Raw genomic sequence first — 144,179 nt, 5'->3', positions numbered from 1 at the left:
GCTCCGTCATCATAACCCGGCGAGTCGCGGCACCCCTCATGTTTGGCCCACGCACACGCCCGTCACACACTCAAACACCGCAGCGAATGGGGGGTCGATATCGCGCACCATCGCACCAACACGCACCACTCTGGGTACTCATATCGAACCCAGCCAGTGGTCCGTGTTGGCCCATCGTATTGTAGCCGCATCATCGGGGTCGTCTGCCGTTGTGGGGCACATCGACGGGGTTGAGGTGCGCATCCTGGTCAATACGGGAGCATCGGCGACCATTATTTCGGAATTGATTTACAATATTCTCCCTGTCCAGAGCCGTCCTTTGATGCCCGTTAACGTGCCATTCTATGCTGCTAATGGGGGCTCACTTGGCATCATTGGACAAATTCGAGCCAAAATTTGTATCGGGGATATTAAATTGTCTGGGCCGATTTTTGTTTCCTCCTCGCTGGCGGTTCCGTGCCTGCTGGGGACGGACTTCCTGGCCAAAATGCCGATTAGGATATTAATCGACCAGGGATGCATTGAGCTCCCATCGGGCCGACGCATGGCGTTTCTGCCATCCCCCGTTACGAGTCGGACAGCGTTCACGACGGTGCCGGCGTTCGTAGATAGAACGGTGCGCGTTCCTCCGGGGGCACAAATGTTGATTCCTTTGAAACTTCGGCGGCCCTTCGCTAAGGGCATTGGGGCCCAGGGGGTTCTGCTGGGGCCGTCTAGGGCTGGGGTTAGTGGACCTCATTTACTTCCGGCCCAGACCATAGTAAGAGGGGACGGAGACCCCTTCATCGCGGTCCTCAATGTGGGCTCGCAGACGGTGGTGGTCCCACAGGGGACCGTGCTTGCTCACGCAACGCCGGTGCCCTGTGAGGAACCTGTCGCGAATCACGTGAGCGCTGTCCCTGTGCCGCGACCACATTCGGACAGTGATGAATGGTGGCTCGAGGCGCTTTGTGCGGGATCGACGGACCTGTCAAATTCAGAGCGTCAACAGCTTAAAACACTACTGCGGGAATTTTCCGACGTTTTCAGTCGGGACAAATACGATTTGGGCTGCACTCATCTGCTGCGTCACCATATTGATACGGGTGACAGCGCGCCAATACGCCAGAATCCTTTTCGGTTAAGTCCCGCCGAAAAGGACCATGTCAAATCGGCTGTTGATGACATGTTAACCGCCGACATCATTTCTCCTTCCACCAGCCCTTGGGGAGCGCCGATCGTCCTAGTTAAGAAACAGGATGGCTCGTTGCGGTTTTGCGTTGATTTTCAGCGCCTTAACAAAATTTCGGTGGCCGACGCATACCCGCTCCCACGGATGGACGAATCGCTTGACGCCTTGGCGGGAGCGCGATTCTTCTCCACATTGGATTTACTTTCGGGATTCTGGCAGCTTCCTCTGGACGATGATTCAATGCCTAAAACTGCTTTCCGTACACCGCACGGCCTGTTCCAATTCAACCGGTTGCCGATGGGACTCCACTCAGCGCCGGCAACTTTCCAGCGTTTGATGGAATTAGTTTTGGCTGGATTGCAATGGGACTCGTGCTTGATTTATTTGGATGACGTTATCGTCTTTAGTAAAACATTTGACGAACATCTCCAGAGGTTGCGGGCGGTTTTCCAAAAGATGCGGGCTGCTAATTTGAAATTCAAACCCCAAAAATGTCATCTGTTACGCGAATCGGTGCGTTATTTGGGACACATCGTGGGACGCTCAGGTATTGCTACCGATCCCGCCAAAACGCAGTGCGTCAGCTCCTGGCCGACTCCCACCTCGGTGGGAGAGGTCAGGAGTTTCATTGGCTTCGCGTCCTATTACCGACGGTTTGTCGCGGATTTTGCGACGATTGCGAAACCCCTACATGCTTTAACGTCAAAAGGGGTTCGGTTCCACTGGGGACAGGAGGAGGAGGCTGCTTTCCGCTCCCTTCGGGACGCTCTGGTGAAAGCTCTTCCCTTGGTTTACCCCGATTTTTCTAAGCCCTTTTTGCTTGACACCGATGCGAGCAACACGGGTATTGGGGGCGTGCTTTCCCAGGTGGTTGACGGCGTGGAACGGGTGGTCACGTACGGTAGTCGGGTGTTGTCTCCTGCGGAGCAAAGATATTGTGTCACCCGTCGGGAACTGTTGGCAATTGTCTATTTCATCCAACAGTATCGCCCATATCTGTACGGTCGGCATTTCACCGTCCGCACAGATCATGCGGCACTACAGTACGCCCTGCGAGTTCAACAACCATCGGGACAATTGTCTCGATGGTTGGAGATTCTCCAGGACTTTGATTTTGAAACCACCTACCGTAAGGGCGTTCGCCACACCAATGCGGACGCTCTGTCGCGCATGCCAACCACCTCCGAATGTGCATGCCTCCTGGGGTCTGGACGTTGCAGGCCTCCGGGGGACATATCGGTTCCGGTCTTGGCGGCCGCCGACGACGACGAAACATTGATTACTAATTCGATCGCACAACAGGGAAAAGATTCCCTGTTGGGGTTGCCCGTCACTGAATGGGGGCGCCTCCAGATGGAGGATACCTCCCTCCTCGGGTGGCGTCGTCGCGTCGGGGGTGCTGCGCGGGGGAGGGGTGATGCCGACGCATGGGAGATGGTGCAAGGTCTGCTGATGCATTGGGACGGGAAATCCCATCGACACCGGCTGGTGGTCCCTTCTGGGTTGCGGGGCAAGGTGGTGTGGGCCGCTCACGAGCGCCTCCTACACCTGGGGACCCAAAAGACCCTCGCCTTGCTCCAACTTGATTTTTTTTGGCCAGGCATGACGAGGGATGTCGGGGATTTATTGGGGTCATGCCCTCGGTGCGCGCAGCGAAAACCGCCAGCACGGGAGTCTAACCCACCCTTGCAATCAATCAAAGTGTCCAGAATAAATTAGCTTGTCGCGCTGGATATTTTGGGCCCATTCCCCGCCACCCCCAGGGGCAATAGATATTTGTTGACTGGTGTGGAGTATTTTACGCGCTGGCCTATGGCCTGGCCCCTTGCCAATCAGTCGGCAGCAGCCATCGTGGAGGCCTTTGTTCAGGGATATGTCCTGGACAAAGGTGCTCCGGAGCGGCTGCTGACCGACCAGGGCAGAAATTTTTCCGGCAAACTACTCCAACAAGTCTGTGAGCTCCTGGGCACGAAGAAAATTCGTACCTCCCCGTATCACCCGCAAACTGACGGGATGGTCGAGCGTCTGCATCACACCATCACGTCAATGTTGTCACAGCAGGTTTCGGACTCACAGACCGATTGGGACCTGCAAATTCAAGGGGTCTTGGCGGCATACCGAATGGCCCCCCATGCAGCTACGGGATTTTCCCCCTTCTACCTCATGTACGGCCGCGAACCTGACCCGCCTGTTCGTGCCCAGCTGCAGATCCCCGCGCCGCAGAGTAAAACTAAATTGGCTGACCATGTAAAATTTAATCTGGCCAAATTAACTGAGGCACGGTATGCTGCCATGCGAAACTCTGACCGCCGTCAGAAAGCGAATGAGCGGCTCAGACTGGGTCGGGCGCACATGCTGCAGTGGAAGCCGGGGGACAAGGCATGGCTGCACTGTCCCCAGGTGCCACTTGCTACCTCCTCTAAGCTGGTGCGGCCGTGGCGGGGCCCTGTGGAGGTGGTCGAGGTTTTGCGACCGCAGTGCGTGCGCATCAAATGGGGGAAGCGGCGGTGGTTTGTGCACCCCTTTAGATTAAAACCCTTCGTTGCGGTACACATCCCCACTTCACACACGCGTGGCCAAACATGTGGGGGGTCGACCGACTCACTGGGTCCGTCTCCGTCGCTCTCACCTAACGCCTTGCCGGCTGTGCCACCTCCAGGTGCATCAGGAGTGACGGGCTCACGCCCGATCACCCCTCCTGGGGATGCCAAGGGTCACGCGGCGTCGGATGAGGACTCACTCCGAGACGGACAGTTGCCACCTGACGGTCCGCCACCCGGGGTTACCCCGTGTGAGGGGCCCGCTGCAAGGACGCGCGCTAAAATGCGCAGACTGTTGTGAGGCCGGAAGATGTGTACATAGGTTGTGTTCATTGTGTGTTGTGTGGGTGGTGTGTTCCCGGCTCATTGGATGTACATATGTTGGGTTCGCCATGTGTTGTGTGTGTGGTGGGTTCCCTGCAAATTGTATATAGGCTGTTTTTACGGAATTCGTATTTATTCGGGGGGGGGGGGGGGGGGGTGTGCGTCGGGTTGTTTTCTCTTCTCGCTGTTGCGTTCTTGTTGTGTTCTTGTTGTGTTCTTGTTGTTGTTCTTGTTATTGTTGAAAAATAGTGAGGCACACGCGCGGTCAGGGGGTAAATGCGCTTTTATTGTAATTTTTTTTGTATGTTGGCAGCCGGGACGGCAGCAAGCTATGCGGGGGGGGGGGGGGTGATGTAGGGGTGTTAGAGAGAGAGCCCGTTATGCATGGCAGCTTATGGCAAACAAACACAGTGGGCGGGGCTACGTGAGTGCACGGGGAGGTGCTCTCTACGACGTCCGCGCCAGGCACCCCGGGCCCCTCAGCGGGGGGTTGGGTATAAAAGGGGATGTATCGGAGGGCTCGGGGTTCTTGTGAAGCTAACCAGTGAAGACTGAAGACGTCTTAGCTAGAGCCCTGGACTCCCCTGGTTCGCCGTCCTTATCAGGGCCGAACAGGACCGAGCCAGCGGCGTGGTCCCGAGATCCAGAGCCGGTGCTCTTGTCAGCGCTGGTCTGGGACTCAGGGTACCAGGCCCGACTTACCAGTGTCGGGCCAGATAGCCTCCCCTAGCCCGTTAGAGGAGGACTAGGAGGCAGGCTAGGAAGTAGCTAGCGCGTGTATCCCCAGCTAGCCGGGTGAGGGGGCCGACACCCCCTCTAGTGTTGTATGCCAGAACCGTGCTGTGTGAATAAAACCCGTGTGCCTCCAACTCCGGCGTCCAAGAGTCGTGAACTCTATTACAGTAGTGTATAGTGTGTATAGTGTAGTGTATAGTAGTGCAATGTATAGAAGTGTAATGTATTGTAGTGTAGTGTATAGTAGTGTAGTGTATAGTAGTGTAATGTATAGTAGTGTAGCCACAATTCCCCGCCCCCCTATTTCGAGCAAGAAGAGCACACAAGCGATGTCATCATATCTACCCCTCTATTTAAGGAACGAAACACGAGGATTGTTTTACAAATCTGTCTCTCGCCTGATGAAGCTGTTTGTAATTACTGGGGAAACGTCGTAGTCAGATTGTAAATGTTGTGGCTTTGCTCTCCAACACACCGTTGTGATCTACTACACTGTACACTACACTATACACTACGATATACTTACTACACTATACTATACACTACACCATACACGACACTATACACTACACTATACATTATACAATACACTATACAGGTAGTCCTCTACTTACGATGGAGATGCGTTACGACGACCCCATCGTAAGTCAAAAATATCGTAAGTCAAAGATGGCCTATCCTACCCAGGAGTCTTAAAGAATGGTGATAATTTAGAAAAACAGAGCAATTTACAGTACCGTACTGTATAAACTATATACTGTATGTATTTATCAATTACAATACTGTATTGCACAGTAAAATGTAAAGTAAAAAAACGAGGTAAATTCTTAGCCTACCTATATGAACTGCAATTTAATAGAAAGTTTATTCATGAAACAATCCTATCTGCTATAAACACTTTTAACATGCAATGAACGTATTGTATCGTGGTAACCCTACAATGAAATCGCTAAAGCTACGTATCATACATGCATTGAACATATCGTGACGTATCATATTGTACTGTACTCACCAAGATTCTGTCCGTCGTCTGCATTTCACAATTTTGTCGTTTCGCTATCGCCATCGTAAGTCGGACCATCGTAACTCAGGGACTATCTGTACACTGATATATACTGCACTATACACTACACTATACCCTACTATATACTACACTATACACTACACTAATATACACTACACTAATATACACTACACTATATACTATGCTATACGCGAGTGCTGTACTAGTAACGAATCGGCCACGTTCTGTTTACGCGACATAACTTTACTAATTGGCTGTGTCGGGTGGTGGTGGGTTTAACGACACATATATAGTTACGCGATCTAACCCCAAAGAAACCTGTATTAAGGAAAAACATAGTTTAAACTTTGCAGCGACGCTTCATGTCGCCCAAAAAATAAACGTAAAAAAAAAGTGATGATTGATGTCCATTCTAGAGATGTTCCTATACACATGGATCTTGTTTAACTTGCATTATCAGCACTAATTCATCTACATCTGCCTAAAAATAGTTTTGTTTACAATGTACTGCAATGCATCCAATGATTAATCGACTAATAATTCGTGTTAAGTTGCATTCACTTATCATTTTACCGATATGAGACGACACTTAGTTATAATGCGTTGACTTGTAATGTAGATATATCTGATTTAACTTGCATAATCAAGTCTAATTAGTCATCATTACCATCTATCTTAGAATATTTCTGTTAGCAAACTACTTTAATATATTCCATCTTTGATCGACTTATAATCCATTTAAGTGACGCTTCCCTAATCATTCAGCCGATATGATAATACACTTTGTGATCATGCTCTGATTTGTAATCCACAAACATCTAACTTCACTTGCGTAATTAACATATCATCTGTCTAAGAATGTTTCTGTTAACAATCTACTTTCATACATATGTTTACTCGACTTATAATTATCCATGCAAGAATGCATTAACTTATAATTTACCCAATATGATAATACACTTAGTAATAATGATCTGACTTGTAATGCACCACACCACTGATTATAATCAATGAGATAAATGTCTTATAACAGCAGAGTACAAAAATAGTGATCTTATAATCTATGTAAGAAATAAATTCATTATCATTCACGTGATATCATTATGGTCGGTCAATATAATCCAGTTACATTTAACTTCACATGCATAATCCACACTACTTAATCAACATCATAATCATCTAAGAATACGACTGTTTACAACAGACATGGGCAAAGTACGGCCCGCGGGCCGTATACGGCCCGTTGGTCTTTTTAATCCCGCCCGCCGAACTTGTCCAAATATTATTATTAAATAAAATGTTACCTTCCTCCTGTAATGCCCCCATTTTCCCATTAGATGGCGCACTTTGACCGGGAGTGTGGTGTACAGTAGAATCTCTGGTCACGACCATAATTCGTTCCATAACTTTGGTCGCAACCCGATTTGGTCGTGACTCGAACCTAATTTCCCCATTGGATTGTATGTAAATACGATTAATCCGTTCCAGACTCCTACGAACTGTATATAAATATTGTTTTTTTAAAGATTATTAAGCAAAAAAATAGTTCATTACGCCATGGAATTCAGTGTAATAGTAAACTAAATGTAAAAACATTGAATAACACTGAGAAAACCTTGAACAACAGAGAAAACTAACATTGCCGCATCAAGGTTTAGAATCGCTCAACAAGATGATTGTTTCGTCTGCTACATCAGTAGGTCGATTCTGAGAGGGAGAGAATATTCGTATGAGCAATTCATGTTTCTATTGAAAGTAAGTTAACAGTAATATTTGGGTACAGTATTGTTTTTGGAAGCATTCACCGTAATATCGTATAACGTTTACTTCACCGCATCATCGTATGAATGATGCGAGAAGAGATTAACGGGTTCTTATGCTAGCGATTTACGTACTCAGCGCTTTCGATCTCTAAATTACGGCTTGAATGAGGGGGAGGGGTATGTCTACACTCACAAAACTAATATCTTACTAGGAATTTTATGTAACAAAAGTTATATACATAACTGTTACGCTTTGTGTAATTCAACAAAACTTAACTCCGAGTTCTCTCCGAATTTCACAAATCCGTTCTAGACCCCACAGTTTTTTTAAAGAGTTTTAAGCACAGAAAACATAATTAAAGTTTGAAAAATCATTAATTATACAAACTTTTCAATAATTTCCTTCTTCACTTCGATTTAAATTTTCTTTAAAACCTTCTTCTCACCAACATTACCACTCATTACCACTTTCTCCGAAGGCAAGTTTGTAAAAGAATGCATGGTACAGACAGCAGACATCTTGTGTCCGGAGATCAAAAGCACATTTGAAAAAGTCAGCTTATCACGCAGGACTGTGACTCGCCGTGTGGAACTGATTGATACAAAATATAGCCAGTCAATTAAACAAAAGTCTGATTCGTTTGAATTATATTCACTAGCACTGGATGAAAGTACGGACGTAAAAGACACTGCTCAACTCCTCATTTTTATCCGAGGTATTGACGACAGTTTTGCGATAACAGAGGAGTTTTTGACCATGGAGTCCCTGAAAGGAACAACGCGGGGAGAGGACTTGTATAACCAGGTATCTGCTGTCATCGAAAGAATGACGCTACCTTGGAGTAAAATTGTCAATGTCACAACGGATGGATCGCCAAATTTAACTGGAAAAAATGTTGGGCTGCTGAAAAGAATCCAGGATAAAGTGAAAGAGCAAAACCCTGTCCAGGATCTTATTTTCCTTCACTGCATCATCCATCAGGAATCCCTGTGTAAGTCTGTATTGCAGCTTAATCATGTCGTGAATCCAGTCGTAAAACTTGTGAGCTTTATACGAGCATGGGGACTTCAGCACCGTCAGTTTATTACCTTCCTTGAGGAAACTGATGCGGATCATCAGGACTTGCTGTACCACTCTTGTGTCCGCTGGTTAAGTTTGGGGAAAGTCTTCTTGGTTCTTTCGGTAAAGTCACGTAGAATGGAAATAATAAAATAATAAAATAAAACATAATAAAATAATATTCATTTTTTTTCCATTCTACGTGACTTTACCGAAAGAACCAAATGGAAATAATAAAATAAAACATTTTCAAATTATATGTCTTTTTATGATTTTATTATTTCCATTCTACGTGACTTTACCGAAAGAACCAAGAAGATGAATCCCTGCAGTCACGAAAGCTTTAAATCGAAATTTGGGGAAAGTGTTACAACGAGTGTGGGAGCTGAAAGAGGACATCATCGCATTTTTGGAGTTGATGGGTAAATCTGACGAATTCCCTGAGCTAAGCGACAAGAACTGGCTGAGTGACTTTGCGTTTGCTGTGGACATATTTTCACACATGAATGAGCTGAATGTGAAACTGCAGGGAAAAGATCAATTTTGCCTTACATTTTTTTAATCTCTTTTCTTTCCACCTGATGAAGACCACTTGTGTTGCGATCGAAACGTCGTGGGTTTTTTGCTTTTATTATTTTCAATTTATCCTTCATTTTTTTATTTGAATAATTTTAATTATTTTTATTTTCTATATACGTGACTTTACCGAAAGAACCAAGAATATGGATAAGACATTGACAATGTCGACAATCTTTAAACTCGGGTTCCATACTTCATTGTTATTATTACTACAGTAAAACAACACCAAACGTTCCTATGACGATCACTGTTGACCACTTTTGTACGTTCCACTCACACAAAGACAAAGATCCCGCCCCTTGTAGCCTCAACAGACCATTGGGGCAAGTGCTGTTAGCCAGTAGCAGCGCCTGTAAAGGCCGGCGCTGTAGCACGCGAGTTGGTGGGTGGCCAGCACCATTCCCGGCCGCCTTTGTCTCCCCGGTGGCGATGTTTACTACACTATCACAGCAACAGTTACTCATTTGAGGCTGAGTCGAGCTAGGGGATGAGGCCCAGGACCGGTTCAGGTATTCGTCACCGGTGTTGCTGGACGTGATCAGGGATTGAACTCGGCTCACCGGGTTCGTAGCATAGAGTACGAGACCACCACTTCCCACAGTTAGTGTGGATGTGTCTATTTTGTTGTTATTGTCATCCTCTTATGGATAACCTCGCTTAGCGAAAGCCTCTCACGTGTTGAATGTACAAACACAGTGAGGCTAACCGATCATCCGCGTTTGCAGATTAACCGCACGACCGAGATTTTGGCATAAATTCACAAACCCACGGGGATGTCGTCGCCTTCATCTTCTTGTTATACCCCTAAAAGACCAAATGTAATAAATAGCCTAAAAAACTAAACGATGCATTGTTATTGCTGGACGCGGTTTGTCCGGTTGATCCGAAATCTATGCGAAGCCCCTCCCTACAGAACAGCAATTGCAATATCTTTACACACAGGGTGGGGCGGAGTCTGATTGATGTCTGATTGGCTGTGGCTTTGCTATCATCCACTTAGTGGGCAGTGTTTGATTGATGTTTGATTAGCTCTGGCTCTGATAGACACTTAGTGGGTCAGAGTTTGGTTGATGTTGATTGGCTGTTGAGTCTTCTTCTGTAGGAGCGGAGAGCAGGAAAGGAGGAGGTGGCCGAAGGAGGAGGCAGATTATGATGAAGAAGATGAAGACGAAGATACACCCACTCGCTCCCATCACCCGCTCGCTCACATCACCCGCTCGCTCCCATCACCCGCTCGCTCCCATCACCCGCTCGTTCACTCCCATCACCCGCTCGCTCACTCCCATCACCCGCTCGCTCACTCCCATCACCCGCTCGCTCACTCCCATCACCCGCTCGCTCACTCCCATCACCCGCTCACTCCCACACAAAACCCATACTATTAGAGACGCACAGAGATCCATACTAATAGAGACCCACATAAATCCATACTAATAGAGTCCCACAGAAATACATACAAATAGAGACCCACAGAAACCCATACTAATAGAGAACCACAGAAATCCATACTAATAGAGACCGACAGAAAAACACAATAATAGAGACCAACAGAAACCCATGCTAATAGAGAACCACAGAAATCCATACTAATAGAGAACCACAGAAACCCACAATAATACAGACCAACAAAGACCCATACTCATAGAGATCCACGGAGACCCAGACTCATAGAGACCCATACAGATCCAGAAATACCAATTCTCATACAGAGCCATAGACACTCAAATAGACCAATGCTCATAGAGACCCACAGAGACCCATACTCATAGACTCTAACTGAGACCCACGGAGACCCATGCTCATACAGACCCACAGAAACCCATAATCATAGAGACCCACAGAGCACACAGATACCCATACTGACAGAGACCCACAGGTACCCACAGAGACCCAAAGATACCCAAAGAGACCACTACTCATAGAGACCCACATACTTCCATAGAGAGCCACAGAGACCCATAGAGACCAATACATACCCATACCCATGATGACCCATAGAGACCCACTGAAATCCATAATCATAGAGACCCACAGAGACCCATACTCAGAGAGACCCACGGAAACCCAAAATCATAGACACCCACAGAGATAGATACAGTCCCATACTCAGAGAGACCCACAGATACACTTAGACTCATATAGAACCCACAGAGACCCATAGACATCGAAAATAGACCCACAATCATAGTCAGCAACAGACCCATAATGGGAGAAATTTATATTGAACCACTAGAGATCCATAGAGACCGAGAGATTTTCACGGAGACCCAGAGACCCATAGATACCCATTGAGACCCATAATCATAGAGAAGAACCAGTGGGTCTACATCTGTAGAACGTGAAGAACCAGTGACATCTACATCTGCAGAACATGCAGAACCAGTGACATCTACATCTGGAGAACATGAAGTACCAGTGGCATATACAGCTGCAGAACATGAAGAACCAGTGGCATCCTCATCTGCAGAACATGTAGAACCAGTGGCATCTACATCTGCAGAACATGAAGAACCAATGGCATCTACATCTGCAGAACATGAAGAACCAATGGCATCTACATCTGCAGAACATGAAGAACTGGTGGCATGTACATATGAAAAACGTGAAAAACCAGTGGCATCTACATCTGCAGAACGTGAAGAACCAGTGGTATCTACATCTGCAGAACGTGAAGAGGTGTTGGCATCTACATCTGCAGAACATGAAGAACCAATGGCATCTCCAGCTGCAGAACATGAAGAACCAGTGGCATATACATCTGCAGAACATGCAGAGCCAGTGGCATCTACAGCTGTAGAACATGAAGAACCAGTGACATCTACATCTGCAGAACATGAAGAACCGGTGGCATGTACATATGAAAAACGTGAAAAACCAGTGGCGTCTACATCTGCAGAACGTGAAGAACCAGTGGAATATACATCTGCAGAACGTGAAGAAGCAGTGGTATCTACATCTGCAGAACGTGAAGAACCAGTGATATCTACATCTATAGAACGTAAAGAACGAGTCACATCTACGTCTACAGAACGTAAAGAACCACTGGCATCTACAGCTAAAGTACGCGAATAACCAGTGGCATCTACATATGCAGAACATGAAGACACAGACCAGAATTACTCACACAGAGACCCGTAGACTCACAAAGAGAGCCAGAGACTTACATATATAACCATAGACTCACAATAGAGACCCATAACCTTGCACAAAAACCCATAAACTCAAACAGAGACAAAGAAACCACGTATAGCCTTTACAGAGCACAGACTCGCAAAGAGCCACACAAGACTCAAGTAGAGACCAAAAGACTCACACAAAAACCCACAGATTTTTTAAACAGCGACTAATAGACTCACACAAAGACTGATAAAATCACACGAAATCCATAGACCCAAACAAAGACCCATGGACTCACACAGATACACATTGATGCACACAGAGAACACAATAATCACACACAGATCTATCGATTTACCACTATTAGAACCTTAGAATCAATCAGAGACCCCTTAGTTTAATAAATAGACCATAGACTCACACAGAGTCACTTAGACTAACAATGAGACCATAGTCTCATGCAGAGACCAATAGAATCACGCAGAAACCCATCGACTCACAAACAAAATAAAAGACTCAAACAGAGACCCATAGAGTCACAAAAGACCCATTAACCTCAGACAGAGACAAATTGTCTCGTACAGAGTCTCATCGCCTCACGCAGGGATTCATAGACGCACACAGAGACACGCAAATGCACACAGAGATCCATCGACTCACTTAGAAACCCAGAGACTCACAGAGAGACCCATAGACTCAAAAGGAGACATATAGTTTCAAACAGAGCCCCGTAGACTAACACGGCGACCGATAGCCTCGCATAAAGACCCATACACTTACACAGAGACCCGTAAATAAATACAGAGACCCCTAGACTCACTTAGAGTAACATAAACTAACAGACAGAACCATAGTCTCACGCAGAGACCCATAAAATCACCTAGAAACCCATAGACTAACAGAGATAGCCATAGACTCACAAACAGACCTATACACACATATATAGACAAATAGACTTACACAGAGACCCATATCCTCACACATAGACCCATAGAATCACAAAAGACCCATAGACTCACACATAGACCCATTTACTCATGCAGGGATCTATAGACCCACAAAGAGAGGCACAGATGCACACAGAGATCCATAGTCTCACTTAGAGACCCATAGACTTACACAGAAACTGGTAAATAAATACAGAGACCGCTAGACTCAGAAAGAGTTATATAGACTCACGCAGAGGCCCATCGATGTACCACACATAGAACCATAGAATCACTCATATACCCCTTATGCGAAAACAATTTGAACCATAGACTCATGCAGAGATGCATAGCAGTTTAAATAAAACCATAGACTCACACATAGACCCAAAGACTCACGCAGATACCAATAGACTCACAGAGAGAGCCATAGACACACACATAGACCATTAGAATCACAAAATGAGCCATAGGCTCACACAGAGACCCTTAGACTCGCACAGAGACTCACAGAGCAACACAAAGACCATTATAAATCCATAGATTTACAAAGAGACACATAGACTCACATTGAAACCAATTTACTCACACAGAGACCCATAGACTCACATTCCGACTAATAGACTCACACAGAGACCTACTGGCTCACACAGAGACCCCTAGACTCACGTAGCGAACCGTAGACTCACATAGAGACACATATACGTATACATAGACCCATACAGTCACACAGAGACCCACAGACTCACACAGAGACCCATAGGCTGATTCATTGACACATAGTCTGACACAGTAACACATACCTCAATCAAACTCCACCCGCTGAGTGGACAGCAGAGCCACAATCAATCAGACATCAATCAAATTCCACCCACTAGGTGGATGATAGCAAAGCCACAGCCAATCAATCAAACTCAGAACATTAAGTGGATGATAGCAGGGCGAAAGCCAATCAACGCCAATCAAACACTGCCCCACCTTGTGTAAAGGTATTGCAACTACAGTACTGTAGATGATGCGAGCACATAGATTTCGGATTAACCAGAGCAAAGTATTGTACGGTTTAAGCACCCTGTGCGATTTGTACATGAATCATCTCCAAGAATAACAACGAACATAACTGGTTCATTTAATTATATGATTTTAATCGTAGTTCGTAATTTGATTGGATTAACGAGTCCAGTGAAGGTATATCCCCCACCTACAGGACTATACACTACACTTATCTATACACTTGTAATAAAGGACTTCGTCACACACTGCTGGTCTCCGTTGCTCTTTATTTAGCTTCTTGCTCGCACCCCGCTGGTCCTGACTGCGGACCAGCGTCTCCTCACGCGCGCCCCGCACGCGCTCCCTCGTCAGTTCTCTCGCTCCCCCACTCCGCACACCGCTGGCCGACGGTATGCCGAAGCTCCTCCAGCCACGTGGCTGATGGCGCGGATCCCCTCCGGCCACCCAACGTGGTCCAGCTTCTTCACTCCAACAACTGACCCTGAGCCCTTCCAGGCTCCCACCTATATCCCCTTTCCCACGTGATCCTGTCTCCTCCCCTTCCGGACCGTCAGATCCGGCCTTCCCATAGCGCCCTGCTGGCTCTACCCCCATTCACCTCGCTTCCGATTGGACCCGAGGTGAACGGCGGGCCCTCCCATATGCCCCCATATTGCGCTCCGCCCCCCAATACCCCGGGCCGTATAATTGGGCCAGAGCCCAGCAGCAAACCCCGTTTACGCTCTCATTATACACTATTGCTATACACTAAACTATACATTATACACTTCACTACTATAGACCACACGATTTCACACTACACTATAGACTAGACTACTATATACTACACTATACACTAAACTATACACTAAACTACTATACACTACACTGTATACTACACTGTACACTCCACTATACACTACACGACCTTACACTAAACTATTAATTACACTATACACTATATTATACACTACACTGATATACACTCAACTACTATACACTACACTGTACACGACACTACACACTAAAATGCTAAACACTACACTATACACTAAATTACTCACTACACCGCTATATACTGCACACTACTATACTATACACTACTTTACACTACACTTTACACTACATTACACACTACACTATTATACACTACACTATACACTACAATGTATTCTATAATACACTACTATACACTACATTACTCTACAATATACTTATATATATACTACACTACTATACACTAAACTATACACTGCACTACAATATACTGCACTATACACTACATTGTATACTCCATTGTATACTATAGTATACACTACACTATTTTACACTTCAGAATACACTACACTGTACATTACACTATACTATTCTCTACACTACTATACATTACATTATACACTACACACTACACTATACACTACACTATGCACTACAATGTATTCTACGATACACTACAATACTATACACTACTTTATACCATACTGATATATACTACACTACAATACCAAATACACTATACACTGCACACTTATATACTACACTATACACTACAATACTATACATTACACTATACACTACACTATTCACTGCAAACATAAAGCAACTTACATACATTTTACACCATCTAAACCCATACTCTTATAGACCCATATAAACCAATTAATCCACATAATCATAGAGACCCATAGAAATCCACAGATACCCATATAGACCCATAGAGACCCATACTAAAGTAATGACAGGGTGACACCTGCCGGCCTGTAGGGGTAATAACGGTTATAGCTGATTGAGAGGGGGTAAAATACTTATTTCCCTCATTAAAATGCAAATAAATTTATAACAGTTTTGACATGCGTTTTTCTGGATTTTGTTGTTGTTATTCTGTCTCTCACTGTTCAAATAAACCTACCATTAAAATTATAGACTGATCATTTCTTTGTCAATGGGCAAACGTAAAAAATCAGCAGGGGATCAAATACTTTTTTCCCTCACTGTTTGTGTCTATGTATGTATGCGTTTGTATATGTGTGTGAATATATGAGTGTGTGTGTGTATTTGTATATTTATATGCGTGTATGTGTGTGAGTATATTAGAGTGTGTGCCGGACGGGCAACACTGTCGTGGGCAGTGCTGTGGGGGGAGGGCCAATGCCCATTGGCCTCTCCCCTCATGGCGTCTGTGACCACCACAGTAGCTAAACGGGGGCTCTGGATGGGTGCGAGGGGCTGGTAACCCCTCCACCTTCAATTAATTACCACGAAACCACGAATTAAACATAAACCTGTAACTAATAAGCTTGTGCCGGAGGCCCCGGGGAGTCAGGCTTTAATGACGTCTCCTGGCCAAACCCCATTTGGCGGAGCCAGGAGATTGAATCTTCACCCTCGGGGCTCTTCCAGAAACAACGAAAAACCATTGGGGATGGCCACGTGGAATGTTCGAACGCTCACTGCGGAGGAGAGGCTGCCACTCCTTTGTCGGGAGCTGGACCGGTACCGCCTGGATCTCTGTGGCATTCAGGAGGTCCGGTGGACTGGTTCTGGCTCCTGCCACCATGAGGGGTGGACAGTCCTCTACTCGGGGCAGGAGACTGCCAAACAACAGGGTGTGGCTCTTCTTCTGAACAAAAGAATGAAGGGGGCGTGGGAGCGTGGCGGTGAGGTGTGGGAAGCTGTAAGCCCCAGGATACTTTGGGCTCGCCTTCCCATCAACCGGAGGCGAGGAGTGGTGGTCGTGGTTACTTATGCCCCCACCGAAGACGAACATCCGTGGAGGGATGCAGGCAGAGCCGATGAGTCAGACGCTTTCTATGACCTCCTGTCAGAGGTGCTGGCTAAAGTGGCCACTCGGGACAGAGTCATCTTGTTGGGTGACTTCAATGCCCGAGTTGGTCATGATGCTGGCACCTGGTCTGGAGTGATTGGAAGGCATGGGCCAGATCAGCTCAATAATAACGGTAGGAGGCTGCTAGATTTGTGTGCAGCCCATGGGCTTGTAATTACCAATACGCTCTTCCAGCATCGGCGCATCCACACAACATCATGGATGCATGCCGGGTCCAAGCAAGAACATCTGCTGGACTAAATAGTGACGGACCAGCGGATGCGAGCCCATGTCCTTGACACCAGGACCTACCGTGGAGCTGATCTGCCCTCTGACCATCGACTAGTCATCTGTAAGATGCGCCTGCCATTCTTCCACTCCGGTGGTGGGTGTACACCCAGGATCCCATTCCAACCAAAAGTGGCCTGGTCTCAGTTAGCTGATGAAAGTTGCAAGCGAGAATTTCATCATCGCTTGCAGCTGGGGTTGGCATCGTCCCCCACTCCACCTGATGTCGAGGGTAAATGGGCGAGGTTTAAGACTGTGACTCATGCAGCTGCAATGGCTGCTTTGGGTACGTGGTCCAGACCTCCCCAGAAACCCTGGCTGACAGAGGAGGTGTTCAGGTTAATTGAGAAAAAGCGACAGGCCCACTCTCATCGGCTACAGCATCCCACGTCAGAGAATGAGGAGGTTTACCGCAGCCTTCGCTCGGAGGTTCGGAGAGCCGTAAGGCGCTGCAAGGATGGGTGGTGGTTGCGGGTTGCTGAGGAGATGGAATCTGCCTCAGTGGCCCGCGATCACAAATCACTATTTAACTCCATCAAAAAAGTAACCTGCAGCGCCATACCTATTACCATCATTAGGGGATAAAACGGTGATCCAATCTCCGACCCCCAGAAACAGGTTTGCAGATTTGCTGAGCATTTCTGTGAGGTCCTGGGAAAGGGAAAATCTCTCAGCCAGGAAAACATCATGGCACAAAGTGGGGATAACCCTGCTGAGGCTGCGGTGCCTCAAATATTGGAGGAGGTCACCCCCTGTGAGTGGCTGGCTGAGGTGCCATCTGTTGAGGAAGTACTGAAGGCGATCCGGAGTCTGAGACCAGGAAAGGCACCGGGCAGAGATGATCTCCCAAGCGAAATGCTGAGGGAGGGTGGCGCTTGTGCACAGACTGCCCTATATGACATCATAACAACAGTCTGGACCGCTGGATGGGTACCACAGGATTGGAAGGATGCCCTGGTGGTCCCCCTCTTTAAGAAGGGGGACCGCACAGACTGCAACAACTACAGGGGCATCTCACTCCTCAGTGTGCCGGGAAAGGTCCTGGCAAGGATTATTCAACATCGCCTTGCTAGGCACGCTGAGGAGAGGCTTGCGGAACCCCAATGCTTATGACCGGCTCCAGTTTATGAGCAGAGGTCTCACTCCGAATCAGTCGAGCGGCAATATCTTTTCATCGGTTGCGTAATGCTGTGTGGAAGCTACCTGGTCTGTCGCTCCGCACGAAGCTTCAGGTCTTCTCGGCCACGGTCATTCCCTCCCTTCTCTACGCTTGCGAAACGTGGACCCCCCTAATGGAGCATTTTTGTCGGTTGGAAACATTTAGGCTGGCCTGCCTACGATCCATCCTGGGTTTAACCAGGCTGGATTGTGTGAGGAGCTCACAAATCCTTGAAAGATCTGGGCAAAGTCCCATCGGTGAGCTCCTCCGGCAGGCAACGCTGCGTTGGCTGGGTCATGTAGCCCGCATGCCCAGCTACCGCATGCCTAAACAGCTTTTGTTCGGCCGGATCGAGGGGGCTAAACGGGCGCGGCACGGGCTAGAGAAGAGATGGAGTGATGTGCTACAGGAGTATGTGCAGCTGAGTGGACTGGATGACTGGTACCAGTAGTCTCAAGATCGGCCTCTTTGGAGGAGCCTCGTGAAGGACGCTACTGGGCAGTTGGAGGCATTCGCCTTCCAAGAACAACGGAGTGTGGAGGAGCGACGCTCACAACAACGAGCGAAACGTCGGGTGGCTAAAGTACAGCAAGTTGCCACAGTAGGGGTCACAGGTGGTGCATCAGCCAGTCGTCTCTGTCAGTCGACCTGTGGCATCTGGGTCTTCCACATCACCTCCTGCCAGCGGGCGTTCGATACTTCCCGTGGCCTCAAGGTGCACATAGCCTGGCACAAACGTCGTGGTGACGTCACTGCCAATTAGTGGCGAATGGCGGTTGCTGTTGAGTCTATGTATGTGTGAGTCGATATGTGTGTGTGAGTCGATTTGCGTGTGTAACTACATGTGTCTAAAGTCGATGTCTTTGTGTGAGTCCATATGTGTGAGTGCGTGTAAGTCGATGTGTTTCTATGTGTATGGGTCGATGTCTCTGTGTAAGTCTGCCTTTTTCGCCCGGGCAACGCCGGGTACTTACCGCTAGTCCTGCTATAAACTACACTATACACGACTATGTACTACACTATATATTGCTCTATACACTACACTATACACTACTATACACTATACTAAACACTACTATACACTACATTATACACTACACTATACACTACTATACACTACACTATACACTACTATACACTACATTATACACTACACTATTCACTACACTATACACTACTATACACTACACTATACACTACCATATACAGTACGCTGTCGACGTCTCTTTAGTGTGTTTGTGAGTGACATCAGGACCACCGCTCTTCTTGTTACAGCTTCGCTGTTGTGGATGCGTTGAAACCTCTTCGTAACCGCGAGCCTTCGACACTTCACGTGGCCTCAAAGTGCACGTGGCCTGGCACGGGCGTCGCAGTGACGTCATTGTCACTTAGCTGCGAATGCCTGGGTGTTGGTATTGGATGGGGGTGATGATAGTGGGGGTAGTGTGGGTGATGGGGGTGGTGATGGTGAGGGTTGTGTGGGTGATGGGGGTGGTGATGGTGGGGGTAGTGTGGGTGATGGGGGTGGTGATGGTGGGGGTTGTGTGGGTGATGGGGTGGTGATGGTGGGGGTTGTGGGAGATGGGGGTGGTGATGGTGGGGGTTGTGTGGGTGATGGGGGTGGTGATAGTGGGGGTAGTGTGGGTGATGGGAGTGGTGATGGTGGGGATAGTGTGGGTGATGGCGGTGATGATGGTCGGGGTAGTTTAGCGGTTAGCGTGCACCGCTATGAACCTGGCGACCCGGGTTCGATTCCCGCTCACGACCAACACCAGTGACGATATCTGAACCGGTCCTGGGCCTCCCCTAGGTCGACTCAGCCTCAAATGAGTACTTGGTGCGGTGTGTAGTAAACATCGCCACTGGGGAGACAAAGGCGGCCGGGCGTGGTGTTGGCCACCCACCCCCTCGTGTGCCGTGCTGGCCTGCATAGATGATGCTCGCTAACAGCACTTGCCCCTACAGTCTGTTACAAGTTTCATTTATTTGGTAAAGCCCTGTGAGCCATGCGCCTCTTTAGTCGGGTGCAACCGCAACAAACAAAATATGAACAGAGAACATCTTAAAGCGACGACGCATAACAGAAACATCCTGGATAAACCAGCAAATCTTGCACAAAAAAACCGCTTTGAGCAAAAATCCCAGTGTGATGCAAGTCAAACAATAACAACCATAATACAATTTAGATTACCCATATGTTTTAGAAATCACCAAAATGACGCTATAAAAACAATGTAACAACAGTAATCATAGGATCTGTGATTTAAATGTAACAATAAACTATATATAAAACATGTACGCCCAAATTTTGCAGCCATAGCTGGCAGCATAACACTCTCAGTGTATGATGTGTGAGTGAGTCAGTGGTAGTGTGAGTGAGTGTATGATGTGTGAGTGAGTCAGTGGTAGTGTGAGTGAGTGTATGATGTGTGAGTCAGCGTATGATGAGTGAGTGAGTCAGTAGCAGTGTGAGTTGGTGTATGATGTGTGAATGAGTCAGCGTGTGATGAGTGTGTATGATGAGTGAATTAGTGTATGATGAGTGAATGGGTCAGTGGGGTTGTGTGAGTGAGTGTATAATGTGTGAGTGAGTCAGTGTATGATATGTGAGTGAGTCAGTGTATGATATGTGAGTGAGTCAGTGTAAGATGAGTGAGTGTTTCACAGCCTCCTCCACGCCATCACGGCCTCCTCCCCTCGGCTCCGTCGGCTCCCTCGGCTCCCTCGGCTCGTGCCTCTCGCCCACCGCACGCCATCACGGCCAAGAGGTTGCGTCGTTGCAGGAGCTTCTCCTCGGCAGAGAGATGCGGGAGCCGCTGTCTCTTGCGGGGCCGCCGAGGCCGCACGCATGCCCAGCGCCTCATCCTTCATCCTCCAAGCCCGAAGCGGCTCCGGCCTCGGAGCTCGAGCTCCGGCCGAACCAGCGCGAGCCGAACCCTGCCGCCGAGCCAAGCGAGACCGAGGCTCCCCGGGGCACCAGACCGCAGTGCTGAGACTCCACCACGACCATTGTCAACCCCTAACCCCTCACACACTCATTCCCTCACACACTCCCCCACACACTCACTCATTCCCTCACACACTCACCCCCTAACCCCTCACACACACTAATTTCCTCACACATTCGCCACTCGGGTCGCCTCCTTGCTTGCTATCCACAGCAAGCGAGGAGGCGGCCATCTTGTGATGTGTGGATATACGTGGGATCTTTGTCTTAGTTTTTTTGTATGTGCCCTAAAAAATGTTTCCACATTCGTCGTCTCGAGCCGATAACAACTGTGAACATTCCTCCGAAAATCGCCGAAGGCTGCATTTCGACTCGACCGTCAACCATCATGAACGCGTTTGTAAGGACTGCCGACAGCGCCGACAATCGGCTCTGGGGGGCGGGGCTGGGCGCTTCTTCCTTGCTGCTTTTGAAGATCGTTCACTCCGCCTCCCTGTCGAGCCCCCCCCCCCATCCTCTCTTGAAGCTTCACTCGTCCCCACCCCTCTTGGCCAACCCTTGGCCACCTCCACCCGAAGGTCGTCAATAATCGCCTCCACCCCCCCACTTTGCTCAAGAGCGCAGAAGCATGGCCACCACATCTGCACCTCTCTGTTTGTGAGGAACGAAACAGGTGGGCTTCTCCACAAATCTGTCTTTCGCCTGATGAAGCTGGTTGTAATTACTGGCGAAACGCCATGCTCAGATTGCAAATGTTGTGGCTTGGCTCTCCAATACACCGGTGTGCTGTACTAGTATATTACATTATACTCTACACTATACACTAGTACTGTAATAGTGACGAGCTGGCCACGTTCTGTTTATGCGACAACCCTTACCAGTTGGCTGTGTCGGGTTGTGGCGGGTTTTAACAACACATTTTTATATTTATGCGATCTAACCCAAAAAAAACCCCTCAATTATGGTTGCCTCCACCATCAAACCTTCGCTTCTCCGCCTTTTTGCGGTTTTGAACCTCTCCTCCGACCCCCTTTTGAACCTCGCCTCCCGACCAATCACTTTTCGAGCTTTGTGACCTTCACTCTGTAACATTCACCACCTTGCCCATCACCCGACCTTGACCTCCGTGACATTCCCCCCCCCCCCCACCCAGTCACCCTAAACTTGACCATTGTGACCATTGCGACCTCCGCGCCCTCTGCGGTCCGTCGCCCCGACGACCACCCGGGCGTACTCGACGCGGTTAGAGTCGCCGTCAGCGCCGCGACCCGCTCCTCCACGTCCCGCGTGAGGGGTTGGACCCGGGCCTCGGCGGTTCAGCGCCCACTGGTCGAGCGCCGCGTAGGCGACGATGTCGCCGTCATCGCCGCTGTATCCGCCGCCGTCGCCCTGCAGCGAGGCGTAGATCACGTGGGAGGGGTCGCGGGAGCCGGGGCCGAGGTGACCGCGGGAGGATTGAGCAGCGTGAGAGGGGTTAAGGGCATGGTCGTCGAGCGATGCGTAGGTCACCCCCTCCCCGTCCAAGTGGTCCCGCACCTGAAACAACAGATGGCGAGATGCAAACCTGAACACGCTTCGATGATTGTGACGATGATAATCAAGATGATGTTCGCAATCGGCCTTGAAACTGAGAGGCCTAGACCGACCAGTTTTAGCGCAGATAACAACGCCTTAAAATGCGAACAGTACAAGTGTAGGACTCGTACTCATACGACAGCTTCTTGTCTTTCTTGTCTCTTTTATTCACGCATATAGTTCACACCTCCTCCTTGTCATCACTCTATGCCTCTCCGTTCGCTCCAATGCATAACCCGCCATCATCATCACTCCATGTCTGTTCGCTCGCTCCGCTCCGCAGCTTCGCTCGCTCTCTCTCCCTCTCCCCCAAGGTCCGTTACTCCGCTGCTACCCTACTCTGTACTCGCTCCGTCCACTGCTACCCTATCTGTATTCTCTCTATCCACTGCTACCGTATGCTGTATTCTCTCTATCCACTGATAACCTATCCGTATTCTCTCTATCTACTGCTAACCTATCCGTATTCTCTCTATCCACTGCTACCCTACCTGTATTCTCTCTGTCCACTCTTATCGTATCTATTCCTGCTCCCTGCTGCTCCGTCTCTGTCCCGGGCACCAACCACTCCAACTCCAACACCAACCAAGACTCCCGTCTCTCCGCCAGGCTGTGCCTTTTATCCCCACACCAATCAGTCCCAATCAATTAGCTCATCCCCCGCTTCGCCACTCGCCCCCAGGCCCCCAGCCCCACGTGACCATGTTATCGCCGCCAGCTCGGTGTCAGTCATCAGCCACTCACCCTCCTGACCAATCACCGGCCTGCGTCCTCAGTTACCCCTAACACCTGTGGCGTCTCTCAACGATCCCCCCCTTAATGGCACGACAACAACAACTGTATCCTCAGTTGCCCCCACTGTACGCTAATCGCTTGCCTAGCAACAGAACGCGTGGCGCGTGATATTTCAAGTCCTACACAAGTACAATTCAAATCCAAATGTCCTTTGATTATAATATTAATAGTGTATGCATTGTACAGTGCTGCGTAGCGCACCACTCTCCTCCTCTTCCAACCTCCGAGGGGTGGTCCCGCGCCTGAAACGACGGACAGCGAGGGTGCAATCCTTAGAATAATTTGATTATAATCAGAGCGGGCACTGTCTTTGAAATTAATTGGCCCACAGCAGAGGCTACAGCAGCCTCCTGCATGGCCTCGTCTCCGCTGCCACCGGTGTTAGAGCAGAACACATCACCTAAACATGAACAGTACAAGGACAATGCAACCCTAAACATCCTTCCATTACAATAATTGTAATTATGATGATTAATAAAATAATAATATTGTAGGCATTGCCCTTGAAACTGATTGGCCCACGCCAGAGACTACAGCAATCTCCTCCGTTCCAACGGGATTCTTGAGCTGATCTCAGCCCCCGCACTCTTTACCTCTTGTGGTCTCTTGCAGGAGGCGAGCGGCTGGTGTGGTGGCGGCGGGCGTGGCGGTGACGACATCCTCCGAGCTACAGGACGAATACAAAAATGCAATTGACGACGACGACAACAACAACAACAGCAGCATCATCGTCGTTGTCATTGATGTTGTTGTTTATCACAATAAGGGAGATTTAGAAAACGCAGTCGTCCTTCGGTGAACAACGGCTAGGAGATGTTAACTACCTCGCCTGGTACGCATGAAATAAATGAGTTTAGTTTTAGTATGGGTCATGATGAGTATGGGTCTCTGTGGGTCTCTATGAGTCTGGGTCTCTGTGGGTATCTATGAGTATGGGTCTCTGTGGGTTTCTATGATTATGGGCCTATGTGGGTCTCTATGAGCCTCTATAAGTCAGGGTTTCTGTGGGTCTCTATGAGTCTCTATGAGTCTGGGTCTCTGTGGATCTCGTTAAGTCTGGGTCTCTATGAGTCTTCATGTGTCTGGGTCTCTGTGGGTCTCTATGAGTCTGGGTTTCTATTGCCGGGTTCAAGTCTGAACAAAAAGCCACACAGCTCAGTAGAGGGGGGGCCTTGCACCTGGATAATAAAAAATGAAAATAAGATCGCACGGCCGTGGGTTATCGTGGAAAAAACATCGTGGAAAGGTTGGTACGTCACGTCCCCTTCCTTGCTGCCCAGTGACCACGGGGGTTCGTGTGTAGTGTGTCTAGTGTGTGTAGTGTGTGTGTGTAATGAGTGGGTGTAGTGTAGTGTGTAGTGTACTGCGTGTATTGTTGTAGTGTGTGTGTGTGACCAGGAAAAGCACCGGGCAGAAATTATCTCCCAAGCGAAATTATTTCAGTGTGCCGGGAAAGGTCCTGGCATGGATTATTCAACATCGCCTTACTAGACACGCTGAGGAGAGGCTTGCAAAGCCTCCATGTGGTGTCAAGTCAGGGCGGCCTTGCACAAATGCCATATTTTATGTCCGTCTGCTACAGCAGAGTTGTAGGGACACCCAATAGGACCTACATCTCTGCTTTATTGACCTGGTTAAGGCCTATGATGCCATCAGTAGGCATTGGCTCTGGGTTGTTCTTCATGCTTTTGGAGTCCCTGACTCTGCTGACGATCATTAAGGACCTTCATGACGGTGGGCAGGCCCGGTTAAAACTATATGGCAGGGAGTCAGAGCCTTTCCCTGTTTACCTTGGTGTGCGACAAGTCCTCTGGCTCCAACATTATTTTACATATTTTTCGACCACGTAGTTTGAGAAGCCTTCCATGGTTGTACTGGAGGAATCTCCATCTGGTAGAGGTGCAATGGGAGGCTGATTTATGTCCGGGTGCGGTCAAGGGATGCCTCCGTTTGGGCAAACCATGTTACATATGCTGATGATGTGGTGATTGCCGCTCAGTCAGAGGAGCAATTGGAGGCGCTGCTGCTAGCCCCATCAAAAAGTGAGCACCTGCATGGATATTTTGTGCCATCAAAAACTCCACCCCATATACTCCCTATTGGTGAGGGTGCGGTTGTGATGAAAGTGGAGAGTTTTCCATACCTGGGCAGTTTGCTTATGACCAGCTCTGGTTTGAATTCAGTGGAGCAGCATTATCTTCTCATTAGCTGCATAATGCTGTGTGGAAGCTACCTTGTCTATTGCTCCGTACAAAGCTTCAGGTCTTCTCGGCCACAGTCATATCCTCCATTCTTTATGCTTGCAAATTTGGATCCCCCTAATGAAACATCTTCGCCAGTTAGAATATTCTAGCTGGTCTGCCTACCAACCATCCTGGGTTTAACCAGGCTGGATTGTGGTAGATGCTCATATATCCTATAAAAATCTGGACAAAGTCCCATCGGTGAGCTCCTCTGGCAGGCAAGACTGCTTTGGCTGGGTTATGTAGCCCGCATGCCCAGCCACCGCATGCATAAACAGCTTTTGTTCGGCCAGATAGAGGGGAATAAACGGGAGCGCATGGGCTAGAGAAGAGATTGAGTGATGTGGTAAAAGAGGTTGCGGAGCTGAGTGGTGCCAGCGGTGTCAGGATCGGCCTCTGTGGTGGAGGAGGCTCGTAAAGGACGTTACTAGGCAATTGGAGGCAGTCGCCCTCCAACAACAACAGAGGGCAGAGGAGCGACGCTCAGAACAATGAGCGGAGTGCCGGGTGGATAAAACACGTCAAGTTGGCACAGTAGGGGCCCAGGTAGTGCATCAGCCAGTCATCTCACTTAGTCAACACATGGCACCTGGGTTTGTCCCGTGACCTCCTTTCAGCGGGCGTTCGACACTTCACATGGCCTCAACGTGCACATCGCCTAGCACAATCGCCGTGGTGACGTCCCCGCCACTTAGAGGCGAATGGCGATTGTTGTTCTTGTTATAGCTATATGGTGTATAGGTGTGTGGTGTGTGTGGTCTATAGGTGTGTAGTGTGTTTGTTTTTGGTATCTGTGTAGTGTATATGTGGTTGTGTGGTGTGTGTAGGTGTAGTTGTGTATATTGTGTGTGTAGTTGGAGTGTTAGTGTAGCGGTTAGCGTTATGCTGCACTATGACCTGATGTCCCGAGTTCGATTCCTGCTAACGGCCAACACCAGTGACGATTATTTGAAACGGTTCTGGGCCTCCGCTAGGTCGACTCAGCCTCAAATGAGTACCTGGTGCGATGTAAACACATCACCAGTGGGGAGACAAAGGCGTCCGGGGGCGGTGCTGGCCACTCACTTCCTCGTGTGCCGTGTCAACCTTTATAGGTGCTCGCTAACAGCACTTGCCCCAACAGTATGTTACAGGCTACACGGAGGGGTTGTTGTCTTTTTTGCTGTTTGTGTAGGTCTAGGTCAACTCAGCCTCAAATTAGTACCTGGTGCGGTGTGTAAACATCGCCACTGGGGGAGATAAAGGCGGCCAGGTACGGTTCTGGCCACCCTCCCTCCTCTGTGTGTGCCACAGTGCCGGTAGCCTTCATAGGCGCTGCTGCTACTCGCTACAAACAGCACTTTCCCCTATCGCCTGTTACAGGTGACAAGGGGAGGGGGAAATCTTCGTCATTGTACCATCATAACTCCTCACCTTTGTGGCGGTGGTAAATGGTGAGGCACGTGATCGCGATGAGCATCAGGATGATGAGAACAGGGGACCAGTAGATGTAGTGCTGAGTACCTTCTATGAATACAAACAACATAATAATAATGATAGTATAATAAAGGTCACATCCTTTCTGGCAATAAAAGAGGAGTGGTGTGAATATGTTCAAACACCAATCAGAAACCTCGTGTCACTGCATTAACCACACGCGGTAGAGGTGGTGAACAAGCAAACAAACAACAAATAAGCTCTGCTAATATATGATGCACTAGCGGGAAGTACCCGGCGTTACCCGGGAGAAATTATATTTAAAAACTTATATTAAAAACACAACATAGTAACTAGTAATAAAACATACAATTTTCATACACAAACACTAAGCTATTGTGAAAGCACGGCGTGCTGTTTTTCTATCCATTTTTCCATAAACAAATTTTAAGAGGCTTGCAGAAGCCCAAAAAGTTAGAGAAAGTGGGGGGTAAGTAGTTGATCTAAAAGGTTTCCGAAAATTGTCGACCCCACCTCCTCAAAAAATATGTGTACCCCCACGTAGGCATATATACCTACACATGCTACATACAACAGAGTAGTATCTAGTGATGATAATAGGTTTTCCCCTTTTTTCTGGCAACAAAACAGGTGTTGAGATGTTGAACTGAAATATTTTACGAGGAATCATGTCTGCATTAACCACAATACTTGTGGTCAGAATGCAAACAAAAAAACATACTCTGATAATATATGCATTGTCTTTGAAATGTATTGGTCCACACCAGAGACAGCTTTCTTTTGAGCCTAGTCCCAAACAATGTTAGACCAGAGGATGCCAACAGGCGTTTAGGACTAGGCTAAAAAAAAGCTGTCTCTGGTGTGGAACCGACCGGGTCAGTGTTCGGACTTGGCCCATAGGGTAGTTGCCGCGTATGTAGGTTCGTCCGCTGTTATCGGTATGATACAGGGGATAGAAATTAGGATGCTCATCGATACCGGTGCATCCGCGACCTTCATTTCCGAATTAATTCGTAACATATTGCCCCGAAAGTCTCGTACCCTGTGTCCCTTCGGGGTTCCGTGCTTTGCAGCAAACGGTGGCTCATTGGGCATTATTGGACAGATAATGGCAGAAGTGTCCATTAGAGATATCAAATTGACAGAACCAGTTCTTGTTTCGACGTCCCTTGCTGTTCCTTGCTTGCTTGGGACTGTTTTCCTGGGGAAGATGCCCCTGAAAATTTTAATAGATCAGGGATGTGTCGAGTTGCCATCGGGCCACCAGTTGGCCTTTTTTCCTTCGCCCACTCGATTGCATATGGCCTATGCTACAGTACAAGCACTTGCGAGCAATAACCGTAACGACTCCTCCCGGGGCGCAAATGCTAGTGCCCTTGTGGTTACGGAAGCCACTTGACCATAATGCGACTGCGGGAGGAATCCTACTAGGACCCTCACACAAAGCCGTTTATGGACTGAAGTTAGTGGAAGCTCAGCCTCTGGTGTCCAATGACCAGGAACCGTTTATTCAGGTCCTCAATGCAGGGTTGGACACGTCAGTCATACAGCCGGGCATAGTGCTAGCCCACGTGTCGCCCGCGCTTTTCGAGGGGAACATATTTGGTGGAGTGGGGGCTGCATCGGTTACAGAGCTGCAGCGGCATTCTGATGGATGTGCTCTGCTCCGAAAACCCAGAATTATCCGAGACTCAGAGGAAGACGCTTTCGTGTGAATTCTCTGACGTGTTTAGCAAGGGCAAATTCGACATCGTCCACACTACCCTTTTGAGTCACCACATCGATAAGGGCAATGCCATCCCCATCCAGCAGATTCCCTAACGGCTGAGCCCCCCAAAAAAGGACCACATACGTCTTGCAGTTGATGAGATGTTGACCACCGATATTATCTCACCATCCAATAGTCCATGGGGGGCCCTGATTGTTCCTGTTAAGAAGCAGGATGGTAGTTTGTGCTTCTGCGTCGACTTCCGCAAACTTAATAAAATTAATGTGTCTGACACGTACCCTCTTCCACGAATGGATGATTCCCTGGATGCTCTGGCAGGGACACATTTTTTTTCAACTCTTGACCTCCTATCGGGATTTTGGCAATTGCATCTGGATGAGTCTTCCAAGCCCAAGACCGCCTTTCACACACCACAAGGCTTATTTTAATTTAATTGGCTCCCGATGGGTCTTCACTCCACTCCAGCTACGTTCCAGCAGCTGATAGAGCTCGTTCTAGCTGGCTTCCAGTGGGATTTGTGTCTAATATATCTTGATTATGTTATTGTTTTTAGCCGTACATTTAAGCAACATCTGGAATGGTTATGCGCTGTCTTTCCTAAAATGCATGCGGCAAACCTAAAATTTAAACCACAGACGTGTCATCTGTTTAAAAAATCAGTTCAGTACCTCGGCCACATATTCAGTTAGTAAGGGATAGCGAGGGACCCTGACAAAACCGCGTGCGTGTGTTCATGGCCGACCCCCAAGTTGGTGGGTGAGGTACTGAGTTTTATAGGATTTGCGTCCTACTACCACCGTTTTGTCGCCGGGGTTGCCACTACCACCAAGCCTCTCCACTCCCTGATGGCAAAGGGTCAGAAGTTTCATTGGGGGAAGGAGGAGGAGGCAGCATTTCTTGCGCTCCGGGATGGCCTGGTGAACGCCCCTCCCCTCCGATACCCAGGATTTTTCTTTGCCGTTCGTCCTTGAAACGGACGCTAGCAACACCAGAATTGGCGCGGTTCTGTCTCAAGTCGTGGATGGCATGGAGAGCTTTGGAGCATTTGGCAGCAGAGTGCTGTCTCGGGCCGAGCAGCGATACTGCGTTACACGCCGGGCTCAGGGCACTGTAGGATGACTGCCGAGGCCTTGCCCCTTCCCCTTGTGGCGTCGGTGGATCCCGATGGTCCCGATGCACGTGACGCCGCTATTGGCCTGGGCCATGCAGAGTGGGGATGCCTCCAAGCGGAGGACGCTTCCCTGTTGAAACTGCGACGCCGTCTCAAGGGTGCCAAAGGGGGAGAAGATCGATGGGGGGTGTCCTCTGTTATCTTCAAAGGTGGGTTGCTGATGCGCTGGGATGGGGGGTTACGCCATTACAACATTGTCGTGCCCACTGCCCTGCGGGGTAAAATCATTTGGGCAGTGCACGTGTGACTGCTGCACCTGGGTGTGCACAAGACGCTGGCCAAACTCGACTTTTTCTAGCCCGGAATGGCGGAGGATGTCGCTAACGTGTTGAAGGGGTGCGGAAACCACCATCTAAACCTTGTTGTCCACCTTTGCCATACATTCGGGTCTCCCGTATAAATGAGCTGGTCACGCTTGATGTCCTCAGTCCATTTTCAACCACTCCCCGCGGGAATAAGTATTTACTAGTGGGCGTCGAATATTTTTCACGATGGCCGATGGCCTGGCCGCTTCCCAACCAGTCGGCAGTGGCTATCACTGAGGCATTCCTCGACGGTTATGTGCTAAACAAGGGAGCCCCGGAGCATCTCCTGACCGATCAGGGTAAAACTTTTCTTCTAAATTGTTACGGGAAGTGTGCGATTTGTTGGGAATAAAAAAAATGCGCATTGCCCTTCAGAGACTTTCGGAAGCACGCGAGGAAACAAGGGAAAATTCTATTTCCCGCCAAAAGGCAAATGAGCGGCTGAGGGATCTCTTTCTTTGAGGACATAAGTGGGCTCCAAGTGACAGGTACCGGTGGACACGTTGCCCAAATTGTATAAACCTTGGAGGGGGCTCAGTGTGTTCAAATTCGCTGGGTTGGACTAAGTTGGTTCATTCACCCATTACGCCTCAAACCTTTCATTGCGCTGTGTAAATTAATCTTATATCCAGTACGCAAGGGCCGAGTGTCGGGTGTGTTGGGTGAGCTGTGGCGTGCACCCACTGAGGTTGGTCCTCAGGGGAGTTATGTGACCCTGCCCACAGGTTCCGAGCGTTTAACACCCCCTGAACCGCAGCCTGGGCTGCGGGGGAGCCGTAGAGGTTGCGGTGGTTGGGGCGTATTTTCGGATCAGCGGGCTACAGCAGCTTCATGGGAAGGGACAGCCCCGGGTCTCGATCGCTTCGCCAGACGCTGCGGTTCCGGCTCGGCGCGCAGGGTCGAATTGTCACATCGGAGCGCGTTCACCTGCCCACTGATATTTCTGCCCGTGCCACCGCGCGATACGACCGCGACGACGAAGAAGAGGGAGGAATGACGGGGGTGGGGCCCCAGGCGCAGCAAAGGCGAGTGCGGTGCCGCGAGTGCGTGAATAAGATCGGCGGCTTCGCTCGTCCGGGCCCATCCACGAACGCAGCGAAACAGCAGCGCGGGGCACGCCGAGAAGTAGCCCAGACCCCTTCTCCTCCTCTCCCCTCCTCGCCCTCCTTCATCGTCGCTGATACTTGTCTAACTCTTGTTCTCCTTCCTCCTCCTCCTCTTCGGCGGCGGTTGTTGGTTCTCCGTAAACTTTTGCGAGGAGTTTTCCACGTGAGTGATGCGATGGCCGATGTTTGGTGAATATCCTCCGATAGACGTTCGGGTTTTATGCGTCCCAGCGCGGCCACCCCCCCCTCCACTTCGTTTGTTTGCCCACTTGTGTTCACCGGCGGCAAAGCGCCGACTGCTCCTCGTGAGGAACTGTGCTAGTCAGAACATTTTCAAATTCACCCTGAGAAGCCCAGGAAGCTTATGCCCACCTCGCCTGGGAGCATGGCTACAAAGAATCATTCCAAGACTGTTCAGTTCTCGTGACCCCCACACACACTCCCACGACGTCTGTTGGTTGTCACACTCATCAGTCGTATTGGTCATTGGCTTAACCTGGCCTTTATTGTGCTCATGGGTGTTGTTACACGTTGAGGGTGGGTGATGCTGGTGCAGGGGGGGGGGGGAGTTCCCGAAGTTGTGTGTTACCGCTCGTTTTTCTCTTTCTCTCTCTTCTATTGTGTCATTGCCCTATTGTTGTTTTCTGTCCCTTTGTTACCTTCCCCCGTTGATCACTGTATATAGTGTAGAAATTGTACATAACCGTTATTTATATGTATTTGTTGAGGCACGCTAGGGGCTTTCTTCTGTTTTTAGGGGGGAGTTGACAGCCGGGATGCTGTTGGTGCAGTACCGGCCCTAGAGGGGCACGGTGGAGTGACATCGCTGGATTGCACCATGCTGTAAGTGCAGTGCCGGCCCTAGAGGGCATGGCACGTGTGTGCCGACCTAAGGGGACGGTCGTGTGAGGCCATGGCACTCTGGTTGATCCGGGAAGACACGTGACCAGTTTGAATGACAGGGGGGCCCCCAAAAGGAGGTTAGGAGGGTCACGTGATTCGAACCCAGGTTCTTCTTGACGGTTCTAGAAAGGGGGCATGGCCAAGGGCAGAGCCGGCCACACCAGAGAGAATATAAGCTGAGTCCCGAGAGGGATCTTGGTTGTCCATCCCGGGGAAGAAACCCTTGGTCTACGATCTCCGTTCTTCGAGTCTTCCAGCACGTGGACCCAGGCAGTGTGTTGTTGGTCGCCGGTCCAGAGTTAATAGTTAATTAGTAACCAGTGTAGGTGTAGTTAGCCAGGGTGGTCACCACCCTAGGTTGGGGTGGTGTGTTGAAAATAAATACATGCGCTGCCTCCAAGTTTAAGAGTGTGACTCAGTTGAACCCACTACAGTAGTATTTACTTACTGTAATAGTATCTTCTGAGCCCAGTAGCAGCTACTACCTGTATAGTAGTGTCTACTGACTGTAGCAGTAACTGCTGACCGTCGTAGTATCTACTGACCATACAATAGTATCAACTGACTCTATAGTCGTATCTACTGACCTTACAATAGTATCAACTGACTCTATAGTCATGTCTACCGACTGTAGTAGTATCTACTCACTGTATAGTAGTATCTGTCGACTCTATAGTAGTATCAACCAACTCTATAGTAGTAAATACTGACTCTAGGTAGTATCTACTGAATCGATAATCTTATCTAATAATTGTATAGTAGTATCTACATACTCTATTGTAGTATGTACTGACTCTACAGTAGTATGTACTGACTCTACAGTAGTATCTACTGACTCTACAGTAGTATCTCCTACTCTATAATACGTTAAAGTCAACCATATGACTTTACCGAAAGAACCAAAGAGTATGGATTCCTGCAGTCACGAAAGCTTCAAATCAAGAACGAACTTCATAAAGTGTCGTGGTGAGGCCTAGTCCCGTGCAGAGCCCCCGGCCTTGCCTAGATTGCCGAGCCGGTCGAGGTAGCACCATTGCAGGCTGGGCTAGGCTGCTACCCCCCCCCCCCCACCGTCTGTCTACTCTAAAGTAATAGTATCCAAGAACTATAGTAGTAGTATCTACTGACCCTATCGTAGTAAGTGAACACATTGGGGTGGGGAAGAGGAAATTACACTTTGAATAATTTACCTCAGTGTTGTGTATTTTTTTTGCATTTTTAACGCAAATGAGAATTCCCCCCCCCTCCCCACGATTGCGTGCGTGCGTTGCTAGGGCCAACGACCATGAGTCAGCATTCTCGCGCATGCGCAGTTTCATGCTCTGGCTCCGCCCTGTGCTTATAAAATGAATAAATTGATCATTTAACGGCTTTAAAGTTGACGGATGGGAAAAATAAATCGTGATTTGTCGGTCAGGGGCTTAACACGTCGTACGTGAAGCCAGCAGTTTGTGAGTTAAATGCGTCACAAGTAGTTTCCACACACACAGATGGACAGACAATAAATTACTTTCATGGGTAAGATTGTCTTTGGAACCAATTGGTCTGGTGCGGTGCATAAACATCGCCACTGGAAAGACAAAGGCAGCCAGGCATGGTGCTGGCCAACCACCCCTCGTGTGCCGTGCCGGCCTTCATAGGTGCTTGCTAACAGCACCTGTCCAAACAGTCTGTTAGACGCTATACGCTGTATCTTTGTCTTTGTGTATGTAGGCGTGTGTGGGGCTGGGGTGCAGTGTCATAGTGGTTAGCGCTCCCCTGCAACACAAACCCGGCGGAGACCCGAGTTCGACTCCAGCTCACGACAAATAACGAGGCCGAAAATATCGAACCACTCCCTGCGTCTCCTCGTTCAGCCTCGAACGGCCACGGTCTCCGTACCGGACGCCGCTGTCGTCACCGTCACGATGTCGCTCCTCTCCATCGTCGTATTTGCCCCGCCCACTTTGTTGTTGACCTCACAGGCGAACGCGTCACCGTGCCGCGCGTCGTGCAGGGTCCACGTCTCCGTGTGGACCCCGGTCGTTGTGAGGTTCCCCCCCGAGCTCTCGTCCCCCCTGAGCCACGAGTAGTAGATGGGAGGGGAGCCCTGGTGCACGACGCAGCGCAGATACAAGGAGCCTCCCACGTGCACCGCGGGGTCACGGGGTGAGACATCGGGCTTTGACACGGCAACTGAGACACAGACACACAGAGAGAGAGATGTGGAGATTACTAAGTGTTATAGTGTAGTCTATAGTGTAGTGTATAGTGTGGTGTATAGTAGTGTAGTGTATGTAGTCGTGTAGGTATAGTTTAATGGGTGGTGTTGTGTATTGTGCAGTGTAGTGTATAGTATAGTATTGAAGGATGTTTAGTGTATAGTGTGGTACAAGAAAAGTAGTGTATTATGTAGTAAATAGTGTGTATTGTAGTGTAGTTGTGTAATGTAGTGAATAGTGTAGTTCATAGCAGTGTAGTGTATAGTGTATAGTAGTGTAGGGTATAATAGTGTATATTCAAGTTTAAAGAAGTGTAGTATATGTTGCAGTATGTAGAGTCGTGTGTAATGTAGTGTATAGTAGTGCAGGGTATAGTAGTGCGTATTGTAGTATAAATAAGTGTTGTATATGTTGTAGTATGTAGTGTATACGTAGTGTTGTGTGTAATGTAGTGTATAGTGTAGTGTGTGTATGATGAAATTCTCTTCCACCAAACGAAGCCAACCGTGCTAATCGGAGATGTGGGGTGAAGCACAACAAACCAATCATTCTGCCACTCACTCACCCACTCACTCGCCCACTCACTCACTCGCTCGCTCACTCACTCACCCACACACTCACTCACCGACTCACTCACCCACTCGCTCACTCACTCATCCACTCACTCGCTCACTCACTCACTCGCTCACTCACGCACTCACTCACGCACTCACTCACTCGCTCACTCACTCGCTCACTATCGCACTCACTCATACACCCAGGTGCACTTTGAGACCACGTGAAGTGCCTAAGGCTCGCTGACAGGAGGTCATAAGACAAACCCAGCCGGTGCCATGGATTGACTGACTGGCATATGAACCACTCGTACCCCCTTCTTAGTCAACTTGCTGATTTTAGCTGCTGGTGGTCTGCTTGATGTTGTGAGCGTCGCTCCTCTGCCCTCTGTTGTTCCTGGAGGGCGACTGCCTCCAACTGCGTAGTAGCAAGGTCCTTCACGAGCCTCCTCCACAGAGGCCGACATTGACACCGCTGGTACCAGTCATCAGCAAGTCCACTCAGCTCCACATCCTCTCATAACGCATCAGTCCATCTCTTCTCTAGACGTTGTCGTGCACGTTTAGCCCCCTCTATCTGGATGAACAAAAGCTGCTTGGGTGTGTGGTGGCTGGGCATGCGGGCTACATGACCCAGCCACCACAGCCTTGCCTGTTGGAGGAGCTCACTGACGGGAATGTGCCAAATCGTTAATGGATTTGTGAGCTGCTCACACAATCCAGCCTGGTTAATCCCAGGATTAATCGTTTGTACACACGCCTGAAATTTTCTCACTGGCACAGAAGATCCAGTCGAAGGGTCCACATTTGGGTAGCATAGAGAAGGGGGGGAATGACCGTGGCCGAGAAGACCTGAAGATTAGTGTGGAGCTAAAGACCAGGTAGCTTCCACTCAGCGTTACGCAACCGATGAAAAGATAATGCCGCTCGACTGATTCAGAGTGAGACCTCTGCTGTCAAACCAGAGCCGGTCACGAGAAAACTGTCCAGTATGGGAAACACTCCACTCCCTCCACAACTGTCCCATCACCAATTGGGAGATGTGGGGGTGGAGTATCTGATGGTACACAATACCCAGGCAGGTGCTTAGTTTTGGTGGGGAAGATGGTAAGGCCCCACCTCTTGGTGGTTTGCTCTAGGTTCAGCAGCAGCACCTGAAACTCTTCCTCTGAGTGAGTAGCAATTACTAGATCATTGGTATACGTAACACGGTTGACCAATAGGGAGCAATTCATTGACCACACCCGGGCATCTGTACCAGATGGAAGGCTTGGCGACCTACGGGGTCGAAATAAATGTGAAATAATGTGGGAGCCATAGGACATCTCTGTCGCACCCGAAGGTGATTAGTGAATGGCTCCGACTCCTGGCCATGTAGTTTTATCATGAAGGTACTTAATGATCATGAGCAGAGAGTCAGGGACTCCATAAGCACGAAGAACAACCCAGAGCCCAGGCCTAGCGATGGAACAACAGGCCTTGACAAGATCAATAAAGCAGAGATGTCGGTCTTGTTGGAATTCCGTACACCTCTGCTGTAGTAGACGGACAGAAAATATGGCATCTGTGCAGAACCCCTTTCCTGAAACCACATTTGGGCTCCACAAGCCTCTCCTCAGCGTGCCTAGCAAGGCGATGTTGAATAATCATTGCCAGGACCATTCCCGGCACACTGAGGAGTTGTTATTGTCTGTGCAGTCCCCCTTCTAAAAGAGGGGGACCACCAGGGTATCTTTCCAATTCTGCTGAACCCGTCCCATGGTCCTGACTGTTATAATGATGTCATGTAGGGCAGTCTGTGCACAAACGCCACCCTCCCTCAGCATTTCGTTTGGGAGATCATCTTCACCCAGTGCCTTTCCTGGTCTCAGACTTTGGATTGCCTTCAATACTTCCTCAACAAATGGCACCTCAGCCAACCACTCACAGGGGGGTAACTACTTCTCCCAATATTTGAGGCACCGCAGCCTCAGCAGGGTCATCCCCATTTTGCTTCGTAATGTTTTCCAGGCTGAGAGATTTCCCCTCCCCCAGGACCTCACAGAAATGCTCATCAAATCTTCAAACCTATTCCTGGGGGTCTGAGATTGGATCAACGTTCGTTTCCTTAATTATAGTGATTGGTGAGGCACTTATTTGATGGAATTAAATAGCAATTTGTGATCGCGGGCCACTAAAGGCAGAATCCATCTCCTCAGCAACCCGTGGCCACCAACCATCCTTGCAGTGCCTCATGGCTCTCCGAACCTCCGAGTGGAGGCTGCGGTAGGCCTCCTCATTCTCTGATGTAGGATGCTGTGGACGATGAGAGTGGGCCTGTCGCTTTTAATCAGCCAGCCTGAACACCTCATCTGTCAGCCAGGGTCTCTGGGGAGGTCTGGACCGTGAAACCCAATGCAGCCATTGCAGCTGCATGAGCCACAGTCCTAAATCTTGTCCATTTCCCCACAACATCTGGTGAAGTCCGGGATCGATGCCAACCCCAGCTTCAAGCGATGATGACATTCTTGCTTGCAACTTTCATCACCTAGCTGAGACCAGGCCACTATGGGTTTGAATGGGGTACTGGGTGTACACCCACCACTAAAGTGGAAGAATGGCAGGCACATCTTACACATGACAAGTCGATGGTCAGTGGGACGATTGGCTCCACGGTCCCAGCATAATGACCATCTTGTGCATGGTGTTACCCAACAGGATGACTCTATCCCGAGGGGCCACTTTAGCTTGCACCTGTGACAGGAGGTCAAAGAAGGCATTTGACTCATTGGCCTTGCCTGCATCCCTCCATTGATGTTCATCATCGGTTGGGGCTTAAGTAACCACGACTCCTCACCTCTGGTTAATGGGAAGGCGAGCCCAAAGTAGCATGGGGCTTACAGCTTCCCACACCTCACCGCCATGCTCCCGCACCCCCTTCATCCTTTTGTTGAGAAGAAGAACCACTCAATGTTGTTTGGCAGTCTCCTGCCCCGAGTAGAGGACTGTTGATCCCTCATCGTGGCAGCAACCAGAGCCAGTCCACCGGACCTCCTGAATACCAAAGCGATCCAGGCGGTACCGGTCCAGCTCCCGACAGAGGAGTGGCAGCCTCTCCTCTGCAGTGAGCGTTTGCACATTCCATGTAGCCACCCGCAGTGGCTTTTTGTTGTTTCTGGAGGAACCCTGAAGGTAAGGATTCAGTCTCCTCGCTAAACCAAATCGGGGTTGGCCAGGAGACGTCACAGATGCCTGTTCCCCCGGGGCATCCGGCACAAGCTTAGTTGCATATTTTTCACTATGTTTTGTGGTTATTAAATTGAAGGTGGAGGGGCTACCAGCCCATCGCACCCGTCCACTCAAACACACCCACTCACCTACTCACACACACCCACACAACACACTCAACTCACACACACCCCCACTCAACTCACACATAGCCACTAACCTACTCACACAGCCACTCAGCTACTCACACACACACCCACTTAACACACAACAACAACCACCATTCCCCACTAAGTGGCGCTTGTGCCAGGCTATATGCTCTTTGAAGCCATGTGAAGTGTCGATCACCCGCTGGCAGGAGATCATGGAGCAGAGGACTGGCTGATGCACCACCTGTGCCCCCTACTGTGCCAACTTACTGTATTTTATCCACCGGGCACTCCGCTCGTTGTTGTGAGCATCTCTCCTTTGTCTTTCATCGTAGCTAGAGGGGGGCTGCCTCCAACTGCCCAATAGCGAACTTCACACTCACACACCCACATACTCACAGACCTACTCAACACACTCACATACACACACACTCACAGACCTACTCAACACACACACTCAAACACCCACTTACCTTCATTGATATTCACATGCTCGGTCCATGACACATTAAAGGCGCTGCCCTTGTACTCCCACCAAAGCGAGATCACGAACTCTTCCGCATCCTCCCGTGTGAGCCCCTTCAACTCGACTGACTGCAGGACTGCTTTAGATTCCGTCACCACCGCCACTCTGTCCCCGTAGCCAGCCTCTGGCCTGAGACCTGAGTTGTGATCCCAGGTCAGGATCCTCACTAGCTCTGCCCGTGCTCTGTCGAACTTTCTGGGATGCTGGAGGGAAAAGTTTAGGAGGCGGCAGCCGGCAGGAGGCTTGGTCAGAGTGAAGGACAGGGAACCACCGACCACCGCCCGCGACTTGGAGAAGTTCACCAGGCAGGCTGTGAGGAGGTGGTGGATGAGGAGGTGGTGGAGAGAGAGGGAGAGAGAGCGAGCACAGGGTGGGCATAAGGGAGAGAAAGAAACGCATCCTTGGGGCAATGTAAACATTCAGAAAGCTGACGATTTCCATGTCAGACAACTTGGGCTTCGAGTGAATCTGCCACTGGTGATTTTTTTCTTTCTATTATTTCCGCATACAAATGCAGGAACAACAGCAATTCACTAGCGAACTATTTTTATTGTTCAACATCTGCTGGATACACAACAAACCGATTCACACCTGTCAACCCCGTATCAGTGCTGCCTACATTATTACAGACCAATTCAGACCTTAATGTTCACTCCGTGCCCCAAATAAATCTCAAAGTTCATCCCAGAAAGTCCCATCCCAAGGGATAAACACAAACAAATAAACAAACATTGTTTTTGTTTTGCCCGTATTGAAATGGCGGTACGCCGTATGGAACTGAAAACTAAATATCCCCTGCACAACAATACGGGGTAAATCGAATGTATCGACAGCAATACATTGGCCGGCACAAGAATGTCTCCCGTGGACCGCGATCTGTCGACGAGGCCAAACGGAATCGATTGTTCCATGTGACGCGTTGCATTTCACCCCCTTTTTTTCCTTCCTCCCTTCCTTCCATCTCCACGATGCGATGAGAAAGCATCGAATACGGAGTCGTCACGCACTGAGAATCGGTTTGCCAGTTTCATCAGCCTTGACCAGCAGCTGGACGAAAGTGACGCGTCAAATGAGACGAGTGACCGTGGTGGCGGCAGTAGCGGTGGTGATATGGGGGCAGCAAGTCCTCCTCCCTCCTCCCCCTTGCTCCTACCTCCCCCTTCTCTCCTCCTAACATCGACCACCACCACCACCACCTCGTCCCATCTCCTCCCACATCCTCCACAACAGACAAACAGTCTGCATCTCTGCGCTGTTAGGGACTCTCAGCGGGTGCGCCGCTCGCTATGCCCGGGCGGGATGACTCACGGTTGAGCACAGTCAGAAAGACGTTCTCGCTGTCCGTCCACTCGTAGGTCGCGTGCCTCCAGGCGACCTTGACCTCGTAAATGCCATCGTCCTCCATCCTCAGCTCCCGCAGTCGGAGCCACGCTGTGCCACTTCCATTGCTCCCGAGAGCGTTTCCCGGGCTCAGCTCCACCCTGCCCTGGTATTGAACCGAGGTCTCGGACGGTGTCCAGTGCCGTGTGGAGGGTTCGTAGGTGGCCATGCAGTCGTCCCTGCTGCTCCTGAACCACGCGGCTCTGGTGACCTCGCAGCCTCGAGGGGCAGAGATGCGGGCATTTAAGAGAGCAGTCGAGCCCACGGTGGCTTTGATGTGAACCTGGGAGACCTCGATATGGCAACCTGTGATGGAGACAATGGGGTCGGGGTGATGGTTGGGGGTTGGTGGTGGGTAGTGGGTAGGTAGGTGTGGGTGAGTGTGTGTGGGAGTGTCGGTGTGGGAGTGTGTGGGTGGGTTGGGCTGGGTGTGGGTGGGTGGTGTGTGTGGGTAGGTAGGTGTGGGTGAGTGTGTGTGTGGGAGTGCGGGTGTGGGTGCGTGTGCGGGTGGAAAGGCGGTGTGAGGTGATGGAGCAGAGACAGGGAAACACAGTGCTCTAGAGAAGATGTTAACATCATCGCCTGGTATACAGGAGGTCTTAGGTTCGATTCTGACCCCGACGACAAGGTGTTTAGGAGAAGTTAACTACCTTGCCTAGTATACAGCAGGTCGTGGGTTTGATTCTGAACCCTGACCGTTGCCTGGAATGTATTTGGCGACATGTTAACTACCTCGCCTGGTATACAGCAGTTCGTGGGTTCGATTCTGAACCCTGACGACACGGTGGCTAGGAGATGTTAACGACCTCACTTGGTATACAGGAATTCGTGTGTTGGATCCCAAACCTTGATGGCCAAAATGGCGAGGATCTGTTGACCCCCTTGCCTGGTATACAGCAGGTTGTGGGTTCGATTTAGTGACATGTTAACTACCTCGCCTGGTCAGCAGGAGGTCTTCGGTTCCATCCCACACTCTGATGTCACAGTGGCTAGGAGATGTTAACTACTTCGCCTGGTATACAGGAGGTCGTGGTTTCGATCCTGGACCCTAACGCCCATTGTGGCTAAGAGATGTTAACTACCTCACCTGAATAAACGTTTCATCCGTTTATTCTTCTGACAAGTGCAACTTACAGTCAATCATCGATAATTATCTTTCAGCGTGCGATTATCCGGCTGCTTTCAACATTATCTGGCGGTGATCCCTGGCCAATCTGGCAAAACCGTAATAACCAACCTGAAGGCTGTAACCAGTCCAGCTATCGGCACCACATGCATATGGAAAACAAAGTATCTATTCATATTATTTCAGTATTAAATGTATATATATATATGTTACAATATACACTACTGCCTCTACAATATACGCGTGTGCCTCTACTTAGGAACATTCGACTTACAAACTATCAGAGATACGAACAAACCTGTCCAATATTTCTAGTTGCAGCTGTTCAGACCAAGAGTCGTAAGTACAACCTCCATGCAATATTTGGTGGTGGTGGCATCTACATCTACAAAATATGACGAACCAGTGGCATCTACATGCATCTACATCTGTAGGACATGAAAAAACAAATGGCATCTACATCTGCAGAACATGAAGATCCAGTGGCATTTAGATCTGCAGAACATGATAAACCAGTAGCATCTACATCTGCAGAACCTGAAAAACTAGTGGCATCTATATCTACAAAACATGAAGAACCAGTGGCATCTACATCTATAGAACATGAAAAAACAAATGGCATCTACATCTGCAGAACATGATTAACCAGTGGCATCTACATCGGCAGAACATGAAAAACCAGTGGCATCTACATCTGCAGAACTTGAAGAACCAGTGGCATCTGCGTCTACAGAAGATTATGCAACATTTAAAGCAATTCGCCGTGTTTAGTGTACATGCCGAACAACACGTTTGGAATCGACAAGAGGAAAGTTGGACTTACAAATAAATCAACTTACGAACAGACATCTGGAACCTAACTCGTTCGTAAGTAGAGGTGCAGCTGTACATATGCATCACCCTTGATGCAGGGTCTTCGAGACTGGAGTGGTATGTACGGTACACAGCAAATATGATAACTCTTTTTTACTGGAGGATATTTATTTGCGTCAATGTGTACGTTATTTGCATATCAATTTAACATTGTAAACAACATTTCAAAACACACACAACAATACAAACACACACTACACCTTAAAATGTATGTGAAATTGTAAGGCTGGGAACACATCCTCATAGGACTAATGTTATAAGTTACTCACTATAAAACGTTTCAATATACGAACTACTTTGCATATCGAGTTATTACTGTTAATTGTCTTTGTTAGACAATATGCATGGTAAGTTATGAAGTGGTTATAGTGTGAAATGGTAAGGTACGAATGCTGGGAACGCATCCTCACTGGACTAATGTTATACATTACTTACTACGTGATGTTTTAATATACAAACTACTTCGTATATCGAGTTATTACTTTTACTTGTCTTAGTTTACAGTATGTGATGGTAAGTCATGCAGAGTTTGTAGTGTAAACTGTTTCGTTAATTAGGTTGGGAACGCATCCTCATAAGACTAACGTTATAAGTTACTCACTATACGACTTCTCAATATACAAATAACTACTCCCTATATAGAATAATTGATGTACATTATTTTGGTTTACAAGATAAATGGTAAGTTATGAAGTGTTAACAGTGTGACAGGATAAGTTACGAAGGGAGGGAATGCATCCTCATAGGACTAATGTTATAAGTTAATAATTTTAAGACTTTTCAACACAGTAACAACTACTTCATATATCGAGGTATCAGTGTAATTTTTTTTTGTATATTAATGGTGTGTTATGAATTGTTCATATTGTTAAATGATAAGTTACGAATGTCAGAAACGCATCCTCACAAGACTAACGTTATAAGATGTAACTACGACATTACATATCGAGTTATTGTTGTTAATTGTCTTTATTTACAATATGCAATGGTACGTTATGAAGTGTTTATAGTGTTAAATGTTACGTTACGAAGGCTGGGAACGCATTCTCACTAGACTAATGTTATAAAGTACTCACTATACGACGTTTCAAAATACGAAAAACACCGTTCAGAAATGCATCCACTTGATGTGATGTGGCAACTTATATATATATTTAAGATACAGCGTTGTGGGATGGCAATCAGTATGAATTACTCAGCAATATACAATGAAATAATAATATTTAACTATTATATTATTATTTCACGATGGGACCTATTTTGTAGAATATAGTAGTGTATTGCATAGTATAGTGTAGTGTATAGTGTATTCTAGTATAGTGTATAGTAGTTTAGTGTATCGTGGTATGTGTAGCGTGAAGTGCATTTTAGTGTAGTGTATCGTTGTTTATTATATAAATGTAGTGCGTAGTGTAGCGTATATTAGTGTAATGTTTAGTGCAGTGTATACTAAAGTTGAGTGTATAGTAGTGTAGTTTAATGTAGTGTATAGTAGTTTTATATTAGTGCAGTGTATAGTAGTATAGTGTATAATAGTGTAGTGTGTAATGTCGTGGAGTGTTCAGAAGTGTAGTGTATAGTAGTATATAGTAGTGTTGTATATATAGGCCTTTTTACAAAATTAATATTAAGAATAATTCTGCCAATATTTTTTATTTTAATAATTGATCGGGGCGAGCATGGGACAAGAAAGGGTGAGGCACACCCCACCCCTCACACCCAGCTGCCTTACTGCATTAAAAGCAACTCGAGGGAGGAGGCCATAAAACCTTTAAATAATAAACTCCGGGGTAAAGTGGGGTTAAATCACGACGTTTCGGAAGCAACACAAGCGTCCGTCATCAGGTGTGACTGCTCCAGCAAAATTACTGTAGCGTATGAAGAGAGCTATTTAGAGACACGTGTTTATATAGGGTACTAGGGGGGGAGGAGCCAAGGGGTCGTGGGGGGAGCATGCGGCAGGCCATGTGGCGTCGCGGGTGGTTTGGGCAGGGGATTTTGCTGGAGCAGTCACACCTGATGACGGATGCTTGTGTTGCTTCCGAAACGTCGTGATTTAGTTTCCACCTACGTGACTTTACCGAAAAAACCAAAGAATATGGATCCTTGCATTCATGAAAACTTCAAATCTAGATTGGTTAATGATTGCTCAACTTCACTCACTCACTCTCTCGAACATGGGGGAGATCATATAAACTCCACTCACTCACTTTGTAGAACAGGAGGAGATCATACAAACTCCTCTCACTCATTCTAGATTCGAAACTTTCGTGACTGCAAGGATACTCTTAGGTTTTTTCGGTAAAGTCACGTAGGTAAAAAAATTTAATTCAAATGAATAAAAGTAATAATAGAAATAAAATAATAAATCACGACGTTTCGGAGGCAACACAAGTCTCCGTCATCAGGTGGTACTGTCACAGCTAGATTTACTGAATCAAGTGAGGCAAAAATTCCAAGATACAAGTTCTTAAATACAAGTTAAGGGGGAAGGGGCTTATCTGAATGTGGTAGCCAATGAATGGAACGTATTGGGGGGGGGGGGGGTGGGGCTAAAAGAGAACAACAGGTGTACATGCTAAAATAGAACAACAGGTGCAAATCCTAGAAGAGAAAGACAATGCACATGTTGTTTTACCCAGTGTTGGTTGACAATCCAAATACAAAAAGGATAGTACTATTAAACGCTGGGGTTGTCAACACTCGGTAAAGTAGAATAGTACCTGTCAAATAAGATGGTGCAAAAATGTGTAGTTAAATATTTTTTGCATGGTTAATAACATTTTTCCAATGATTACTCAGTTTGTACCCATCATCACGGTTGAAATTATGTCTGTGTTTGTATATCTGGATAGCTTCGTGTACAAACATTTGATGGTAGCCAGAGGGTTTGCAAAGCACCTTGGTCTCGGAAAAAACAATATTATTAGAGCCCACAGCGTTGTAACAATGATCGGCAACGGCGGAAGACTCGATTTTGCCGTGTTTCAAATCTGACTTGTGCTCGCGGACACGATCAGAAACATGACGTTTCGTTTCCCCAATGTAACAATCACCACAGCTGCAACTCAGTATCCTCTCACTCACTCTGTAAGACGTGGGGAGATCATAGAAACACCACTCACTGACTCACTCAAGCAAACACTTCAGAACCATTTAAATCGGAAGAGTGTGTAATACTGATAATCAGCATCACCATCAGTATCATCATAGTCATCATCACGATCATCATTAGTTTCATGATCATCAGAAACATCATGATCAGCATCATCATTAGACCATCAACATTACCATTATAATCAGGATCATAATCATCATCAGCACCTTCCTCTTAGACTATTTACTTGACGATACACTACACTATACTCTACACTACTCACTACAATACACTATAAACTACACTATGATACACTACACCATCAACTACACTGCTATACAGTACACTCGTATACACTACACTATATACTACACTAGTATATACTACACTAACCACTACAAAACTAAACATTACTCAAAAATTGTGAATGTTGTGGATTCACTCTTCAACACACCGGTGGGCTAAATTAGTGAACAATTTGTCTTTTGTTAACGTGACACATTTTTTACTGATTGACTGTGTCGGGTGGTGGAGGGTTAGGACACATTTATAAATAACCAGATCTAACCCAAAAACCTTTATTATGAATACCATTGGTCGAGAAAGCCTACGTGTTAAACTGACTACACTCCTACATACTACACTCCGAGACACTACACTATACACTACACTACACTCTTCATTACACTACTATTCACTATATACAACACTATCCACTACATTCACATGGTTAAATAAAGGTGGCGTTAACCTTACTAGCTCATGGTTCACGACAGACTCTCACACATGGTTAAATAAAGGACGTGACTCACACGAGAAAATCTCAATAAACCCTTGCACGGTTAAATAAAGTACCTGTCAACAACGCATTCTGTCTCTCTCTCTCTCCTGGCTCAATGCAGCCTCCTGGCATCGCTCGCTCTGTGAGCAACGAGATAGGAATGAGTGAGGAATGAGTGAGGAACGATGGAGGAGTGAGTGAGGAATGAGTGAGGAACGATTGTAGAATGAGTGAGAAATTAGTGAACAATGAGTGAGGAATGAGTGAAGAATGAGGCAGGAATGATGAAGGATAAATGAGAAAGAGAGAGAGAGTGGGTGGGGTGGGGTAGTGGTGGGTTGGTGGTCAGATTGGGGAAGTATGGCCCCCTGAGGTTCACCTCCCCACCTCCCCTCCCTCCCAATCTCGCCCCCCCACCCCTCTCTGCGTCTCTGAGCGAGGCTGAGAGGCCACGGACTGCGCGGGGCTGCCGGGCCACGGGCTGCGTGAGTGTAGTGTAGTATGTAGTGTAGTTTGTAGTGTAGTGTAATGTGTGGTGTAGTAAAGTGTGTATAGTAGTGTGTAGTGTATTGTGTTTAGTAATGTGTAGTGTGTATAGTAATGTGTAGTGTATATAGTATTGTGTATAGTAATGTACAGTGTGTATAGTAATGTGTAGTGTGTATAGTAGTGTAGTGTGTTTCCTGTAGTGTGTATAGTAGTATATACAGGTAGTCCTCTACTTACGATGGAGATGCGTTACGACGACCCCATCGTAAGTCGAAAATATCGTAAGTCGAAGATGGCCTAGCCTACCCCGGTGTCTTAAAGAATGGTGATAATTTATCAAAAGAGCAATTTACAGTACAGTACTGTATAAAATATATACTGTATGTATTTATTAATTACAATACTGTATTGCGCAGTAAAATGTAAAGTAAAAAAAATAAGGTAAATTCTTAGCCTACCTATATGAACTGCAATTTCATGGAAAGTTTTTTCAGGAAACAATCCTATCTGCTGTAAAAACGTTTAACATGCATTGAACGTATCGTATCGTGGTAACCTTAAAATGAAATCGCTGAAGCTACTTATCATACATGAATTTAACGTATCGTAACGTATCATATTGTACTGTACTCACCAAGATTCTGTCCGTCGTCTGCATACTTGAATGATGTTAGGCTGTTGATGGCAATTTTGTCGTATCGCGATCGCCATCGTAAGATCGAAATATCGTAAGTCAGACCATCGTATATCGGGGACTACCTGTACTGTAGTTTAGTATGTATAGTGTAGTGCATAGTGTAGTGCAGTGTGTGGTGTAGTGTGTATTGTAGTGTATAGTAATGTGTAGTGTGTATAGGAATGTGTAGTGTATTGTGTATATTAGTGTGTATAGTAATGTGTAGTGTGTATATAGTCTAGTGCGTTTCCTGTAGTGTGTATAGTAGTGTATACTGTAGTGTAGTTGAGTGTGTATAGTGTAGTGCACACACACACACACACGTACACACACGTACACACATACGCACATACACGTAGACATGCTGCAGCACGGCTTTTGGCTCACCCGTTGAACGGAACACGGTCCCTGCATCGCGCGGTGAGCTTCTGCGGCTCTTTGATGAGAACGGGGCTCGAAGGGTCTCTATGAATATGGGTCAATGTGGGTTTATATCAATATGGGTCTATATGGGTCTGTATGGGTCTCTATGAGAATGGGTCAATGTGGGTCTCTATGAATATGGGTCAATGTGGTTCTCTATGAATATGGATCTCTGTGCGTCTGTATGGGTCTCTATGAGTCTGTATGAGCATGGGTCAATGTGGGTCTGTATGGGTCTACTACTGTGGGTCTCTGTGAGTCTGTATGGGTCTCTATTAGCATATGTCAATGTGGGTCTCTATGAGTATGGGTCTCCTACTGTGGGTCTCTGTGAGTCTGTATAAACACGCGTCTAGAATTCGTGGCTGCTGCTGTAACTTTCCAGACGGTGGTGGTGGTGATGGTATCAGCCGCGTGGTTGAGTGGTTGTCGTTTGTGGTGGTCAAGCAGCTTCTGCAAAATTAGCTACAGAGCAGCTCAGTGTGGTGACCTCACACAGATGGTAAAATAAAAATAAATAAATAGTTTAACACCTGGTAGGAGGCCTTCGCGATCAATATCAATAATGCAGGTTTTTTGGTGGGGTTAGATCGCGTAAATGTATAAATGTGTCGTTAAAGTCGCCACCACCCGACACAGCCAATTAGTCAGGGGTTTGTCACAGAACGTGGCCAATTCGTTACTAGTGTAGGGGTTATTACGGGAGAAACGGCGGACGAGAAACACAGGGGTGTCTGCACTCACACACACGGGTGGTCACACCGACGTCCGCATCCGTTATCCCCCACGACCCCGCCCCTCTGAGGGGATCTCTATAAAAGGCGGGAAGCCAGAGAGCTCGGGGCCAGTTCGACACGAAGCTGACCAGTGAAGATCGAAGACTCGGAGATTAGGCCCTGGGACTCCCCTGTCTCGCTGCCCTTGTCAGGGCCGAGCTGGGTAAACCAGCGGCGCGGCCCAAGAGCTCCCGGACCTCTGCCCTTATCAGGGCAAGGCCGGCTTAGCTGGTGCCGAGATCTGTGCTTACCAGGGCCAGATCAGTCAGCCTCCCGTAGCCCATTAGAGGACTGGGGAACAGGACAGAGGGCTTAGTACTAGGGTGGGTTCCCCATAGTACGGGTGAAGGGGCCGTTACCCCTTCAACTATTGTGCCTGTCACTGAGTTAATAAAAAGAGTGTGCCTCAACTCCGACCTCGTCTCCTCGAAGTTACTACACTAGTACAGCACTAGTGTATAGTGTAGTATAGTATATACTGTTGTGTATAGTGTAGTGTATAATAGCGTAGTGTATAGTGTAGTGTATATTAGTGTATAGCGTAGTGTATAGTGAAGTATTTAGTGTAGTGTATAGTGCAGTGTATAATGTAGTGTATAGTAGTGTAATGTATCGTAGTGTAGTGTATAGTGTAGTGGAGCACACCGGGTTTTTTTTTGCAGCAAAGCCACAACCCACCCCCCCCCCCATTTCGAGCAAGAAGAGCATACATCGATGTCATCACACTTGCCATTCTATTTAAGGAATGAAACAGGAGGATGTCTCCACAAATCGGTCTGTCACCTGATGAAGCTGGTTGTAATTACTGGTGCAATGTCGTGCTCAGATTTTAAATGTTGTGGCTTTGCTCTCCAACACACCGGTGTGATGTGCTACAATATACACAACACTATACACTACACTATACACTACTATATACAACACTATACACTATACGTTAAACTATACACTACTATATCCAACATTATACACTACACTATACACTATGATATAGTTAGCTGTGTCGGGTGGTGGCGGGTTTAACGACACATTTATATATTTGCGCAATCTAACCCCAAAGAAACCTGCATTAAAGAAAAATAAAGAGTTTAAACTTTGCAGCGACGCTTCACGTCTCCCAGAAATTAAACGTGAGAAAAAAAGCGATGATTGATGTCCATTCAAGAGATGTTCCTATGCAGATGCTTCTGATTTAACTTGCATAATCAACACTAATTCATCTACATAATCATCATCTAAGAATATTTATGTTTACAATGTATTGCAACGCATCCAATGATTAATCGACTCATAATTCGCGTAAAGTTGCATTCACTTATCATTTGCCCGATATGATACTACACTTAGTTATAATGCATTGACTTGTAATGTACATATATCTGATTTAACTTGCACAATCAAGTCTAATTAGTCATCATCATCTATCTTTGAATATTTCTGTTAGCAAACTACTTTAATATATTGAATCTTTAATCGACTTTAATCCATTTAAGTGACGCTTCCCTTATCATTAACCCGATATAATAATACACTTAATGATAATGGTCTGTTTTGTAAATCCACCACATTATGATTATCGTATAATGCAGCGTACTAAAGAGTGATATTATAATCCATTAAGGAAATAAATGCATTAACTTATCATTTACCCGATATCATAATACACGTTGTGATCATGCTCCGATTTGTAATCCACAACCATCTAACTTTACTTGCGTAATTAACACATCATCTGTCTAAGAATGTTTCTGTTTACAATCTACTTTCATACATATGTTTATTCCACTTATAATTATCCATGTAAGAATGCATTAACTTATCATTTACCCAATATAATACTTAGTGATAATACTGACTTGTAATGCGCCAGACTACTAATTATAATCAATGAGATATTAATCTTATAACAGCAGAGTATAAAAAGAGTGATCTTATAATCTATGTAAGAAATAAAAATAAACTTCTCATTCGCACGATATGATTATATTGTCAATCTAATCCAGATACATCTAACTTCACATGCATAATCCACACTACTTAATAAACATCATTATCATCTAAGAATACGACTGTTTACAATCTCCTTTAAGGCACACAATGTTTATTTGACTCATAGTCCGTGTGAGGATGTAATCACTTGAAATCCACGTCGTTCTGATCGAGCGTCCATCATTCTAATACACCATTCACAATCAACTGATAATTCATTACTCCTCTCCACTGCCCACCCCCAACCCCCAACCCCCCCCGTGGGGCTATGTATGGGTCTCTATGAGGACGAGGGTTGAGACGACCCGACAACTCCTCTTTATTTTCCACACGAGCTCATCAACGCCACCACGTGCCACCACTCCACTCCAAATCTCCACCAGGAAGTGCCCCCCGATCGCCCCTCCTCTTCCGGTGACGTCACCCCCCCCCCCCCCCGCTGGGCGTTCCCTCACTCTCAAGCCCACCATCTTTCCTTTCGACCGTCACCGGCATCTTTAAACGATAACCTGGGATCCCTTGGGTATTTATACCCCCTTGGATCGCGGGAATATTAACACGGAGGCTTAGGCTTTCGCAATATAATCCACTATGCAGTTTTGGGGGGGGGGGGTTAGATCGCGTACATATATAAATGTGTCGTTAAACCCACCACCACCCGACACAGCCAAGGGTAGTACTTAGATTGTAAATGTTGTGGCTTTGCTCTACAACACACCGGTGTGCTGTACTAGTATACTACGCTATACACACTATAAACACTACACTTTATACACTACACTACCATACACTACAATATACATTACAAAACTATACACTTCACTACTATACACTACATACACTACACTACTATACACTACTAAAAACTACACTACTATAGACTACACTATATGCTACACTACTATACACTACACTATATACACTACACTACTATCCACTACACCAGGGGTCTGCAACCTTTAAGACATAAAGAGCCACTTGGACCCGTTTCCGAAGGAAAACATAAACTGGGAGCCGCAAAACCATTGCAACATTTAAAACAAATATAACACTGCATATATTGTTTCTTACCTTATTGCTATATATATAGGATCGTGCAGTCAGCTGTCAATCTGAATAAAAAAAGGACTTTTTCACTTAACAATGTAAAATATATTTTTGCAAATTAATAGCTAAATTACCTGGTTAATGGGATTTTTGCTCCTGAACCTCAGTGCACAGTGTCTGCACATCAGGGCTGTAAGACGTCACCTTCATTTTCACACAGGCTTGCAAGCTGTCATCTGTGAGGCGTGATCGATGTTTGTTTTTAATATAGTTCATGTTGGAGAAGACCTGCTCACATACATATGTGGAGCCGAAGATCGACAGGACTCCAAATGCATACTTTTTCATGTTTATATAAGTGTTGGGGATGGCATTCCATGTTTCGAATACAAGTTTGTCCTGTTTGGGAAGGTTTTCAATATCACTCCATTTATGATTCTGAGCCAGAATGGCCTTCTGACGGGCAACATCCTCAAGAGTAGCGGTCAAGCATTTTAACTTGGACACCCATATATCTTTGTCGGCTATATCGGCCAGTTCCATCTCAAGATCAGGTTGACTTACACCTGCAAATGCAGTCATATTCAATAGGGATGGATCGATCGCCAGGGGAGTGACAGGGAAGGATAATGTCGTTTTTTCCTCTCTGAACTCACAGAATCGTTTCCCAAACGAACTTTGCATTGTGGTGATTGCAGACTTGAAATATTCCAAATTTATCGTATCATGACTTTGTTTGAACTCTCTCAAAGAGGGAAAGTGAGACAGTGTACCTCTCTGTAAATCTTTGACAAACACTGTCAACTTGCGCTCGAATGCCAAAACCTCCTCCAGCATGTGCAGGGCTGTGCCTCCTTTCCCCTGAAGGGTTGTATTTAGCGTGTTTAGATGTGCTGTCATGTCTACCATAAAATGTAATTTTTCCAGCCACTCTGGCTGTTCCAGCTCAGCAAAGGTGAGCTCTTTGCTGCCCAGGAAGGTTTTTACTTCTTCCAAACATGTGACAAAGCAACGGCAACGTTATTGCCTGTCACCGGGCGGGCAGTGTGGAGCGGAGCGGCGACCTGTCAGCAGCGGCAACGCCAGAGCAGGTGTCACAGTGCGCCTCCTCCCCTCGCTAGCATCCGCCCCGGAGCCGCGGTCAAGGTTCAAAAGAGCCGCATGCGGCTCCGGAGCCGCAGGTTGCCGACCCCTGCACTACACTATGTACACTACACTACTATATACTGCACTATATACTGCACTACTATACACTACACTACTATACACTACACTATATATTATTGCTGTGCTAGTAACGAATCGGCCACGTTCTATTTATGTGACAACCCCCTTACCAATTGGCTGTGTCGAGTTGGTGGCGGGTTCAACGACACATTAATATATATTTTTACGCGATCTATCCCCAACAAAACCGGTATCGTGAATATTAACACTACGCTGCAACGAGCTCCCTCTCATCCGTTTCCTGTCCTTGGTCCGCATGCTGCTGTGCCTCCTCTCCCCGCGAGAGCTTCGCCTGACCGAGCTCCATCGGTGACATCCCTCCGTGCCTTCAGGGGCTGCGTCGTCCATCTGAGGGCGATTTTTAGGACGGGCGTTCTGTTCCAGTCTTAGGCGGCGTGGACTCCCTCGACCGTCAAGGGTCTCCGTTTGCTTCGGGGTCCTCCGAGTATAATTCACGACGGGCGATTGCGTTCGGTCAAAACGCGCGGGTGCGGACATCTGTGAGGCATCCGTTGTGGAGGGGGGCCCTCTACCTTGTCCGAGCGTCTCCTTTCGCGGGACTCCAGCATTCGGAGGCACGTAGCAGGACTGCACTTGATGTTGGTGTTGTAAACACTGATCATTGTCAGTGTTTATAATCCATTAATTAAATAACCATTGGTTTTACCCTTTTCTGGCGATACAACAGGTGTTAAGATTTTAAAACCCCAAACAGAAACCTTTTGCAAGGAATCATGTCACTGCATTAATCACACGCGGTATGTGTGGTGAACATGCAATCAAAAATGCATGCTCTGGTAGAATATGATGCATTTTATTCTTTGGGTCTTTCGGTAAAGTCACGTAGATAGGTAAAAAAGTAATAAAATAAAACTACGACGTTTCGCTGATGACGATCGAAACGTCATTGTTTTCTGTTTATTTTATTATTTTTTGAATCTATCTACGTGACTTTACCGAAAGACCCACGGATTATGAATTCCTGCGGTCACGAAAGCTTTAAGTCAGATTCATGATGCGTTGTCTTTGAAGCTGATTTGTCTACACCGGAGGCAGCTTTCTTTAGAGCCTCGTCTCAAAACAGCGTTAGATCCGAAGACGATGCCAAAAGGCGAACAGCACAAGGACAATGCCACTGTCAGGGCATTTATAACTCGAGTTGAGCAGCGACATCATGGGTCCTCTCTTGCCGGTATCAAATGTTTCATTGCCAGAAAGGGGAAAAGCAATTCTAATATTTTGATACTGTCGAGAAAGATCCGAATCCATTAATGAGTTCACCCCTCAGTAAATCCACTTGAGTCGCAACCGCCTTTGAAACGCCCGCCTAGTTTCTTAAGTTTGATCTCGTTTGATGCATAATCCACATGGCAATCTAAATTACCCACCTCGAGAGGTAGAGAGGTACAGAGGTTGATCGAGACTGCAGACATCACGGATAAGACGTTAAATTTTGACTTAATTCTTTTTTTAAGTCTCTTTTCTTTCCGCCTCATGAAGACCACTTGTGTTGCAATCGAAACGTCGTTAGTTATTTGCTTTTATTATTTTAAATTTATTTTCATTTTATTTCATTTATTTGTATTATTTTTACTTTCTATCTACGTGACTTTACCGAAAGTACCAAGAATTTGACAATGTCGACAACCTTTCAACTCGGGTTCCGTACTTTGTTACTATTATTACAGTAAAACAACACCAAACGTTCCTTTGACGATCACTGTTCACCACTTTTGCACATTCCTCTCACACAAAGACAAAGATCCCTCCCGCCTCGTGCAGCCTCAACAGACCGTTGGAGCAAGTGCTGTTAGCGAGTAGCAGCACCTGTGGAGGCCACATCACTCACTCACATCACCCACTCACTCCCATCACCCACTCACTCCCATCACCCACTCACTCCCATCTCTAACTCCCATCACCCATTCACTCCCATCACCCACTCACTCCCATCACCGACTCACTCCCACCTCTAACTCCCATCACTCGCTCCTATCACCCATTCACTTCCATCACTCACTCACTCCCCTCACTCACTGACTCCATCATCCACTCACTCACATCACCCACTCATTCCCATCACTCACTCACTCCCATCACCCACTCACTCCCATCACTCCCATCACCCACTCACTATCATCACTCACTCATTCCCATCATCCACTCACTCACATCACCCACTCACTCCCATCACTCACTCACTCCCATCATCCACTCACACCTATCACTCACTCACTCCCATCACCCACTCACTCCCATCACTCACTCACTCCCATCACTCACTCTCTCCCATCACTAAATAACTCCAATCACCCACTCACTCCCATCACTCACTCACTCCCATCACCCACTCACTCCCATCACTCACTCCCTCCCATCACCCACTCACTTCCATCACCCACTAACTTCCATCACTCACTCACTCACTCCCATCACTCACTCACTCCCATCACCCACTCACTCCCATCACCCACTCACTCCCATCACTCACTGACTCCATCATCCACTCACTCCCATCACCCACTCACTTCCATCAAACGCTTACTCCCATCACCAACTCACTCCCATCAAACACTTACTCCCATCACCAACTCACTCCCATCACTCACTCCCTCCCATCACCCACTCACTCCCATCACCCACTCACTCCCATCACCCACTCACTCCCATCACCCACTCACTTCCATCACTCACTCCCTCCATTCAAAACTCACTCCATAACCCACTCACTCCCATCACTCAATCACTCCCATCACCCACTCACTTCCATCACCGACTCCCTCCCATCATCCACTCAATACCATCACCGACTATACACTGCACTATACACTACACAATTCATAAGACTATACTATATACCACACTATACAATGCACTACTACACACTACACTACTACAACTACACTTAACTCTACAAAACCATACACTACACTATCTATACACCATACTATACATACAATTATATACCCTACACTATACTGCACTATATACACTGCTATACACTACACTATACTCTAATATACACCACACTATGCACTACTGTACACTAAATTACTATACACTACTATACACTAATATCAGTACGGCGCTTGTGTCACATTAACAGCTAACTAAGTTACGAGTTAAATTAGTTCCGAGTTAAGTACTAACCAGGTATGCGTTGGTGAGTTAAACCCACTACAACATTTTCATATTTGAGTTTCAAAATTAGTTACTAGTTAATCACTAACGTGGTGTGTTTTGGAGAGTTAACCCACTACAACATTTACATATTTGAGTAAAAAATGTGTTACTAGTTAAGAACTAACCAAGTGTGTGTTGGAGAGTTAAACCACTACAACATTTACATATTTGCGTTACAAGTTAATTACTAAACAAGGGTCTCGTTGGAGAGTTAAACCACTACAACATTTACACACGATTCGAGTTATCGAATTAGTTACTAGTTAATCACTAACCAGGTTATACCCTACGCGTTAAGGAGACATCCTAAACTTAACTAAGCTAATGAGCAGACCTGGCTATCACCAATGCTATCACCATCGTAATGGGATTGAACTATATAGCAGCAGGCACATACTCTAAACTCGTGTTTTTACAGATGCATAGAGACTCAATGAGACCCAGAGACCAATACGCATAGAAACCCACAGAGACCCACAGAACACACATATACCATACTGACAGAGACCCACAGAGACCCAAATAGACCCAAAGAGACCAATACTCATAAATACCATTATAGAACCACAGAAACCATACCCTTAGAGACCCATAGAGACCCACAGACACACAGAGACCATTGATAACCATTTAGACACACATAGACCCATTGAGACCCATAGATATCCCCATAGAGACACATACTCAAAGAAACTTATGCTGACTCACAGACTCCATACTCATAAAGATCCATAGAGATACTTAGAGACAATTGAGATGCATAGAGCCCCATAGATGCCCACACGCACAGAGACCAATACAGACCCACACAGACCCATTATCAGAGATCCACAGAGACTAATACTCATAGAGACTCATACAGACCTATAGAGACCCATAACCATAGAGACCCACAGAGACCCAATGAGACCCAATGAGACCCATAGAGACCCACAGAGACCCATTGAGACCCATTGAGACCCATAGAGACCCACAAATACCTATTGAGACCCATTGAGACCCATAGAGAAACATAGAGATCCATACTCAGAAACCCATAGAGACCCACACAAATCCATACTCATGGAGACCCATAGAGACCCAGAGACCCATATATATACACATAAACCCATTGAGACTAATAGAGACGCACAGAGACCCATAGAGAGCCACATAGATCCATATTCAAAGACCCAAAGACCCTTACTCATAAAGACCCATACAGATCCGCAGAGACCCATTCTCATAGAGACCCACAGAGAACCACAGATATCCACAGAGACCCATACTTATAGAGACCCATACAGACACTCAAAGACCCAAACTCATAGAGACCCATACAGACCCACAGAGATCCATACTCAGAGACCCATGAATATCCATTTAGACCCATACAGACCAACAGACCCATACTCATAGAGATCCACAGAAACCCACACTCATAGACTATCACTGAGACCCACAGAGATCCATAATCACAAAACCCATATAGACCCACATAAATCCATTCCCTCAGTGACTCATAGAGAACAATACAGACTCATACTTAGATAGACTCATAGAGCCCCACAGAGACCCATACTTATAGAAACCCACACAGACCCCCAGAGACACACTCAGACCCACACAGACCCACAGAGACCCATACTCATAGAGACCCAAACTGACCCATAGATACCCATACTCATAGAGACCCAGAGAGACCCAGAGACCAATGGACACCCACAGAGACCCACACTCTGAGACACCATCAGAGACCCACATAGACCCTTACTCATAGAGACCCACAGAAATGCATACTAATAAGGACACACAGAGACTCACAGAAACACTTAATCATGAAGACCCATAGAGTACCATAGACAGACATACTCATAAGGACCCATACAGACCAACAAAGACCCATACTCATAGAGAGCCCTGCAGATCCAGAAAGACCCATTCTCATACAGAGCCATAGACACTCAGAGACCCAGAGAATCCCATACTAATAGACTGAGACCCACAGAGATCCATACTCATAGAGAAACATGGATACCCATACTCGTAGAGACACACAGAAACCCATATAGACCCCAAATCTTGAAGACACACAGAGACCCACAGAAATATATAATCAGAGACCCATAGACATCAACAGAGACCCATAATCATAGTGAACAGACCCATATTCGTAGATAATCATATAGAACCAATAGAGATCCATAGACTCAAAGAGTCCCACAGAGACCCAGAGACCTATAGATGTCCTTGAAATCCATCATCGTAGAGACCCATAGAGACCCACAGAGCCCCAGAGACTCACAGAATCGGCCTGGGTCATCACACATGATAGCAGCTCAATCAAGTGGCTGATCTCATCATCATCATCATCATCACGTGGACGCTCATAGCAGCAGACAAATCCTCCATACGCGTGTTTCTACACAAACCCATAGAGATACATTTTTATGCAGACCCACAGAGACCTAAATTGAAGACCCATACAGACTTATAGAGACTCAGAGACTCATTCTCAGAGACCCATACAGACCCACAGAGAGCATTACTCATAGAGACCCACACAGACCCACAGAGACCCATACTCACAGAGACCCATAAAGACTCGTAGAGACCCATATTCATAGAGACCCATACAGACCCACAGAGACCCATACTCATAGAGACACATACAGACCCACAGAGACCCATACTCATAGAATCGCATGCAGACCCACAGAGACCCATACTCATAGAGACACATACAGACCCACAGAGACCCACACTCATAGAGACCCATACAGACCCACAGAGACCATTACTCATAGAGACCCATGCAGACCCAGAGACCATTACTCATAGAGACCCATACAGACCCAAAGAGACCCAAACTCATAGAGACCCATACAGACTCACAGAGACCCACTCATAAAAAAACCACAGACACCCATAGATACCCAGTAGTGGATGCCGTGAGGCTTACGTCCTTTCCACAGTCAACGTGTGGTGATGGCGTTGTTATCTTTGGTACCCTTAGCATATCGTTAGCGGCATCGCCATTAGCGACATCCGATGAGCATCAGCAGTGTTAAGTTTCTGTTGTGGTACAGAGTGCATTGCAGATATGGTGGGTGGGTCTGAGATCTGACAGTGGATGCAGTAAGTTTTTAGATCTTCATACAATCAGTGGTGGTGGCGTTACCTTCGGTGGCCTTAACTTGTGTCGACATCGTCAGTAGCAAAGGGGGATGAGCATCATCAATGTCGAGTTAGCAGAATGAGTGTCGTGGTATGGAACATGTTGGAGAATGGTGAGCATGTCTGAGATAGTGGATGCTGTAAGGAGTACAGTCATCGCACAGTGGGGGTATTATCTTTGTTACCCTTAGCTCATTATCACCGACATCATCAGTAGCAGCTCAACGTTCAATTGGCGTCGGCGTGGTGGTGCGGAGTGCATTGGAGATACGGTGAATGCCGTGGGGCTTACGATTTAGCACAGTCAGTGTGTGGCGTTGCCATCGTTATCTTTGGGCGCAACATTTCTCTCTTTCTCAAGACAAACTCCTCCTGTTCCACCCCAAATCACTTAAAATCCCAGCGTCCTCCATCCTCAGCTCCAGCAGTCGGAGCCACACCGAGCCCCCGCCACCGCTCCTGACGATGAATCCCGGGCTCAGCTCTACCCTGGCCCCGTATCGAACTTTGGCGGAGTCTGAGAGGAGCCAAATAGCGGTGGAGGCATCGTAAGAGGCCAAGCGCTCGTTGCTCCGCGTCTTGAACCACGTGGCTCTCGCCACCTCGCAGGCGCCATGCCCGGGGTCCTGGGTGGTGATGCGGAACGAGAGGAGCGCCGAGGAGCCCACGGGAGCCGTGACCACGGCCGGATCGGCGCTCAAGCGGCACTCTGCAACGGCAACGGAGGGCACAGAGGGGTTTGATGGGTAGAGCCGAGGTGTGGTGATGGTGGTGGTCATAGCAGTGTGGTCGTGGTGGGCATAGCAGTGTGATGGCGGTGGTGGTGGTTGTATACTCAGGGTTGGTACGATAAGAATATCAACATACACACATACTGGGCATGTGTGGTGGTGGTTGAGTTATAATCAGGGTTGGTATGAAGGAAGTTTAACACATATATAGGGGTATGTGTGGTGGTGGTGGTGTTGGTGATGGTTATGTTAGCACAGTTAGTACTATAGAAGTTCAACATGCATACGTATCGGTGACATTTTCGTGGTGATATTATCAGGGTTTGGTACAGAAGATGTTTCAAATGCATACATATTCTGTTTGTGTGGTGGTGATATTCGCAGGGTTGGTACAAAAGAAGTTAAACATACACACATATTGGGGTATGTGTTGTGGTTTGTGGTGGTTATCAGGAATGGTCTCAGGATTGGGATGAAAATGTCAGGGGTCAGGGTTCAACCCACAACCTCCTGTACACCAGGCAAGGTAGTTAACATCTCCCTAGCCACAAACGCTTAGTGGTTTTACGCTCTTCATTTTGAAGATAATGCAAACTAACTTGCAAATTGAATAAATATTTAGCTGTTATATGTTGACGAGTTGAAATACTTCATTGATGAAGATCGTGAAATAAATTTGCAATTAAATAAGAATAATTATTTAGCGGGTAGATTTTTTACGAAGTTTAAGCTCTTTATTGTTCAAGATAATTAAATTAATTAGTGATTAAAATAAGAATAGTAATTTTGCTGTTACATTATGACGAGTTAAAGCTTTTCATTTTTGAAGTTGATGACATTAATCTGTGATTTAAAATAAAATTCAAACGATTTAGCCGTAACTTTTGACTAAGTTTATTACCACTTCATTGTTGAAGAAAGTTCAATTAATTTGTAATTTAAATAAACATTTAGCTGCTATATTCTAATGAGTTGAAGCTCTTCATTGATGAAAAATATGAACTCAATTTGTCATTTAAAATAAAATTATAACGATTCAGCTGCCAATTTTTTAAGAAGTTTATTACCACTAATTTGTTGAAGAAAGTGAAGTCAACATGTAATTTAAATTAGAATAATAATTGACCTGTTAGGATTTGACGAGTTTATGCACTTAAGTGTAGCAAACAATTTTACGAATTTGTAATGAAAATAAAATTAACATTTAGCTGATACGTGTTGACGAGTTGAAGCACATCGTTGTTGAGTAAAATGAAGTCAATTTGTGATTTTTAAATAAAATAAGTTTAGCTTTCATGTTTGGTGAGTTCAAGATCTTCATTGTTGAAAATGAATAAATTAATTCGTGATCAACATATATTAGAGAAGTGTAGCTGTTACATTTTAACGAGTTTATTAACCCTTATTTATCGAAAAATAATCATTAACTTGTGATACAAAGATACCTACTTAGTTTTTACTTTGTAACGAGTTAAAGCTGTAGATTGTTGAACTTAAAGAAGTGATCGTGTAATAATTAAAGTAAGAATAATAATTTAGCTGTTAAGTTTTGACGAGTTAAAGCACTTTATTGTTGAAGGTAATAACGTAAATGTACGATATAAAAAAACAGTAAACATTGGCCGTTACATTTTAACGAGTGCTTTAAGCTCTTCATTGCTGAAGAAAATGAAGTGAAATTTGTGGTTTTAAATGCGTTGAAAAGGGTAAATTAGCTGTCGCATGTCGATGAAGTGTCCGGGTTTGCGTGCGAGTGTGCCCTTGCAAAGCGTTAACAACCAAACCAAAGCAAACTCTAATTGTTGGTTTATCCTTAAGGGTTGCTGATCAAAACGTTTACATTTGGCGGAATTTAAATAATTAACAACTACAAAATGAAGTAGTTGAACTGCTGAGACGAGTTCTGAATGTTGTAGAGATTTAAAGAATTAAACATAACATTTGTCAGGTAATAAACTGTGTGAATTGAATAATTATCATCATCACATCATTATCATCATCATCACATCATCTAAGGGCAGATATCCCGTTAGTAGAGAACCATGGACTCACACAGAGACCCATAGATGCCTCACACGGAGAGACTCACAGAGAGGCCCATAGATTCACGAAGTAGCCAACTGACTCACACATAAACACACTCACATAGAGACCCATAGACTCACACAAAGACCCATAGATTCCCCACAAAACGACTAATAGACTCACGCAGAAATCCATAGACACGCAGAGACCAATAGACTCACACAGAGACTGATAGACTCCCACAAAGAACCATAGATTTAAACAGAAACCGGTATACTCACATAGAGACCCACAGACTGACACAAAGACCCATAGACACACGTAAAGACACATAGACTCACACAGAGACACATATATTCAAGCAGATAACCATAGGTTCAAACAGATACCCATTGATTCACACAGATACCTATAGACTCAAACCGAGACCGATAGACTCACGCATATACACATAGAAGCACATAGAGACCCATATGCAAACACTGAGACCTGTAGACCCACAAAAAAACACGTATACTCAAAGAGAGTCCCATCGACTCACTACACAAAGACCATTCGACTCATGGAGACACTCAGGCTAAAACAGAGAACCACAGACTCGCACAGAGAACCATAGACTCATACAGATACCCAAAGACTTACACAAAGACCCGTAAACTCATACAGAGACCCGTAGACTCAGACAGAAAGACATAGACTCACACAGTGACCCATCGACTAACCACACAGAGACAATTAGACTCACACAGAGACCCAGAAATGCAGACAAAAACCCATATACTCACACAGAGACCCATAGACTCACAGAGAGAGTCATAGACTTACATAGAGAACCATAGACTCACACCGAAATAAATAGACGTACATAAAGAGACCCATAACCTTGTACAAAAACCCATCGACATAAGCAAAGACAAAGACCATCTGTATAGCATTAACAGACTGTTGGGGCAAGTGCTGTTAGCAAGCACCTATGGGTGGCCAACACCACACCCAGACGCCTTTGTCTCCCAAGTGGCAATCTTTACACATTGCACCAGGTACTCATTTGAGGCTGAGTCGACATATTGAAGCTCCAGAACCGGTTCAGATAATCGTCACTGGTGTTAGCCATGAGCAGGAATTAAACCTGGGTCGCTGGATTCATAGTGCAGCGTAGTGCTACCTGCTACACTACCGCTCTCCACATTGCCGACTCAAGAAGAGAGACCAATCGACTCATACAGAGGCCCCTAAACTGACACAGAGTCCGATAATCTAACAAAGAGACCCATAGACTCATGCAGATACCCATACAATCACACAGAAACCCATAGACTCATACAGAGTCACAAAGACTGAAACAGAATACCATAGACTCACAGAGATAGCCATAGACTCAAACACAGACCTATAGACACACGTATAGACACATAGACTTACACAGAGACCCAGACTCACATTTAGAGCCATTGACTCATACAGAGACTCATAGACTTACACATAGAACCATAGAATCACAAAAATACCCATAGACTCACACAGAGTTACATCAATGTACAACACATAGAACCTTAGAATCAATCAGAGACCCCTTAGGTTAAAAAATAGAACCATAGACTCACACAGAGTAACGTAGACTAACAACGAAACCGATTGACTCGCAGAGAGACCCAAAACTCACACAAACACACATAGACTCACACAAATACACATAGAAGCACATAGAGAATCATATACTCACACAGAGACCCATAGACTCACACATGTACACACATAGATGTACATAAAGAACCACATACTCACACAGAGACCCATCGACTCAAGCGGGGATACATAGACACACACAGAGACACACAGATGCACACAGAGATCCATAGACTCACTTACAGACCCATAGACTTACATTGAGACACATAGACACTCACAGAGACCCAAATATTCACACAGACACCCATAAACTCCCAGAGAAAGCCGTGGACTCAAACAGAGACCTATAGACACACATGAAGGTAAATAGACTTACAGAGACCCAGACTCACATTGAAAGCCATTGACTCACACAGAGACCTATTGACACAAAAAGAGACCAATAGACTTACACAGAGACCCATAGACTCACACATAGACCCACAGAATCACAAAAGACCCATATGCTCACACAGATTCCCTCACATAACAGATAAAAGAATCACAGAGACGCATATACTCACACAGAGACCCATATATTCACAAAGTGACCAATATACTCACACAGAGACCCGTAGACTCACACAGAGACCCATAAACTCACACAGAGACCCGTAGACTCACACAGAGACTGATATACTCACACAGAGACCCGTAGACACACAGAGACCTATCGACTCACGCAGGCATCCATAGACTCACACAGAGAACTACAGACACACATAGAGACAAATAGACTCACACCGAGACCCATAGATTCACACATAGACCCATAGAATCACAAAAAAACCATAGGCTCACACAGATACCCAAAGACTCACACAGATTCTTCACACAGCAACTAAAAGAATCACACAGAGACCCATAAACTTGCAAATAAACCCATAGACTCGCACAGAGACCCATAGACAAACATAGAGACCCATAGGCTTACACAGAAAACCATAGACTCACAAAGAGACCCATCGACTCACGCAGGGATCCATAGACTTACACCGAGACCTATAGACACACACATAGACCCATATACTCACACAGACACCCATAGAGTCACAAATACCCACAAATCTCACACAGAGACAAATAGACTCGAACAGAGTCTCATCGACTCACGCAGGGATCAATAGACTCTCACAGAGACGTGTAGATGCACACCGAGGCCCAAAAACTCACGTAGAGACCCATAGACTCATGCAGAGACCCATAGACTCACATAGAGTCACATACACTAACAAAGAAACCCATAGACGCACACAGAGACCCATAAACTCGCACAAAGAACCATATATTCGCAAATAGACCCATAGCCTCGCACAGAGACCTATAGGCTTAAACAGAGAACCATAGACTCACACAGACATGTATAGACTTATACAAACACCCATAGACTCACACAAATACACATAGATGTACATAGAGAACCATATACTCACATAGAGACCGATCGACTCACACAGAGACCCAGAGACTCACACAGAAACCCATAGACTCACACAGAGACCCATCGACTTACGCAGGGATCCATAGATGCACACAGAGACACACAGATGCACACAGATATCCATCGCCTCACTTAGAGACCCAAAGACTCACAGAGTGATCCATAGACTCAAAAGGAGACGTATAGTTTCTAGCAGAGCCCCGTAGACTCACACGGAGACTGATAGGCTCGCACAAAGACTAACACAGGTACCCGTAAATAAATACAGAGACCCGCATACTCAAATAGAGTTACATAAACTCACACAGAGACCCATAGTATAATGCAGAGACCCATATAATCACACATAAACCCATAGACTCACACAGATGACTATAGACTCACACAGAGACCTGTAAATAAAGATAGAGACCCCTAAACTCAGATAGAGTCACATAGACTCACACAGTGGCCCATCGATGTACCACACATAAAAACTTAGAATCACTCAGATACCCCTTATGCTAAAATAGAGCTATAGACTCACACAGAGTCCCATAGACTAACAATGAGACTTAAAGACGCATGCAGAGACTCATAGAACCACACATAACCCCATATAATCACAGAAAGACCCATACACATAAATCTCACACAAAGACCAATAGACTCACACAGATACCCGCAGACTCACATTGAGAGGCATTGACTCACACATAGACCTATAGACACACATAGAGACAAATACACTTACAAAGAGGCCCATAGACTCACACAGACCAATATAATCGCAAAAAGACCAATATGCTCACACAGAGACCCATTAACTTGCACATAGACCCATATACTCGCACAGAGACCCATTGACTCACAAAAAGACCAATAGATACACATAACGGCAAATAGACTTACAAAGAGACCTATAGACCCACACATAACCCATAAAATTACAAGACCCCTAGGCTCCCATAGAGGCCGATATACTAACACAAAGATCCATAGACTCACAGTGAGACCCATACATAAATACACAGACCCCTAGACTCACATAGAGTCATATAGACTTACACAGAGACTGATTGATTTACCACACACAGCACCTTACAATCAATCAGAGATTCCTTATGCTAAAGAATAGAACCATAGACTCATGCAGAGACGCATAGAATAATAAAGAAAACCATAGACTCACACATAGACCCAAAGACACACAGATACCCATAGACTCACAGAGAGAGCCATAGACACACACATAGAGACCTAAGACACATAAAGACAAATAGACTCACTGAGACCCACAGAGTAACACAAAAAACATTATAAATCCATAGATTTACAAAGAGACTCGTAGACTCACATTGAGAACCATATACTCACACAGAGACCCATAGACTCACACGATGACTAATAGACTCACACATAGACCTATTAACTCACACAGAGACCCCGAGACGCAACGAACAGTAAACTCACATAGAGACACATAGACTCATACATATACCCATAAACTCACACAGAAACCCACACTCACACAGAAACCCATAGGCTGACGCAGTGACACATAATCTCACTCAGCAACACACAGACCTCTATTAAACTCCACCCACTGAGAAGACAGCTGAGCCACAATCAATCAGACATCAATCAAATTCCATCCACTAAGTGGATGATAGCAGAGCCACAGCCAATCAATCAATCAAACTCAGCACATTAAGTGGATGATACAAGAGCCATAGCCAATCAACGTCAATGAGACTCTGCCCCACCTTGTGTAAAGGTATTGCAACTACTGTACTGTAGAGGATGCGAGCACATAGATTTCAGATTAACTGGAGCAAAGTATGTGTTTAGTTTAAGGACCCTGATGTGACTTGTACATAAATATTCTCCGAGAATAACAATGAACATAACTGGTTCATTATATTATTAATTCGGGCTCAAGAAGACATGAACTCACGTCAAAATCTGAGGCTCTCCGCAGTTAATGCGCAAATCAAATAAACCGCTAACACGCGGGTAATCGATATTATAACTCTATTTTTATTTGCTTTTAATGGTAGTTCGACATTTGATTGGATTATCGAGTCGAGTGTAGGAAGATCCCCCTCCTCTTAACGACTATGATTGGTTCACACGAAACCGGCCGTTGAGTGGTTTGGCTTAATTCATTCCAATGGCATTGAAAGTTACACCCCCATTTTTGACCCAGGGCAAACGTACTTTGTAACATTTACACAATGAATTTTAACACGTGAAGAAACTAAAAACATAACGAACACATGGCATTAAAAGAAACGTGGTAAATCAATGCTTTAATTCATATTTCACGTACCTTCAACAGCCCATCGTTAACAGGGTATTTGTCGGTAAGCGAACACATTGGGCTCTATTGAGGCACTACAGTACATGAAACACTACTCTACAATACATTCCACTATACACTAATTTGTGCTATACTAAATACAACATTACTATGCACTTAACTACCATACACTACACACCACACTATACTACTTTACACTACACTATACACTACAATGTATTCTACGACACACTACACTACTATACACTACACTACTCTACACTATACTGATATATACCACACTACTATACACTACACTATACATTGCACTACTATATACTACACTATACACTACACTACTATATACTGTACTATACACTACACTAAATACTCCACTGTATTCTATAGTATAGAGGAGTAGTGGGAGGAAGTGAGGAATCGGCAGGAAAGAGTGGGATGACGTCATAGCTTGGCGTCATGTATTCATAGGGGCAAGGTACTAAGGGGGGACCCCGGGGTGAGGGGCGGGGTCGTTGTGGGGAGCCGAGGGAATGGATGATGACACGCCGGAACGGAAGATACGCCGCTCGACACCGAGACCCTCGTCCGGGGTCGGAGTGGGATTAGTCTGGAGTTTAGGTCAGGATAGGCCGAGGACTTAAGAGGGTACTGGGACAGTCCACGGCAAGGACCAAGTGTAGAAGAACCTACCTCTGGTGTGATCCTGTCATCCTGTACTTGAGTGTAGTAGTTAATAAACTGGCAAAACCCCTTACAGAGAATCTCGTCTCCATGTGAGTTACACCACAACATGAGTATGAAGTGATCACGAACCTGCAACGGCACGTCCAAGTCGGTGGCGAAGCGCAAGTACCATCCAGTAGAGAGATTGGAGAATGAGGCGAGCTCAGAGGAGGCGCCCACAACGTCCCCGGGACCCGGAGATGCGCCCTGGGGAAGTTGGCCCATCGACCGGAGTGGAGGTGGCAGCCGCGACCACGGCCGTTTCATCATCATCGCGGGAGAGCTGGAATTTACTCACCTCCCAGTTCGGACAGCTGCTGTAGACGACTGCTCAGCTCGCCACTGTGATGATGGAGGTGGGTGCCCAGTCGCGCGCAATCATCGAGCTTCTGGAGCGGGATCGCGCGCATCCCGCCGCCATTTCCCTTCCTGCCACATCACAGTTTCGCAACAATTCTTCCATCAGCGCGGGACTCGGCGCCATCTTGCACTCCGGTGCGCCACCGCAAACGGACGCGATTTTGCACGTGAAGCGGGCGACACTGTACATACGACTCAGCAACCGGGCACCATTGGCCCGGCTCCAGCGACGCCGCTATGCATTAATTCTGGAGCGCAATCGCCGGCCCTTTCTTCCAACTCATTATTTTTGTGACGCTCGCCGCCCGTGCGCCCTTATATCGCTGCCGCGGGTGACTGGGCGTCCTTTTGCGACCGCTTTGATGCGGCCTACATCTCTGTCGGGTGGCCCATGGAGGAAGCACTTGAAGCCCTCCCGACGGCCCTGGATGACAACTCTCTTGCAGAATTTAATTCCATCATGCCTACAGACAGGGCGACGCTTTATATGGCGTACGCTCAGATGGCGGCTATCTTCGAGCCGCTTTCTAGCGCTCGCCAACAGTTCCTGACGCGGCAGCAGGAGGATACCGAAAAGCCTCTCGCGTTCAGCAGCGCCTTGCTGGCGCTGGCCCGGGCCGCTTACACCAGCATGGATGCGGCGGCTCGAGATTTGTTGGTCCTTGAACGCCTGATATTCCTCGCACGTGAGCTCGGGGTAGCCCTGTCAGTGGCAGACGAGGCAGATGTCTCATCCCTCAAAGTGGCACAAGGTATTTAGGCGCACCTCAGCCTGCGCCAGCCACCCGGGGTTGTGCGGGGGCCCTGAGTACAGTGATGGCCGTCACGCTGGGAGACGAGGACCACGACCACCTCGACGCCTTCGCTGCCCGCGATTGACGGGGGAGAGGTTTCAGAGGCTGATGGCCGGACCAGCAGTGGCACCCGAGATCATCCCTTTTGCAGCTGACGGTGTCCACCATTTATTTCCGCTGCGGTCAGGCGGGCCACATTGCTGTGGGCTGCCGCAACCCTGGGGGGGCCTTCAGCGGATCCTTGTCGTCCTCCCCCTCCACATCAGCGTTGTCTTCGGAGCCGCAGAAAAGTCGCGACGCATCACTCTACCGGCCGCTCCCTCCACCTCACACACGCAGTGGGGATGAGGCTCATATTCACTAGATCACCTCCCAAAGTTCTGTCTCACGTTGTACTCGCTCGCCGTCGGTATCCGGGTGGCCCACACGTGTCCATCAATGGGCTGCACTCACTCATTGTGTTGTGGCGGCCGCAGCGGCTTCTTCCGCGGTCGCAGGTTACATGCAAAGGGTGGAGGTTTGCATTTTGGTGGACATGGGGGCATCGGCCACGATTATATCAGAATGCATTTTTGAGTTGCTACCACGCAGCGTTGGTCCACTGAGACCTGTGTAGGAGGCATGTGTTGCCACAAATGGGGGCAGTCTGGGTATAGTGGGCCATATTGTGGCATCCATTCGAGTTGGGGACATTCAACTGGAGGGTCCTGTCTTGGTCTCTAAGACGCTCGCAGTGACCTGCCTCTTGGGCACAGACTTCTTGGCCAAAATGCCCATGAAGATACTCATCGACCAGGGTTGCGTCGAGTTACTATCAGGCCAGAGCTTGACCTTCATGAATTCTCCTATGGTGTTTGCGGCCAGTGTAACCAGTGTTTGTGCTTTTGCTAGGGATTCCTTGACTATCCCGCCAGTATGACAGATGCTCATACCCTTGAGGCTGCGCGGGAACTTACAATTTCAGACTCTGGAGGCGGGCATCCTCTTAACGCCCCCCAACTATTTCTCACAGACACCCTCCCTTGTGGGTGCCCTTCCGGTTGTGGCAGCAAATCAAGAGCCATTCGTACAAATTCTCAATGCGTGGCCCTCGCAGGTAACAGTCCCTGCGGGCACCGTTGTCGCACACACGTCCCCGGCCCTCCCACCGGTCAAGGCGATGCCTGAGGGGGTAGTGGCGGTGGTTGTGCTGCCCGAAGTGAAGTCTGACACGGCCTGGGTGGATGCGCTCTGTCACGAAAACGATCTCTTGTCCCCAGACGAGCGGCGCTGGCTTCACACACTCATCACCAAATTCTCCGACGTGTTTAGTCACGGAAATTTCGACATTGGCCGCACGTCCCTGCTAGAACATCACATAGAGACGAGGAATGCGGCCCCCATTCGGTTAAATTCCCATCACTTTAGCCCAAGGGAGAAGGAACATGTCCGCTCAGCCATCGATGACATGTTGGCAGCAGTCATTATCTTTCCTTCAAATAGCCCGTGGGGAGCCCCTATCGTTCTGGTAAAAAAACGGATGGGAGTCTCCGTTTCTGCGTTGATTTCCGTAAGTTAAACAAGATTTTGGTGGCAGATGCCAATCCTCTGCCTCAGATGGATGATTTGCTTGATGTCCTCTCAGGCACGCGGTTCTTTTCGACCATTAATTTCCTTTCGGGCTTTTGGCAATTTCCATTGGACGAGGACATCAAGCATCAAACCATCTCCCACACTCTCACGTCCATGCTGTGCCACCATGTCAACGAGTCTCAGTCGGACTGGGACTTGCTGATTCCGGGCGTCCTCGCCGCGTATAGGTTGGCCCCTCATGCCTCAACGAGGTTCTCACCCTTCTATCTGATGTACGGGAGGGAACCGGAGCCCCCAATGCAGGTGCAATTGGGTCTGCAGCCACCTCTTAAGAAATCCGCCGTGCCGGTGTTAATGAAAGGCACACTCAACGGACTGCACAATGCTCGCCAGGCGGCCATCAACAATTCGGCCAGCCGCCAAGCGGCTAACAAATGACTACCAAGACATCAGGCTTCGGGGGTCCCATGAGTCACAGGGGACAGGGCGTGGCTCCATTGCCCGCAAGTGCCCGTCAGTACATCGCCTAAGTTTCACCGCTCTTGGCAAGACCCTGTTGACGTCGTTGAGGCCCACCGGCCACAGTGTGTATGCATTTTATTCGGTCGCCGTTATTGGATAGTCCTTCCCTCTAGGTTGAAGAAGTATGTGGTGCCTTGTTCGTTTAGTCTATCCCCATCCCCACTCACGGAGCAGCCGGATTGTGATGCATCCGACGAGCCGGGCCACCCGGCCCTGGACGCTACGTGGAATAATCCACCTATCTATACGCTCACAGAACCTCTCCGAGTAGGTCCCGCCGTCCCGCTCATGGGGCCCATGACAATGGGACCTGCACCAGCGGATGCCTCGCCAGACCCCATACCGGACGACGCCCATGGGAGCGGACCTGCAGTGTACACGTGCTCAAGGGCCGCTCGGTTTCGCTGACCGCCAGGGGCCGTCCGGCCGGCAGCCAGCCATCGCGGACATCATGGCGCCGGCCGACCCGTGGAGGGGGCCTTCCCGCCCCGCTGTCCTGCCTGTCTTGTTGTTCCCTGTGTCAGACATCATCTCCGCGTTGGAACCCCCAAACTCCTTCTCTTCTTCGTCATAATTACCAATTGCATGGGTGCTGATGTTACAGATTGTCTGCCAGGCCTAAAAGTTGTGTTATCAGCCGGGACGGCTGTATTTTTTATGGGGGGGGAGGAGGTGATGTAGAGGAGTAGTGGGAGGAATTGAGGAATCAGCAGGAAAGAGTGGGATGACGTCATAGCTTGACGTCATGTATCCTTAGGGGCAAAGTACTTAGGGGGGACCTCGGGGTGAGGGGCGGGGTCATTGTGAGGAGCCGAGGGAACGGAAGACACGCCGGAATGGAAGACACACCGCTCGGCACCGAGGCCCTCATCCGGGAAAGAGTGGGATTCGTGGGAAGTATATGTCAGGATAGGCCGAGGAGCTAAGCGGGTACCGGGATGGTCCATGGGAAGGACCAAGTGTAGAAGTGTCTACCTCGCCTGTGATCCGGTGATACTGTACGTGAGTGTAATAGTTAATAAACTGGCAATAGCCCTTACAGATAATCTCACCTCATGTGAGTTAAACCACAACAATATTATACACTACACTTCTTTGCACTTCAGTATATACTACACTATACACTACACTGTTCACTGCACTACTATACACTATACACTACTCTATACACTACTTTGTAGAATGCACTATTCACTACACTACGATATACCACAGTTTACACAACTTTTACACAATTTACACCCATACTCTTATGGACCAATAGAGACCAATAGACACCCAGACTCATAGAGATCCCATAGACACCCACAGATATCTATAGATACCCATAGAGACCCATGCTAATATAAAATCATACAGACCCACGTAAATCCATACTCATAGAGACCTCTACTAAACTCAACTAGCCTGGCACAGCAGTCAACCGATAGACACTTGCAGGGTCTGTCAGGTGACCTCACTAAGCTGTGGCCTATCACAACTTGATAGCAGCTCAACCCTGTGGCTGATACCATCATCGTCATCATGTGGACATTGAAAGCAGAAGCCAGACACTCTAAACCCGTGGTTCTACAGACTCATAGTGAGCCATATAGACCCATAGAGAATCACAGAGACTCATAGATACCCATATAGACTCACAGATACTCACAGATACTCATAGAGACACATAGAGACTCGTACTGACCCAATAAGCCCCCATACTAATAGAGACCCAGACTTAAACGAAGCTATATTTATAAAGCCGTGGCGGGGTTGATTCTAAATGTCGAGTGGAAAAACAGGAGGAGCCGGAGACAAATCCACGCGGTGGCCACCACGGGTAGAGAGACGCAGACTCCAACATAGACAGCAGCAGGCATCGTCTGGGTCTGGGATCGAATCCACGATGGCCTGTACACCAAGCGAGGTAGTCAACATCTCTTAGCCACCGTGGGCATTAGCGTCCGGGATCAAGCGCACGAGCCTCCCGCGTACCAGGCGAGGTAGTCAACATCACAACTCCCTGCGTACCAGGCGAGGTAGTCAAGATCACGACCACCCACGTACCAGGCGAGTTAGTCACATAACGACCTCCTGCGTACCGGGCAAAGTAGTCAACATAACGACCTCCTGCGTACCAGGCGAGGTAGTCAACATCTCCCGTGTGATTCCTACGGGGGGGGGGGGGGTTTCGCCACGGCTCTCCATTCGCGTGAGATTCTGACCCTGACTCGTGAGCCCCCAGTTCTGCTTTTTTGCCTCTTTTTTTCTTTTGAACTTGGCCCAGAGGGACAGTGGCCTCCTTCCCGATAACCCTCAACAAGTTTTGACTTAAAACTTTCGTGACTGCGGGAATTCACGTTCTACGGTTCTTTTGGTAAAGTCACTTTGATAGAAAAATAACAATTAAATAATAAAAAATAAAGTGAATTAAAACATCACGACGCTATATCGTTGCGATCGAAATGCCATGATATTTTTTAATTCACTTCATTTTGTATTATTTTATTGAAACATTTTTTTTATCTACGTGACTTTACCGAAAGAACCATAGAATATGAACCCTCGACAGCCCCCAAACCCCCTCACTCCTTCCCTCCTTCCATGCTTCGTTTTCGTTGGGAATGAAAAAAACGAATTTCAGCCGACGCAATGGGGGTCAGACGCCGATAAGAAATCCGACACCGCCATGTGGAGATCGTCTGGTCAGATTGGTTTCCCCGCCTAAAACCTCGAGTCGCCCAGGTGCGCTGGGAGATGTTAACTACCTCGCCTGGTGTGCAGGAGGTCGATTGGTCGATCCCAATTCTAACGCCCCAGTGGCTAGCATATGTTGACTAACTCGCCGTTTGTGGACGAGGTCGTGGGTTCGATCCCGGACCCTAACGCCCAGGTGTGCTAGGAAATGTTGACGACCTCGACTGGTGGGCACGAGGTCCTAGATTGGATCCTGGACCCTATCGCCCAGGTGCGCTAGGAGATGTTAACTACCTCGCCTAGTAGGCAGGAGGTCATGGGTTCCATCTCAGACCCTGGTGCCTGCTCCATATTTGGAGTCTGTATGCCGCTTCCTCTCTCCGTAGTCGCGTTTTATTTTTCCTTCAGGTCCTGTGCTTTTTTCCCTTACACATTTAGAATCAACATCACACGTTTATAAACATTGCTTAGTTTTAGTATTGGTCTCTATCAGTATGGGTCTCGATGTCTCTATGAGTATCTATGGGTCTCTGTGTGTCTCAATGGGTCTCTATGGGTCTCTGTGTGTCTCAATGGGTCTCTGTGGGTCTCTATGGGTATCTGTGGGTCGCTATGAGTCTGTAGAAACACGCGTTTAGAGTGTCTGGCTGCTGCTGTGAGTGTCCACCTGATGATGACATCAGCCACGTGGTGGAGCTGCTATCAAGTGTGCCAGGTGGCTTCTGCAAAAAGAGCGGCTCAGTGGGGCCTTACCTGGTGACAACAACAAGTTTTCATTTTAGTATGGGTCTATGAGTATGGTCTATGAGTATGGGTCTGAGCGTGGGTCTATGAGTGTGGGTCTGTGAGTATGGGTTATCGTGGGTCGGTATGAGTCTCTGTGAGTATGGGTGTCTGTGGGTCTATGTGGGTATCTGTGGGTCTGTGTGGGTCTCTATGGGTATCTGTGGGTCGCTATGGGTCTATGTATATCTCCATGAGTATGTGTCTATTGGTGTCTGTGGATCTATTTGGGTCTCCATTTCTCTGTGGGTCTCAGTGGGTCTATGTAGGACTCTAGAAGCATGTGTGTCTGTGGGTTTCTATGGGTGTCTGTGGGTTTATCTGGGTATCTGTGGGTGTCTGTGGGTCTTCATGGTTCTCCATAAGTCTCTGTGGGTCTTTATGGGTCTCTATTTTTTTTTAGTCACTTTGTGGCACGTAACGGCTGTGTGTGCGTGTGTGTGTGGTGGTGTGTGTGTGGTATGTGTGTATGGTGTGTGAGTGGTGGTGTGTGGTGAGAGTGTGTTTGCGGGGAGTGGTGGCACAGCGGTTAGCGCACTGTATGTGTGTGTGTTGTGTGAGTGTGTGTGATGTGTGAGTGAGTGTGGGGTGTGTGTGGGGTGTGAGCGTGTTTGAGGGGAGCGGTGGCGCAGCGGTTAGCGCACTGTGCGTGTGTGTGGTATGTGTGTAAGTGTGGGGTGTGTATGGTGTGTGTGTGTGGGGAGCGGTGGCGCAGCAGTTAGCGCACTGTGCGTGTGTGGGGGGTAAGTGGGGAGGAGTGATGGTGCAGTGGTTTTCGCTATGCTAACCGCTGCGAACCCCACAGCGACTCAGACGCATCGAGACCCACACTAAAACTAAACTACGATTAGTTGTATTCTTTGGTTCTTTCGGTAAAGGTACGTAGATATAAAAATAATAATAAAAAAGTGACTCAAAATGAAAATAATAAAAATTAAATACAAATAATAAAAAAAACATGAATATAGGCTACATTCTACATTTATGTTTTTTTATTCTTTAAAATGTATTATTATTTTTATTCACTTTTATTGTTATTATTCTTTTTCTATTTATGTAAATTTACCGAAAGAACCAACGAATATGAATTCCCGCAGTCTCGAAAGTTAAGTAAATTTAAATATACGTTTATTTTACCAGGTCAAAGGCCCCACTGAGCTGTGGAGTTATTTGTTAAGAAGCGACGTGGCCACCACAAACGATAGCAGCTCAACAATGGCCGTCACTGTGGCACACACAGAGGGCGTGGGAGGCCAGAACCACCACGCCCGGCCGCCCTTGTCTCCCTCCACTGGCGATGTTTACTAAACTACACCGCTACACCAGGTAACTCATTTGAGGCTGAGTCGACCGAGGAGGGAGACCCAGGTACCGGTTCACATTATCGCTGTCACTGGTGTTGGTTTCCGTGAGCTGGAATCGAACTCGGGTTTATGAGCCGATGCCGGAACAGCATGTTGGTAATTAGAAGCCCATAGGCTGCACAGAAGTCTAAACACCACACACGCAACACACCATGCACACCACACACACCACACCACACTATACTTCACACCACACCACACACTACACACACACTACACACCACACACACTACACGCATCACACTACACACCACACACACTACACGCATCACAATACACACCACACTACACCAAACACCCCACACACACCACACTATACCACACACCACTCCACACACTACACACACACTACACACCACAAACACCACAAATACCACACACACCACACACACTACACACCACACTACAGACCACACACACTACACACACCACACACATCACACTACATACCACACTACACACCACACAACACTACACACTACGCACACACCACACACACCAAGCTCCCCTGTCGAACTGAGGAGTGTAAAACTTTAGAGGAATAACAAAACATATAAATTATTTAACTATGGGAACAAAAGCGACCGTGTATGTATCGGTCATTTAATCAGCGGTTCCAGCAACCTACACATGGAAAGATGTGGTGTGCGTGGCTGGAGATAAGAGAGGGCGATTTCGGAGTTGGTTTAAGAATTTCTATAAATATCAAGCGATGTGAAGCCAATGGCGTGCGAAGACAGAGGTGGTCGTGACGCCACTGGTCACTCACTCAGTCAGCCACTGACTCACCCACTCAATCACCCACCCACAACTTACCCATTCACTTACTCGGTAACCCACCCACTCACTAACTCATTCAGTCACTCAGCCAACCACTCACCGACTCAGTTACCCACTCACCCACCGACTCACCCACCCAGTCACTTGCTCACCATCCCACTCACCCACTCAGTCCCTCACTCAATCATCAACACCCCCACCCACCCAGTCACCCACTCTCTCGCCCAAACTCACTCACCCACCCATTCACCTACGCACTCACCCACCCACCCACTAACCGACTCACTTACTCACCCACCCACCCATTAACCCACTCACTTCCTCACCCACCAACCCACTCACTTACTCACCCACCAACCCACTAATCCACTCACTCACCCACCCACCCACTAACCCACCCACCCCCTAACCCACTCACTTACTGCAATGAGTACCTGGTGCGGTTTGTAAACATCGTCACTAGGGAGAGAAAAACGGCCGGGCGTGGTGCTGGCCACTCACCCCCTCTATGTGTGTCACAGTGGCGGCCTTCATAGGCGCTGCTGCTGCTACTCGCTATTACTGACAGCCACTGGCCCCAAAAGTCTGTTAGAAGCTACACGGGGGATCTTTGTCTGTGTGTGTGGGTGCGTGAGTGAGTGTGTGGGTGAGTGAGTGAGTTGGTGGGTGAGTGAGTGTTTGAGTGAGTGGGTGAGTGAATGGGTGAGTAAGTGGGTGAATGAGTTGGTGGGTGCGTGAGTGAGTAAATGTGTGCTCAACACCAGTGACGATTATCTGAACCGATCCTGGGCCTCCCTTAGGTCGACTCAGCCTCAAATGTGTACCTGGTGTGGTGTGTAATCATCGCCACTAGGGAGACAAAGGCGTTCGGGCGTGGTGCTGGCCACCCACCCCCTCGTGTGCCGTGCCGGCCTTCATAGGTGCTCCCTAACAGCACTTGCCCCAACCGTCTGTTACAGGCTATACGGAGGATCTTTGTGTTGTTTTTTTCTGTGTCTGTGTGTTTGTCTGTATGTCTGTGTGTGTGTATGTGTGTCTGTTTGTGTCTGTGTGTGTCTGTGTGTATGCATGTATGTGTGTCTGTATGTATATTTCTGTGTCTGTATGAATGTACCCATTTATGGGTGACTGAGTGGGATAGTGGGTGACTGAGGGAGTAACTGAGTTGGTTTTTCGGCTAATGGTGGGTAAGTGAGTGAGTAGGTGACTGCATGGGTGATTGTCTTAGAGTGAATAAGTAACTGAGTTGTGATTTGGTTATTGGACGAGTGAGTGAGTAACTGAGTGGGTGAGTGGGTCAGTGAGTGGGTGACTCTCTGGGTGACTGAGTGCTTTAGTGGGATGGTGAATAAGTTACTGAGTGGTTGAGTAGGTTAGTGGATGGGTGAATGAGTGAGTGATTTGAGACTAAGTGGGTTAGTAGGTGAGTGAGTGAGAAACTGAGTGGGTGAGTGGGATAGTTGCTGGGTTAGTGAGTAAGTAGGTGACCGATTGGGTGAGGGGGTTTGTGGTTTCGTGAATGAGGGGCCGAGTGGGTTAGTGAGCGAGTGAGTGGGTAACTGGATTGGTGACAGTGTGGATGAGTGGGTTAGTGGGTGAGTAAGTGACTGAGTGGGTGAGTTAGTCTGTGGGTCAGTGGGCAAATGAGTGAGTGACTGAGTGGGGGCTTGGATGGGTGAGAGGGTGAGTGAATTAGTGGGTGAGTGGGTTAATGAGTGGGTGATTTGATTAGTGGGTTAGTTGTTAAGTTGGCGAGTGAGTGGGTTAGCGGGCGAGTGAGTAGGTGAGTCGGTGGCTGAATTAATGACTGAGTGGGTTAGTGGGTCGGTGTGTGAGTTGGTGACTGAGTTGGTGACTGAGTTGGTGAGTGGGATGGTGAGTAAGTGACTGGGTGGGTGAGTGAAGCTGATTTCATCGACGCACGCGTGATCGCCAGCAAGTTCCTTCTGAAATTACAAAATAGCTTCAACATAGCAGCATGCTTCAGGAGGTCTTAACACCCAGGTTAAGATTAAAAGCAAAAGTTGATGAAATAGAACCTGGTCCCTAGAAGGCATTAAAAGTGGCCGATAGCCCCGCGTTAATATTTGTTCGTGTCTGTAATAATGTACGGACTGATACGGGGATGACAGGTATACACTACAGAATACACTACACTATACACTACACTATACACCACAGAATACACTACACTATATACTACTCCATATACTATCCTATACACTGCACTACCCTATACTACTATACAGTATACTATACACTGCACTATATACTACTCTATATACTACCGTATACACTGCACTGCTATACACTACTTTTACGTATACTACACAATACACTATATACTATGCTATACACTACACTATACACTACTATACACCACAGTACTATACACTATAAACTACTTTATACTACACTGCTACACACTACACTATACACTACATTACTATACACTAGACTATTCACTACACTACTACATTTTACACTATTTAGTATTTACTACACTGTACACTACACTAATACACAACACTATTCACTACATTACTACACACTACACTATGTACTACATTATACACTCCGCTACAATACACCATACACTACACTGCTACACACTACACTATGCACTACACTATACACGACACTAATATGCACTACACTACACACTACACGATGTGCTACACTATACACTACACTGTACCTGTCAACACATACGGTTTAACCCATATTATTGTACAGAGAAATTGAGGTTCATACGTTGAGATTTATCAGGGGCATGCGGTGACCAATGGGGTCTGAGTTGTTCTCTAATGAGGTAGCCAGCACCGATAAGGGGTTGACAGGTATGGGGTAGTGGAGTGTACAGTGTAGTGTATAGTGTAGTGTATAATGTAGTGTATAGTGTAGTGTATAGTAGTGTATAGTGTAGTGTATAGTAGTGTAGTGCATAGTAGTGTAGAGTGTTGTGTAGAGTGTAATGTGTAGTAGAGTAGTGTATAGTAGTGTAGTGAATAGTGTAGTGTATAGTGTAGTGAATAGTATAGTGTATAGTAGCGCATTGTACAGTGCAGTGGAAAGTTGTGTAGTGTATAGCAGTTTAGTGTGCAGTGTATTGAATAGTAGTGTAGTGTATAGTGGTGTATAATAGTGTAGTGTATGGTAGTGTATAGTGTAGTGTATAGTAGTGTAGTGTACAGTAGTGTAGTGTATAGTAGTGTAGTGTATAGTAGTGTATAGTAGTGTTGTGTATGGTAGTGAATAGTAGTGTAGTCTATAGTAGTGTAGTGTATAGTAGTGTATAGTGTGGTGTGTTTCTCCCTTGTGACAGGACTTTGTCGGGTGACCAATGGGCTCTGAATTCCTAAACGATCGACAGCCATGACGCAATCCCCACCAGGGACTCCTAACATCTCCCGGTCTCTCCCAACCGCTCGGCACCCTCACGGGGTCCCAGCAGGCATGGAGGGGATTCTGTGCCACATCTGTCCAGACGACAGCGGCCACCACCCCCCTACTCACCATTCCCTGCCGTGAGCGGTGGCAACGCACGGGATGAGTGGAACGCCTCTGCCGCTTGCGACCGAGGGGCGTTCGGCGTTGGGTGGTCGATCGTTGTCTTTGTCAACTTCTCCTTTTGAGATTCTCGACTCTCTCTTTTTTATTTTTTCTTTACTGAACCTCTCTATCTCTAGTTGAATTTTGACTTCAAACGATCGTGACTGCAGGAATTCATATTCTTGGTTCCAGAGGTGTGGACTCGAGTCATGTGACTTGGACTCGAGTCAGACTCGAGTCATGAATTTGATGACTTGCGACTCGACTTGGACTTGCATAACAATGACTTTGTCCCACCTATGAGATGTGGACTCGAGTCATGTGACTTGGACTCGAGTCAGACTCGAGTCATGAATTTGATGACTTGCGACTCGACTTGGACTTGCATAACAATGACTTTGTCCCACCTCTGCTTGGTTCTTTCGGTAAAGTCACGCAGAGAGGTAAAAAAAAACATTTACTCAAAAACTACGACGTTTCGATCGCTCGTCATTAGGTGGAGGAAAAAAAAGAGATGACGACAACTTGCATTGCAATCGAAATGTCGAAGTTTTTTGCGTAAAGGTTTTGTTTTGAACCTCTCTAAGTGACTTTACCGATAGACCCAAATAATTTTCTCTCTCTGTAGTCGCTTGGACCCTGGAGCTCCACGTTTGTGTCCTGCACCATTGGTAGGCGTGGGGATCCTAGTGTGGAGAATGCGTGTCGTGGATTTGGAATTGTCATCGCTGTGGTTGTTGTTGTTGGCTGTTGTTTGCTGTTGTTTATTGTTTGTTTGTTGTTACCTTGCTCAGCCGGTGCGACTGGCGGTAGAGCGACCAGCAGCAGCATCAGCAGGGCAGAAGCCGTCGCGATCCTAGCTCGGTCCCCCATCGCCTCTCACACTCCTCTCTCTCTCTCTACTCACTCACTGAGCTCCCATCACCCCACAGGGTACACACAGAGGGGGAGGTGGCGGAGAGGAGGGCGGAGCTAGAGGAAAAGAGGGCGGGGCGAGTGATTGAGAAGAGGAGGAGTGGAGGCGGAGGGCGGAGCTATAGGGAAAGAGGGCGGGGCGAGTGATTGACAGGGGCGGGGCCAGTGATGAAAGGGGGTGGAGCCAGCGGCTGAGAGGGGCGGGGCAAGGAGAGCGGCGATGCTCGTAATTACTGGAAAAACGTCACGGCTACTCCAATTGTAAATGTTGTGGGTTGACTCTCCAACACACAACCGGTGTGCTGAACTAGTAACGAACATGGCATGTTCGGTTTACATGACAATCCTCACTAATCGGCTGAGTCGGTTGGGGCGGGTTTAACGGCACGTTTATATTTGCGCAATCTAACCCACAAAAACCTATTTTATGGATTCTTGGAAATGTTGTTTGTACAAGTCACGCACGGTGATTAACAGGAACAAACATGCTGCTCCGTTAAATCCGAAACACACGCGATCACCCCTACAGTACAGTAGTTGCAATATCTGTACACACAGTGAGTGGTGCAGTTTGATGATGATTGGATGCTGTCCACTTGGTGGGTGGAGTCTTCCACGCAGGAAAGTGTTATTATCACTGAGCACCTACATTGATTGGATGATTGTGAGTATGCTTTCTCAATTTTCTTAACTTGAACACTATCTATACCAACGTAGTGACGCCGACACACATTGCTACTTTACTCAGAGCCATCGATGCGGACACAGCACTATCTTATCTTAATGAGATTTAAATAGCGCCTTTATCAACGTGCTTTAGAGCAATTATGAAGATTGTACATAGCGTAACAATAATTTTAAATACATAATTGGGTTATTGTTCACGGTGTAGTTTTTATGCAGCAAAGCAAAATTGATTGCTAAAGAGGGGTTTTGGATAGGCCTGGTCGTAGTTGGGGGTGCAACAGAAATCTTGGAGGAGCTGAGAGGTGATCAGTCAAATTTGCATTGGGAAGACAAAGAGGGGGGGGGGGGCAGAGAGGGGCCTGTAGCCAGGAGGGAGAACGGAGTCCACGGAGATGGAGTCTCCAGCACCGCCCACGTCGTCCACGACGTCGATGCGGCGTCCTAGCCCGGGGCTTGGTTCTTGATGCTTCAACTTCGTCTTCTCTACAAACCGTCCCCCTTCCCCCCCCCTTGTGCTGTCCCCTTTCATATTTCCCGAGCCGCCCTCCCCCCCTCCTCTCCCTCTGGAAGCTTCGCTCGCCCCGCTCCCTTCGACCAATCAACGTCCTCCTCCAACCAACAGTCGTCAACCGGCGCCCCCTACAGACGACCCTCGCTTCCCGCCTTCTATGTTTAAATCTCTCCTCCAATCGCTTTGAATCTCCATCGATCCTGATCAATTGTCTTCCTCCTCCAACCGACGGTCGTCAAACGTCGACTCCTCATGTCACTCATTATAGTAAGGTTTGTCATGTTGTTGTGTATGTCGGGTCTTGAAAAATTAATACAAATGATGAAAAATAAAATGTTTTAATGTCAGGTCTCCAAATTCAAACCTCAACGCAAGATGCAATTCTTATAAACAAGATTATTACGCATGAACTCAGGAAGGAACCACTCAGACTCTTCTGTGTTAAGCAATTTTAATTTCTAAACAAGAACATAACACTCTAATATGCGAACTCTTATGCTTGGAATTATCAACACAGTACCACTGGGGAAGTGCCCTTCATTGATCCGTACATTTAACCATCAGTGATTACGTTGTTAAACTGTGCAACCGAACAATTGATTAATTCCTCCGAGTAACGCGAGCATATACGGCGATAGGAAAAAGTCCTTAAACATGCATGCGACGATATTCATACGAAAGGCAATAACAATATTATTATTATATCCCGAAGGCAAAATTATACGTCAATAGATTCATCGGCAAGATTATACATATTCTTGTGTTTTTTCGGTAAAGTCACGTAGGTAAAAACATTAAAATTAATAAAAGTAAAATAAAATAAAAATCACGACGTTTCAGAGGTAACACAAGCCTCCGTCTTCAGGTGGAACCGTCACAGCCACGACAGCTGTATCAAGTAAATTAGAGATTGCAGGAGCTACCACTCCGTTTATATAATGGTTGGAGAGGGGGGAAGGGCCAAGTACAGCACACTTTTTATTCATATGGTAAGGTGAGGCTTAAGAGGGTGAGCCTTTGTTATGGTTTGTGACAACTAAACATTGCCTCACTTGATGCAGCAAATCTGGCTGTGACGGTCCCACCTGATGACGGAGACTTGTGTTGCCTCCGAAACGTCGTGATTTTTATTTTATTTTACTTTCATTAATTTTAATTTTAATGTTTTACCTGCGTGACTTTACCGAAAAAACCTAAGAATATAATTTCATGAGAGCCCACCGAGTTGTAGCAATGATCGGCAACGGCCGAAGAATCAGTTCTGCCGTGTTTCAGATCTGACTTGTGCTCGCGGACACGATCAGAAACATGACGTTTCGTTTCTCCAATGTAGCAATCACCACAAATGCAACTCAATTTGTAGACTCCAGGATACTATAAGTCAGGAACGACATCCTTCACAGATGGAATCAGATCACGGATTTTATGCACGGTACTGAATCGGACTTGGATCTTATGTTTGTTTAGAATTTTGGAGATCTTTTTAGTCACCCCTGCTATGTATGGTAATGTGATAGTTTTGGTCGGAGTTTCATGTGGCTGTTTCTGTGTGGTGGGAGAAACAGCTTGGTGGATAGTGCGGTCAGAGTATCCGTTCATCCTGAGGGCCCGATGTACATGTCTTAATTCACCGGCCAGGTGGTGTTGGTCAGAAATGCCATGGGCTCTGTGGTATAGCGTTGTGATGAGAGAATTCTTTTGAGATGGGTGGTGGTGGGAATCCGGTTTCAAGTAGGAATCTGTGTGGGTGGCTTTCCTGTAGACAGAATGTCCCAAGGATCCGTCAGGCCTGCTCTCAAACATAATATCCAAGAATGGTAGTTTACCGTCTTTCTCCACTTCCATGGTGAATCTGATGGATGGGTGTCTAGAATTGATGTGGTCCAAGAAGTGGTTCAATGCTGGGAGGCCATGTGGCCAGATGACGAAAGTGTCATCCACATACCTCTTCCACAGGGAAGGACGCAGGGTGGATGTCTGGATGGCGTCTGATTCAAACTTTTCCATGAACATGTTGGCTATAACTGGTGACAAGGGGGAGCCCATAGGGATACCCTCATTCTGTTTATAGAAGGTGCCATTCCAGGTAAAATAGGTGTTGGTGAGGCAATGCCTAACCAGCGCAGGTACATCAGAATTCAATCCATGTTGGACTAAGTCCTCAATTATTGTTAGGGTGTCCGGTACTGGGACTTTGGTAAACAAAGACACCCATCCATCAGATTCACCATGGAAGTGGAGATAGACGGTAAACTACCATTCTTGGATATTCTGTTTGAGAGGAGGCCTGACGGATCCTTGGGACATTCTGTCTACAGGAAAGCCACCCACACAGATTCCTACTTGAAACCGGATTCCCACCACCACCCATCTCAAAATAATTATCTCATCAAAACGCTATACCACAGAGCCCATGGCATTTCTGACCAACACCACCTGGCCGGTAAATTAAGACATGTACATCGGGCCCTCAGGATGAACGGATACTCTGACCACACTATCCGCCAAGCTGTTTCTCCCACCACACAGAAACAGTCACATGAAACTCCGACCAAAACTATCACGTTACCATACATAGCAGGCGTGACCAAAAAGATCTCCAAAATTCTAAACAAACATAAGATCCATGTCCGATTCAGTACAGTGCATACAATCCGTGATCTGATTCCATCTGTGAAGGATGTCGTTCCTGACTTACAGTATCCTGGAGTCTACAAATTGAGTTGCATTTGAGGTGATTGCTACATTGGAGAAACGAAACGTCATGTTTCTGATCGTGTCCGCGAGCACATGTCAGATCTGAAACACGGCAGAACTGATTCTTCGGCCGTTGCCGATCATTGCTACAACTCGGTGGGCTCTCATGAAATTGTCTTTTCCGAGACCAAGGTTCTCTGCAAATCTCCTGGCTACCATCAAAGGTTTGTACACGAAGCCATACAAATGTACAAACACGGACATAATTTCAACCGTGATGATGGTTACAAACTGAGTAATCATTGGAAAGATGTGATTAACCATGCAAAAAAGATTTAACTACACTTATTTGACCAATCTTATTTATTATTTGACAGACAACTATTACAGGTTTACCATTTTACCATGTTCACCATGTTTAGTTGTCACAAACCATAACAAAGGCTCACCCTCTTAAGCCTCACCTTACCATATGAATAAAAGTGTGCTGTACTTGGCCCTTCCCCCCTCTCCAACCATTATATAAACGGAGTGGTAGCTCCTGCAATCTCTCATTTACTTGATACAGCTGTCATGGCTGTGACGGTTCCACCTGAAGACGGAGGCTTGTGTTGCCTCCGAAACGTCGTGATTTTTATTTTATTTTACTTTTATTAATTTTAATGTTTTTACCTACGTGACTTTACCGAAAAAACCTAAGAATATGAATCCCTGCAGTCACGAAAGCTTCAAATCTAGAACAAGATTATACAATTAACGAAATGTCTTGGAACAATGGTGTGCAGCAGTGTATGCCTGCTTTCGCAGATACTTATCTTTTTGTAATCAAGGTCGTAGAAGCGACTTCTGGAATCCGGTCTTTATTGTCTTTCGTTCACAACACTCCTATTTTACTCCTTCACACTGCTGACTGACAGCGTGAGAGGGAGAGAGAGACACGCGCGGCCACGTGGCAGCCTGGACCCCGCTCCAGTGTGGCCTCACCCTCCGTTCGTTCCAGATCTGACCACGTGTTGTCCGTCTCCACTCCTTTTAATACCCTGGTCACGTTGGCTGTGGCTAAAGGCAGCAGATCCAATCCTCTACTTACAGATGTCACCTTCCCATTACGTAAGGGCCACGCCCCTAGGCTTCCCCCCATTGGCTATGGGCCAGGACCGGTAGAGCCAATCATCGTAACGAGGTGTGATCCATCAGCAACCCGGATATATCCTCACATTACATTTTGGCTAAGGCTTCAATTAATTCGTGGGCACGATTCTGTGATCAAAAGAAAGGTTTAACACAATATTCTCCCTGTAAGCGTGTGGATTCGTAACAAAGGTTTCAAACTTTAGTTTACATCGATGAATCTATTGGTTATTTTTATGCGATTAAAAATAAAAATAACGACTAATGTTCTTATAAACGACCGTATCCCAATCACTCAATGCGCACCAATGTCTTCACGATCAGCTAATGGTTCATGCACTCATATCATTAGTCTTCTTATTTTTGGCTCGGGTTTGTTTCATGTGTGTGTGGATGGATTGTCTCCTTGATAAATGATTTGTGTTAAGCAGACGCCGGGCAATGCGTCGTGAGTTTGTGAGGGTGGGGGAGGGGCTGCGTGCTGACTTGGTCGATGCTTGGCGCTTTCCGCCCTTTCTCGAGGTTGATTGCTTAACGTTGCTCGACTTTTATGCTCTCCGCCCTTCTTCCAAGAGGGCTCTTTCTGTGAGATGCTCATCGCTGGCTGGATCACTCACTGTCAAAAACTTGCAAATTCTATTCGCACCCTCTTAAACAACTGTGAAAGCTTAGTACAATACAACTCATCGTAATCCTTGGCTTTGCAAGCGACTCAAAACATCAGGATAAATGTAGATTAAAACTTTCAGCGATACTCTGTCGGCCCATGCCGAACTCAGCTCTTAACAACACCTTGTCCCTTCTCTCTGAGAGGCGACACCAATGGTTGATCTCGAGGCCATGCCCCTCTTCCAGACTTCCCGCAGCCTGCTCCCTTGCAAGACTTCCCGCAGCCTGCTCTTTTGCAAGACTAAATTGCATGATCTGTGTCCGTGATTAAATGTGGAATGCCCTCTGTCACCGTCCTCTCTCCGCGGCCACGCCTGATCCCCCCCCCCTCTTCCCTTGTTGACCCCGGACGGGCTGTTTTACGTCAAAGTCTATGCTTGTTTGCATTCCCCCCCCTTGGTCGTAGTGTTTGTTATCTCGAGGCCAGACACCCTTCATACGTATTTATGGATGCCATGTGTTTGTGTCAAATTTTTGGAAGACAAAGATGGCCGGGGAGGCTTTGATTCCATGGAATGCATATTATCTGGTCTTGTGTGTGTTGTACCTATTCCTTGTATCTCTTATGAGTTACCCCCGGTCTAATATCTCGTGGTTATTATTTAGTTCATGTTTAACCAATATTCGTAATGCCCCTCGTTGTTACCACCATCATTCCGAGGGTTTGCCAAGCTTTGTTGTAAGTCTGTGTCACCAGGGATCGGTGTTTATTCTAGTGTAATATTTTGATATCCCGTGGCTGGAGATATAACCAAGCCCTCACTTTCTTGACTGACAGAATTCACATTCCTTGGTTCTCTTGGTGAAGTTACATGGATAGAAGATACAATAAAACATTATATATGAGTTGAATAAGGGTGAAATAAAATAAGTAATAATAATAACGCCACTAATATAGACTGCAGTCTATAACGCTGATTTGTTCTTTTTGCTGAGTTTCAAACTTTTACCGTTAAAGAAAACGGCAGTTGTAATATTGTTTGTCTCTGCTATGTGCGTGTGTTTTTCATGGCTCCGCATATTCGTTTGTGAACTGTCCAGAACGTCCGTGCGTGCGGTCCTTTGGCAATCTGGAGATTTCCAGATAGTCGCTAACCCCTCTTTGCCCCGAAGTTTGTTGTTTAATGTTTTTTTTTATGACCTTCAGATGATTGGTGTGGCTTGTAAGGGGTAGCGGGGTTGAGTGTTGGTTTCATTTATTAATTATTTAAACAAAATATTGGCCGAATTATTTTTAATATGAATTTTGGAAAAAGGCCTATATATACAACAATGTAAACAGAACATTGTGGATTAAAAAAATCCGCAACATTGTGGGTTTGGTCTCCAACACACCGGTGTGCTGTACCAGTAATGAATTGGCACGTTCTGTTTACATTACAAACCTTACTAATTATCTGTGTCGGATGGTAGCGGGTTTAATGACACATTTATATATTTACACGATCTAACCCCAAAAAAACCTGCATTATGGATGATGTTTGTCGCGAAAGCCTCCTACCAGGTGTTAAACGATCACATCATTTCTGGATGAAGGCCTCCCCATGCCGTGCGGGGGTCGTGGGGGTTGTTTGACCATACTTCACCACTCGGGGGGGGGGGGGGAGCAGGGACGTGGCAGCATTAGCGCGGCGCAACAATACACGCACCCTCCTCGACTTGCGAATATGATTCGTCCCTGAGACGCTTTCGTACGTCGAATAGTTCGTCAGCTTGTACGTGAGTGAGAGTGTGTGAAAGTCTGTAGATGCTGCTGCCCTGCCCTCTGCTGCTGACAACGTGACCTGGAACAGTTTTTTTTAGAAATACCTTAGGAGCTCCGTTATCCAGCATCCATGGGGAATGTGCCGGTTATGCGAGAGTTATATTTACGGCTCACCCTGGTACTTTTGAAGAAAGTGCTAAGCCTACATTTGAACTATGATGCAATAAATTATGCACTCTTTTACACAGGTGCGGTTAGTCTTCGACTTACGAACATGTTCCATTCCTGAGACCTGTACATACGTCGAACTGTTCGTAAGTCGGAACACAACAATGCAATTTAAATACACGTACGGACAGGGGTGTTACATTTGTGTAGTTTAACAAAAAAACAGGAACATTGTTATCTCAAAATTAATTTTACAAAAATAATGTACATTTGTATGTGATGCTATAATAAATACTGTATAGTTAATACAACATAACATAAATTAACATGAATAGAAATTTTTTTTGAAAAAATTTCACAAGCGGAAATTGAATTGGGGTCGCTGGGTTGGTAGCGCGGCGCTAACCGCTGATCTATCGCTCCCCACACATACACACGGGGACATGCGCACACACTACACATAAAGACAAAGACCAAGAGCCCCCGTATAGCCTCCACAGACTGTAGGGGCATGTGCTGTTAGCGAGCACACACATACACAAATACGCACACGCACATACACACACACATGCATGCACTACACACACACGCATGTGCACACACATACACACACAAACGCTCACGCTCAGCGGGTTGGTGTGACTCATCTCGCGGAGGATCCCTCGGGTGAAAAAAATAGTTCACAAGCGCGAGTTCGCGTTCATCAGTTCACATAAAAAATATTTGAATGTCATTGAAGCTGCTTCCTAACTGTGGACGTTCGTAAGTGAGGACTGCCCGCAATCACGAGTGAGTTGTAGGGAACTTCCATTCAGCACGTGTAGCTGGCGTAAGCTTACTTGTGATGCGTCGCGAATATGATTACGTACTCTGCAGCATATAGGAATCTAAGAAACCGTTTTGTATTGCATTTCACAGCTGTGATGGCTACTGGTAGCAGGGCTTGTTTATTTGTTTATAAGTGACGGCAAACGATGATCATGGAAAGGACCCCGGGTGTCACACGCACAGCAGAGTATAGCGCACCCCCCTAATTTAGACGTGGGTGGACTCCTCGTGTGCCGTTCCGACTTTTTAGGTGCTTGTGTAGGGGTTATTACGGGGAGAAGGGCGGACAGAAAACACAAGGGTGTCTGCACCCACACACGGGTGTCTACATCCACGTCCGCATCCGTTAACCCTGGGGGGCCATGGGGGCGCTGTGATCCCCCATAACTCCACCCCTCGGAGTGGATTCCTATAAAAGGCGGGGAGCCAGAGAGCTCGGGGCCAGTGTGGAAGAAGCTTACCAGTGAAGTCTGAAGGCCGGCAGAATAGGCCCTGGGACTCCCCTGTCTCGCTGCCCTTGTCAGGGCCGAGCAGGGCAAGCCAGTGGCGCGGCCCCAAGAGCTTCTGGACCTCTGCTCTTGTAAGAGCAAGGCCGGGTTAGCTGGGTGCCGGGATCCGTGCTTTACCAGGGCCGGATCAGATAGCCTCCCATAGCACTATTAGAGGAGGACTGGGAATAGGACAGGGTAAATAGTGCTAGGGGTGTTTTCCCATCTAGTACGGGTGAAGGGGCCGTTACCCCTTCAAGTATTGTTACTGCCCTTGAGTTGAATAAAAGAGTGTGCCTCGACTCCGTCGTCAGTCTCCCTGGAACTCACTGCACTTATAACTCGCTACAACAGCCCATTAAAGGCTGCACAGTGTCTTTGTGTACGATGGGTGCTCGTGTTAATGAGTGTCATAGAGAGAAACTTTCACAACCCATTTCATGAATGCCTTTGCTTGGACGTGGTCCGTTAAGTTAGGCTCACACCCGCGGTGCATATCTGCAAAAGAGCGCATACAGCCAGGGGGGCAGCATCGGGGCCCAATCGGCCACAATGGGGCCACAGAATCAAAATGAAACGACGACTTGACACACTTCTCTTGAGATGGCGATGTATTGAAGATGCGTTCACTTGACACCAGGCGGAGAGGCCACCGAAGCAGCCCCGAGGATCCCACGCATCTCCCCCTTATATACCAACAGGAGGGCACGCCCCCCTTCTCGATCATTCTCGCTGACTCTGGATGATTTCTCCACCAGCAGACTCCACCCTCCTCTTCCGTCACCTGACTACGCCCCCTACTCGAACATTTCCGTAGCCACCAGTCCGTTCACACTCACAGCTGACTCCCCTGTCATTACCTCCCGTGGCCACCAGTCCCTTCACACTCACAGCTGACTCCCCTGTCATTACCTCCCATAGCCACCAGCCCCTTCACACTCACAGCTGACTCCACTATCATTACCTCCCGTAGCTACAAGTCCCTTCACACTCACAGCTGACTCCCCTGTCATTACCTCTCAGGCCCACTAGTCCTCTCACAGTAGAGCATGTAGGCTCCACTCTCATTACATAAAGATGAAATGTTCGCCGTTTGGCGTTGTTCTCTCGTCTAACACTGTAACAAAGCCATAAAGAAGATTGTATCTCTGGTCGAGGCCAATCCATTTAAAATACAATGCATACATTATTATTATTTATTTCATCCGAGCATGTTTGTTGCATTTTTTTCCACAAGTACTAATGCAGACTTGGTGATACCTTTCAAAGTGGCGTCTATTTGGTGTTTGAACTTCTTAACACAACTCTTGTTTCATTGTCAGAAAGGTTAAACATCCATCATATTTTCAGCAACAAATCAAAAATGAAAAGAAACATAAAAAAGAATATTCATAAAAAAAATTACCTGCGGTCTACCATGGAACCAAGGCTGACTAACCTCACAGCTGTGGCTATTCGTAGCAACAGAGCGGCATGAAGTTATCGCGATCCACCAACCCGTTTTGAGTGATGGGGCCGCAATGAAAGGAAGACGAATGATAACTACGTTGTGAGTAATGTACCTTAAAATATTGTATTTATAAACTGTCACTGTGAAAACTGTCTTCCTCTAAACCCAATACACGGGTGCAACTAAAATAATTTGAAATAAATGTAATGACAATCGAGCCTGCTTGTGGTGTGAGGGGACGAGTGGCCACGGGAGGTAATGACAAAGGTGTCAGCTGTGAGTGTGAAGGGACTGGTGGCCACGAGAGGTAATGACAGGGGAGTCAGTGGTGAGTGTGAACGGACTGGTGGCCACGGGAGGTAATGACAGGGGAGTCAGTGGTGAGTGTGAAGGCACTGGTTGCCACGGGAGGTAATGACAGGGGAGTCAGTGGTAAGTGTTAAGGGACTGGTGGCTACGGGAATGTTCGAGAAGGGAGCGTGGTCAGGTGACGGAAGAGGAGGGTGGAGTCCGCTGGTGGAGCTATCGTCCGGATCCAGTGAGAATGAACGAGAAGGGGGGCGTGTTCTCCTGTTGGTATATAAGGGGTTAGATGAGCGGGAGACTCCGGGATGCTGTGGTGGGGATCTTCGCCTGATTTCAAGTGAACGCGTCTTCAGTAAAGCGCCATCTCAAGAGAAGTGTGTGAAATCGTAGTTACAGATGGATGTAGTTCTCGCCTGTATATGGGTCAACAACATCCGCGGGTATTTCAGGAAAAAAATGAGTCGGGAGAAAGGATGGGGTGCCCAGAATCGTGTCTTGCAAAGCCACCCAGTCCGTTTAAATCGGTGGTTGCGCTGTAACAGGGTATATTGAATCCGAGACAGAATGAATGATAACTTATATTAATGTGCTGTAGGCCCATGCACGGAGCAATTGGGCATGGCATTGCCCACATAAGGAATAGTGGAATAGGAATCGATGGATTACACTGGTCTACCATTTTGTATACATCGCCTGCTTCAGAGATTAAATGTGCTGTTTGTTATGGATTTTTACGTGCTGAATTCTACTATGATAAAAAAAACTGACTGACTACTGTTCCCAAGATATTAAAGTTTTTTCACATTTTACGTCTATGTATATTGTGTTTATGGTCGCTTTACATGATAACATGTCACCCGTCCTGTCCATGTAACACTTAAAAAATCATCAAAAGGGTTATATAAAAAAAATATTATAAAACAAAAGGCAAAAAATATATGATTATGTATATTTGGCATGACTCTTGCATTCAATATTAATGATCCAAAGGTCTAACGTTTTTATCTGGATTGAAAGAGACGATTTGTTGATCAAAACATCCCACAGCCGGCCGCCCCTTGACGCTGATTGGCCAACCCTGAGCATTAACATATGTTATCATTCATTCTGTCGCGGATTCGTTATGTCCTGTTACAGGTGCTGACTTGAACGACCACAGCCTCATTGCAGTCACTGTCCCATACCCTCCCACGTGATTAGGGAGTTCTGCACGGGAGAGGAGGGGTGAGGAAAAGGCCCCTCCCTCCTCTCCCAGCTTGCTTGTCATTGGTGGGTTGGGTGGAGGGAGCTAATTGGGCACGAGTGACTGGGGAGGAGAGGAGCCATGGTGAGGGTGGGGGAGGAGCCATTAGCTCCAGCCTGCTTGTCATTGGTGGGTTGAGAAGAGGGAAGTCAGTGGGCATGAGTGACAGGGGAGAGGAGGAGCCCCAGTGAGAGAGAGAGAGAAAGACAGGAGGGGAGGAGCCACTCGAGCCAGCCAGCTTGTCATTGGTGAGTTAGGGAGAGGGAGGTGACTGGGGCATGATTGACAGGGTAGGAAAGTAGCCATGGAGAGCGGGGGAGGAGCTACTCGCTCCAGCCTGCTTGTCATTGGTGGGTTTGGGAGTGGCAGGTGATTGGGGCATGAGTGACAGGGGAGGGGAGGAGCCATAGAGAGAGTGGAGGGGAGGAGCCACCCGCTCCAGCCTGCTTGTCATTGCTAGATGAGGGAGAGGGAGATGACAGGTGCATGATTAACAGGGGAGGGGGTCCCACAAAGAAAGACTCAGGTTATGAGGAGGCAGGAGGAGGGAGGAGAGACTCTTGGTGGCAGTGTCACACGACTTAGTCGATTCCAAGTATAACTTGCCAATTAATGGGATTGCCACTATATCGATATTTTCAAGATTGATGCTCGATCAACTGTGAGCTGGCTGCCGGATCGACTGAGCTGAATCTATACAATTATCTTCGAATCACGATCCACAGTGACCATATATGGGCAAACACACGCGCCCTTCGGCCGCCACCACGCCCTGCTTCCTTCCATATATATGGGAGGCAAATGTCTGATCGGGTGTCAGATCTCGTCAGTCTCTTACAGCGAGCGCAGGAGCTGCAGGCCTGACGCCAAGTGGAAGCCTGCCCCTTCACCTGAGAAAGCACGCGGTGGTGGATTGTGGGTTGACCCCGTGGGTCTGGCACGAAGTCTGCTGAGCCTGGAGGTGCTGAGAAAGTGGCGGTTGGCAGTGTAGTCTATGATGGTCGTTTGGGTCAGATGGCGTAAAAATATGAATGTGTCGTTAAACCCGCCAACACCCGACAGAGCCAATTAGTCAAGTTTGTCACGTAAATAGAACATGGCCAGTTCGTTACTGGTACAACACTACCGTATAGTGTAGTGTATAGCGTAGTGCAGCACACCGGTGTGTTGGAGAGCAAAGCCACAAAATTTACAATCTGGGTAACGTGACATTTCGCCAGTAATTACAACTCGCTTCATCAGGCGACAGCCAGATTTGTGGAGAAATCCTCGGGTTTCGTTCCTTAAATAGAGGTAAAGGTTTGATGGCATCACTTGTGAGCACCTCTTGAGCGATCTCGGGGGGGGGATTCATGAATGCATATTCATGACAATGGGTATGCATTGCCTGTCGCGAATGCCTACGTGTTAAACTGATGATAGTCTTGCTTAGGAGGGAACAATGCAGTCAAATATTGTGGAGTCAGAAACAGACACAGTAGCCGATTTCAAAATATCTTTGTTGTTCCACTTCATTCAGGTGGGCGCACATTGAGCCGAGAAGCGGGACCATGGTCATTGAACACTTTTGCCTCGGCCATCGAACAAAGACGGTCACTGCATCGCTGGCTTACAGATGCTCTTCTGCGGCCGTCTGGAACGCCCCTTCCGATATTAGGAAGCCGCTGGGAGCTATCCACGTATAAATCATCATCTAGTACTCATTTACTTGAAAGTGATGTTTGTGTTTAGTTTGTTGTCCTTCACCCACACCTCCGATGAGCACGGTTGGCTACGTACGACGCAAAGTTCAACACACAGTGCATACGTGAGGCAGTGGCGGCTCGTGACATTTCCACTAGACGGGGCTGTTGTGAAACTATGGCGTTCTATCTTCTTAGGTTTTTTCGGTAAAGTCACGTAGAAAGTAAAATAAAATAAAAAACAAAAATCACGACGTTTCGGAGGCAACACAAGTCTCCGTCATCAGGTGGGACCGTCACAGCCAGATTAGCTGTATCAAGTGAGGCAATGATTCAAGATGTAATCCCTTAAAAGCGAGTTGAGGGGGGAGGGAGAGGGAGGGGGGAGCTCATCAGACTATGGTAGCCAATGAAAGGAACGTATCGGAAGGGAGGGGGGGCGAGGCCAAAAGGGTGGGCGATGGACGTGGAAGCGCTTGTGCGCAAGCGGCCAATTACTGCACACGCCAACACAATGGAGCGATTGTGCGCAAGCGGCCAGCCACTGCACCCGCCAACACAATGGGCAGAGAGGAGGAGGGGAGGTCTAATACACATGATAGACAAAAGAACGAAAATGATGATGGGTACAAACTTAGATACAGCTAATCTGGCTGTGACGGTCCCACCTGATGACGGAGACTTGTGTTGCCTCCGAAACGTCGTGATTTTTGTTTTTATTTTATTTTACTTTCTACGTGACTTTACCGAAAAAACCTAAGATGATTCCTTGCAGTCACGAAAGCTTCAAATCTAGAATTATGGCGTTCTAATTTAGCAAAAACCTCACCATGTTATTGGCCTTCCCGTGCAAGTGATATGACCGTCTTATCTACCCACGGTAGGCATTTACGAACAATATGAATTAAAACAACAAAGCACTCAAACGCTGTCAATATGACACTGAAGGCCAACACTACACAACCTCTTTGACACTGACAAAAACCTAAAGTGTGGAGGACGCCTTCACAGTCACCCCGTGGCACAAATCAGAATGTGGTGTTGCAGCAGTTTATAATATGAACAACTTAAAATGTTATCTTCGATAGGCAATTCACGTTGAAAGAATCATTATATTTTGATGTTTTTAAACACAACACAACAATTTATAGAAAAGCATTTTTACTTTAAAAAATAATTCATCATCTCCATCTGCTTGGTGGAGTGGGGCCCCAACGCCCCTAGTGGATGAACCGCGCCTGACATGAGGTTAGATATTGAAACACCTAAAGGACTTTTGGTGAAAGAGGATCGATCACCTTGTTAAGTAACTGTGGATTTTTAAACGACTACCTCGTTCTTTTTAAAATTCTTAATACAAGCGGTGCCATTGTTGTAAATAGATTATATTGTTCTCTATTTGTCCGTCATTCTGTCCTGCCACTACCCTGTACATTTTTATTGAGTTTGTGTCTCGGGAAAAAGCCGAATAACCCACGAGATGTAATAGTCCATAATTCAGGGTTCGAAATCAGATGAGGCCCATTAAGTTAATGAGACATTTTTATTTCGGAATAAAATGTTTCTTATCGATATTTAATTTTGCTTGCTTAATCAGAAAAGCCTCACTGAGTCTCCGTGCTGTTTTCCGCAAGAATCCCGCAAAATATTGGGAGAAGCGGGCGATGTTGCTCAATGCGATTCCAAGTGATAATTGTATTTATTTATTTGCAGGCCAATTCCAGTCACGTGGCACATGCAAAACTCACCGAGAGGAAACCCGTCAGAGCAGGGGGGTGAGGAGCATGCAGAGTCGACAGAGGAAATCACCCGAGTGGGGAATTAAACCGAGGCCCTTCCTGCACAAGGCACGCGAGTTACCACTGCCACCATTCCACCACCCAGTCTGACCGAATGCACGATTTCTCTGGTTGCAGAGTACAATAATCACGTAAACTAGAAGTGTCACAAGTGGATATTTAAGCCATCCAACGACAGAGCAGATATATATGTTTGTATACAAAGCTGGGTTATGAGGTTTTCCAGAACGCCTTAACAGCTATTTGTATGGGCTGCTTCAAGGCTGCTTATCGAACTGCTTCTAGTGGTGGGGTCCAGGATCTTTGCTTCCGTTCGTTTCACATCTTGGAGACGTCCGAAGTTCCTCTGGACGGGTGACCGGGCTCCTTGCGTCCCCGTTTACCCCGACCCTGGACTCGCGTCGACTCAAGGCTGTCGTAGAGAACCTCCCTGTGGCCCAGCGCCTCGTACTGCGAAGACACAAAACACCGCACTCACATGGTCAGTAGCGGCCGCTGTCAATGAGACTCGCGGAGAATTACAAGAAATCATTCAGGGTGCATGGCAGACCACGCTGCTCTCGTATCAATACCTTCCACTCCAGCAGGCGAATAGTCCACTCTCAACACCACCACTCAACCTATTCTACCTTACTAACGACTATTTTAAATTGAACAGTTAAGGCCCAATGAGCTATGAAGCAGTTTTTTTTAAGAAGCGATCTGTCTATCACTAGCGATAGCTCAACAAAATGGCTGATATTATCATCACGTGGACATTTGTAGCAGAAGCCAAATACATAGAGACCCATAGAGACACAGAGACTCATAGAGTTCCATACAGACCAATAGATACACAAATAAACTCATAGAGATACATACAAACTAATAGAGACACACAACGACTTATAGAGATACATAGAGACCAATGAGACACACAGAGACTCAAAGAGATGCATACAGACCAATAGAGACACACAGAGACTAATAGAGATGCATCGAGACTAATAGTCTAAACTAAACTTTGTTTACTTTACCAGGTAAGGCCCCACTGGGCTGTGGAGCTCTTTTTCAGGAGCGACCATCACAAGATCATAATTCACTCACTCACTCCCACAGTCACTCACCCACTCATTCACTCACCCACTCAGTCACACACCAACCCACTCAGTCAGACACCCACTCACCAAGTCACACACCACTCACCTACTCAGTCAGACACTCACCCACCCACTCACTGACTCACCCACCCACTCAGTTACCCACTCACTCAGCAACAGATGGAGCCTCGCTTATTGAAGGTGGCAGTTCATTGCACAGCCTCTGTGAACCACGATACAGGCCCAGGTGTGGGATTGGCCAATTGCACATCTGTTGTCGCAGGCCACGCTGTAATTCACTTAATTTCTTGTCGTTCAACAAACCTCGAGCGCGACACAAAGCAAGCGATCACAGAACAAGAAGGGGGTGGACGTGGGGCTTGTCGAGGAGGGAGGGGCGGATCGGCCTCACTGCCCCACCCACGTGGGTGGTGGGGGGGATCCTCTAAGCAGAGAAGTGAAAGTTTACATGGGGGGGGGGGGGGCGGTAGGCAGTGCCGCATTGAGCGAGGTGCGGGGGCCCTAAATTAAAAAAAAACGTACATATTAAAACACACATTTTTTTTACTTGCATAGTAAAGTAATTGTATTTTTTTTATTTGTTATACAGCCGTTTATTACGACAAATCGCTAACCCAGTCGTTCATAAAAGTTGAAGGCGGTATAGTAATATAGTAATAGAGCAAGTGCAGAATCGCTGAACCGAAATTGATAACTTGAAAGCATTTAACGCGGGTCCCTTGAAAGTGCGGGGCCTGTAGCTACATTTGTATCTCTTCCACAGGGAAGGACGTAGGGTGAATTTTTGTTGATTTTGGATCTATGTTGATTTTGGAATGAATGCCATCATTAAGAAGGTCCTGGATTTTGTTGTATGTGGTTTTATCCATGATAGCAGTAGCATTACCCTAAATCTCCCCCATTAACTCAAACATATATAACCCCTTGTTGTAACAGCTCTCTCGCTGCTTTCTTCCTGGTTCAGCAGTTCTGCTACTGGAATTTTTCGCCTGAGGACGACCGCTTGTGTTGAGATCGAAACGTCGTGATTTTTTATTTAATTTTTTTCTACCTAGCTGACTTTACCGAAAGATCCAAAGAGTATAGTAATAGAGCAAGTGCAGAATCACTGAACCAGTTTTGATAGTTTGAAAGCATTTAGTGCGGGGCATTTGAAAGTGCGAGGTCCGTAGCTACATATGTAGCTACATATGTAGCTAGATATGTAGCTACATATGTAGCTAGATATGTAGCTACTTTTGCTACAAGGATAATCCGGCACTGGCAGCAGGGGAAGGAAAGGCATTGAACAAAACACCACAAATAAAATAAAAACGTTATTGTCACCAGGTAAGGCCCCACTGAGCTGCTGTGTAGCTCCTTTACAGAAGCGACCTGGACATTGATATCAGCAGCCAAATCCTCTAAACGCGTGGTGACGTTGATTCTAAATGTGGAGGGAAAAAACCGGAGGCCGCGGAGAAAAATCCACACGACCACTGGGAGAGAGAGAGACACGCAGACTCTAAATATACAGCAGGCGTTAGGGTCGTAGATTGCATTCACGACCTCCTGTATACGAGGCGAGGTGGTTAGCATCTTCTAGCCAATGTGAGCGTCAGGGTCCTGGATCCAATCCACGACCTCCTGTACACCAGGCGAGGTGGTTAACATCTTCTATCCAAGTTTCGATTTAAAGCTTTCGTGACTGCAGGGATTCATCTTCTTGGTTCTTTCGGTAAAGTCACGTAGAAGGGAAGTAATACAATAATAAAAATAAAAGATAATAAAATAATTCTCACGACGTTTCGGCCACAACGCAAGTAGCCGTCCTCAAGTGAAAACCAGGTCTGTCGAGGCGACAGCGTCTGAATGAAACAGCACACGTGCTTGGAGCATGTATATAAGCTGGGTTGGAAGGGGGGAAGAAAGGGGGAGCCTTCACAAAACGAATATGCATATCAAGAGGAATTTAGCATATTCATGGGAAATGCAGGTATTGTAGTACTGCATATGCCCGTGCATTATGCAGGATTAGCAGCATCAAAGGGAGGGGATAAGGGTAGCATTAATGAAGGGAAGGAGTGTTAATAGTATGTAGCTGCAGTAACTAAAACCACCACGTAAACAACTAAAGTATAACTACATATTATCATCAGTATACTAAATATACTCTACAATAAGCTGAGTTACTAACAGTAAGTAATACATTACAATTCTACGTCGTAAAAAAAAAAATATATAATATGCTTCCATATAAACTTTATTCTCTTACATCACACGAGTCTACACCGTACTATATACTGCCATAGACAAACCCAACATTAAATTATATACTGTATTGCTATAAACCACTCTAAACCTTATACATTGTAATATTACACTATGTATTATTCTACCCACCCTAATGTATATTACACTGCTGTATATTCACTATACAATTACGATACTATATATTACTTTGTACATTGTATTAAGCATATAAATGTTATACTATTTGTTATTATACACTGTACCATTGACCGTCGTGTGAAAGATACTAAGAGGAAGCAACGAAATATGTCAATGGGAGAGTAGTGAGAGGAAACGTGCAGCGGAGCAAACAATCCATTCCCTGCGGAGAATACAATGCCGGTGAGTGGAACGCGGTCTGAAAGTCACCGTAAACGTGAACACAATCATATTCTTAGGTTTTATCGGTAAAGTCACGTAGGTAAAAAATTAATAAAAGTAAAATAAAATAAAAATCACAGCCACGACAGCTGTATCAAGTAAATGAGAGATTACAAGAGCTAACACTCCGTATATATAATGGTTGAAGAGGGGAAGGGCCAAGTACGGCACACTCTTTATTAATATGGTAAGGTGAGGCTTAAGACTAAGAATAGACTGCATAACAAAAGACTGAGCCTTTGTTATGGAGAGGTACGGTTTGTGACTACGCCTAGCCTACATAACAAAAGTGTGAAAAAATAAAAAACTAAACCTGGTAAAACAAGACTGGCTGTCTATCAATAACCTGTAATAGTTGTCTGTCAAATAAGATGGTTCAAATAAGTGTAGTTAAATCTTTTTTGCGTGGTTAATCATTCACATACCTGCATTTCCCATATCACATACCTGCATTTTCCTTATCCCCTCCCTTTGATGCTGCTAATCCTGCATAATGCACGGGCATATGCAGTACTAATCACATACCTGCATTTCCCATAAATATGCTAAATTCCTCTTGATATGCATATTCTTTTGTTAAGGCTCCCCCTTTCTTCCCCCTTCCAACCCAGCTTATATACATGCTCCAAGCACGTGTGCTGATGTTTCATTCAGACGCTGTCGCCTCAACAGACCTGGTTTTCACCTGAGGACGGCTACTTGCGTTGTGGCCGAAACGTCGTGAGAATTATTTTATTATGTTTTATTTTTATTATTTTATTACTTCCCTTATACGTGACTTTACCGAAAGAACCAAGAAGATATTCTATCCAATATGGACGTCAGGGTCCGGGATCGAACCCACGACCTCCTGCACACTCCGCGAGGTAGTAAACATCCCCTGCCGCACTGTAGCGCCCACACCTAGAGTCTAAGAGCCGAACTCTCACCTCGTGCTCAGGAGGAAGATTTTCGTATTGATCAGAAGCCTGTCGACCGCCTGTGTGACACAACAACAGCAACAACACAATTACTCATCGCCTACCATCGGTAGCAGTGGCACTACGAAAGCCTGGGCCCACGGGAGGGCGCCACTCGGCACCCCGAGGCCGCGTTCGCAATTTCTGTGGAGGAGGAATCCGATGAGCCGCGAAGCTCTTCGCGTGCTACCCTTGTCCAGCGTGGGTGGACGCAGCTAAGGGAGCGAGTTCAGCGTGGAGGGCACGGGCGGCGAGTCGCGGAATCCGTGAATAATGACCACGTGACTTCTCACAAGTCCCGTGGATCGCGCTTGGGCAAGGCGACAATCGCAACGACAGAGCGGACCCAGAGCGCGAATACACACACAAAGACACAGATCCCCGTATAGCCTTTACAGAACGTAGGGGCAAGTGCTGTTAGCGAGCAGCACCTATGAAGGCTGGCACGGCACACGAGGGTGTGGTCGGCCAGCACTACGCCCGGCCGCCTTTGTCTCCCCCGTGGCGATGTTTACACACTGCACCAAGTACTCATTTGAGGCTGAGTCGACCAAGGGAAGGCCCAGGAATGGTTCAGATAATCGTCACTGGTGTTGGCCGCGAGCGTGAATCGAACCCGGGTCGCCGGCTTCATAGTGCAGCAAACGCTAACCACTAAACTACCACTCCCCACAGACACACACACAGACACAGACACACACACAGAGACACACACAGACACACATAAACACACAGACACACACGAGCGCACATCATACAATACCAAATCACACAGGAGTGGTGGCGCCAGAATGGCCCCTTAACATCGATGATTGGGCAACGTCGATGCAAAGTTCACGCAGCGCGAGCGGCGATCGCAGCGTTCCGTGGAATCCGCCACGAGGTTTTAATTCGCAACAAATCCCGTCGGGGGAGAGCGACAATCCGACAGTGGTCCTCTGAATCGTTACGAATTTACCTGCGGTCTACCATGAACCAAGTACCATTAACGCACCCGGCTATCCGTGTCATTAGAGCAGCGCAAAAGTTGCGCGATCAAAAGCATCAAATGGAGACACCATAGCATGACATGGATACCCAAAGCATCACACAGAGACACCTCAACATCACACAGAGACCCATAGCTTCAGACAGAGACTCACAGTTTCACAAAGATACTCATAGCTTCACACGGAGACCCATAGCGTCACATAGAAACGCTTAGCTTCACATAGAGACACATAGCTTCACATAGAGACCCATAGCTTCACACAGAGTCCAATAGCTTCACATAGAAACCTATAGCTTCACATGTCGACCCATCGCTTCACACAGAAACAGATAGCTTCACATAGAGACCCATAGCTTCACTTAGAAACTCATAGCATCACATAGAGACATATAACTTCACATAGAGACCCATAGCATCACATAGAGATCCATATCTTCACATAGGACCAATAGCTTTACATCGTATTTCCATATCTCAGATCCTGCAGAAGCCATTGGTATTTCTAGACGGGAGATCCCCTCAGTCTTGGCTCACCCCTTGGATGGTGGACTCGAGTCGCTCCCTGCCCACGTCCGGGTCGAGTCTTGGAGGAGAAGTTTGTTGTCTGAACCTGCGACGGATCCAGGCTGTCGTAGACGCTCTCCCTCTGTCCCAGCGCCTCGTACTGCGCCGCCCACGGACACCGTGCAGTCGGTTAGACCGGGCAGCTCGGGTGGGCGATGGCGTAAGTGGCAACGCTCGCCCCTCGTGTGCAGCAACAAGGGGCTGGGTACGTGAGTGAGTGCGTAAGTCTGTGTGTGTGTGTGGTGCGGTGTGAGCGAGCGGTATTGAGGAAGTGCGAAGGGCGTTCCGGAAGCTTGAACCCGGGTGAAGCGCTTAGGAAAAATGACCTCTCAAGAGAACTGCCGAGGGAGGGTGCCGTTTGTATGCAGACTGCCGGGATGACATCGTTACCACCATGTCGTTCACAGGACGGGTTCCGCAGGATTGGAAGGAGGGACTGCACTGATTTCAACAACTACCGTGGCATCTACTTTCCTTAATATGCGCAGGAAAGGTACTGGCAAGAATGATTCAACATCGCCTTGCCTGACATGCTGAGGAGAGGCTTGCAGAGCCTCAATCTGGTTTCAGACTTGGACGTCCTTGCATGGGCGTCATTTTGTCTGTCAGTCTGCTCCAAGAGAGGTGTAAGGGATTTCCAACAGGACTTACATCTCTGCTTTATTGACCTTTTCAAGGCTGATTATACCATCAATAGACCAGGGCTCTGGGTTGTTCGTTGTACTTTTGGAGTCCTAGCCTTCTGCTCACAGTCATTAAGGACCTTCATGATGGTGGGCAGGCCCAGGTAAAGTTGGTTGTCCGGGTGTCGGAGCGATTTTCTTTTCACCTTTGAGTGCAACAGAGATGTTCTATGGCCCCTACAATATTTAACATCTTCTTTGACCACAGTGTTCGAGAGGATTTCCATGGATGTACCAGGGGAATCTTGATTTATTATAGATAACAATGGGTGGGTGATCGATGCCTGGATCCTGTTAAAGGACGGCTCCCTATTGGTCAATCATATTATGTGGATGACCTGGTGATTTCTCCAGACCCTTTAAAGAATTTGTAAACGCAAAATCCTCGCAAGAGTACTGCTGAATAGACTGGTACCCGCAATAGCTGAAGATCAACTCCCAGAGACCCAGTGTGGCTTTAGAGCCAACCGGGGAACCACAGACATGGTGTTTGTCCTGAAGCAGATTCAGGAAAAGTGCCGGGAGCAAAACAAAGCGCTGTACGTCACCTTTGTGGACCTGACAAAAGCGTTTGACACCGTGAACAGGCAGGGACTTTGGAAAATCCTGGACAAGCTAGACTGCCCACCGAAGTTCCTCACCATGATCGTCCAGCTTCATGAAGACCAGCTTGGACAAGTCAGACATAGCAACAATCTCTCGCAGCCCTTCCCTATTGCAAACGGCGTGAAACAGGGCTGTGTTCTTGCTCCCACGCTGTTCACCATTTTGTTCAGCATGATGCTCCAGCAGGTCACAGAGGACCTCGACGACGCTGATGGCGTATACATCCGTTTTCGTCTCGATGGGAGCGTGTTCAACCTGAGGCGTTTGCAGGCCCACACAAAGACCATGGAGCAACTGATCAGGGAGCTGCTTTTTGCTGACGATGCCGCCCTCCTTGCTCACACAGAGGCAGCTATGCAGCGAATTACGTCCTGTTTTGCGAAAACAGCTCAGATCTTCGGCCTTGAAGTCAGCCTAAGGAAGACTGAAGTTCTTCATCAGTCCGCACCCCATGAGGAGCACCATCCACCAAGCATCTTTATTGAACAAACAGAACTGAAAGCTGTCCACCAATTCAGCTACTTGGGGCGCGTGATCTCGTCTGATGCCAAAATCGACAACGAAGTCGACAACAGGCTGGCCAAGGCAAACAATGCATTTGGCAGACTATGCAAACGTGTCTGGAACAACAGAAACCTTAAAAGAGCCACAAAGGTCAACGTCTACAAAGCTGTTGTGCTGACCACTCTCCTGTATGGCGCTGAGTCCTGGGTCACGTACCGTCGTCACCTGAGTCTCCTCGAGCGTTTCCATCAGCGCTGCCTCCGCACAATCTTCAATATTCACTGGAGTGACTTCGTCGCCAACACTGAAGTCCTCAAGTCAGCGAAGGTCATCAGCATCGAGGCCATGGTCCTCAAGACACAGCTTCGTTGGGCAGGGCACATCGCCAGGATGGATAACCACCGCTTACCTAAGATTGTGCTGTATGGGGAACTGTCCTCTGGCCATCGCGACATAGGGGCACCACGAAAGCGATACAAAGACTCCCTGAAGAAGTCCCTCACTGCTTGCTGCATCGATCACCGTCAGTGGGCAACACAAGCAGCTTATCGCAACTCCTGGCGGCACACAGTCCACCAGGCCACCTCCTTCTTCGAAGATACCCGCAGGGCCCGTATGGAGGACAAAAGGAGAAGGAGGAAGAATCATGATCCCTCAGCACCCATCCCAGATGAGACCTATACTTGCAGCTGTTGTGGCAGGACCTGCTTGTCCCGCATAGGCCTCTTTAGCCACCAGCGTGCCTGCAGAAGACGTGGATGTCCTTCCTAGATCTTCGTTCGCGAAGCCAAGCCATGATGATGATGATGATTGTTGAAGCTGGAGCCTGTTACTAAGAGACGGGGGCCTTTCCATCAGCCCCAAAAAGACAGAGCACCTGAATGGGTATTTTATATCATCAAATTGTCCTCTCCCTTGACTCTTCATGAGCGATGGGGTATTTGTGAAGATAGTGGAGAAGTTTCCATATTTGGGCAGTGTGGTTGTGACCAGCTAAGGATTGACAGCTGAGGTTTCGCTGGCATTGTATTTTCAACAGCTGTGTAGCGTTGTTTCGAAGCTACCTGATCTTTCACTCCACACGTAGCCCCATGTCTTCTTGGCCATGTAATGCCCTGCCTTTTCTATGCTTGCGAAACGTGGAGCGTTCTAAAGGAACATCTGCGCTGGTTTTAAACATTCAGGCTGGCCTGCCTACGACATATCCTGGGTTAAACCAGGCTGGATTATGTTAGGATCTCACACATCCTTGAAAGATCCTGGCACAGTCCCATCAGTGAGGTCCTCTGGCAGGCAAAGCTGCGTTGGCTGGGTCATGTAGCCCGCATGGCCAGCCGCCACATTCCCAAGCAGCTTATGTTTAGCTGGATAGAGGGAGCTAAACGAGCCCGGCATGGGCTAGAGAAAATATTGAGTGATGTGGTACAAGAGGATGTGAAGCTGAGTGGACTTGCTGGTAACTGGTACCAATAATGTCAAGATCGGCCTCAGTGGAGGAGGCTCGTTAAGGACGCTACTGGGCAGTTGGAGGCAGTCGCCCTCCAGCAACAACAGAGGGCAGGGAGCAATGCTCACAACAATGAGCGGAGCACCGGGTGGCTAAAACAAAGCAAGTTGGCACAATAGAGGGCACAGGTGGTACATCAGCCAGTCGCTCAACCCATGGCACCCGAGTCTGTCCCGTGACCTGCACGATAAAGGCCGGTGACTCCACACTTACATACCTATATAAGGTGGCTAGGAGATGTGAACTCCCTCGCCTGGCATGCAGGAGGTCGTGCGTTCGATCCACGAGCTGGCATAAATTTTTTCTCCAGGTCCTCCTGTTTTTCCCTCCACATTTAGATTCACCGTCATGCGTTAAGAGTATCTGGCTGCTGCTATAAATTTCCACCTGATGATGATATCCGCCACTTCGTTGAGGTGTTTTGTATGGCCAGGTGGCTTCTGAAATAGAGCTACATAGCTCAGTGGGGCCTTACCTGATACTAAAAATAGTTTATAGTTAAATAGTTAGCTCACCTCATCCTCAGGACGAGGTGGTGGTGATGGTGGTGAATCGTCTTGAGCAGCTTCCTGTCGCCTCCCTGTTTAACACAAAACAAAATCACACATCGCTACCGGGTGACACGGTTAAATGTCAATTTATATCTCAAGAGCGCGCCACTTAATATTAAAAACTCGTTATCATATCATAAGACCCGCTGCCTACGATGAAGAGTGAATTGTATTTTAATGCACCTTTTAAGCGCACAGCAATGCAGTGATTTATGCACTGTGCATTGAACCCAGCGACTCGTGTTTAGATCCTCATCACGTCTAACATCGGTGGCATTTAGAAACTCAAATTTTGGATCGTTTGGCTGATGCTAAAAAAACTCCACGTGAAAAGCCACTTCGTAGAGCTGTCATTTGTGATAGCCAGGAGGTCGCTTCTGAAAACCTAGCTCATAGCTCATTGGGCTTTACCTGGTAAAATAAAATAATTCGAGTTTTAAGTGGTACCCTATCAAAAAACAGTCCTGGGGCTCACTCCCCAACTTCACTGACACACACTGACGATCATGGAGAGGTATCGTCAAACTCCCACGACTGATAGCGTGGCAAACCCTTCATCCAGAAATGTATTGATATATCCTTTAGACTGTCACGATTATTGATTACACGAAGTCATCAAAGAACCATGCCGTGTATCTACAAGTCTGATGCCATCTTGCCCACGTGATTTCGACTGTAACTTCGCCTCCCACTCAAGCTGCCTGTGTCTGTCCCACCCAATGACGTTCCGAACGTTGAGGCGTCACCTGTCAAACATCAGCACAAATCTGGCATCTATCGCCTCCACATCCCACAGGAAAAAGAAAAAGTAATCTGGCCCGCCGCCTTAGTCAGTACTCGGGCACCACGGTTGCTATATAGGAGTTCGTGAGTTCGATCGCAATCCTGATGCCAGCAGTGTATTTTGAGTGTGCATCTTTTCTTTTCCATGGTCACGTGGATTTCTCTCCGGGTCCTCCGTTGTTTCCCCTCCACATTGCGAATCAACAGCACGCATTGAGAAAGTTGTTTAGCTGCTGCTGCTGTACATTTCCACGTGTCGATGACATCTACCGCCCTCTACGTTTGTGATCACCAGGTCCGCTTCTGAAAATGAGCTACATAGCTCAGTGGAGCCATAACTGGTTAATAAAAAAAAACACTCTGGGTGTATTCGCCGTGACGTACTACACGCCATAAGCGTCACGGCGGATGCGGAGTAACAGCTTAGGCTGCTGACGGAAAGCGGTGACCTCAGCGTACGACAGTACACATGTCAGCAGGCGACAGTCTAAACGGTGGAAGACAACTAAGGGCAGAGTCCATGGAGGGGTCCAGCTTAAAGCCCCTGGGGACCCGCTGGTAGGTTCCAGAAGGGGGGCGTGGCCAGGGCGGAGCGAGGCCACGCTGGGAGCACGAGAGGGGGCCCTGAGCGAGAGCTCGGGGCTGTTGCTAGGAGTGGATCCCCTCGCCGTGTCGGATAGTGACGCAGACGATAGACGGTTATGTGTGTTAAATATACACAAAGTGTGCACCCATCTAGGGTCTGTATAGTCGCCATCGCGTGTAAAAATAAAGGAAGGTGCCTCCAATTACTCATGTCTCTGAACGGGGAGAGGGCAGGGCCTGGGTGCAGCAGCCCTGACTCTGGGGGGGAGAGTATAAGGCAGGTTGCTGTGAGGGACCTGGTTATTCGTTTGACAGCTGTGAGCCCTACGTCTACAAGCTGGAAGCTCTACGTCCTACGAGGCATCAACACGTGGTCGGGGATCCGAGTGAGGGCCCGACCCTTTGTAGCTGTAACTCCTCCTATATAGAGAAGTTAGCTGGGTGGTCCGTATAGAGAAGTTAGCTGGGTGGTCACCACCCTAGGCTGTTTCTGGTGAAAGGGTAGTTACCCCTTCGTGTTAACGTGTTACAATAAATGTGTTGCCTATAAAGAACAATGTCTGCGACTCAGTTGGACTCACTACATTTGTAGTGTGTGTGTGGTGTGTGTAGTGTGTGTAGTGTATAGTGTAGTGATTGTGTGTAGTGTCGTGTGTAGAGTGTGTAGTGTGCTAGGTGTGTAGTGCGTGTGTAGTGTGTTTGTGGTGTGTATCTGCAGTGTGGGTAGTGTAGTGTGTGTAATGTGAGTAGTATGGTGTGTAGTGTGCATATGTGTGTAGTGTATTTATTGTGTAGTGTATGTGCATTGTGTGCAATGCGTGTGTCTTATGTATGTAGTGTAGTGTGTGTAGTGTATGTAGTGTATGCGTTGTGTATGTGTTGTGTGTGTAGTGTGTGTGGTGTGTGTAGGGTGTGTAGTGTGTGTGTGAAGTGTATGTAGCGTAGTGTGTAGTGTGTGAATTGTGTAGTGTGTGGTTGTGTGATGTGTATAGTTGTAGTTGTGTACAGTGTGTGTGTAGTGGGAGTGGTAGTCTAGCGGTTAGCACGCTGCACTTGCGAACCTGACCCCCCGAGTTCGATTCCTGCTCAGGGCCAACACCAGTGACGATAATAATTTGAAACGGTACTGGGCCTCCCCTAGGTCGACTCAGCCTCAAATGAGGACCTGGTGCGGTGTGTAAACATCGCCACTAGGGAGACAAAGGCGGCCGGGAACGGTGCTGGCCACCCTCCCTCTGTGTGTGCCACAGTGCCGGTAGCCTTCATAGGCGCTGCTGCTACTCGCTACAAACAGCACTTGCCCCGACCGCCTGTTACAGGCGACACGGGGGGGGGGGCCTTTGTAGGATCATAACTCCTCACCTTTGTGGCGGTGGTAAATAATGAGGCTCGCGATCGCGATGAGCATCAGGATGATGAGAACAGGGGACCAGTATATGTAGTGCTGAGTACTCGGGCCATCACCTCCTATGAATACAAACAACATAATAATAATATTCATAGTGTAGTGACAGAGAAAGGTCACTACTGTGTCGGCCCGTACGAAGGCTGGGGGCCCCAAGGGGGTGCCTGGGGGGTCACGTGGTGGAGGGATCCGGACCCTCCCAGAGGTGGGGGAAGTGAGGCGTGTCCTGGGAAGAGAGGCGTGGCCTGAAGAGAGCCAGCCACGCCGGGGCGGAGCCAGCCACGCCAAACCAGATATAAGCGTGGTGTGAACGCTGAGCGAGGCTGTTGTACTGTATTCCGAAGTGAAGACATCACGAGTCGTCGTCCTGGGCCAGGCAGGCTGTTGCCTGCCTGGTCCAGGCTGTTGCCTGCCTGGTCCAGTCTGTGTCGCGTTCCAGAGTGTTAGTGAGTTGAGGAAGGTGGTCACCACCTCATGTACAGCGTTATGTTACTTACCGTTTAATAAATAGTGTTGCCTCCAAGCTGCGTGTGTGTGCACCTAATTTGAACCTACTACATTTGGCGTAAGAAGTTGGAAAAATAAATATTGCTAGGTGTTATCCTAGGGAAGTAAAATGGGCACACGAAAAACAAATATACAACTCACCTGGACGCCTTCGTACAACGGGGACGGTGTGACGACCATCCTTCGGACAGCCCCGGGGATGGCAGCCCCGGTGACAGAGAGAGAGATGGCACTGCACGCGGAGCGGCGGGACTGGCATCGCACTGCTGCTTCGCCGCCATTGGGAACGGAGCGACGGAGCCGCGGGGAGAGGACACCATCGTCGCTGCGGGGGCTGGCGGGGGAGGCCCGGGCATGCGGGCCACGCGGTGGGCCCGCCATTTCGAGCGGCTGGTCGGGGCGCGGTTCCCGCCAAAGCGCCGCTCCCGCCATTTCGGCGACGGGTCGGGGCACTGTTCCCGCCAAAACGCCGCTCCTGCTGCCGAAATGCCGCTCCCGCCGACATCAACGCCTGCAGAGGGGGAGTTCCAGTCTTCAGCTCGAGCGCGAGAGGTGGATGGGTTCGCAAGAGCAGGCCGTGTTCACCATGAAAGATTCTTCGGGCCGTCCCAGTGCTCCACCTTGCCGCCCTCCACTATTCACAGTTTGCCAGGCGAGTCGTGACATGACAAGCACCCGGCCCCAAGAAAAAAAAATAATAATAATCTTCACCCATCTTACGTGCGCCGGGTTGCGATCGCGTGTGTTTTTTAACTCACTGGGTTGCGGAGCGTGTTCGTCCGGTTGTGTGCGTGATAAATTGACGCGGCGACCATGGGGGTTTCTGCTTGTAACAAGTGTTGCTGTTAATTACGGCGTCGAGATCGGTATCTTCTGGTTGTAGTTAATGATTAATTCGTGTTGGTGTCCCGAGCTCCGTTGATATCCTGTAGGTTGCCGTGTTAATGACTCGTGTTGTTACATCGTTTTGTTGCGAAATCGCCATTGTTATTGTGTATACTGTATGGAGGTTCGCTCGTGATTGTCACATGTAACTGTAAGAAACTTTGATCGTCATTGTTGCCAAGGTACAGACCGTATGGAGCTTTGCTTGGAATTGTTAACAGTGTATGGAATGTTGGCTACTTGCTTGTGATTGTTTACTATGTACGGATTGTCTGGAGTATTGATTGTGTGTGTTGCCATGTGGGGACTGGATGGAGCATTGCGCCAAACGATTTACTGTACGAACTTCGTATACTGCATATACTGTATTAATCAATTCGGCGATTCCTGGGGTTTGTGTATAGTTTTTTTGCTCTCAAAATTCGAATGCCCTGAGTCCCATGGTTAATGTTGAAGGGGATTTAGAAATGACAGGTTCGGTTTGTTTCAAACTCGCTGGTTGGTTCCTGTCCGTTGTTGCACAGATGATGTCTTTTGTGCGGGAATGCTCCTTGTGTTCTATATGGATCGGGGGTGCGTTTCCGTTAATTGCCGTCAAATTGCGTTGCTCTCTCCACTCGGTTGGTACAGCTGCATGCTGCAATGCGAGTCTCGGAGATGATGTGTACGGATACGGGATGTGAGGTGTATTGTTGTGACCATTGAATATTCGGGATCGTCACAAATTGTGCGTACCTGTTCGGCATTGGATCAGTTCTGTGGGGGATCATAATTCAAATTGTATGTGTTGTGATGGTGTTAAATTGCGATGGTGACATGCTGCCAGGGATTTGGAATTGTGGTGCTGGCTGTCACCTATCTTGGGGCGCAGGTCCTGACCAGGATGGCCCAGTGAGTGTTGCGTGTCTAACATGAACGTTGTGGTCCCGTCATGCAATGGCTGACGGCTTGACATGACAGCTCGGAGATTGAAACACTCCGTGGTATGTCTAGCCTAGTGGGCTGTGCGCTCACAGGGCCCGGAGAGTGTGGTCCCGTCATGCAATGGCTGACGGCTTGACCTGACAGCCCGGAGATTGAAACACTCCGTGGTATGTCTAGCCTAGTGGGCTGTGCGCTCACAGGGCTCAGAGTGTGGTCCTCATGCAATGGCTGATGGCTTGACCTGACAGCCCAGAGATTGAAACACTCCGTGGTATGTCTAGCCTAGTGGGCTGTGCGCTCACATGGCTCGGAGAGTGTGGTCCCGTCATGCTGTGTCTGACGGCTTGACCTGACAGCCCGGAGATCGAGACACTCCGTGGCTTGTCTAGCCTAGTGGGCTGTGCGCTCACATGGCTCAGAGAGTGTGGTCCCGTCATGCTGTCTGACAGCTTGACCTGACAGCCCGGAGATCGAGACACTCCGTGGCTTGTCTAGCCAAGTGGGCTGTGCGCTCACATGGCTCAGAGTGTGGTCCCATCATGCTGTGTCTGATGGCTTGACCTGACGGCCCGGAGAGTGAGACACTCGGAGGTGCGTTGAAACAGTGGGCTGGAGATTCGTAAGGTTCAGGTGGAGTTGTCCTGTTACGTTGGGACTGTATCCCTCAGTTGTTAGGGTGCATGTTGTGCAATGAGTGAACGATGGGTCGTCTCAGCTCGGTCGGTACAGTTATATGCTGCGATGCGAGTCTTCGAGAGAGACTGGCTCGTCTCAGCTCGGTCGGTACAGCTATATGCTGCGATGCGAGTCTTGGAGAGAGACTGGGTCGTCTCAGCTCGGTCGGTACAGCTATATGCTGCGATGCGAGTCTTGGAGAGAGACTGGGTCGTCTCAGCTCGGTCGGTACAGCTATATGCTGCGATGCGAGTCTTGGAGAGAGACTGGGTCTCAGCTCGGTCGGTACAGCTATATGCTGCGATGCGAGTCTTGGAGAGAGACTGGGTTAAAATCCCACCGATATGGCCGACGTGTGCTACTGGTTGTGACGCCGCGTCGGAAAGGCGGTGGGGTGGTAACATGGAAATTCCCCCCCCCTGATATGGCCGACGCGTGCTACTGGTTGGGACGCCGCGTCGGAAAGGCGGTGGGGTGGTAACATGGAAATTCCCCCCCCGGTATGGCCGACGCGTTCTACTAGTTGTGACGCCACGTCGGAAAGGCGGGGGGGAGGGTGCTAACGGGTGACTGTCATTGCATGCATGATTCTAACGGGGGGGGGGGGGGGTGCTGTGCTGGAGCGTAAGTGGGTTAGCCAGTTTTCATGTATATTTGTTGTTAATTCCCCGTTTTCTATGCGGTTCCCTTTTACCCTCGTCGATTCTGTATATATTACGTGATTGTATTTCTTATCGGTCGCTGGTCATTTATTGATGTTGTTGGTTCGGAGGCACACCTTTTCGATGTTTCACAGTTGTGTTACAGCCGGGGACGGCTGTGTGTTTATACAGGGGGGGGTGATGTAGTGACAGAGAAAGGTCACTACTGTGTCGGCCCGTATGAAGGCTGGGGGCCCCAAGGGGGTGCCTGGGGGGTCACGTGGTGGAGGGATCCGGACCCTCCCAGAGGTGGGGGAAGTGAGGCGTGTCCTGGGAAGGGAGGCGTGGCCTGAAGAGAGCCAGCCACGCCGGGGCGGAGCCAGCCACGCCAAACCAGATATAAGCGTGGTGTGAACGCTGAGCGAGGCTGTTGTACTGTACTCCGAAGTGAAGACATCACGAGTCGTCGTCCTGGGCCAGGCAGGCCGTTGCCTGCCTGGTCCAGTCTGTGTCGCGTTCCAGAGTGTTAGTGAGTTGAGGAAGGTGGTCACCACCTCATGTACAGCGTTATGTTACTTACCGTTTAATAAATAGTCTTGCCTCCAAGCTGCGTGTGTGTGCACCTAATTTGAACCTACTACAATAGTATAAGAATAGGTTTCATCCTTTCTGGCAATAAAAGAGGAGTGGCGTTAATAAGTTCAAACACCAATCAGTAACCTTTTACAAGGAATCGTGTCACTGCATTAACCACGCGCAGTAAATGTGGTGAACAAGCAAACAAACAACAAACAAGCTCTGCTAATATATGATGCAGGAGCGGGGGGGGGAAACATATTTCAAAAACTTATATTAACACACAACATATACATATACAAGTACTAGTTACTAATAGTTACACTCGGTATATTGTACTTGACACCATTGCAATCATTGAAGACTTGGTCCAACAAGGACTGAATCCAGATGCACCAACTTTGGTAAGGCACTGTCTTACCAACACATACTTAACCTGGAATGGTACATTTTACAGACAAAATGAAGGTACCCCTATGAGTTCTCCCTTATCGCCAGTGATAGCGAATGTTTTCATGGAGAAATTTGAGACAGATGCCATCCAGACATCCACCCTACGTCCTTTCTTGTGGAAGAGATACGTAGATGACACGTTCGTCATCTGGCCTGCCTGCACTGAACCAATTTTCCAACCACATCAATTCCATACATCCGTCTATCAAATTCAGCATGGAAGTAGAAAAGGATGACAAGCTACCATTCCTGGATGTTTTGATCGAGAAGAGACCTGATGGCGCGTTGGGACATTCGGCCTACAGGAAAGCCACCCACACGGATGCCTATCTAAAGCCTGACTCCCACCACCATCCAGCCCAGAATTCCCTCATCAAAACACTATACCATGGGACCCGTTGCATCTCCGACCAGCACCACATAGCTAGTGAGTTGGAGCACGTACACCAAGCCCTCAGGATGGACGGATACTCGGACCGTACAATCCGCAAAGCTGCCTCCCCAGCCATGAGGAGTCAACCTTCTGAGGATCCAAACCAAACCATCACTTTGCCATACATAGCAGACGTTACCAAAAAGATTTCCAAAATCTTAAACAAACACAGGATCCAGGTTTGTTTCAACACAGTACACAAAATCCGTGATTTAATCCCATCTGTAAAGGATGTGAGTCCTGACATGCAATACCCTGGTGTCTACAAATTAAGTTGTGGTTGTGGCAGCAGTTACATTGAAGAAACAAAACGACATGTCTCGGACCACGTTCGTGAACACAAGGCGGATTTGAAACATGGTAGGACCTCTGCCGTTGCTGATCATTGTTTTAACACTGTGGGCTCACACGAAATTGATTTTTCCAAGACGGAGGTACTCTGCAAACCTACCGGCTACCTTCAGTGATTTGTTCATGAAGCCATCCAGATATATAAACACAGACACAACTTCAACTGAGCGGATGGGTACAAACTGAGCAATCATTGGAAGGACGTTGTTAACCAGGTAAAGTCTTAACTGACTGTGATGTTTCCATCCTACCTGCCTATGTCAGCTGTTATGTCATGCTAATCTCTCACATTAACATAATCTCTTCCATGCCCTAGTTGAGGAGGCCGCTCTCCTCCTTTTCTACAGTTACATGCTAATTTCTCACATTAACATCATGCTAATCTCTCACTTTAACATAGATACTTCCGTGCCCTCGTCCAGGAGGCCGCTCTCCTCCTATCTTACAGATACATGCTAATTTATCACGTTAACATCACTAACCCCGGCCACTTCTTTATGACCCTTGGGCGACACCCATTTCAAGCCTTTTAAAACAGTCTACCTCAGCAGCAGACCATGCTTTCCAACCTGATGACAGACGCACCCGAAACGTCGTGATTTACTTTATTTTATACCTACATGACTTTACCGAATGAACCAATGAGTATGGATTCCTGCAGTCACGAAAGCTTAAAATCTAGAAAGTATCTACAGACTCTATCATAGTATCTACTGACGCTATCATGGTATCTACTGACTCTGCAGTAGTATCTACTGACTCTACAGTAGTATCTACTGACTCTACAGTAGTATCTACTGACTCTACAGTAGTATCTACCTACTCTACAGTAGTATCTACCTACTCTATAGTCTCATATATATATATATACCGACTCTATAATAGTATACATGAACTCTATAATACTAACGTTATACTCATGTAGGTGACTTTACCAAAAGAACCAAAGAGTATGGATTCCTGCAATCACAAAAGCTTCAAATCAAGAACTAACTTCATAGAGTGCCGTGGTAAGGCCTAGTCCCGTGCAGAGCCCCCGGCATCGCCGAGATTTCCCAGCCGGCCAAGGTGGCACCTTTGCAGGCTGCTGCTGTGGTGTTACCCCCCACCACCATCCCCCCGCCCGCTCTACAGTAATAGTATCTAAGGACTATAATAGTAGTATTTACTGACCCTATACTAGTAAGTGCACACATTCGGGGGGGGGGGGCAAAAGAGGACATGACACTTTGAGTAATTTTCCTCAGCGTTGTGTGTATTTTAAAAAAGTTTTTAACGCAAATGAAAATTCCCCCCTCCCCCTGCCGATTGCACGTGTGCGTTGCTAGGGGCAACGACCATGAGTCAGCGTCCTCGCGCATGCGCAGATGCGTGCTCTGGCGCCGCCCTGTGCTTATAAAATGAATAAATTGTAAATGTAACTACTTTAAAGTTGATGGATGGGAAAAAGAAATCGCGATTTGTCAATCGGGGGCTTACTTAGTCGTGGGTGCATAGTTTGTTGAAACGTAAAGCCAGCAGTTGTGTGAGTTAAATGCGTCACAAGGTGTGTCCACACACACAGACAAACAATAAATTACTTTTATGGATAAGATTGTCTTTGAAACTGATTGGCCTGGTGCGGTGCATAAACATCGCCACTGGGGAGACAAAGGCGGCCGGGCATGGTGCTGGCCACCCACCCCCTCGTGTGCAATGCCGGCCTTCATAGGTCCTACTCGCCAACAGCACTTGGCCCTACAGTCTGTTCGAGGTAATGCGGGGGATCTTTGTTTGCATTTGTGAACGCGTGAGTGGGGCTGGGGTGTAGTTTAGCAGCAGTTAGTGCTGCCCTCAAACCCGGCAGAGACACGAGTTCGACTCCCACTCATGACAAATAACGGGGCCGAAAATCTCGAACTGCTCCCTGCGTCTCCTCCCCCCTAGGTCTACTCAGCCTCGAATGGTCGCGGTCTCCGTACCGGGCGCCGCTGCCGTCACCGTCACGACGTCGCTCCTCTCCGTCGTCGTATTTGCCCCGTCCACGTTGTTGTTGACCTCACAGGCGAACGCGTCACCGTGCCGCGCGTTGTGCAGGGTCCACGTCTCCGTGTGGACCCCGGTCGCTGTGAGGTTCCCCTCCGAGCTCGCGTCTCCCCTGAGCCACGAGTAGGAGATGGGAGGGGAGCCCTGGTGGACGACGCAGCGCAGAGACAGGGAGCCTCCTGCCACGGGGTGACGTGGGGAGACCTCGGGCTTGGACACGGCCTCTGAGACACACGGACACACAGAGAGAGACGTGGAGATTACTAAGTGTTATAGTGTATTCTATAGTGTAGTGCATAGTTGTGTAGTGTATAGTAGTGTAGTGTATAGTAGTGTATTGTAGTGCTTAGTGTAGTGTATAGTGTAGTGTGTAGTGTATAATATAGTGTGTAGTGTATAATAGTGTGTAGTGTATAGTGTAGTGTATAGTGTCGTGTATAGTAGTGCATAATGTAGTGTATAGTGTAGTGTATAATAGTGTAGTGTATAGTGTAGTATTTCGTGTAATGTATAGTATGATATATAGTGTATATAATTGTACAGTGTAGTGTATAGTGTAGAGTATAGAGTAGTGTATAGCAGTGCATAGTGCAGTGTGTAGTGCAGTGTATAGTCTAGTATATAGTGTTATATATGTAGTGTATCGTATAGTGTATAGTGTAGTGGATAGTTCATAGTAGTGTAATGTAGAGTGCAGTGTATAGTATTTTAGGATGTTTAATGTATATCGTTGTACAAAGAAGTGTCGTGTATTGTATAGTATGTACTGTGTAATGTAGTGAATAGTGTAGTGTATAGCAGTGTAGTGTTTAGTATATAGCAGTGTAGTGTCTATTAGTATATAGTAGTGTATAGTAGTGTAGTGGGTACAAATGGAGAGAGAGTCTTCTCTGGAGGCAACACGTTTATTATAACAATAATAGTAGCAATCCCTTACACAAAGGTGTAACGGCCCCTTTCACTCGACACCCTAAGGAGGTACGTCCTCCGGGCTAGCGTGCCCTACACATTGCGAGAATAGCTCAGATAATGGTCCTTCGGCTAGCGGGACCGAGGGAGGCTATCTCTGACGCAACCAAGCCAAGGTCCTCGTGTCCGGCCCCAGCTCCAGGTCTTCAGGGTGGCTTCTTCAAGTCTTCGAGTGGAAGTGGAGAAGGGTGGCAAACTACCATTCCTTGATGTTTTGTTAAAAAGAGACCTGATGGCTCTCTGGGACACTCTGTTTACAGGAAAGCCACCCACACAGATTCCTACTTGAAACCTGATTCCCACCACCACCCGGCACAGAAGAAATCCCTCATCAAACCCCTGCACCACAAGGCCCACTGCATTTCTGACCAACACCACCTAGCCAGTGAACTGGAACACGTACACCAGGCCCTTAAGATGAATGGATATTTGGGCCACAGCTTGGACTCAGCTCACTCGAGCCACGCCTTCCTTCTGGAATCTTCCAGAGGGACCTGGAGTGTGACGTCATCCTCCCAGCCCCCTCTTGGGGGTCTGGGGTCTGCACTTACGGTCACGATCTTCCCTGGGAGTTACCTGGGCCCAACGGCTCGACTTCGTCCAGAATATCTGGTTCAGCCTCTATTCCGCCCCCTGTTGACACGGGGCCGGTACTACCGGCTAAAGAGTAGGGGTGATCGCGTATCGCGCCCAACAATGCCACTACCGTAGTGTAGGGTATAGTAGTGTATATTTCAATTTAAAGAAGTGTAGTATATGCTGTAGTACATAGTGTATACGTAGTGTAGTGTATTGTAGTATATAGTAGTGTAGTGTACAGTAGTGGTTAATAGTGGTATATTGTGTAGTGTATGCTGTATAGTAGTGTAGTGTATAGTAGTGTATATTGCAGTATAAAGAAGTGTAGTATATGCTGTACATAGTGTATACGCAGTGTCGTGTGTAATGTAGTGTATAGTGTAGTTTATTGTAGTATATAGTAATGTAGTGTACAGTAGTGTAGTTTATCGTGGTATATTGTGTAGTGTATGCTGTATAGTAGTGTAGTGCATAATAGTGGAGGGTATAGTAATGTATATTGCAGTATAAAAATGTATAGTATGTTGTAGTACGTAGTATATACGTAAGTGTAGTGTGTAATATAGTGTATAGTGTAGTGTATAGCAGTACAGTGTATGGTGGTATATAGTAGTGTAATGTATTGTAGTGTATATAGTAGTGCATAGTCGTGTAATGTATTGTGCAATGTGTGGTGTCGTGGATGGTGTTGTGTGGTATATAGTAGAATGCTTAGTATGTAGTTGTATATATTAATGTAGTGTATAGTAGTGTAGGGTATAGTAATGTATATTGTATTATAAAGAAGTGTAATATATGTTGTAGTATGTAGTGTATAGTGTGTGTATAGCTCTCTCCGACTAAACGGAGCCAACCGTGCTAATCGGAGGTGTGGGATGAAGGACAACAAACCACTCACCCACTCACACTCTCACACAACAGCTAACATTCGCCACCAGTGACGGTGACCTTACCATGGCGCCTGTGCCAGGGAAGGTGCACTTTGAGACCACGTGAAGTGTTGAATGCTCGCTGACCGGAGGTCATAACACAAACACAGCTGGTGCCATGGATTGACTGACTAGCATATGAACCACTCGTACCCCCTTCTGAGCCAACTTTCTGATTTTAGCTGCCTGGCGCTCGTCTCGTTGTTGTGAGCGTCACTCCTCTGCCCTACGTTGTTGCTGGAGGGCGGCTGCCTCAAACTGCCCAGTAGCAGCGTCCTTCACGAGCCTCCTCCATAGAGGCCGACCTTGACACCAATGACTCCAGTTTTTGGCAAGCCCACTCAGCTCCACATCCTCCCGTACCGTATTAGTCCATCTCTTCTCTAGCCCGTGTCGTGCACCAAGCATTGCAGGGTATGCGGGGTACATGACCCAGCCACCACAGCCTTGCCTGATGGAGGAGCTCATTGATGGGAATGTGTTAAATCGTTCATGGAATTGCGATCTCCTCACACAATCGAATCTGGTTAAACCCATGATAAATCGTATGCACGCCAGCTTGAAAGTTTCTCACTGGCACAGAATATCCAGTAGAGGTATCCACTTTCACAAGCCTGGAGAAGACAAGAAGTGTCATGTGGAGCGACAGACCAGGTAGCTTCCACACAGTGTTACAAAGCTGATGGATAAATAATGCCGCATGACTGATTCGGAGTGAGACCTCTGCTGTAAAACCGGAGCTGCTCATGAGCACACTGCCCAGGTATGGGAAACTCTCCACTCTCTCCAGAACTTCCCCATCACCGATTGGTAGTTGTGGCGTTGGAGTGTCTGATGGTGCAAAATACTCGGCAGGTGCTTAGTCTTGGTGGGGCTGATATTAAGGCCCCACCTCTTAGTGGCACGCTCCAGTTTCAGAAGCAGCATCTCCAACTCCTCCTCTGAATGAGCAGCTATTACCAAATCATCGGCATACATAACGTGGTTGACCAATATGGAGCCATCCATTGACCACACCCGGGCATCGATCAGCTTCCCATTTATCTGTACCAGATGGAAAATCCTCCAGGACAGCCATTGAAGGCTTCATGAACTACCTGGTCAAAATAGATGTTAAATAATATGGGAACCAGAGGACATCCCTGTCACACCCCAAGGTTGACAGGAAATGGCTCCGACTCCCAGCCACGTGGTTTTACCCGGGCCTTAATGAGCTTGAGCAGAGGGTCAGGGACGCCAAAGAACAACCCAGAGCCCAGGCCTACTGATGGTATAATAGGCCTTGACCAGGTCAATAAAGCAGAGATGTAAGTTCTTAATTTAGGAGCTTTCGTGACTGCAGGAATTATTCTTTGGTTTTTTTCGGTTAAGTCACGTCTAAAAGTAAAATAAAATAATTAATTAATTAAAATAACATATTACGACGTTTCGATTGCAACACAAGCAATAATCATCGTCCCCGCCCCCCCTCTCTATATTTAAGGACCGTCACAGAAACGACCCCTCTCTTTGTGCCGATTTGTGTCATCTCTCTGTGTGCCGTCGTGATGTCTGTCTGCTTGTATGTCTGTCTATAGTTTTCCGATTTGTGTCCTCTCTCTGTGTGCCGTCGTGATGTCTGTCTGCTTGTATGTCTGTCTATAGTTTTCTAGTTAGATTTTTTGTTGCTGTTTCTTTTATGCCTGATGATGATTGCTTGTGTTGCAATCGAAACGTCGTAATATGTTATTTTAATTAATTAATTATTTTATTTTACTTTTAGACGTGACTTAACCGAAAAGAACCAAAGAACAGAGATGTAAGTCTTGTTGGAATTCCCTACACCTCTGCTGTAGCAGATGGACAGAAAATATGGCATCTGTGCAGGACCGCCCTTTCCTGAAACCGCATTGGGGCTCCGCAAGCCTCTCCTCAGCATGCCTGGTAAGGCGATGTTGAATATTTATTGCCAGGACTTTTTCCTCCACACGAAAAACTGAGATGCCCCTGTAGTTGTTACAGACTGTGCGGTCCCACTTCTTAAAGAGAGGGACCACCAGAGCAAACTTCCAATTCTGCTGAACCCATCCAATGGTCTAGACTGTAAAAATTATGTCATGTAGGGCAATATGTGCACAAACGCCATCCTCCCTCAGCATGTCACTTGGGAGATCATCTCTTCTCAGTGCTTTCCCATTTATCATACTCGGGATTTCACTGTTCACTTCCTTAACGGATGGAACTTCAGCCAGCCACTCGCAGGGGTGACTACTTACAATACTTGAGGCACCAAAGCCTCAGAAGCGTCATCCCCACTTTGCCCTATTATGTTTTCAAGGTTGAGGGATTTCCCATCCTCCGAGACCTCATATAAATGGTCAGCAATCTACAAACCTCTTCCTCGAGGACAGAGATCGCATTACCTTTCTTTCCCCGAATGAAAGTGATAGGTCTGATGCTGCAAGTTACTTTTATTTTGCGTTAAATAGTGATTTGTGATCGTGGGCTATTGAGGCAGACTCCATCTCCGTAGCAACCGGTGATCACCACCCATCCTCGCAGCAACCGAACGCCTCTCCAGAATCTTTGGAATTATCTGACGTGGAATTCTGTAGACAGTCAGAGTGGGCCTGTAGCTTTTTCTCAGCCAGCCAGAACACCTCCTTCATAAGCCAGGGTCTATGTGGAGGTTTGGACCGTGTACCCACAGCAGCCATTGCAGCTGCATGAGCCACAGTCCTAAACTTCACCAATTTCCCCTCGGCATCAGGAGGAGGGAGAACGATGACAAACGCTAGCTGCAAGCGATTATGAAATTATCACTTGCAACTTTCATCAGCCAGCTCTACCAGGCCACTGTGGGTTTGAATGGGGTCTTGCATGTACACCCACCACCGGAGTGGAACAATGGCAGGCGCATCTTACAGGTGACATGCCAATGCTCAGTAGGCAGATCAGCTCCACGGTAGGTCCTGGTGTCAAGCACATGTGTCCCATTTGCTATGTAGTCGAGAAAATGTTCTTTCTTGGACACGGCGTGCATCCATGAAGTTGTGCGGATGCGCCAATGCCAGAACAGCTATTTGGTAATCATAAACCCATGAGCTGCAAACAAGTCTAGCAGCCTTCTACCGTTGTTCTTGAGCTGTTCTGGCCCATGCCTTCCAAGATCTCCAGCCCATGTGCCAGCATTACGACCCACTCGGGCATTAAAGTCACCGAACAGAATTACTATCTCTCGGAGAAACTGGAGCTATCACGTGTGACAGGAGGTCATAGAAGGCATGTGACTCATCGGCCTTGCCTGCATCCCTTCATTGATGTTCTTCTACATAGGGGGCTTAAGTAATCACCACCACTCCTCGCCTCCAGTTGTTGGGAAGGTGAGCCCACAATAGTCTCGGGCTTACATCCTCCCACACCTCACCACCATATTGCCATGCGCCATTCATTCGTTTGTTCAGAAGAAAAGCCACTCCCTGTTGTTTAGCAGTCTCCTATGCCAAGTGGTAGACTGCCCACCCCTCATGGTGACCAGAGCCAGAGCCAGTCCACTGGACTTCCTGAATACCACAGTCATCCAGGCGATACCGATCCAGCTCTCGACAGAGGATTGGCAGCCTCTCCTCTGCAGTGAGCATTCGAACATTCCATGTTGCAAATCGCAGTGGCTTTTTGTTGTTTCTGTAGAAACCCCGATGGTAAGGATTCAGTCTTCTGGGTCCACCGAATGAGGTTTGGCCAGCAAAAGTCATAGATTCCCGTCCCCTCAGGGCCTCCGGTACATGCTTCATTAAATATTTTCACTTAGTTCAGTAGTAGTTGAATTGAAAGTCGAGGGGTAAAAAACCCTCGCATGCATCCAGAGCCCCAATTTGGCCATTGTGGTGGCTACAAGCTACATGAGGGGAATAGCGGATTTTGGAATTTGCCTTCCCTCCATGGCAATTGCTCACATCCACCACAGCGTTACCGTCCGTCACCACCCTGGAGGTAGAGGGTTGTTTTTGCGGGACATACCCACTCACACAGCATCACTCAGCCACTCACACATCGATGCACACACAAACTCACACGGTAAATTACTCGTCCACACACATAATCACACGTTCACACACTCACTTAAACACTCAGTTTCTCACTCAAACACACATTCACACACTCATTCACACACTCACTCAAACAACCACTCTCTCACCCATTCATTCACACAACCACCCACTCACACACACACTCACCCATCCACTCATTCACTCACTCACCCAGTCACAGAATCACTCACACACACACACACTCATACACACATTCACACACTCTTTCACATACTCACTCACACACTCACGCAATAAAAACAACAACCGATATTCGCCACTAACTGGTGGTGACGTCACCACGGCACTTGTGCCGGGCTATGTGCACGTTGAGACAGCGTGATGTGTCGAACGCCTGCTGGCAGGATGCCACAGGCACACCCAGGTGCGATGGGTCGACTTACTGAGATGACTGGTCGATGCACCACCTGTGCTCTCTATTGTGCCAACTTGCTGTGTTTTAGCCACCGAGCACTCTGCTCGTTGTTGTGAGCATCGCTCCTCTGCCCTCCATTGTTGACGGAGGGCGACTGCCTCCAACTGCCCAGTCATGTCCTTCACGAGCCTCCTCCACAGAGGCCAATCTTGACACCGCTGGTACCAGTCATCAGCAAGTCCATTCAGCTCCACATCCTCCTGTACCACATCACTCCATCTCTTCTCTAGCCTGTGCCGCGCCCGTTTATCCCCCTCTCTCCGTCTGAACAAAAGCTGTTTAGGCATGCGGTTGCTGGGCATGCGGGCTGCATGACCAAGCCAACGAAGCCTTGCCTGCTGGAGGAGCTCACCGATGGGACTTTGTCCAGATATTTCAAAGGATTTGTGAGCTCCTTACACAATCCAGCCTGATTAAACCAAGGATGGATCGCAGTCAGGTCAACCTAAATGTTTCTAACTGTCAAAGAAGTTACATTATGGGGGTCCAGGTTTCACAATTGTAGAGATGGGAGGGCATGAGCGACAGACCCGGTAGGATCCACACATCGTTACTCAAACGATGAAAGATAATGCTGTTCGACTGATTCGGAGTGAGACCCCTGCTGACAAACCGAGCCAGTCATGAGCACACTGCCCAGGTATGGGAAACTCTCCACTCTTTCCACATATGTCCCATCACCAATTCGGAGTTGTGGGGCTGGAGTGTCTTTTTGGTGGGGCTGATGGTTAGACCCCACCTCTTAGTGGCACGCTCCAGGTTTAGCAGCAGCGTCTCCAACTCCTCATCTGAGTGAGCAAAAATTACTATATCATCGGCATACGTAACATGGTTGACCAATAGGGAGCCATCCATTGACCACACCCGGGCATTGATCAGCTTCCCATTGTATCTGTATTTGATGAAATTCCTCCAGGACAGCCATCAAAGGCTTCATGAACTACCTGGTCAAATTAGATGTTAAATAATGTGGGAGCTAGAGGACATCCCTGTCGCACCCCAAGGTGTACAGGGAATGGCTCCGACTCCTGGCCACGTAGTTTTACCCAGGCCTGCTCACCATCATGAATGATCGTGACCAGAGTGTCAGGGACTCCAAAAGCACGAATAACAACCCAGAGCCCAGACCTACTATGATAAGCCTTGACCAGGTTAAAAAAGCAGTGATGTCAGTTTTGTTAGGAATTCCATGCACCTCTGGTGTAGCATATGGACAGAAAATAAGGCATCTGTGCAGGACCGCCCTTTCCTGAAACTGCATTGGGGCTCCGCAAGCCTCTCCTCAGCGAGCCTGGCAAGGCGGTTTTGAATAATCCTTGCCAGGACCTTTGCTAGCACACTGAGGAGAGAGATGCCCCTGTATTTGTTACAGTCTGTGTGGCTCCCGTTCTTAAAGAGGGGGACCACCAGGGCATTCTTCCAATCATGCAGAATCCGTCCAGTGTCCCAGGCTTATTATGATGTCATGTAGGGCAGTCTGTGCACAAACGCCACGCTTCCTCAGCATTTCGCTTGGGAGATCATCTATACATGATGCCTTTCTGGTCTCAGACTCCGGATCTCCTTCAGTACTCCCTCAACAGATGGCACCTCAGCCAGCCACTCCCAAGGGGTAACCACTTCTTCCAATCTTTGAGGCGCCGCAGCCTCAGCAGGGTCATCCAAACTTTGCCTCCTGATGTTTTCCAGGCTGAGAGATTTCCCCTCCCCCAGGACCTCACAGAAATGCTCAGCACATCAGCAAACCTGTTCCTGGGGGTCGGAGATTATATCACCAGTCATTCCCTTCTTGATCATAATAGGTGTGGTGCCTCAAGCGATTCTTTTAATGGAATTAAAGAGCTTTTTGTGATCCCGGGCCATTGAGGCAGATTCTATTTCCTCAGAAATCCGCGACCTGCACTCATCCTTGCAGTGCCTCACGGCTCTCTGAATCTCCGTGCGAAGGCTGCAGTACGACTCATCATTCTCTGATATGGGATGCTGTAGACGATAAGAGTGGGCCTGTCGCTTTTTCTCAGCCAGCCTGAACACCTTCCTCTGTCAGCCAGGGTCTTTCTGGAGGTCTGGACTGTGTATCAAAGGCATCCATTGCAGCTGCATGAGCCACAATCCTAAACCTCGAGTGCGGGACGATGCCAATCTCAGCTGTAAGCGATGATACAGTTCTCGCTTGAAACTTTCATCATCTAGCTGAGACCAGACCACTATGGGTTTGAACGGGGTCATGGGTATACACCCACCACCGGAGTGTAAGCATGCAGATGACAAGTCGATCGTCAGTGGGCAGATCAGCCCCATGGTAGGTGCTGGTGTCAAGGACATGGGCCCGCATCCGCTGTTCCATCACTATGCAGTCCAGCAGATGTTCTTGCTTGGACCCGGCATGTATTCATGATGTTGTGTGGATGCGCCGATGCCAGAACAGTGTGTTGGTAATCACAAGCCCATGGGCTGCACAGGAATCTAGCAGCCTCCTGCCGTTGTTATTGAGCTGATCTGGTCCATGCCTTCCAATCACTCCAGACCAGGTGCATTCATCATGACCAACTCGGGAATTGAAGTCACCCAACAAGATCACTATCCCGAGGGGCCATTTTATCTAGCACCTGTGACAGGAGGTCATATAAGGCATCTGACTCATCGGCTTGCCTACATCCCTCCACGGATGCTCGTCTTCAGTGGGGGCATAAGTAACCACGACCACCACTCCTCACCTCTGGTTGATGGGAAGGCGAGCCCAAAGTAGCCTGGGGCTTACAACTTCCCACACCTCACCGCCACACTCCCACGCCCCCTTCATTCTTTTGTTCAAAAGGAGAGCCACTCCCTGTTGTTTGGCAGTCTCCTGCCCCGAGTAGAGGACTGTCCACCCCTCATGGTGGCAGGAGCCAGAGCCGGTCCACCGGACCTCCTGAATACCACAGAGATCCAGGTGGTACCGGTCCAGCTCCCGACAGAGGAGTGGCAGCCTCTCCTTCGCAGTGAGCATTCAAACATTCCACGTGGCCACACGTAGTGGTTTTTTGTTGTTTCTAGAGAAGCCCCAAGGTTAAGGATTCAGTCTCCTGGCTCCGCCAAATGGGGTTTGTCCCACCTGGGCCTTCGGCACAAGTTTATTAATTACAATTTTCCGTCGTGGTTTAGAGGTAATTAATTGAAGGTGAAGGGGTTACCTGCCCCTCGCACCTGTCCAGAGCCCCATTTTGGCTGCTGTGGTGGTCACAAACGTCGTGAATTGGAATTGGCCCTCCCCTCACAGCACTGCCCATGACAAGTTTACCCGTCCGGCACCACGAGGTAGGGAGTTCTTTTGCCACTCATGTAATCACTCTCCCACTCTCACACCCACTCACCCACTTACACACTCACACACTCACTCTCTCACTCACACAATCACTTACCTACTCACTCACCCAATCTCCTACACACCTACTAACAGACATACACACACACTCAACTCACACACCCACACACTCAGACCTACTCAACACACACACTCACACACACTCACAGACCTATTTAACACACATACTCACACACATTGACACACCTACACACTTACAGACCTACTCAACACACACACACACTCAAATTACACACCCACACACTCACAGCCCTACTCAACACACACACCCACTCAACTCACACACCCACACCCTCACAGACCTACTCAACTCACACACTCACACACACTCACACATCCACACACTTACAGACCTATTCAACACACCCACACTCACACACACTCACACACCCACACACTCACAGACCTGCTCAACTCACATACTCACACACACTCACACCTACTTACGTTCAACGATCACCACGTCCTCAGGCCACGTCACATTAAAGAAGCTGCTCTGGTACTCCCAGCGGAGCGTGATCACAAAATTGCCCGCGTCCTTCCACGTGAGCCCCTTCAACTCCACCGACTCCAGGGTTGCTTTAGACTCCGGCACCACCGCCACTCTGCCCGTGTAGGCAGGCTCCGCCCTGAGACCTGAGTTGTGATCCCAGGTCAGGACCCTCACTGGCTCTGCCCGAGCTATGTCGACTTTTCCGGGATGCTGGAGGGAGAGGCTGAGGAGGCGGCAGCCGGCAAGAAACTTGGTCAGAGTGAAGGACAGGGATCCACCGAGCACTGCCCGCGACTTGGAGATGTTCACCGGGCATGCTGTGAGGAGGTGGTGGAGAGAGAGGGAGAGAGAGCGAGCGCAGGGTGAACAGAAGGGAGAGAAAGATATGCATGCTTGGGGCAATGTAAACATTCAGAAAGCTGACGATCGGCTTGTCAGAAAACTTGGGCTTCGAGCGATTCTGCCATTGGTGTTTTTTTCTTTCTATAATTTCCACATACAAATGCAGGAACAACAGGAATTCACTAGCGAATATTTGTTTTGGTTCAACATCTGCTGGTTACGCAGCAAAACAATAATACCTGTCAACCCTTTATCAGTGCTGCCTACCTTATCACAGACCAATTCAGACCTTATTGGTCACCCACTGCCCCTTATGAATCTCAACGTTCATCCAAAGAAGTCCCATCACATTGGAAAAACATAAACAAATAGTCAAACATTATTTTAGTTTTGCCCGTTTTAAAACGACTGTATGCCGTGTGGACCTGAAAACTCAATTTCCCCTGCACAAGAATTCGGGGTAAACCGAATGTGTTGACAGCTATGCCAATGCATTGGCCGGCACAAAAATGTATCCCATGGACGGCGATCTGTCGACGAGGCCAAACGGAATCGATCGGTCCACGTGGCGCGTTGCATTTCACCCCCTTTTTTTTCTTCCTCCCTTCCTTCCATCTCCATCGGAAATGGAGTCGTCACGCACTGAGAATGGGTTTTTCAGCTTCATCAGCACATTGCGACAGAGCCTTGTCCAGTGGCTGGACGAAAGTGACCCATCAAACGAGCCGAGTGACATCAGCAGTTGTGGTGATGACATGGGGGCAGCCAGTGCCAACTGTTGGAACGTTATCTCCTAAGGCCATAACGAAAGTGATACTGCCTTGGGACCTACACGAACCTTAATTTCCGACCCAACCAACTGAACCAAAGTACCAATGAAAGTGTAATGCGGGCGTAAGCGACCTTCCGGAGGTGACGTCACGGGGGGTGGAGTCATGTGACGTGGGGGTAAGGTTCGGGGCTTTAAGCGGGTAAACCGGAAGGGGAAGGTAGTCGGGGTGTGAGCGGAAAAGAGTGAGGCCACGCGGGCAAGTGTGGAGAGGGGGGGCGCCGACGGCGATCGGGAGCCAACCCCGAAGATAAGAGGAAGCTGCGGAGTGGTGTGCAGCTGGGGAGGAGACAGCCAGGAGGGCTGCGTGTTAGAGGCAGCGGTGTGGCTGCCAGGAGGAGCTGCGGAGAGAGAGAGAGAGGGGGCTGCTTGTTAGAGGCAGCGGTGTGGCTGCCAGGAGGAGCTGCGGAGAGAGAGAGAGAGAGCAAGAAGCTGTGAGAGCTGCGGAGGGAGAAGAGCAGCAGAGAGTACAGCCAAGGGGGGCTGTGTGGGAGAAACAGCAGCGGAGCTGCTGTTGTGGATCGGGCCGACATTGGAGTCAGCACCGTGGAGAAGCTACAGAGTAAAGACAGCCGTGTGGGTGTACAGCACGAACCGAATAATAAAGGACACTGAGCCAGACATCGTGGTCCAGTCGTTTATTACACTGGTGTCGGAAGTGCAACGGCATGTCGAAACAAGTGAGGAAGAAAGTTAATCCGGCGCCTGCATCGGCTTCTTCGTCCGACGACGACGAACTCCCTCCAACCACGGATCCTGTTGGGGTGGTGGAGGAGAGCCAGGCTGAGGCGACCACGGGAACGGGTGTGGAGGATGTTGGCGCGGTGGCGGGTCCGTCGACATCATCAGACGCGGATCAACGATGGCAAGCGATGGCGGTACAACTGGAGGCACTTCAGGACGTCCTGGCGCATCTATGCCATCTCGTCGCGCCAGGGACGATGGATGATGCAAGTGGTGCTCCGCGGGCCGCCACGTTGCCTGTCCTGCCGCCGCCATTGCCCACGCGGCAAGAGGCCGCCATTTTGCGCGCTCCGTGGCGCCAAACCGCCATCTTGGCCACGCCGCGGGCCGACGCCATTTTGAATTTGCCATCACAACCACCACCATTGGAAGACGGCGGGAAGAGGAGTCGGAGTCGCCACCTTACAACAGTTAAAGAATTTTCCGTCGGTGGGGACTGGAGCGCGTTCGCCTGCCGCTTCTTGGCGGCGGTACGCACAGCAAGATGGACCGATGCGGAGGCTTTGGAGGTGTTGCCGACTCTCCTGGACGACGAATCTGTCCGATTCTTCCGTTCCATAGCGACCGATAAGAAGGCAACTTTATGTGGTGTTTTTCAAGAAATGGCCGATGCTTATGAGCCACCAGATGATGCGCATCGGCGATTCGCTCAACGACAACGAGCACCAGAGGAGTCGCCCGTGGCGTTCAGGGGTGCGGTGCTGGAGCTGGCCATGGCAGCTTATCCTGAGACGCCACAGGACCTGCTTGAGCCTCTCATATTAGGGAAGATGTTGGAGCTGTCTCGGGATCTAGGGATCCCCATGCCTGTGTGTGGGCATGAGAAGCTAACTTCCCGGATGGCTGCTAAGTGTCTCGATGCGCAATTCAACCTCCGTCGCTGGAAACAAGTGACGGCGTGGACGGGGGGGCCCGTCAAAGATGGGGATGCGCTGGGATGGAACCCTGCGCAGGCCGTCTATGTTCCGGATGACCGGGGCCCTCAACAACTGACGGCCGCCTTCGCTCCATGGACGGGACGCGGCGGGCCGAGACCGCGCGCGGTGCTACCAGAACGGGGCCGTCAGGAGGCGAGGCCTGCGCTTCGGCGCAACGAGGCCGAATGTTTCCGCTGCGGGCGTAGGGGCCACTACGCCAGAGACTGCTGGGCGCGCTTCCCGGCTCCGCCGCAGCAGGAGGCCTCGGCACCGGTCAAGTCGGCTAAAGATCCTCCGAAACAGGCATGTCGGCACGCACCAGACACTCGGCAAGGCTTTCCACCTCACCCACCACCTGTGTTGCGCGATCCTATTGTTGTTGTTAAAGAAAGGCCATCGACGGGGCCTTGTCATTCAGTTACGCAGTGGCGCAAATTGGCACGGAGAGTTGTCGCGGCCGCTACGGGTTCGTCCACTGTACCGGGGTCCATACAAGGTGTGGACGTGCGCATTTTGGTCGACTCGGGGGCGTCTGCGACTATTATATCGGATGTCATTTTCCATCTGTTGGGCATTCCGTCGGGGGCTGTGCGTCCGGTTTATGGGTCGTGCGTCGCTGCGAACGGGGGTAGCATGGGCATCGTGGGTCAGGTGGATGCTAAGATATCTATTGGGGATGTGTCGGCCTCGGGTGTTGTGTTGATATCGAGATCTTTGGCGGTTCCTTGTTTGTTAGGCACCGATTTTTTGGCTAAGATGCCCATTTTGATCAAAATCAATGAGAATTGTATTGAACTGCCGGGGGGCCGTCAAATCTCGTTTCTGCCGTCGCCCTGGGGGCGACCTGCTTCGGCCGTACAAGTGCAGGCGCTGTCCGTCGCATCTGTGGACATCCCACCTGGTACACAGATGCTTATACCCTTGCGGTATCGGAAGCCCCTGCCTGATCGGCTAGGAGCAGTAGGGGTCTTGTTGTCACCGTCCGCCACGATAACAACCGGGTTGGCGTTAGTGGGGGCACAGACCATCGTCCGGCCGGATCAATTACCGTTTTTACAGGTGCTTAATGCGGGGGGAGAAAACGTCCGTGTCCCGGCCGGTACGGTTGTGGCACATGCCACTACGGCGTTTGCGACCCATGATTGTCCACATAGCCGGGGAGTTGTTGCTGGGGTTTCAGAGCCAAGGAGTTCGGATGATCGTTGGGTTGCTCAATTATGTGACGAAAATTCTTCCCTGTCCATGGAGCAACGTGGTGCGCTGCGTAAATTGTTGTTGACATATTCCGATGTGTTCAGCTCCGATGATTTGGATTTGGGCCGCACTTCCTTACTTTACCATCACATTGAGACGGGCGATGCTGCCCCTATTCGATTAAATTCGCATCGGATGAGTCCTGCGGAACGAGAACACGTAAGGGGGGCAGTGGAAGACATGTTGGCTGCGGACATTATATCGCCATCTAACAGCCCATGGGGCGCTCCAGTCGTCTTGGTTAAGAAGAAGGATGGCAAATTGCGATTTTGTGTTGATTTCCGCAAATTGAATAAGATATCGGTGGCAGATGCGTACCCCCTGCCGCGTATGGATGACTCCCTCGACGCATTGTCGGGGGCTAAGTTCTTTTCCACACTGGACCTCTCTTCGGGATTTTGGCAGCTTCCCCTTGACGAGTCCTCACGGGAGAAAACCGCCTTCCGTACGCCGCAGGGGTTATTTCAATTCAACTGTCTCCCGATGGGATTGAATGCGGCCCCTGCTACATTTCAAAGATTGATGGAGCTCGTTTTGACGGGGTTGCAGTGGGAGACATGTCTTATATATTTGGACGATATCATTGTCTTCAGCCGCACATTCGATGAACATTTGACGCGGCTGGAGACAGTGTTCACGAGGATGCGTTCTGCCAAATTGAAATTCAAACCAAAGAAATGTCACCTACTGCAACGGTCCGTCCGCTATTTGGGGCACATTGTGAGCGCTGAGGGAGTGTCCACGGATCCGGAAAAGACGGCGTGCGTCCGGGATTGGCCGACTCCGGCCACCGTGGGGGATGTTCGGCGGTTTTTGGGATTTGCCTCGTATTACCGAAGATTCGTGCCGGGTTTTGCGACGATTGCGAGGCCTTTGCATCTCCTTACGGGTAAAGGACGGAAGTTTGTTTGGGGACAGCCGGAGGAGGCGGCCTTTCGGAGTCTGCGTGATCTATTGGCCACGGCCCCAACATTGGATTATCCCGATTTCGATCACCCATTCATTCTTGATACGGACGCGAGTGACACAGGTATTGGGGCGGTGTTATCACAGTCTAAAGGGGGTGTAGAGCGTGTCGTGGCGTATGGTAGCCGAGTCTTGTCTCCTGCGGAAACCCGCTACTGTGTCACTCGCAGAGAACTATTGGCGGTTGTTTTTTTCCTACGGCAATTTCGACCATACCTCTACGGTCGTTCTTTTATTGTGCGTACGGATCATGCGGCCTTGCAATATGCCCTTAAAATTGACCAGCCATCCGGACAGTTGGCACGTTGGTTGGACACGCTACAGGAATTTTCCTTCCAAATTCAACATCGGAAGGGTGTGCGCCATGCGAACGCTGACGCACTTTCCAGATTACCGCGGCGCGGCCCTTGTAAATGTGAGTCGGGGACGCATAGGTGTTCGCCGATTCCAAACCCCCCTCAGCCGCTCACGCTGGCCGTCGAGAAGTCGGACACTCCGATGGAACCGGGACCGGCTGACGGGGTTTTGAATCTGCCGCGGTCTGTCTGGATCCGGGAACAGATGATGGATGAGTCATTGGTGTCCTTGCGGAAGCGGTCTGCTAAGGACAATGGGAGTCCGAGTACGGCTGTGGGGCCGCAAACCGCTCTCCGAGATGGTCTGCTTATGTGGCGGGAGGGGTTCCAGGAACGTTGGCGCCTGGTGGTACCAACGTCCTTGCGGTTCGAGTTGATTAGAACCCTCCATTGTGACACTCTCTTACATTTAGGGGTGCAGAAGACCTTGTTGACGTTGCAACGTCATTATTTTTGGCACGGCATGGCGACAGATGTCGTAGGGCACGTGCGCGCGTGCCCTGCGTGTGCACAACGTAAGCCGCCGAAACATCCTTACGTGCCGCCTCTCCAGTCGATTCAGGTGTCTCGAGTCAATGAATTGGTGGCACTGGACATATTGGGACCTTTTCCACCATCGGCGAGGGGTAATAAATATTTGCTGGTAGGGGTTGAGTACCTCTCCCGTTGGCCGATGGCCTGGCCGTTGCCCGATCAGTCGGCCGCGGCCATTACCGACGCCTTTTTGTTTGGGTATATTATGGATAAGGGGGCGCCTGAGAGACTCCTCACGGACCAGGGCAGGAATTTCTCTTCTAAATTATTGGCGGAAGTGTGCGCGGGCCTTGGGACTAAGAAAGTACGGACATCCCCATACCATCCGCAGACGGATGGTATGGTTGAACGGCTGAACAGGACATTGTCTGCCATGCTTTGCCATACCGTGAGTGAACAACAATCAGATTGGGATCTGCACATCCCCGGGGTGCTTTCGGCGTACAGGATGACGCCTCATGCGGCTACAGGATATTCGCCGTTTTACCTTATGTATGGTCGGGAAAACGTGCCGCCGGTGGATGTGCAATTGGGAACTGGGGTGAAGGGACCTCGGAAACCACTTCCTGAATACATCCAGGACACGGTTCGCCGAGTCACGGAGGCGCGGGAGAATGCCCGCATGGCTACGGCCAAAGCCCAGGCCCGGAACGAGCGATATGCGCGACGGTCTGAGGGGGAGTGCCCTTGGAAGGTTGGGGACCTAGCCTGGCTTCATTGTCCACAGGTACGTCCGGGGACCTCGCCGAAATTGCACAAACCCTGGCATGGTCCCGTACGCCTCATTGCGGTTCCCAACCCACAGACAGCACGCGTCCAGATTGGGTCTCGTCGCTGGGTTGTGCATACGTCGCGCTTGAAACCATATGTTGCTCCCTTACATGATGCGTCATCCCCCAATATTGCCTTGCCGGGGTCTGTTGCTGCTGACTCTCCCCTGCCTGCGTCCATTGATCTCGCTAGAGCGCCTGTCGTACCTGTTCCAGACAGGCCGGCCGTGACATTGCGGGGGACGAGGGGCCCTGCTCGGAGGACGCCTGCCAGGTCTGCGGGACCTTCGAGCCCTGCAGCCCTTCCGACCCAGCTGCGGGCACGGTCACAGGACAAGCCCAAGACTAACTCTTTAGAGACACGGGACGGCGGTGGACTTCCAGCTGCGACAGGGGGATTACCCCCTGTCGTTCCTCGACTTTCATCGCGTTCCCGTTCTGCGAGTGGGCCGCCGACCGTCCGGGACGGGCCGGCGACCCGCACACGTTCCAAATCGCTTACGTTTCGTTGATTGTTGCTGTCTTGTTATTTTTTTCTTACAGTTGTATTTATTGCATGCTTTTGTACGATCGTTGATGTTGATTGCGTTGTTGTTGTTCTTGCTGTTACATTATATGCTTAGTGTCCTTTAGGGGGGGAAGCTCGGTTCGCCGCATTACGATTTGCTATTGGTCAGCCGAGGTCGGCTGGGATTTTTCTACGGGGGAGGGTGGTGTAATGCGGGCGTAAGCGACCTTCCGGAGGTGACGTCACGGGGGGTGGAGTCATGTGACGTGGGGGTAAGGTTCGGGGCTTTAAGCGGGTAAACCGGAAGGGGAAGGTAGTCGGGGTGTGAGCGGAAAAGAGTGAGGCCACGCGGGCAAGTGTGGAGAGGGGGGGCGCCGACGGCGATCGGGAGCCAACCCCGAAGATAAGAGGAAGCTGCGGAGTGGTGTGCAGCTGGGGAGGAGACAGCCAGGAGGGCTGCGTGTTAGAGGCAGCGGTGTGGCTGCCAGGAGGAGCTGCGGAGAGAGAGAGAGAGGGGGCTGCTTGTTAGAGGCAGCGGTGTGGCTGCCAGGAGGAGCTGCGGAGAGAGAGAGAGAGAGCAAGAAGCTGTGAGAGCTGCGGAGGGAGAAGAGCAGCAGAGAGTACAGCCAAGGGGGGCTGTGTGGGAGAAACAGCAGCAGAGCTGCTGTTGTGGATCGGGCCGACATTGGAGTCAGCACCGTGGAGAAGCTACAGAGTAAAGACAGCCGTGTGGGTGTACAGCACGAACCGAATAATAAAGGACACTGAGCCAGACATCGTGGTCCAGTCGTTTATTACAAAAGTACTGCGTGACACAAGCCGAGTGACAGCAGCAGTAGTAGTGGTGACATGGGGCAGCCGGCGCAAATTGTTGAAATGTTATCCCCTCAAACGTCTTCTTACATCCTAAACAACAACAACAATAAACACCTCGAGATCATGGCCGTCCTTACGATGACTCCTCGTCAAAGCCAGAGCCGTCACCCGTGAAGCTTCCCTTGATCCTCCTCAACCTCCACCTCCTCCTCTCCTTTTCACAACCTCCTACTCCTACTCCCCCTCCTTCACCTCCTCCAACTTCCTCCTCCTTCTCCTCTCATTCTCTTCTCCTTCTGATATCTACCACCATCACCACTTCCTTCCGCTCCTCCCTCATCCTCTCTCCCCCCGTGCTCCTACCTCCCCCTCCTCTCCTCCTCACATTCACCACCATTTCCTCCCATCTCCTCATCCTCCACAACAAACAGTCCGCCTCTCTGCGCTGCTACGGACTCTCAGCGGGTACACCGCTCGCTATGGCCGGGCGGGATGACTCACGGTTGAGCACAGTCAGGTAGACGTTCTCGCTGTCCGTCCACTCTTTATTCTCGTGCCTCCAGGCTACCTTGACCTGGTAAATTCCGTCGTCCTCCATCCTCAGCTCTCGCAGTTGGAGCCACGCTGTGCCACCTCCATCGCTGTCCAGGGCGTTTCCCGGGCTCAGCTCCACCCTGCCCCGGTATTGAACCGAGCCCCCGGATGGTGTCCAGCGTCGGGTGGAGGCATCGTAGGTGGCCAGGCTGTCGTCCCTGCCGCTCCTGAACCACGTGGCTTTGGTGATCTCGCAGCCTCGAGGGGCACAGACGTGGACGTCGAAGCGAACGTTGGAGCCCACGGTGGCTTTGATGTGAATCTGGGAGACCTCGATACGGCAATCTGTGACGGATACATGGTGTGGGGGTGGTGGTTGGGGGTGGGTGTGGGTAGGTAGGTGTGGGTGAGTGTGTGTGGGAGTGGGGGTGTGGGTGGGTGTGGGGGTGGAAAGGCGGTGTGAGGTGAAGGAGCAGAGACAGGGAAACACGGTGAACTAGAGGAGATGTTAACTGCGTTGCCTGGTATAAGTCGTGGTTTCGATGCTGAACCCTAACTGATGCCTGTTATGTATTTGGTGACATGTTAACTACCTCGCCTGGTCAGCAGGAGGTTTTGGGTTCCGTCCCGGACTCTGACGTAATGGTGGCTAGGAGATGTTAACTACTTTGCCTGGTATACAGGTCGTGGATTGGATCCTGGACCCTAACACCCATTGTGGCTAGGAGATGTTAACTACCTCGCCTGAATAAAGTTTCCATACGTTTATTCTTCTGACAAGTGCAACTTACAGTCGATCATCGATTATCTGGCAGCGCGTGGTTATCCGGCTGCATCCAACATTATCCAGTGGTGGTTCCAGGCCTATCTGGCGAAACCGGAAAAACCAACCTGAAGCCAGTAACCAGTCCATCTATCGGCACCACATGCATGTGGAAAAACAAAATAGCTACGCTTTATTTCAGTGCAAAATGTATATATGGTACATACAGCTTAAACAATAATACTGCATGTACATAGACTGCCTCGACTTGCGAACATTCGACTCACAAACTTTCAAAGATACAAACAAACCTGTCCCATATGTCCAATTGCACCGCCATTAATTGCAGCACAATGAATGGCGGTGGTGGGATCTACATCTGCAGAAGATGAGGAACCAGTGGCAACTACATCTGCAGATAATGAAGAACCAGTGGCAACTACATCTACAGAACATGAAGAACTAGTGGCATCTACATCTGCAGAACATGAATAATCAGTAGAATCTGCATCAGTAAAACATGAAGAACCAGTGGCATCTACATCTGCAGAACATGAAGAATCAGTGTTATCTCAATCTGCAGAACATGAAGAACCAGTGGCATCTACATCTGGAAAACATGAAGAAACAATGTCATCTACAACTGGAAAACATGAAGAAACAGTGTCATCTCTATGTGCAAAACATGAATAACCAGTGGCATCTACATCTACAAAACATGAAGAACCAGTGACATCGACATCTGAAAAAAGGTAATAGCCAGTGGCATTTGCAGAATGTAAATAACAAGTGACATCTACATCTACAACACGTGAAGAACCAGTGGCATCTACATCTACAGATCATGAATAATCACTGGAATCTACATCTGCAAAACATGAAGAACTAGTGGCATCTACATCTGGAGAACATGAAGAAACAGTGTCATCTCTGTGTGCAGAACATGAAGAACCACTGGTATCTACATCTACAAAACATGAAGAACTAGTGGCACCTACATCTGCAGAACATGAAGAACCAGAGGCATCTACATCTGCAGAACATGAAGATCCAGTGGCATCCAAATATGCAAAACATCAAGAACCAGTGACATCTACATCTGCAGAACATCAAGACCCAGTGGCATTTACATCTCCAGAACATGACGAACCAGTGGCATCTACATCTACAAAACCTGATAAACCAGTGGCATCTACATCGGTAGAACATTAAGAATCAGTGGCATCTATACCCCCAGAATATGAAGAACCAGTGGCGTCTATATCTGCAGAATCGGAAGAACCATGTGCCTCTACATCAGCATAACATGAAGAACCAGTGGCGTTGATATCTGCAGAACATCAAGAAGCAGTGTAATCTACATCTGCAGAACATGAAGAATCAATGTCATCTTCATCTGCAGAACATGAAGAACCAGTGGCATCTACATCTGCAGAATATGAAGAACCAGTGTCATTTATGTCTGCAGAACATGAAGAACCAGTGGCATCTGCATCGGTAGACTATGAAGAACCAGTGGCATCTAAATCTGCAAGACATGAAGAACCAGTGGCATTTACAACGGTAGAACATGCAAAACCATTGGCATCTACATCTACACAACATGAAGAACCAGTGGCATCTCCATCTGCAGAACTTGAAGAACCAGTTGCATCTACGTCTACAGAAGATTATGGAACATTTAAAGCATTTCCCCGTGTTTAGTGTACATGCCGTATAATATGTTTGGAATCGACAAGAGGGAAGTTGGACTTACGAACAGACATCTGGAACCTAACTCGTTCGTAATACAGGAGTACTTGTATTTATGCATCACCCATGATGCAGGGTCTTCGAGACTGGAGTGGTATGTACGGTACACAGTAAATACGGTAACTATTTCTTACTGGAGGATATTTATTTGCGTGAATGTGTAGGTTATTTGCTGTAAGTTTAACATTGTAAATAACATTTAAATACAAAACAAATATTAAAACACACTACACATTAAAATATATGTGAAATGATAAGGCTGGGAACACATCCTCATAGGACTAATGTTATCAGTTACTCACTATACAACATTTCAATATACGAACTACTTCGTATATCGAGTTACTACTTTCAATTGTCTTAGTTTACAATATGTAATGGTAAGTGATGCAGAGTTTGTAGTGTAAACTGTTTCGTTAAATCCGTTGGGAACGCATCCTCACAAGACTAACGTTATAAGTTACTCACTAAACGACTTCTCAATATACAAATAACTACTCCCTATATAGAGGTATTGCTGTATATAATTTTCGTTTACAAGATTAATGGTGAGTTGTGAAGTGTTAACAGTGTGACAGGGTAAGTTACGAAAGGAGGGAATGCATTCTCATAGGACTAATGTTATAAGTTACTCACTTTACGACTTTTCAATACTGGAACAACTGCTTCGTATTATCGAGGTATTACTGTATTTTTTGTACAATGTTATTGGTGTGTTATGAATTGTTTAAATTGTTAAATGGTAAGTTACAAATGCTGAAAATGCATCCTCACAGGACTAATGTAACTTATTGACTACACGACGGTTTGATATACAAACTACTCCGTATATTGAGATATTAATGTTTTCTTAGTTTACAAAATGAATGCTAAGTTATAACGTGCGTGTATAGTGTGAAATGGTAAGTTCCTAATTATGGGAACGCATCAACATAGGACTAACGTTATAAGTCACTCACTATGTGACGTTTCAATATACAGTGATACCTCGGTTCACGAACGCTTCGGTTCACGAACAACTCGGTTCACGAACAGAAAATTTCATAAAAATATGCTCCGGTTCACAAACTCCGCTTCGGTTCACGAACAGGAGCCGCGGCCATTTTTATGCTAATTTCAGGCTGTCACATGGTCGTGACTTCCTGTAGGAAGATCGTGGAGAGACGCAGAGACACAGAAAGAAGTACTGTGAAGACACTTTCAGTGACTTTGATTTTTGGTGTGCTTTTTAGCACATACAGTACTGTACTACTGTACTGTACAATACTGTACTTACTGTATTGTACAGTTCACCCGTTTGAGTGCTTACTGTCTCCCACCCGCCTCCCACCTGCCTTCCTCCATGCCAGAAATCATCTCAAGCAAGGTTAGTGTTCTCTCTTTATACATTACTATACTGTACAGTACTACAGTAATGTGTATTGTCATTTGTTTCATATTTTTGTGCTTCAAAAACCAAAAAAATAAGGTCAGAACGGATTAACCGGATTTACATTGAACCCTATGGGAAAAATGTGCCTCGGTTCACGACCAATTCGGTTCACGACCAGTCAGTTCACGAATTAAGTTCGTGAACCGCGGTATCACTGTACAAACTACAAGTTATGAAGTGGTTAGAGTGTGAAATGAAAAAGTAACAAAGGCTTGGAATGCATCCTCATAGGGCTGTTAGAAGCTACTCACTATATGTCGTTACAATACATCAACTACGTTGCATATCGAGGTATTACTGTTAATTGTATTAATTTATAATATGAATGATAAGTTATGCCTGTTAACCATGCGACAGGGTAAGTTACGAATGTCAGGAACGCATCATCACAGTATTAACGTTATAAGTGACTCACTATACGACATTTCAATATAAGAACAACGCCTTTGCATATCGAGTTATTGTAGTTAATTGTCTTTATTTACAATATGCAATGGTAAGTTATGAAGTGGTTATAGTGTGAAATGGTAAGCTACAAAGGTTCGGAAGGAATCCTCACAGAACTAACGTTATAAGTTACCCACTATACGACGTTTCAAAATAAGAAAGACGCCTTCAGAAACGCATCCACTAGATATGATGCTGCACCATATATATATATATTTAAGATGCAGCGTTGTGGGATGGCAATCAGTATGAATTACTCAGCAGTATCCAATTAAATAATAGTAATTCTAGATTTGAAGCTTTCGTGACTGCAAGGATTCATACTCTTAGGTTTTTTCGGTAAAGTCACGTAAGTAAAAAATTTTTAAATTAATAAAAGTAAAATAAAACTAATAAAAAAAAATCACGTTTCGGAAGCAACACAAGCCTCCGTCTTCAGGTGGAGCCGTCACAGCCACGACAGCTGTATCAAGTAAATGAGATATCACAAGAAATACTACCCCGTATATATAATGGTTGAGGGGGGAAGGGCCAGGAACGGCACACTTTTATATTAATATGGTAAGGTGAGGCTTAAGACCAAGAGTAGACTGCATAACAAAGGACTGAGCCTTTGTTATGGAGAGGTGCGGTTTGTAACTAACACATGGAATACATAACAAAAGTGTGAAAAAAGAAAAGCAAGTAAAAAACTAAAACTGGTAAAACAACAAACTGGCTGTCTATCAATAACCTGTAATAGTTGTCTGTCAAATAAGATGGTCCAAATAAGTGTAGTTACATCTTTTTTGCATGGTTAATCACATCTTTCCAATGATTACTCAGTTTGTAACCCTCATCACGGTTGAAATTATGTCTGTGTTTGTATATTTGTATGGCTTCGTGTACAAACCTTTGATGGTAGCCAAGAGGTTTGCAGAGCACCTTGGTTCGGAAAAGACAATTTCATGAGAGCCCACAGAGTTGTAGAAATGATCGGCAACAGCCGAAGAATCAGTTCTGCCGTGTTTCAGATCTGACTTTTGCTCGCGGACACGATCAGAAACATGACATACCATATTAATAAAAAAGTGTGCCGTTCCTGGCCCTTCCCCCCTCAACCATTATTTATACGGGGTAGTATTTCTTGTGATCTCTCATTTACTTGATACAGCTGTCGTGGCTGTGACGGTTCCACCTGAAGACGGAGGCTTGTGTTGCTTCCGAAACGTCGTGAATTTTTTTATTTGTTTTATTTTACTTTTATTAATTAAAATTTTTTTTACCTACGTGACTTTACCGAAAAAACCTAAGAATAATAGTAATATTAACTATTATAATTGTATTTCAAGATAGGACCTTTATTTTGTAGAATATAGCTATGGATTGCCTAGTGGAGTGTAAGGTGTACTGTATAGTGTAGTATATACTGTCGTGTATATTGTAGTGTATAGTGTATACTAGTGTAGTGTATAGCGGTTTAGTGTATAGTGGAGTGTGTAGTGTAAAGTATATTCTAGTATAGTATATAGTAGTATAGTGTAGTGTAAAGTGTTTTCTGGTGTAGTGTATCGTGGTTTATTATATATTGTAGTGTATATTAGTGTAGTGTATAGTGCAGTGTATAGTAGTGTATAGTGTAGTGTATAGTAGTGCAATGTATAGAAGTGTAATGTATTGTAGTGTATAGTAGTGTAGTGTATAGTAGTGTAATGTATAGTAGTGTAGCCACAATCCCCCCCCCCCTATTTCGAGCAAGAAGAGCACACAAGCGATGTCATCACATCTACCCCTCTATTTAAGGAACAAAACAGGAGGATTGTTTCACAAATCTGTCTGTCGCCTGATGAAGCTGTTTGTAATTACTGGCGAAACGTCGTAGTCAGATTGTAAATGTTGTGGCTTTGCTCTCCAACACACCGGTGTGATCTACTACACTGTACACTACACACTACACTATACACTACGATATACTTACTACACTACACTATACACTACACCATACACGACACTATACACTACACTATACATTATACAATACACTATACAGGTAGTCCTCTACTTACGATGGAGTTGCGTTCCGACGATCCCATCGTAAGTCAAAAATATCGTAAGTCGAAGATGGCCTATCCTACCCAGGAGTCTTAAAGAATGGTGATAATTTAGCAAAACAGAGCAATTTACAGTACCGTACTGTATAATCTATATACTGTATGTATTTATTAATTACAATACTGTATTGCACAGTAAAATGTAAAGTAAAAAAACAAGGTAAATTCTTAGCCTACCTATATGAACTGCAATTTAATAGAAAGTTTATTCATGAAACAATCCTATCTGCTATAAACACTTTTAACATGCATTGAACATATCGTGACGTATCATATTGTACTGTAATCACCAAGATTCTGTCCAACGTCTGCATTTTACAATTTTGTCGTATCGCTATCGACATCGTAAGATCGAAATATCGTAAGTAGGACCATCGTAACTCGGGGACTATCTGTACACTGCTATATACTGCACTATACACTACACTATAAACTACTATATACTACATTATACACTACACTAATATGCACTACACTATATACTATGCTATACGCGAGTGCTGTACTAGTAACGAATCGGCCACGTTCTGTTTACGCGACATAACTTTACTAATTGGCTGTGTCGGGTGGTGGTGGGTTTAACGACACATATATATTTACGCGATCTAACCCCAAATAAATCTGTATTAAGAAAATAACATAGTTTAAACTTTGCAGCGACGCTTCACGTCGCCCAAAAAATAAACTTTAGAAAAAAAGTGATGATTGATGTCCATTCTATAGATGTTCCTATATACATGGAGCTTGTTTAACTTGCATTATCAACACTAATT

At 47.6% G+C, this 144,179-nt stretch overlaps 3 protein-coding genes across 3 annotated transcripts; all 3 read right to left on the bottom strand.

Annotated features, from left to right (window-relative positions):
- Nucleotides 1–22,608: 22,608 nt before the first annotated feature.
- On the bottom strand, nucleotides 22,609–45,027 carry LOC144738079 (uncharacterized). The gene is made up of 7 exons (XM_078620989.1): nucleotides 42,697–45,027; nucleotides 40,660–41,037; nucleotides 39,299–39,661; nucleotides 34,596–34,889; nucleotides 27,477–27,569; nucleotides 24,414–24,487; nucleotides 22,609–22,986 (listed from the first exon to the last, which is right to left on the bottom strand). The coding sequence occupies exons 1-7, from the start codon at nucleotides 42,752–42,754 to the stop codon at nucleotides 22,609–22,611; spliced, it is 1,638 nt and encodes a 545-aa protein (XP_078477115.1). The 5' UTR covers nucleotides 42,755–45,027.
- A 6,382-nt stretch (nucleotides 45,028–51,409) lies between these two features.
- Nucleotides 51,410–81,815, bottom strand: LOC144738119 (uncharacterized). Its single transcript, XM_078621039.1, has 2 exons — nucleotides 81,656–81,815; nucleotides 51,410–60,283 (listed from the first exon to the last, which is right to left on the bottom strand). Exons 1-2 carry the CDS (start codon nucleotides 81,741–81,743, stop codon nucleotides 59,931–59,933), a joined length of 441 nt encoding a protein of 146 aa, XP_078477165.1. The 5' UTR covers nucleotides 81,744–81,815; the 3' UTR covers nucleotides 51,410–59,930.
- Nucleotides 81,816–97,091: 15,276 nt separating this feature from the next.
- Nucleotides 97,092–117,812, bottom strand: LOC144738061 (uncharacterized). Its single transcript, XM_078620967.1, has 6 exons — nucleotides 117,446–117,812; nucleotides 109,997–110,101; nucleotides 107,231–107,295; nucleotides 103,386–103,515; nucleotides 101,831–101,880; nucleotides 97,092–97,599 (listed from the first exon to the last, which is right to left on the bottom strand). Exons 2-6 carry the CDS (start codon nucleotides 110,040–110,042, stop codon nucleotides 97,468–97,470), a joined length of 423 nt encoding a protein of 140 aa, XP_078477093.1. The 5' UTR covers nucleotides 110,043–110,101; nucleotides 117,446–117,812; the 3' UTR covers nucleotides 97,092–97,467.
- Between the last annotated feature and the right edge of the window lie 26,367 nt (nucleotides 117,813–144,179).

The sequence above is a fragment of the Lampetra planeri genome, chromosome 77 (genome assembly GCF_965212315.1).
Source record: "Lampetra planeri chromosome 77, kcLamPlan1.2.h2, whole genome shotgun sequence".
NCBI classification, from domain to species: Eukaryota; Metazoa; Chordata; class Hyperoartia; order Petromyzontiformes; family Petromyzontidae; genus Lampetra; species Lampetra planeri.
Note: the sequence above shows the minus strand (reverse complement) of the source record. Positions and strands in the feature narration are given on the sequence as shown.

Excerpts from the sequence above, each read along its gene's own strand:
- LOC144738079 (XM_078620989.1), bottom strand. The coding sequence starts at position 42,754 with ATGCATATGTACAGCTGCACCTCTACTTACGAACGAGTTAGGTTCCAG. Across the intron at positions 39,662-40,659 it reads CTTTCTGACTGTGCTCAACC|CCTGCCTGGTGAACTTCTCC; the intron begins GTGAGTCATCCC and ends ACCTCCTCACAG. Across the intron at positions 27,570-34,595 it reads GGTGACGACAGCGGCGTCCG|AAGGTACTCAGCACTACATC; the intron begins GTACGGAGACCG and ends TTGTATTCATAG.
- LOC144738119 (XM_078621039.1), bottom strand. The coding sequence starts at position 81,743 with ATGGGGGACCGAGCTAGGATCGCGACGGCTTCTGCCCTGCTGATGCTG. Across the intron at positions 60,284-81,655 it reads AGTCGCACCGGCTGAGCAAG|AGTGCCGCTTGAGCGCCGAT; the intron begins GTAACAACAAAC and ends TTGCCGTTGCAG.
- LOC144738061 (XM_078620967.1), bottom strand. The coding sequence starts at position 110,042 with ATGCTCATCGCGATCGCGAGCCTCATTATTTACCACCGCCACAAAG. Across the intron at positions 101,881-103,385 it reads TCGAGTCCACCATCCAAGGG|GCGGTCGACAGGCTTCTGAT; the intron begins GTGAGCCAAGAC and ends TGTGTCACACAG. Across the intron at positions 97,600-101,830 it reads ATCTTCCTCCTGAGCACGAG|TACGAGGCGCTGGGCCACAG; the intron begins GTGAGAGTTCGG and ends GTGTCTTCGCAG.